This window comes from Macaca mulatta, chromosome 10 (genome assembly GCF_049350105.2).
Source record: "Macaca mulatta isolate MMU2019108-1 chromosome 10, T2T-MMU8v2.0, whole genome shotgun sequence".
NCBI lineage: Eukaryota > Metazoa > Chordata > Mammalia > Primates > Cercopithecidae > Macaca > Macaca mulatta.
In genome coordinates this window covers 78,370,160-78,514,338 of record NC_133415.1, presented here as the reverse complement: position 1 = coordinate 78,514,338, position 144,179 = coordinate 78,370,160, and the positions used below count along the sequence as shown (strand labels likewise).

At 43.1% G+C, this 144,179-nt stretch overlaps 1 protein-coding gene and 2 pseudogenes across 2 annotated transcripts; 2 read left to right on the top strand and 1 right to left on the bottom strand.

Moving 5' to 3' along the window:
- Nucleotides 1-52,370: 52,370 nt before the first annotated feature.
- Nucleotides 52,371-52,952, top strand: LOC144331504 (small ribosomal subunit protein uS13 pseudogene; annotated as a pseudogene).
- An 11,135-nt stretch (nucleotides 52,953-64,087) lies between these two features.
- On the bottom strand, nucleotides 64,088-130,057 carry GPCPD1 (glycerophosphocholine phosphodiesterase 1). 2 transcript variants are annotated; one of them, XM_015149460.3, is made up of 20 exons: nucleotides 129,790-129,973; nucleotides 123,670-123,746; nucleotides 119,872-119,968; nucleotides 113,859-113,943; nucleotides 106,996-107,071; nucleotides 105,090-105,131; nucleotides 100,943-101,066; nucleotides 99,359-99,590; nucleotides 96,423-96,585; nucleotides 96,003-96,135; nucleotides 94,511-94,565; nucleotides 90,631-90,723; nucleotides 86,431-86,508; nucleotides 85,688-85,727; nucleotides 84,004-84,065; nucleotides 80,437-80,502; nucleotides 78,913-79,049; nucleotides 77,666-77,801; nucleotides 76,950-77,110; nucleotides 64,088-67,465 (listed from the first exon to the last, which is right to left on the bottom strand). In XM_015149460.3, the coding sequence occupies exons 2-20, from the start codon at nucleotides 123,716-123,718 to the stop codon at nucleotides 67,276-67,278; spliced, it is 2,019 nt and encodes a 672-aa protein (XP_015004946.1). In that variant the 5' UTR covers nucleotides 123,719-123,746; nucleotides 129,790-129,973; the 3' UTR covers nucleotides 64,088-67,275. The 2 variants fall into 2 exon arrangements, with proteins under 2 accessions (XP_015004946.1, XP_077807385.1); XM_077951259.1 differs by lacking the exon at nucleotides 123,670-123,746 and having other exon boundaries at nucleotides 129,790-130,057.
- LOC107000448 (eukaryotic translation initiation factor 4E pseudogene) lies at nucleotides 68,181-69,130 on the top strand (annotated as a pseudogene).
- Nucleotides 130,058-144,179: the final 14,122 nt, after the last annotated feature.

Genomic DNA, 144,179 nt, shown 5'->3' with positions numbered 1-144,179 from the left:
ACTGTTTGTGGGAATGTGAAATGGCATCGCTGTGGAGGAAAGCAGTATGGTGGTTCCTTAAAACATTAAAAATAGAATTACCATATAATCTAGTAATTATACTTCTGGGTATCTACTCAAAAGAATTGAAAGCAGGGTTTCAAAGAGATATTTGTACACTTTTGTTCATAGCAGTAGCTTAAACATGGAAAAATCCAATTATCCATCAGTGGATGAATGGATAAGCAAAATGTGGTGTATCCATACAATGGGATATTACTCACCCTTAGAAATTCTGTAATATGCTATGCTAAAACTTGAAGATATTATGCTAAGTGAAATAAGCCAGTCACAAAAAGAAAAATATCATATGATTCCACTTATATGGAATCTACCTACTTAGTCAAAATAAAGACAAAAAATAGAATGCTGGTTGTTAGGGACTGAGGAAAGAAGGGAATGGAGAGTTAATGTGGTTGGCACAGAAGCCCGCCATCAGAAGCTCTGGGTTCTGGGACCTGCTCTGCTCAGAGTGTTTGAGACTTCAAGACCCTTCTGCAATCTGGACCTAGTTCCCTCAGGGGAATGCAGCCTCCCTCTTGGTTATTCCTCCTTGGCGACCCCACAGGGCTGTGTGTTTGACAGGCAGCTGGAAGACCCAGGTGGGCGGTTCAATTGGTCACGGGGACACGCGGCTCAGCCAATCAGAATCTCGCGGCAGTTGATTCCTAGAGATGGAATCCATTAAACTGACAAAGCCCCAGTCCCAGGGTCCCCTGTCTCGGGGAGTCGGGACTTTTAGGTTGCCCTGGGTACTCAGGACTCTAGACTGAGCTGTCTTGGTCACTCAGGGGCAGTTGGTAGAGTATTCATGGTCAGGGACGTGACCCGTGGTCCGCAGGATCAGGCCACCAAGGGATAAAGGGTGCTCCTGTGCTGGGCCCTGGAGGACAGACCGGTGGGGACTCGGGGTCAGCCGCGGAAGGGGAGTCACCACCTGTCGGGTAAGAGGGGACTCATCACAGGGACTGGGGCAGGACGAGTGCCTCCTCCCAGCTCAGGCCGGGTCCCAGGCTGGACCTCTCCCTGTCCTCCAGGGCCGGCCTATTTCAGAGCTGGCTAGGGGCAAGCCTGGGATGGAAAGGGGAAGGAGGAGGAGCTCCGGGCACAGGGATTGGGGGCCATCCTGGGGTCTGAGCTGTGGGGTGAGGAGGGGATTGCCTGTCCCCTGGGGAATGAGGATGTCACCCAGCCGTGGCCGATGCTGGGGGTCATGATCTGAACCTTGACAGGTTACCCCAGGGCTGCCTTCCTGTTCTCCTGGGCTGTCAGGGAGACTCCCTGCTCTGTTTTGTTTTTAAGTGACCAGAGACAGACATGTAACATAGAAAACGCTATCACTTTGATCATTTGTTTCAAATGGAAGAAAAACCAATACAATTGGGTTTCTGGTGGGAAGCGCTTCCCTCCAACTCCAGGAACTCCATTAAGGAGTTAAGAAAGCAGAGTCCTGTCAGCAGACAGAGACATGCTGGGCAGTGGTGACCTGGGAGCCACCCCAGGACATGGAGATCTCCAGCTCTACCCTCCGTACAGAGAGATTCCTTTCAGAAAAAAATCTCAGGGCAGAGTGGGAGAGTGTAGGGACCAGTCACAAACAGGCTTGCTGCTAGGACCCCTTAGCCATGGGCAGGATGGGCACAGTGACCAGCAAACTTACAGGCCTACGAAAGAGTGTCAATATCTTTCAAAGTCAAGAGAAAAAAAAGTTGAACTATATGATATTAATGTTTATCATTATACCAGTAATTCAATAAAATCAAACATTTTAATGGAACAAGGACACACAGGCATTAATCCCCAGTGTCCATCAAGGTGGCAATGCAGCCCTAATGGCCTGGCATCCTTGAAAGGGATGTGCGTTTGGTAATGAGATATGCTCAGCAGCGTGGTCAGCTGTGTGGTGCATTCTCAGCGGTGCCTCAGCAGCCCCGATGCAGACACCCAGAAGGAGCACAGCCGCTTTATCCAGAGGTGAAGTTTTGCGGCAAGACAGCATTCACAGAGACAGTTCTCAGCAAAGGTCAGTCCCCAAAAAGGGAACTGATTTTATTGTGGTCATTAGGATATTCACTTGTAGAGAACAGGACCTGACAGACAAGGCAAAGAGTAAATACTAAGATTAGACTAGATGTATTTGGCACATTTGGGATGAGAGAGAGGCACAATGGGAAAGTGTTGAGTTGAAATCAAACTTGGGTTACATGTGCTCAGTCTTGCCCAGGATCATTCTTGGCCACAGGACAAAGTGATCCTGAGAAATTGGACCCCCCAAGGCAAAAAGAGAAGGCCATCTCCTGCACTTCCTCCAGGGCCATACCTGATCAGAAGAATCACTTGGGCACTCAGTTAACTGGAGGCGTTTGCTGAGCAGGTACACAACACACAAGGATACAAGCAGCCGTTGCACACAGACACACCCACATCGGACACGACCTGCTCTCTTCCCCTCCCTGCACCAAGAGGCACGTGTGGCAGGGGTCCTGGTGGAGCACTTCCAGGAGGAGTGTTCTGGGACCCTCATGTGAAGGGAACTCCATGTCAAGGCACCCCCTTCCTCAGCCACAATGAGCTCTTGGGAGCTGGGCAATGGTGTGGGAGAGGTTGTGGGGATAGCAAAGCAGGGGAACCAGCCTGGAATTGTCTCAGAGAAAGACCAGGCCACTAAGAGTGCAGATGGAGCCATGAGACATCCGAGGAGGGAGGAGAGAAGACCCCCTGGTGAAACCGGGGCTCACGTAAACCTGCATCAAGCGCTGTGGCTCTGTTCAATCAGAAATGCTGCCCACACCCAAGTGAGGCACATGCATGCTCAACACCTGAAAAATATCTCTTCTGATTTGGGCCTCAGGAGAAGAGTTAATGTCTCCTTCATCTTTCCCTCTAGCTATCAGCCATGACTGCCTTTGTATTGTCCGTGCTCTCAGCCTACCGCCTCCTCCCCCTGCCATTGCAGTGGCTAACACTGGAGAAGAAGACCAAGACACCGCAGCCTTCCTCCAATCCCTCTCAAATCAGCACGGACAAGGACACAGGTCTCAATCCACAACTGCTGCAGATGGACCCTGGCCACATGGGATGGTCACACACGCCCGCCTAGCTCTCTGCAGGCAAAGGGGCTCAGAAGAGGTTTGGGGTCCTGAAGGACATCTTGCTCCCATGTCCCTATGGGCGGGCTATTTCATGAGTCAATTTTGCCACATAAAGGACTTAATTTCAGCCATTCCAGGGTGCTACAGGATGCACAGCTTCCCATCAGCCCACCTGAACTCCAGCCATGCCATTTTGATACCAGGAGTAAGGTCACTTGCTTTCCTGCCCCTTAGGGGGTCAGAGCCATGGAAGCAAAATGGCACTTCTATTTACCTGTTATGTTATTTTTTTGTAATCCTCGTATGTTTGAAGAATGCAATTATATGAAAAAAGTTTAGTAATTACAGACATAACAGCAGAAAGACCTCAGAACCAAGCTTATTCTCATGGCCGATCTGCTCCACCTGGGACTCTGGGTGCTGCAGGCATCCTGTGGTCAAAATCACAGAGGGACCATCAGGGAGGGCCTTCCCATGGGATGGACCTCACGTGACTGCTGCCTGAGCGAGTGGCACTGGCCACTCTGCCTGGAAAGAGGAGTAAATATAGGGCTGGCCAGGAGACCTGTACACTCTGCTACCAGCCTTGTCCATCTTTAGCTTCTAATTTGAAGATGAGGAACACACAGACCAAGAGAACCAAAGGATGGTTAGTAGGGACCACAGAAATGCCCTGGGCCTTTCATTCTCTCCGTTTGCAAATTCCCAGGTGTGGAATTGCTGTTTGGACAATGAGGGAGCCTGAAGGAGGTAGACACAGGAGCAGCCCCAACAGGGCTGACTCCATCCTCTGAAAATGGAGACCTGTGCCCAGCATGTGGCCTTACTGGTTCAGTCTTCTGTGCTAAGGGAGGCTGTGAGTGCCCAGATGCCCAGTGCCTCCTACCTGGCACAGGACGGGACCGGGCTGACCCCTGGAAGAATCCCAGGGGTTCTTGGCTATTCAGGGAGTTCCCGCCCAGCCGAGCTTGCCTCTGGCTGTCCTGGTCTTGCTGCTCATATCTGCCAGAAAAGGCCTGGACTTGGAAAGAAGCCTGGGATTTACACTCAGTGCTTCCCCACCTGGCTGGTTCCATTTCCTTGGCTCTCTGCTGGAAGTCTGTGCTCCTGAACATCAAGTAAGAGGGAGCATGTGAGCGCAGAGCAGGGAGCCTCCGATGGGAAGAAGTCAGAGGGACCAGAATGTGTCAGAGAATGTGGAGTGAGGTGCCCGAGCTCAAAGGCCAGTTGGGCCACAAGCTGGCTGTGTGATCTTGGGCAAGTTCAACCAGCTTCTTTGTACCTCTTTTCTTGCCACAAGATGACAAGAGAAGCCACTTCACTAATACACTGAGGGCTGCTAATAAGTTCTATGTACAAAGACCCAGGGCAGGCCCTAGGCCCCTCGGTGAGCACTACTCCTCCTTAAAATTTACTGCCAGGAACAACACTGGGCAAGAGAACTTCAGTGCAGCAGGGATTGGCTGAGCCTGAGCAAGGGTTGCGGGAAGTAAATAATGGGCTGTTGCCAGGGCCTGAGCCCAACAGAGAAAGGCTGTGTGCAGAGGGAGGGTCTCAGGTCCTGCTGCTCCTCCTGACCTCTTTCATCCCAACCGCTTCACACCCTCCTCTAACAACAACTCCCACCTCCTTCTTCAGCTCTCCTTGATCCTGCTTAGTGTGGCGCCTGCTGTCCCTGGTCCTTTGGTCCCCACCTGCCTCAGTGCACCCCAGTCGCATCTGCTGTTTCTGCCATGGGTCAGTAGACAGGGTAGGGGTGACTGGTGGTGCAGAAGAAACCTCCTGAGAGGGGGACCCCAACACAGGCAGGGCACAGACAGGGCCTCCACCCATCTCAGTGGATGAAGACTCTGTCCCTCTGTCCCTCCCATCCCTGCATTCTCTCTCTGGTCTCAGAGGCCGTCCTGGCTCTCCAGTTGTCCTCTCTCCCTCCTCCACACTTTCTTGTTACAGTCCTGCTCTTGGATTTCTTTAATAATTTTCCTACCTCCAAGCTCCCCTGATGATCAGTTTCTGCCTGGGGACACCAGGCAACTGGCCATGGTGGGGATGGTGACCTGAGACTCCTGGACCACAATGCAGGTGAGATATGCAACTTACAGAGTGAAAAGGAACAATGTCACTGCTGGGTCATTTTGAAGATGAGGCTTAGGCGATGGATTAAAGGCTTAAATGTTAGACCTAAAACCATAAAAACCCTAGAAGAAAACCTAGGCAATACCATTCAGGCCATAGGCATGGGCAAGGACTTCATGTCTAAAACACCAAAATCAATGGCAACAAAAGCCAAAATTGACAAATGAGATCTAATTAAACTAAAGAGCTTCTGCACAGCAAAAGAAACTACCATCAGAGTGAACAGGCAACCTACAGAATGGGAGAAAATTTTTACAATGTACCCACCAGACAAAGGGCTAATATCCGAATCTACAAAGAACTCAAACAAATGTACAAGAAAAAATCAACCATATCAAAAAGTGGGCAAAATATATGAACAGACAATTCTCAAAAGAAGACATTTATGCAGCCTACAGACACATGAAAAAAATGCTCATCATCACTGGCCATCAGAGAAATGCAAATCAAAACCACAATGAGATACCATCTCACGCTAGTAAGAATGGAGATCATTAAAAAGTCAGGAAACAACAGGTGCTGGAGAGGATGTGGAGAAATAGGAACACTTTTACACTGTTGGTGGACTGTGAACTAGTTCAACCATTGTAGAAGACAGTGTGGCGATTCCTCAAGGATTTAGAACTAGAAATACCATTTCACCCAGCGATCCCATTACTGGGTATACACCCAAAGGATTATAAATCATGCTGCTATAAAGACACATGCACACGTATGTTTATTGTGTCTCTATTCACAATAGCCAAGACTTGGAACCAACCCAAATGCCCATCAATGATAGACTGGATTAAGAAAATGTGGCACATATACACCATGAAATACTATGCAGCCATAAAAAAGGGTAAGTTCATGTTCTTTGTAGGGACATGGATGAAGCTGGAAACCATCATTCTCAGAAAACGATCGCAAGGGCAGAAAATCAAACACTGCATATTCTCACTCATAGGTGGGAATTGAACAATGAGAATACTTGGACACAGGAAGTCACACACCAGGGCCTGTCGTGGGGTGGGGGGAGGGGGAGGGATAGCATTAGGAGATATGCCTGATGTAAATGACGAGTTAACAGGTGCAGCACACCAACATGGCGCATGTATACATATGTAACAAACCTGCACGTTGTGCACATGTACCCTAGAACTTAAAGTATAATAATAATAATAAGAAGAAGATGAGGCTTAGGCAACACATATCCCTTAAATCCAGTCTATGAGGGAACCACAAAGTCCTTATCCTTTGCAAATTCTAGCAGAGAGGTTGTACTAGCTTTGGAGAGAGACCTCAAAACCAAGATCCTGTTTCTTGACACAGCTTATCCTGGTGAAGCTCCCTGGCCAAGCGCAAACTCCCAGGTTGAGCACAAACAGCCTTCACCAATGGTACCATCAGCCCTCAAAGAGGAGGTGACACTAACACTGTAAGTGGGCAGCTTCTCTATGGTCTGCTGCCTGGAGAACTTTGCCTCAATCACTGGTGACCACCTGGGGAATTCCCAGGAACTACTCTTCAAAGGTACACTCGGATGCCCCCTCTGCAAAGCCATTTTGTTCCCTTACTGTACCTCTGAAATAATTTGTTATCCAAGCATTTGCAAATCCACCTGTCTTCTGTGTGTGGCTTTCTATGTGGCATATCTATAGATATTGAGGGTGAAAAACAAGGGTAAGACTATTGCTTTTCCTAGGGAGCTCACAGTTCACTGGATGAGACAGAAGGAAGCCACTGACTCTGAAAGGGAACAGGATGTGGCAAAGGTGGGGCAGAGGGGTAAGCACAGAGGGGATCAAGAGAAGGGAGAGAAAGGCCATTGTCATGAGTGCAGCCTTTCTGGGGAGCAATGTGTGAGCTGAGCTTTGGAGAAGAAATGAGGGTTTAAAGAGTGTGGGAGAAGAACCTTCCAAGATGTATGGGGAGACAAACGCCCCTCCTCCCTGCCGCTCACCCTCCTGCAGCTGTTCCCTTCTTCCCTCTGTCCTAGCTCAGCAGTCACAACAACTCTCCAAATCAGGACACTCAAAATGCCACTTCTGAAAAGAACATCATGGCTGGGCGCAGTGGCTCAAACCTGTAATCCCAGTACTTTAGGAGGCCAAGGTGGGTGGATCATCTGAGGTCAGGAGTTCGAGACCAGCTTGACCAACATAGGGAAACCCTGTCTCTACTAGATTAAAAAAAAAATTAGCTGGGCATGGTGGTGCATACCTGTAATCCCAGCTACTTGGGAGGCTGAGGCAGGAGAATCACTTGAACCTGGGGAGAGGAGCTTGCAGTGAGCTGAGATCGCACCAACGCACTCCAGCCTGGGTGACAGAGCAAGGCTCCATAAAAAAAAAAAAAAAAAAAAAGTCCGAATTCTAGGTAGGTGCCTCTGCTTCTTCTGACTTGATCTACCTCCCCTGCCCTCTTTGTGTCTCTCTCATATAGTTCTTTCCACTCACTCAACCTCCACACTCCCTTGACAGCAGATGAAAAAAATTGCAGCTCTGAATCCCCATCTGCTTGTGTGTGATTTGTATCCTCTGTGAGTCAACAAGGTGAACATATTCCTCATTTGGTTATGGGATTTTTTTAAAAAACGTCTCAAACAGGCTTTGCTCCATGAGAAAGTAAATCCATTCAGCTACAAAGAGAAAGGAAAGGGACAGCCATCCACCATTTGACTCCTGAGTTTCCATCAGCACCCTTCAACACTTATTAGGACTTACATGAAACTATGTGACAACTTTCTATTTCTATCAAACTACAGCCTTCTTCCTTGTATCTGAAGAAGTTGGCACCCTCTACACAGAATAGGAGAGCACAGTTCTAATAGTTATTGTATACATCACTGACCGTTCTTACTACTCCTCAAAATTCCTCGCAGGTCCACCAAATGTTCTGTTTCTTGAAGATTAAATTATAAAATTAAATTTCAATGATATGCATATATAATTAATGAACCCAGAGAAAAGATCATAGTGGTGAGCATATAATATAAATGTGTACATATAACAAAAAATATGGAAAGCTACTGTCATACTTGTTTCTCTAATCTCTCATAAGGTTATTTTATTTATTTTTTTTAGACAAGGTTTCACTCTGTCATCCAGACTAGAGTGGAGTGGCCCCGTCATGGCTCACTCCAGCCTGGGCTTCCTGGGCTCAACTGATCCTCCCACCTTAGTCTCCAGAGAAGCTGGGACTCACAGCATACATAAAAATTAATTTCAAAATGGATCAAAGACCTAAATATAACAACTAAACTATAAAACATTTTGAAAAAAAGCACATAAGGGTAAATGTTTGTAACTTTGGATCAGAAAAATAATTTTTTAAATATGACACCAAAAGTAAAAGTGGCCAAGCATGGTGGCTCACACCTGTAATCCCAACACTTTGGGAGGCCAAAGCAGGAGGATCTCTTGATCCCAGGAATTTGAAATGAGTCTGGGCAACATAAAGAGACCCCATCTCTACAAAACAAAATTAAAAAAATTACTTGGGTATGGTGGCATGTGCTTGTAGTTCTACTCTAGCTACTCAGGAGGCCAAGGCAGGAAGGTCACTTAAGCCGAGGAGTTTGAGGCTGAAATAAGCCATGATTGTACCACCATGCTCCAGCCTGGGTGGCAGAGTGAGACCCTGTCTCAAAAAAAAAAAAAAGTACAAGTGACAAAAACAAAATTGGAGTTAATCAAATTAAAAACTTATGACTTCAAAGTCCACCACCAAGAAACTAAAAAGACAACCCATAAGATGGGAGAAAAACTTGGCAACTTGTTTATGTGTTAAGGGACTTGTACCAGAATACATAGGGAACTCTTAACAGCGCAATAAAAGGCAAGTAACCCAGGTGAAAAAATGAGTAAAGGATTTGCACATTTCTCCAAGATGATACACAAATTGCCAATAATCACATAATTAGATGCTCAACCCCATTAGTCACTAGGGAAAGGCAATCAAAAGCAGAATGAGATGCCACTTTATACCCCTTAGAATGGCTATGATAAAATCTACAGACAAGAAGAACAAGTGTTGGCGAGGATCGGGGAGAAATGAAACCCTCATACACTGCTATTGGGAATGGGAAATGGTACAGTCATTTTAGAAAACATGTTGGTGACCAGGTGTGATGGCCCACGCCTGTAATCCCAGCACTTTGGAAAGCCAAGGTGGACGGATTGCCTGAGCTCAGGAGTTTGAGACCAGTCTGGGCAATATGGTGACACCTCATCTCTACAAACAAATAAAAAATAAAAAATTACCTGGGTGCGGTGGCATGCGCCTGTAGTCCTAGCTACTTGAGGGGCTGAGACTGAAGGACTGCTTGAGCCCAGGAGGTCAAGGCTGCAGTGAGTCATGTTCGTGCCACTGCACTCCAGCCTGGGTGGCAGAGCAAGACCTTGTCTTAGAACAACAACAACAAAACAAAACAAACCATAAAATAGGTTGGAAATTCCCCTAAACAATTAAACATAGAGTTACACTTTGACCCAAAAATTAGAGGCCGGGTGTGGTGGCTCATGCCTGTAATCCCAGCACTTTGGGAGACTGAGGCAGGTGGATCACCTGAGGTCAGGAGTTCGAGACAAGCCTGGCCAACATGGTGAAACCGCATCTCTACTAAAAATACAAAAAATTAGCCAGGTGCAGTGGTGCGCACCTGTAATCCCAGCTACTTGGGAGGCTGAGCAGGAGAATCACTTGAACACAGGAGGCGGAGGTTGCAGTGAGCTGAGATCACGCCATTGCACTCCAACCTGGGCAACAAGAGTGAAACTCTGTCTCAAAAAAGAAAAAAGAAAAATTATACTCTTACATATGTACACAGAAATGAAAACATATGTCTATGTAAACCTTTACACAAGTGTTCATAGCAGCTTTATTCATAATAAACAAAAGTGGAAACAGTCCAAATGTCCACCAGCTGATGAATGGCTCAATGTAATAGATGCATACAAGGGAATAATTTTCAGCAAAAAAAGAATGAAGTTCCAGGCCAGGCAGGGCAGCTCACGCCCATAATACCAACATTTTAACAGTCTGAGGAAAGAGGATGATGTCACCCTGTTGCCGGAGAGGGTGTCCTAAATGTGAGTTGTCCAGCCAGGATGTGGCCTGTATGCTACACCCGCTATTCTTGGCATATTGGGCAAGGGATTGAACAAAATGCCAGAGTGGGCACAGATTTATTGAAGAAAATTCAGAGTGGGATTGGGCTTGAGCAAGCGGCTGCTCAAGAGCCCCCTCAATTACAGTTTTTATTAAAGAAAAAACCCGGCAACACCCCTCGGTGCCCTTCAGAGGCCTCCAGTTGACCACACCTCATAAAGGATTGGCCGGAGACCAATCAGAGGCTGAAGTGGCTTGTTGTCATGGGAGCAAGGTTGTGGCCTAGATGCTGCACCTGCTGTTCTTCTGCTCCTTTGAACTGGCTGCACCTGCTGTTCTTCCAACCCTGCGGCACTGGCTGTGCCAGCTGAAACCCTGGTTACCCTAATTCCCTATTCTCCTGCCTCATTTCCCCCTGAGAGATATGATCCCCATAAATCTTTATGGGAGGCAGAAGGGCTGAAGATCAGCTTTCTGTAGCTACTTTCTGCTGGCCATGGGCATTGCCCCTGCCTATTGAGGATCGTGGCTCTCTGTCCCTAGGTAGTTAGGTGGGTATCCATAGGTTGTGGCGAGCCTTGTACGTGGTTGTAAAAGGTGCAGCTGGCTTGATCCAGTCATGACAGGTGGGTATTTTGGCCTGATTTTGGATTTTGTTCCAACATTGGCTGAAACCCTTATACAAGCATCTGTAAGTGAGAGAGCAAAAATCAGTTAACATTTTACACCAGGGAAAATCGTTAGGTATTTACTCATCTTCTGTCTTTTAAATAGGTAGTTCAGGTCTTCTATGGGTTCACAGGTATAGTAGCTGGTGGGAGCCTCTGGTTGCAGGTTCAGGACTTCAGATATTGCAGGCTTAAACCTGGAAAGAGGTATCCAACTATCTAATGCTAGTACTTTGACCGTGGAAGGCATGGCCAACACCAGTGAAAATGGTCCTTCCATTAGGGTTGTAGTTGTTGAGTGGGTGACTCCTCATTCCATGTTTTAACAAGTACCTTATCTCCTGGCCTGATCTTGGTTTGCTGGTTAGTTCCTGGTGCGGGGAGCCTTTGAGTTCCAAACTCTCGCAAAACCTGCTGAAATCGTCCAAGGTTAACTAGGTATTTTATTAACCCAGCCGTTTCTGGATCAGTAATTAGATCATTAGTTAAAATGACCTCACATATAACATTTTATATGGGCTCATATTAATTTTTGTTCCTGGAGAATAACGGTTTTTAAGAGGGCTATGGGCAGTAAGTTGATCCAAGTTTCTGATGTTTCCTGACATAGCTTAGCTAATGCCCATTTTGAAGTTTGATTAGCCCTTTCTACTTTCCCTGAGGATTAAGGCCTCCATGCTGAGTGTAAATAGTATTTGATTCTGAGAGCCTTAGCAATGCTTTGAGTTGTTTGCGAGGTGGAAGACGAGCGATTATTACTTTGGAGGCTTTGGGGCAACCCAAACCAGGGGATTATTTCCTTCAAGAGAACCTTGATAACCTCATTAGCCTTCTCCGTTCTGGTAGGGTAGGCTTCAACCCAGCCAGTAAAGTTGCTTCATTCTCTCCTTGACTCCAGCTGTCTTTCTGGAATCAGGTGCAGGTTGCTAACCGGGTCTTAGAGTAATTGTCTTCCCAAATCTCACCCTCCTTTGTGATGTATTCCTCCCAGTCTTTTTATTATTATTATTATTATTATTATTATTATTATTATTGGAATCTACTTCTTTGGATGATGCCTGCTGGTGTTCTCAAAGGTTCCTGACTAGTTGTGTCCTTTATAAAATAATCCGATAATATTTTAGCTTCTTCCTGAATTTTGTAGCATATTTTTGAGCTTCTGCTAAACCCATTTTTGAGTCTCATGACATTTTACATGTATGGAATTGTGCCAATAGAAACAAAATGTGGTCATATAGCCTCTCCCAATGCTTCAACCAAATCGGTTTACATCAGACCCTGGCAGCTTCTGCTATCATTGGATCTCAGTGAGGCCTTTGCACCCATTCCCTCCCTTTGTGATTCATCCACAGACATCTCCCTCCATTGATTTGAGAACCATCTCAGCAATATTCCTGGCCTTATTCTAGTCCTCACTCCATCTCACTGCCTGCTGTTTCCTGTGAAATAAAGAAATGCCCCACACTTTAGAGGGTAAAAACAAAAATTAGAGCTTAGAGAGGGTGGACTTGTCAAGAAGACACAGAGCTGGGAGTGTGGTAAGCCCTTAAAACGGGGGCTCAATGATACCGCTGCCTCCCAGGGATCCCCAATATCTGAGAGTCCCAGTGAACTGGGATGAACTCAGGGCCCAAGAAGGGCTGTCTGACCCTCCCACCTTCAAAACTACACCCAGTGCACATGGCGTGAGGGGCTTCCATGGTGATGGTAATGAAACCTCACCTGCCATCTCTCCCATTACTGCTGTGCCCCATTACTGCTGAGTCCCCTCTCATCCCATTCTGTGCTGAGTGTCCAGATGTGATCAATAGATCAAGGGGAAATGTTCTGAGAGGAAAGGGGTTAGAGTCAGATGATGGGCTTTGAGCTGTGAACTCAGAGCCTTCAAACCTGGGGAACTCAACAGCAGTGCCAAGAAGAATGGGGGACATTGGGGTTTGAGTTTATGTTTGGAAGAATATAAGCATGACTTGGAGACTGCTATGTTCTTGTGTCCCCAGCAAGCAGAGCTAGGAGCCGCTGGAGGGAAGGTTGGTGCTAGAAGTTCATGTGAGAACAGGGCAGACACCTGCATAAATGTGTGTGGTGTAGGGGCGGGGGTCGGGGAGGGGGGGGCTCCCAGGCACTGCAGGTGTTTGAATCAAGGCCCAAACACTGTGGCAGGAGTACTCCCAGGGAACTCAATCATTTATTTTACTAGGGCTTTAACATAAAGTATCAGTTCTTAAGAAAATCGGCAACAAATGAGTGAAAATCTCATTTAATTGGCTATGAGATGTTATGCAGGTGGAAATCTGGGTTAAGTGTGAAATCATTATCACCAAATTATTGCAACAGATTACCAATGCAGCAATCATGCATAGCTGTGAGGGCTCAAGTAACGGAGCGGGTGGCCAGCACTCTGGCAGAGGGAGACAGCACAGGAAAAGGTCTTTGTGACTCAGGTCATAGAGAGGAAATGGTTTTGTGGGCAGGCAACGAGGAAAGGGGGACAGAGTAGCTGTATCCTGAAATAAAGCCTCTTAGGGATTATTTGACCATTTGTTTCTCCGTGTGAATGCATAACTTTGATTGTAAAAATAGAAAAGCGCCTCTTTCCTGACAACACCCAGTCCCTGAGCCCCACAGATGGCGTTCTGGTTTCTTGCAGGAGTTTCTCATCCCACCTGCCTGCTCCCTTTTAGGACAAACCTACCAGCAAGGAGGTCTTCTAGCTCTTCCTGTGTGTGCTCTCCTTCTGGTCCTGGCTTTGGCCCCAGGGACCTCTGGGTTCTCTCAGCTGCACTTCCATCCAACCTCAGTGCCTAGGACTCTGTGCCTGACCTCCTCCAGGCAGGGCTGCTGCCCCCAGGTGTCCACCTGGTACGGGGCTCCCATGGCAGCCCTCCTCTGATGACCAAGTGTGCTGGGGATGCTAAGGCTGACTTGTTGCTGGCACAGCCAAACCTTCTTTGCTGGCTGTTTCCAAGACTCCCTAAAGGCTCCACGGATTTTCCTTAGAACACAGTCCTGAGCAGTCCCACCCATCCTCTTCCCCTCTCTCCCCCACACTGGGGGTCACACTTGCTTCGTGGTCTAGTGGCTTACCCAGTTTTTTCTCGTTCTTTTCATGTATGTCTGTTCCCTCCTAAAACCCTTGCAATTTAATCTTGGTGTCTGTTTCTCAGAGGAGCTCGGTAACAGACCCCACACTCTCTTCTCCCAGTCCCTGCTGCCCCTGTTGCAAGGTGGGGACCACAGAGCCAGCTTCCCTGGTCCAAACCATAAGCTAGCCCTTAGCAAAGTGGAGCCCCCCACTAAGGGTTGCGTTTCTCCTTGTTCCTGCTAGTCACATCCAGCACATCTGGGCTACCACCCTTGATGGCAACATTAGATTGGGGGTCACTGTGGTCATAACAGGGGTGGACCAGGTGGCAGAGTCTTCAGTCACCATGGTAACCCCAGCATCCAGTGCTAGCAGATGTTTTAGAATAGAGGCTCAGATGCTCACGGATGCAGCCCCACTCCTCCGCCCCTCCCTGCAGCTGCTGGGCAGGCCTCCTGGGCTCATCACTGCCTTCTGGCAGGGCCTCAGTGGCAGCCAGCTCTGGAAGGCATCCTCACTCTGGGTTCAGGAGCTTGCTGAGCTTCTACTTGAAAGTTTGAAGTTAGAATGTCCCTTTTCTGAGTTATATTTTTCTGCTGCAGATTTTGGACATTTCCTGAGGGACACTGAATACATGGGGGTCGATGGAGGGGAGGAAGGAGGGGCTAGAAGGAAGGAAAGGGCTATCACTGGGTGGGCCCTCTGGGACAGGGCAGGGACAGCTCTAGGGGACTTCACAGGGAGGAATGAGGAGTGGGATGCAGTGACATCACAAGGGTCCCATTGTGACCCCTCCACTATCAGCTAAGGCGGGATTGGCTGAGCCTGAACAGAGGCAGACGGGAGTAAATAAGGGGCTGTTGCCAGAGCCTGAGCCCACCAGAGAAAGTCTGTGCAGAGGGCGGGCCTCGGTTCCTGCTGCTCCTTCATCCTGACCCCTTCACACCCTCCTCTAACAAGGACCTTGACCTCCCTTCTCCACTCTCCTGGATCCTGCTCAGTGTGGCGCCGGCCTTCTCTGGGGCCCTGGAGTTCCCACTGACCTTCAGCCCCGCCAGTTGCATCTGCTGTTCCCACTGCAGGTTAGTGGACAGAGTGAAGGTGACTAATGGTGTAGAGGATACTTCGTGAGAGGGGGACCCCAACGCAGGGACAGAGCACTGATGGAGCCTTTACCAAAATGCTGGGAAAGGTCTCCCCACGATCCCATACTCTCTCCCAGGCCTCAAAGGGCCCTCCCCAGTCTCCAGCTGTCAGCTTTCCCACCCCCACCTTCTCTCCTCCTTTCGGTTCTGCTCCTGAATTTCTTTAAAAATTCTCCTGCATCAAGATTCCCCTGCTAGTCAGTTCCTGCCTGGGGTCACCAGGCTGCTTCAAAGTCAGGAAGAACATGGTGGGGATGGTGACCTGAGTTTCCCAGACCACAGTGCAGGTGAGAAGTGTACCCTACAGAGTGAAAAGGCACAGTGTCATCACAGGGTCATTTTAAAGTTGGAACTTAGACAACAGATGTCCCTTAAATCCAGTCTATGAGGACACCACAAAGACCATATCCTTTGCAAATTCTAGCAGAGAGGTTGTACTAGATTGGGAGAAAGTCCTAAAGAACAAGATCCTGTGTCTTGACACAGTTTACCCTGGAGATGCTCACTGGCCTAGCACAAACTCCCAGGTCAAGCACAAATAGCCCTCAGAGAGGAGGTGGCACTAACACTCTAGGCGGTGGCTGCTCTATGGTCTGCTGCTGCCTGAAGAGCTTTGCCTCCATCACTGGTGACCACCTGGGGAATTCCTCAGTGTACTCAGGGGAATTCCTGAGTGTACACCTCAAAGGTACACTTGGATGCCCCCTCTGCAAAGCCATTTTGTTCCCTTGCTGTACCTCTGAAATCATCTGTTATCCAAGTATTTGCAAATCCACCTGTCTTCTGTGTGTGGCTTTCTATGTGGCATATCTATAGACATTGAGGATAAACAGCAAGAGTAAGACTCTGTTCCTTTTCCTAGGGAGCTCACAGTTCACTGGATGAGACAGAAGGAAGCCACTGACTCTGAAAGGGAGCAGGATGTGGCAAAGGTGGGGCAGAGGGGTGAGCACAGAGGAGATCAAGAGAAGGGGGAGAAAGACCATTGTCATGAGTGCAGCCTTTCTGGGGAGCAATGTGTGAGCTGAGCTTTGGAGAAGAAATGAGGTTCTAAAGAGTGTGGGAGAAGAGCCTTCCAAGATGTATGGGGAGACCAATGTCCCCTCTTCCCGCTGTTCCCTTCTTCCCTCTGTCCTTGCTCAGCACAGTCACAACAACTCTCCAAATCATGACACTCAAAATGCCACATCTAAAAAGAACATCCCAGTAGGTGCCTCTGCTTCTTCTGACTTGGCCTCCCTTCCCTGCCCTCTTTGGGTCTCATGCAGTTATTTTCCCTCATCCAACCTCCACAGTCCCTCGACAGCAGATGAAAAAATTTGCATTTCCAAATCCCTGTCTGCTTGTGTATGATTTGTATCCTCTGTGAGTCAACAAGGTGAACATATTCCTCAATTGGTTGTGATTTTTTTTTTTTTTTTTTTTTTTTTGAGATGGAGTCTTGCTCTGTCACCCAGGCTGGAGTACAACGGCATAGTCTAGGCTCACTGCAACCTCCGCCTCCTGGGTTCAAGCAATTCTCCTGCCTCAGCCTCCTGAGTAGCTGGGACTACTGGTGCATGTCACTACACTCAGCTAATTTTTGTATTTTTAGTAGATACAGGGTTTCACCATGTTGGCCACGCTGGTCTCAAACTCTTGACCACATGATCCACCCACCTCGGCCTCCCAAAGTGCTGGGATTACAGGCGTAAGCCACCGTGCCTAGCCAGTTGTGAAATTTTAAAAAATGTCTGCAACAGACTCTGCCCCTAAGAAAGCAAATTCATGCACCTACAAAGAGAAAGGAAAGGGAGAGTCACCCACCATTTGACTACTGAGTTTCCATCTGCACCCTTAAACATTTACTAGGACTTACATGAAACTCTGTGACAAAATACACCTTTCTTTTTATTTCTATCAAACAAAATACACCTTTCTTCCCTGTATCTGAAGAAGTTGGCACCCTCTGTACAGAATAGGAGATGCACAGTTCCAACAGTTATTGTATACATCACTGACCATATTAATGACTCCACAAAATCAATCATGGGTCCACCATATATTCTGTTACCTGAAGACTAACTTACAAAATTAAACTCCAACAACATGAATATACGACAAATGAACAGAGAGAAAAGATCAAATTGGTGAGCATATAATATAAACATGTACATATTACAAAGAAAAATATAGAAAGCTACTACCATATCTGTTTCTGTAATTAGTCGTAAGGCCATAATACCATTAAAATTTTTTAATTAATTAATTTTTCACCACACTTCTCTTGCTTTGTGGATTCAGGCCATCATGGATACAATGACTTCTTCCTTTCATTATCCACTCCATATTTCTCCTGCCCTCACCAAGAACCTCAATTCGTCTCAGGTCGTTGTGTTTTAGAGTGACCTAAACCTCCATTCCCAAAGGACTAAGTCCTCAATCATCCTGCCGTCTTTTAGTCGGAGTGCATCCCACTCCTCATTCCTCCCTGTGAAGTCCCCTAGAGCTGTCCCTGCCCAATGCCCTGTCCCAGAGGGCCCACCCAGTGATAGCCCTTTCCTTCCTTCTAGCCCCTCCTTCCTCCCCTCCATCGACCCCCATGTATTCAGTGTCCCTCAGGAAATGTCCAAAATCTGCAGCAGAAATGCAACTCAGAAAAGGTGACATTCTAACTTCAAACTTTCAAGTAGAAGCTCAGCAAGCTCCTGAACCCAGAGTGAGGATGCCTTCCAGAGCTGGCTGCCACTGAGGCCCTGCCAGAAGGCAGTGATGAGCCCAGGAGGCCTGCGTACCTTCATGATGAGTATGCTCCACTTGGTGCATAGCCTTCATTGTTAGTTACCTTTATCCGTTTCTCCTTAAGGGCAGCCCATTCCATCTTGTAATGGCTCCTGGCACCAGGGCAGTACAGGTCTCCTGATCAGCTTGTGGATTTCAGTGATGTCCATTATTGAAGGGTCTGTTTTCTTGGCATCCACATGAGTCACAAACCGGGGGTTGAAATCTTGTGCAATGTGCACCACAACGTTTGTCCTCATAGAAGCTACAACTTGATCGTCCAGTCATCTCATCACCAGCACCACACCACACTGCCAATTCCACTGTTGATTGCCCACAAGTCAGTGAACTGTAACAAGGTGCATTCTGGGGGCAGGGGGGTGTTTCTAGGGCAAGTGTTGGCCTGCAACTCCACCCACTGAGCAGAGTTCCCTTTTCCATGCAGTTTTGAGCAATTTCCTTTGGGACCCCACAGCAGCAGCAGCCCAATATCTCCCACTGGCCTTGAACTTAGCTGACCCATCTGTGAACCAAGCCCAGGTATCCTCAAGAACTTCAGTGCCCTGAAGTCCCCAAGAAGCCCAAGGTGCTGGCACAGATCCTGTGTCTGAGACAGCCACAACTACAGGGTGACTAGGTACTATTTCATGTAACTGTGAGATGCCATTAATGTCTAGTTTACTTCTTTCCTGGATGTAACACCTCCATTAGTAATGGATGCTTGCTGGGCAATACCCACTTTGTTAGTGTTCTCCTTTCTGACCCACCCCAGGATAGGGATGTCGGCATGTAACAACATGTGCTGTTACTCCCGCTTATGTACTTGTGCCTCTCCATTGTTCTACTTGGTATTTTCTTACAGAGAATGTCCTTTACAGTTAAACATAGTATTACATACACACTCTACATCTATTCCCACAATACGTTCGGCATTATTAATTATAGTCACTCCAGTGTGTATTGGCACAAAAGGTCCCACCCACAAAGATATATCAGCCAATTGTTCAGAGTTACTTCCAAATTCAGTTAATTTTTCAAAATGGGCATGGACATTTCTTGGCACCTCCATGACTTGTGCCCCTGTGTCCAGAAGAATTGACATGTTTGGCAACCTTGGTTGCCATCAAGTCCCTAACACACCGTGCAGGGCATAAGGCCTCGGGTTTTATTATGGACAGAAGTTCCTCAGCCTCTGCCCTGATGCAGTTTATTCTTGAAGATTTTGAAGTCAGGGTAGAAAGTGGAGTTAGATGCATTAGATACACCCCTGTCCTCACAGCATAGACCTCAGCATGGAGATTCAGGTCTTTCTGGTCATCCTCCAGTTTCTTCACAGTCAGCACCAAAGCTGCTCAGGCATCTTCTCCAGATACTGCTCAGAGCTTTAAGTGTGTTTGCCCTCTCATGGCCTGATAACAAAAGAGAATTTCCCTCATGGGAAGTTCACCAGTATCTCCTCTTTGGGAATCACCTGGCATTATAGCCATGTCCATATGGTCCCATAGTTTGGATCTTTGGTTAGATTTTTCTTCCTCCTTATCCTGAAGGCATTTCCCTTGGTGCCTGGAAAGGGCTCACTCAGTGGGCCTCGGTTGCTCAAACCCTGCATATTCCCCAGAAAAGCCTGTCTTCAGGATTGGACTTTGGTGATTTAGGTCACTCATGTTAGACAAAGACCTGAGACAAACTGAGGTTTTCAGTGAGGACAGGGAAAATGTGGAATGGGTAGTGAAACAAGAAAACCAATGTACCATCATGGCCTGATTCCACAAAATAAAAATAAGCATAGTGAAAAGAATAAAATTTTTTAAATCAATTTTTATATTTAAAAAGTTTTTAAATACATATTTTAAAAGGTGTCATGGCCTCATGATAAATTACAGAAACAAGTATGGTAGTAGCTTTGCATATTTTTCTAATATGTATACATTAATATTACATGCTCACCACTTTTTTCTCTCCATTCATTTGTTGTATATACATGTTGTTGGAGTTTAATCTTATAATGTAGTCTTCAGGTAACAGAATATTTGGTGGACCTGTGATAGATTTTGAGGAGTGACTAATATGGTCAGTGATGTATACAATAACTGTTGGAACTGTGCATCTCCTTATTTGGTGTAGAGGGTGCAAACTTCTTTACATACAAGGAAGAAAGTTCTACTTTGTTTGATAGGAGTAAGAGTTGTCACATTGTTTCATGTAAGTTCTGATAAGTGTCGAAGGGTGCAGGTGGAAACTCAGTAGTCAAATGCTGGATGGCTGTCCTTTCCTTTCTCTTTGAAGGTGCATGAATTTACATTCTCAGCAGCAGTGTCTGTTTTAGACTTTTTAAATATTCCATAACAAAATATGAGGAATATGTTCACCTTGTTGACTCAAAAAGTATTTGGATCATACACAAGCAGATATAGGATTCAGAGATGCAAGTTTTTCATCAGAATATGATGATGTAAAATTCAAGGGAGTGTGGAGGCTGGATGGGTGGAAAGAACTACATCCAAAACAGAAGGGAGGTCAAGTCAGAAGAGGGCAGAGAAGGGAGGTCAAGTCAGAAGAAGCAGAGGCACCAACTCTGATGTTCTTTATATAAGTGGCATTTTGAGTGTCATGATTTGGAGAGTCTCTGTGGCTGTTCCAAGCAAGGAGAGAGGGGAGAAGGAAACAGCTACAGGAGGAGGAGCAGCAGGGAAGAGGGGCATTGGCCATTCCATACTGCTGTGGAAGGCTCTTCTCTCGTATGTATGTATGTATGTATGTATGTATGTATGTATGTATGTATATATGTATGTATTTTTTGAGACAAGGTCTCACTCCAGTTGCCCAGTCTGGAGTGCACTGGTGTGATCTCAGCTCACTGCAGCCTTGACCTCCCAGGCTCAGGTGATTCTCCCACCTCAGCCTCCTGAGTAGCTGTAACCACACATACGTGCCACGACTCTTGGCTAATTTGTTGTATTTTCAGTACAGACAGGGTTTCACCTTGTTGCCCAGGCTAGTGTCAAACTCCTGTATTCAAGCTGTCCACCTGCCTTGGCCTCCCAAAGTGCTGAAATTACAGGAGTGAGCCACCACACTCAGCTTCCTCATTTCTTCTCCAAAGCTCAGCTCACACATTGCTCCGGAGAAAGGTTGCACTGATGACAATGGTTTGTCTCCCCTCTCTCTTGATCCTGTCTATGCTCACTCCTCTGCCCCATCTTTGGCCCACTCTGTTTCCTTTCAGAGTCAGTGGCTTCCTTCTGTCTCATCCAGTGAACTGTGAGCTCATTAAGGAACAGAGTCTTACCCTTGTGTTTCACCTTCAATGTCTATAGTTATGCCACATAGAAAGCCACACACAGGAGACAGATGGATTTGCAAGTGCTTGGATAACAAACTGTTACGAGGTAAAAAGTCTTGACTCTGAGTTGTCCAGGCTCATGGGGCATTGAACAAATAATGAATAAAACACTCAAAGCAACAAAAGAGCAAAGCAATGAAAGAAGCAACAAAAGCACAGATTTATTGTGCACAAACAAAGCGATGAAAGAATGAAGCAATGAAAGCACAGATTTACTGAAGCAAAAGTACACTCCACAGAGTGGAAGCAGGCTCAAGTAAAGGGCTCAAGGGTGCTGATTACAATGTTCTTTAGGGTTTGTATTAAGCTATTGATAAAATAATTTAGTAACACCTCTAGGTGCCCTTTAGAGGCCTCCAACTGGTTATACCCTATGAAGGACTTACTCCGGATGAAACAAGAGGCTGAAGTGGAAACTTCTGTCTTGTAACAGGAGGGAGGATGTGACTTCCATGCTGTCTAGTGCTGGCTGCACCTGCTGTTTTTTTGCTTATGCCTTAACTGTTGGTTACCCTAATTCCCTATTCTCCTGTCTCAATGATTTCAGAGGTACAGTAAGGAAAAAATGGCTTTGCAGAGTGGGCATCTAAGCATACCTTTGAAGAGTAGTTCCTGGGAATTCCCAAGGTGGGCTCCAGTGATGGAGGCAAAGCTCTCCAGGCAGCAGAAGACCATAAGGCAGCCACCCACTTAGGGCGTCAGTGCCACTTCCTCTCAATGCCATTGGTACCAATGATGGTGCTGCCATTGTTGAAGGTTGTTCTTACTCCACCTGGAAGTTTATGCTCGGCTAGGGAACTTCACCAGTGTAAAGTATGGCAGGAGACAGGGACTTAATTCTGAGGCCTCTCTCCCAACCTGGTAAAACCTCTCCACTAGAATTTGAAAAAAAAAAAAAAAAAAAAAAAAAGGCGGTATTTGTGGTGCTCTCATAAACAGGATCCCAAAGATTCTCCCCTCCTCATCCATCAGATGCCCTAGGCTGGAAGGTGGCCCCAGGAGAACACCTTCTAGCCCCTGCCTCCTTCCCCATCTACCCCTATCTATTCAGCGCCCCTCAGAAAACATCCCAAGTTTGTGGCAGAAAACAAAAGTGTAAATCAGAAGAGGTGACATTCAACTTCACACCTTCATGTAGAAGCCCAGCAAGCTCTTGAACCCAGAGCCAGGATGCCTTCCAGAGCCAGCTGCTGCCACGACCCTGAGAGAAGGCAGTAAAGGGAGGAGGCCTGCTCAGAAGCTCAAGCATCCGATCCTCCATTCTAGAACACCTGCTAGTGCTGCATAGCTGGGGTTTCTATGATGACTGAAGACAAGACTGACACCTGGTCCACTCCTGCCATGGCCACAGTGGTCCTCAATGTAATGTTGCCATCCGAGTGGTAGCCCAGATGTGCTGGATGTGACTAGCAGAAACGTGTGCAAAACATAGCCCTTAGCAGGGCCCAGCCTTACTAAGAGGTCATGTATGCTCTAGGCAAGGCCAGGCTGGCTCTATGGTCTGCAACTGTCAGCCTCACCACAGGGGCAGCAGGGACTGAGAGAAGAAGGGTTGGAGTCTCTGTTATTCAGCTCCTCTGAGCAGCAGATGCCAAGAGCACACTAAACTGCAAGGGTTTTAGGAAGGAACATAACATTGTGAAAATTATGAAGGACAGGGTGAGCCATCAGACCTTAAAGCAAGTATCAGCCCTAGTGGGAAATAGAAGGGAAGAGGATGGGTGGGACTGCTCAGAACTATATTCTAAGGAAAATCCATGGAGCCTTTAGGGAGTCTTTGAAACAGCCAGCAAAAAAGTTCCGGGCGTGCCAGCAGCAAGTTGGCCTTAGCACCCCCACCACACTTGGTCATCAGAGGAGAGCTGCCAGGGGAGGCCCATACCAGGTGGACACCTGGAAGGAGCAGCCCCACCTGGAGGAGGTCAGGCACACAGAGTCCTAGGTACTGAGGCTGGGCACCATGGATGGAAGTGCAGCTGAGAGAACCCAGAGGTTCCTGGGCTCCCTGGGGCCCAAGCCAGGACCAGCAGGCGAACACACATAAAGAACTAAAAGACCTACTTGCTGGTGGGGTTGTCCTAGAAGGGGGCAGGCGGGTGGGACCAAAACCTCCTGCAAGAAAGCAGAATACCATCTGTGGGGCTCAGAGATTGGTTGGTGTTAGGAAAGAGGCTCTTTTCTATTTATTTTAAAAATCAAAGTTATACATTCGCAGGTAACAAATGGTCAAATAACACCTAAGAGGCTTTACTTCAGAAAACAGCAACTGTCCCCTTCTTTGCCATTTGCTGTCTCATTTGCCGGTGTATCTCCTTCTCCCAGAGTGATGGCCACCTACTCTGTTACCTGACCTTTGTATGATTGCTTCATTGGCAATTTTTTGCAACAATTTGGTAATAATTTGACAGTTAACCTATTCTTCCAGGTGTATAGCATCTCAGACTAAATTAGATTCTCATATGTTGCCGATTTTCTTAAGAATATTCCTTATGTTAAAGCCCTGATAAAATACATGTTTGAGTTCCTTGGGAGTGTCCCTGCCACAGTGTTTGGGCTTTGATTCAAACAGGGAGATCCCACATTTATGCAGGGTCTGCCCTGTTCTCACATGAACTTCTAGCACCATTCTCTCTTCTGGTGACTCCTAGCTATGCTTGATGGGGACATATGAACATCAGGAGCCTCCAAATCATGCTTACGTTCTTCGAACATAAACTTAGACCCAAATCCCCCCCATTCCCCTTGGCATTGCTGCCAAGCGCTCAACATTTAAAGTCCCTGGACTCTTTGCTGAACAGCCCCTAGTCTGACTTCAATCCACTCTCTACTCCCAGAGTCTGGCCCCTCCCCTCAGGCCTCAATTTTCTCCTGATTCTATTGATCGCATCTGGACATTTAGCACAGAATAAGATGAAAGGAGACACGGCAGTAATGGGAGAGATGGCAGGTGAGGTTTCTTTACCATCACCATGGACGCCTCAGGCCATGCGCACTGGGTGGGGCTTCAGAGGTGACGAGGTCAGACAGTGCTTCTTAGGCCCTGGGTTCATCTCAGCTCACTGGAACCCTCAGACATTAGGAATCCCTGGGAGGTAGCGGTGTCACTGAGCCCCATTTCAAGGACTTACCACACTCCCCGCTGTGTGTGATATTGACAAGTCCACCCTCTCTGAGCTCCAATTTTTGTTTTCACTCTTTAAAGTGTGGGACATTTCTTTATTCCCGAGTGAACAGCAGGAAATGAGATGGAGTGAGAGCCGAAAGAAGGCAAGGAATATTCCTGAGATTGTTCTCAAAGAGATGGAGATGTCTGTGGATGAATCACAAAGGGAGGAAATGGGTGCAAAGGTCTCACTGAGGTCCAATGACAGCAGAACCTGTCAGAGTCTAAGATCTGGACCAGATTTGGCTGAAGTTTTCGGGGAGCCTATATGACAATATTTTGTTTCTATTGGCACCATGTCATACATGAACAATGTCATACATGAACAATGTCATACATGAACAATGTCATAGCACTCAAAAATGGGTTTAGCCGAAGCCTAAAAATATGCCACAAAATTCAAGAAGAAGCTAAAATATTATCGGATTATTTGTTAAAGACATAATCAGGAAACTTTAGAAAACACCAGCATGCATCATCCCAAGTGGTAGATTCCAGTTCAAAAAAAAAAAAAGACAGCGAGAGAGAAAGAGGAATACAGCAGAAGCTCAGAGGTGGGTGAGATTTGGGAAGACAGTTACTTTGTAGGACCCTGTGAGCAACCTGCCCCTGAGTCCAAAAAGACAGCTGGAGTTAAAGAGAGAATGAAGCAGAAGTTGCACCCCAGAAAAATAAATATTTGGTGAGAAACGCTTATAATATCATCTCCAGGAAGATCTGGTCATAAAATCCTTCCAGAGAGAGGTCCTCAAACCCAAATTCACTTCTTGAGGCCAACACTGAAATTGGCTGAACCCCTGTCTACTGTCTACCCACACCATGTTCCACCTGCAAGGCTTGTCTCTCCTTTAAATGAGATGAGCTAAGAACGGAACCTGTGTTTGAGGATGGGTCTTCATCTTCACTTGACCATAATTTGCCTACAACTTTAGGGTAAATGTAATAGTTTCAATACTTTTGTTCTCTATAATTAAAAACCAAAGCAAAACCCCACACCAATAGCTTCATCAAGAGATTCTCACTTGGGCATTGGACCCATTGGCCATATCAAACTCTGATCTGTACACTCTTGGGGGATTAGAATATGCCCAGTTGGTAGAGCACCTGACCAGCTGGGAAAGCACTTGCCCTTCACCTCATTCCACCCTCAAAACAGAGGGTCCAGGAGGACAAGGACTGCCAAGGCTCTGAGAAGTTCTCTCACCCAATGTTACTTCTGACAGCAAATTGTAAGGAGGAGTAGCACTCACCAAGAGGCCTAGGGCCTGCCTTGGATCTTTGCATATAGAACTTAATGGCAGCCCTCAGTGTATTAGTGAAGACACTGATCTTACTAAGGAGAGAAAAGAGGCACAAAGAAGCTGGTCGAACTTGCCCAAGATCACACAGCCAGTCTGTGGCCCAGCTTGCCTTTGAGCTCAGGCACTCGACTCCACATTCTCTGACACCTTTTGGTTCCTCTGACTTCTTCCCATCTGAGGCTCTCTGCTCTGCGCTCAGATGCTCCCTCTGCCTCGCTGCTCAGGAACATAGGCTTCCACAGATAGAGGTAAGGATATGAAACCAGCCAGGCCGGCAAGGACTGAATCCAAATCCCAGGTTTCTCTCCAAGTCCAGGCCTTTCCTGGCAGATATGAGCAGCAAGACCAGGGTAGCCACAGAGGTGAGCTTGGCTGGGCGGAAACTCCCTGAACAGCCAAGTGTGCATGGGATTCTTCCAGGGGTCAGCCCGGTCCTGTCCTGTTCCAGTTAGGAGGCACTGGGCATCTGGGCACTCAAAACCTCCCACTGTGAAGAAGACTGAACCAGTAAGGCCACACGCCGGGCACGGGTCCCCATTTTCAGAGGATGGAGTCAGCCTTGTCAGGGCCACTCATGTGTCCACCTCCTGCAGGCTCCCTCTATCCAAACGGCAATTCCATACCTGGGAATTTGCAAAAGGAGAGATTGAAAGGCCCAGGGCATTTCTGTGGTCCCGACTAACCCTCAAAGATACTCTTGGTCTGTGTGTTCCTCATTTTCAAATTAGAGGCTAAACATGGACAAGGCTGGTAGCAGAGTGTACAGGTCTACTGGCCAGCCCTGTATTTACTCCTCTCTCCAGGCAGAGGGGCCAGTGCCACTCGCTCAGGCAGCAGTCACGTGAGGTCCATCCTCTGGGAAGGCCCTCCCTGATGATCCCTCTGTGATTCTGACCACAGGATGCCTGCAGCGCCCAGAGTCCCAGGTGGAGCAGATTCGGCCATGAGAAGCTTGGTTCCGAGGTCTTTCTGCTGTTATGTCTGTAATTACTAAACTTTTTTTCATATAATTGCATTTTTCAAACATATGAAGGTTACAAAAAAATTATATAACAGGTAAACAGAAGTGCCATTTTGCTTCCATTTGCTCTGGTCCCCTAAGGGGCAGGAAAGCAAGTGACCTTACTCCTGGTATCAAATTGGCATGGCTGGAGTTCAGGTGGGCTGATGGGAAGCTGTGCATCCTGTAGCACCCTGGAATGGCTGAAATTAAGTCCTTTAGGTGGCAAAATTGGCTCATGGAGCAGAAATAGCCCGCCCATAGGCACGTGGGAGCAAGATGTCCTTCAGGCCCCCAAACCTCTTCTGAGCCTCTTTGCCTGCAGACAGCTGGGCGGGCGTGTCTGACCATCCCATGTGGCCAGGGTCCATCTGCAGCAGTTGTGGATTGAGAGCTGTGTCCTTGTCCGTGCTGATTTGAGAGGGATTGGAGGAAGGCTGCGGTGTCTTGGTCTTCTTCCCCAGTGTTAGCCACTGCAATGGCAGGGGGAGGAGGCGGTAGGCTGAGAGCACGGACAATGCAAAGGCAGTCATGGCTGATTGCTAGAGGGAAAGATGAAGGAGACATTAACTCTTCTCCTGAGGCCCAAGTCAGAACAGATATTTTTCAGGTGTTGAGCATGCATGTGCCTCACTTGGGTGTGGGCAGCATTTCTGATTGAACAGAGCCACAGCGCTTGATGCAGGTTTACGTGAGCCCCAGTTTCACCAGCGGGTCTTCTCTCCTCCCTCCTCGGATGTCTCATGGCTCCATCTGTACTCTTAGTGGCCTGGTCTTTCTCTGAGACAATTCCAGGCTGGTTCCCCTGCTCTGCTATCCCCCACAACCTCTCCCACACCATTGCCCAGCTCCCAAGAGCTCATTGTGGCTGAGGAAGGGGGTGCCTTGACATGGAGTTCCCTTCACATGAGGGTCCCAGAACACTCCTCCTGGAAGTGCTCCACCAGGACCCCTGCCACACGCGCCTCTTGGTGCAGGGAGGGGAAGAGAGCAGGTCGTGTCCGATGTGGGTGTGTCTGTGTGCAATGGCTGCTTGTATCCTTGTGTGTTGTGTACCTGCTCAGCAAACACCTCCAGTTAACTGAGTGCCCAAGTGATTCTTCTGATCAGGTACGGCCCTGGAGGAAGTGCAGGAGATGGCCTTCTCTTTTTGCCTTGGGGGGTCCAATTTCCCAGGATCACTTTGACCTGTGGCCAAGAATGATCCTGGGCAAAACAGCACATTTAACCCAAGTTTGATTTCAACTCAACACTTTTCCATTGTGCCTCCCTCTCGTCCCAAATGTGCCAAATACATCTAGTCTCATCTTAGTATTTACTCTTTGCCTTGTCTGTCAGGTCCTGTTCTCTATGAGTGAATATCCTAATGACCATAATATAATCAGTTCCCTTTTTGGGGACTGATGTTTGCTGAGAACTGTCTCTGTGAATGCTGTCTTGCCGCAAAACTTCACCTCTGGATAAAGCGGCTGTGCTCCTTCTGGGTGTCTGCATCGGAGCTGCTGAGGCATCGCCAAGAATGCACCACACAGCTGACTACGCTGCTGAGCATATCTCATTACCAAACGCACGTCCCTTTCAAGGATGCCAGGCCATTAGGGCTGCATTGCCACCTTGATGGACACTGGGGATTAATGCCTGTGTGTCCTAGTTTCATTAAAAAGTTTGAAGTTTTCTGGGTGCGGTGGCTCACGCCTGTAATCCCAGCACTTTGGGAGGCCAAGGTGGGCAGATTACGAGGTCAGGAGATCGAGACCATCTCGACCAACATGGTGAAACCCCATTTCTACTAAAATACAGAAAAGTAGCCAGGCGTGGTGGTGGCGGCTGTCATCCCAGCTACTGGGGAGGCTGAGGCAGAAGAATGGCTTGAACCCAGGAGGAGGAGGTTGCAGTGAGCTGAAATGGTGCCACTGCACTCCAGTCTGGTGACAGAGCAAGACTCCGTCCCCCGCCCCCAAAAAGTTTGAAGTTTGATTTTATGACTTACTGGAATAATGGTTAAGTATATTAATTTCATATAGTTAAATTTTTTTTTCTCCTGACTTTGAAAGAAATTGACACTCTTTCGTGGGCCTGTAAGTTTCCTGGCCCTGGTCACTGTACCCACCCTGCCCATGGCTTAGGGGTCCTAGCAGCAAGCCTGTTTGTGACTGGCCCCTACACTCTCCCACTCTGCCCTGAGATTTTTTCCAAAAGGAATCTCCCTGCACAGAGGGTAGATCTGGAGATCTCCATGTCCTGGGGTGGCTCCCAGGTCACCACTGCCCAGTATGTCTCTGTCTGCTGACAGGACTCTGCTTTCTTAACTCCTTAATGGAGTTCCTGGAGTTGGAGGGAAGCGCTTCCCATCAGAAACCCAATTGTGTCGGTTTTTCTTCCATTTGAAACAAATGATCAAAGTGATAGCGTTTTCTATGTTACATGTCTGTCTCTGGTCACTTAAAAACAAAACAGAGCAGGGAGTCTCTCTGACAGCCCAGGAGAACAGGAAGGCAGCCCTGGGGTAACCTGTCAAGGTTCAGATCATGACCCCCAGCATCGGCCACGGCTGGGTGACATCCTCATTCCCCAGGGGACAGGTGATCCTTTCCTCACCCCACAGCTCAGACCCCAGGATCGGCCCCAATCCCCGTGTTCTGAGTTCCTCCTACTTCCCCTTTCCATCCTGGTCTATCCCCAGCCAGCTCCGAAGGAGGCCAGCCCTGTGGGACAGGGAGGGGTCCAGCCTGAGACCCGGCCTGAGCCGGGAGGGAGCGCTTGTCCTGCTCTGGCCCCTGTGTCGAGTCCCCTCTTACCCGGCAGGTGGTGACTCCCCATCCGCGGAGGCTCCCCCGCCAACACCGAGTCCGCACCGGTCTGTCCTCCAGGGCCCGGTGCAGGAGCACCTTTTGCCCCTGGGTGGCCTGACCCTGCTGACCACGGGTCACCTCCCTGACCACCAATACTCTGCCAACTGCCCCCTGAGTGACTAAGACAGCCCAGTCTAAATTCCCGACTACACACGGTGACCCAATAGTCCCGACTCCCCAAGACAGGGACCCTGAGACAAAAGCTTCGTCAGTTCCTCCGGGAACCAACTGCCGGGAGATTCTGATTGGCTGAGCCACGTGTCCACGTGACCGACCAAAACCGGCCACCGGGGTCTCCCAACTGCCTGTCAAACGCACAGCCCTGTGGGGTCCCCAGAGAGGAAGAGCCGAGAAGGAGGCTGGGCCGGGGGCCAGGCGGCTTCCTCCATGGACCCTTTAATCTACCTCACTTTTTTATCTTTTTTTTTTTTCAGCAGCTTTACTAAGTTATAATTAACACACTATGTAATTCACCCATTTAAAATGTGCACTGGGCCCGGCGCGGTGGCTCACGCCTGTAATCCCAGCACTTTGGGAGGCCGAGGGGGTGGGGTGGGGGGTGTGGGTCACCTGAGGTCATGAGTTCAAGACCAGCCTGGCCAACATGGCGAAACTCTGTCTCTATTAAAGATACAAAAAATATCCAGGTAGTGGTGCGTGCTTGTGATCCCAGGTACTCGGTAGGCTGAGGCAGGAGAATCGCTTGAGCCTAGGAGATAGAAGTTGCCATGAACCAAAATTGCACCACTTCACTCCAGCCTGGGTGACAGTGAGACCCTGTCTCTAAAATAAAATGAAATAAAATAAAGAGAATATACACTGGTTCTTAGTATATTCACAGAATTGTGCAATCATCGGCACCATCTAATATGAGAACATTTTCTATATATATATGTAGAGAAAGGGGTCTTGCTATGTTGTCCAGTCTGGCCTTGAACTCTTGAGGTGAAACCATCCTCCTCCTTCAGCCTGTGCAATACCTAAGCACAGGTGCAAGCATCCATATTACAGGCATGAGATGCCTCACCTGGCCCAGAACTTAGTTTTTTTTACTGAAAAATATTCCCTTGTATGCATATACGATATTTATCCAGTCATCAGCTGATGGACTTTGGACTGTTTCCACTTTTGTTTATTATGAATAAAGCTGCTATGAGCATTTTTGTACAAGATTGTGTAGATTTATGTTTTCATTTCTGCTTATACATGTAGGAGTATAATTTCTCGGTCAAAGTATAACTCTGTTTAATTTTTGAGAGGAATTACCAACCTGTTTTCCCTCTTCTTTTTTCAGAGACGGGGTCTCACTCTGTCAACGAGGCTGGAGTGCAGTGGCACAACCACCACTCACTGCAGCATCGACCTCCTGGACTCAAGTGACCCTCCAGTCTCAGCTCCCTAAGTAGCTGAGACTACAGGAACACGCCACCATGCCTGCAGAACTTTTTGTTTATTTGTTTTGTTTTTATAGAGACAGGGTTTCATCATGTTGCCCAGCCTGCTCTCGAACTCCTGACCTCAGGCAATCTGCCCATCTTGGCCTCCCAATTGCTGGGATTCCAGGCATGAGACACCGCACCTGGCTGCCAGCCTGTTTTCTAAAGTGGCTGCACCATTCCACATTCCCACCACCAGTGATGAGGGTTTTTTCCTCCATCCTTGCCAACACCTGTTCTTGTCTGTAGATTTTATCACATAAGGGTATAAGGTGGCATCTCATTGTGCGTTTGATTTGCCTTTCCCTAATGACTAATGGTATTGAGCATCATGTCATGTGATTATTAGCAATTTGTATATTATCTTTGGAGAAATGTCCATGCAAATTTTTCACTCATTTTTCACTTGGGTTATTTTCCTTTTGTTGAGTTGTAAGAGTTCCCTGTGTATTCTGATACAAGTCCCTTATGAGATAAACAAGTTGCCAGGTTTTTCTCCCATCCTATGGCTTGTCTTTTTACTTTCTGGGTGGTGGTCTTTGAAGTCAAATTTTTTAAATTTTGGTGAAGTCCAATTTTGTTTTTGTCACTTGTACTTTTTTTCTTTTTTTCTTTTCTTTTTTTTTTTTTTTTGAGACAGGGTCTCATTCTGTCACACAGGCTGGAGTGCAGTGGTGCAATCATGGCTTACTGCAGCTTAGAACTCCTCAGCTTAAGTGATCCTCCCTCGTCAGCCTCCAGAGTAGCTGGAGTAGCAGGGACTGAAGGCACACGCCACCACACCTAAATTTTTTATTTTGTTTTGTAGACACAGGGTCCCCTTATGTTGCCCAGACTGGTCCAAACTCCTGGGATCCTCCCGCTTTGGCCTCCCAAATTGCTGGGATTACAGGTGTGACCCACCATGCTCAGCCACTTTTACTTTTGGTGTCATATTTAAGAAATCGTGGCCGGGTGCGGTGGCTCACGCCTGTAATCCTAGCACTTTGGGAGGCCAAGGTGGACACATCACCTGAGGTCGGGAATTGGAGACCAGCCTGACCAACGTGGAGAAACCTCGTCTCGACTAAAAATACAAAATTAGCCAGGCATGGTGGCACATGCCTATAATCCCAGTTACTTGGGAGGCCGAGGCAGGAGAATTGCTTGAACCCGTAAGGCAGAGCTTGTGGTGAGCCGAGATCGTGCCATTGCACTCCAGCCTGGGCAACAAGAGCAAAACTCCATCTAAAAAAAAAAAAAAAATTGCTTCCTAATCCAAAGTCACAAAGACTTATCTACGTTTATCTATGTTTTCTTCAAAAAGCTTTATAGTTAGTTCTTATATTTAAGTTTTTGATGCATTTTGAATTAATTTTTGTGTACAGTGTGAACACTAGTACCAGCTAGTCTGGAGACTAAGGTGGGAGGATCACTTGAGCCCAGGAAGTCCAGTCTAGATTGAGCCATGATTGAGCCACTGTACTCCAGCCTGGATGACACAGTGGGACCCTGTCTCAAGGAAAAAAAAAAAAAAAAAGCTGGGTCTGATGGCTCATTCTCCTGCGATCCCAGCACTTTGTTAGGCCAAGGCAGGTAGATCACTTAAGGCCAGGAGTCAAGACCAGCCTGGCCAACATGGGGTTTAGTAGAAACCCCGTCTCTACTAAAAATACAAAAATTAACCAGGAATGGTGGCAGGCACTTGTCCCAGCTATGCAGGAGGCTGAGGCAGGAGAATTGCTTGAACCCCAGAGGTGGAGACTGCAGTGAGCAGAGATCACACCACTGCACTCCAGCCTCAGCAAGCATGAGAAACAGAATAAATAAAAAGTTTTAAAATTTTCATATAGGTCCCATTTTGATCTTTTCCCTGGGTTTATTAACTGCATATGCACGTTGCTGGAGTTCAATTTTATAATTTAATCTTCAACAGAATATTTGGTGGACCCGTGATTGATTTTGTGGAGTCATTAACATGGTCAGTGATGTATACAATAACTGTTGGAACTGTGCGTCTCCTATTCTGCGTAGAGGATGCCAACTTCTTCAGATACAAGGAAGAAAGTTGTATTTTGTTTAATAGAAATAAAAAGTTGTCACATAGTTTCATATAAGTCCTAATAAGTGTTGAAGGGTGCAGATGGAAACTCAGGAGTCAAAAGGTGGATGGCTGTCCCTTTCCTTTCTCTTTGTAGGCACATGAATTTACTTTCTTAGGGGCAGAACCTGTTGGAGACGTTTTTTAAAAATCCCGCAACCAAATGAGGAATATGTTCACCTTGTTGACTCACAGAGGATACAAATCACACACAAGCAGACGGGGATTCAGAGACCAAATGTTTTCATCTGCTGTCGAGGGAGTGTGGAGATTGAGTGAATGGAAAGAACTATATGAGACCAAGAGGGCGGGGAAGGGAGGCCAAGTCAGAAGAAGCAGAGGCACCTACCCAGATGTTCTTTTTAGATGTGGCATTTTGAGCATCATGATTTGGAGAGTTGCTGTGACTGCTGAGCAGGGACAGAAGGAAGAAGGGAACAGCTGCAGGAGGGGGAGCGGCAGGGAAGAGGGGCATTGGTCTCTCCATACATCTCAGGAGGGCTCTCCTCCCACACGCATTAAAACCTCATTTCTTTACAAAGCTCAGCTCACACATTGCTCCCCAGAAAGGCTGCACCGATGACAGTGGTCTTTCTCCCCCTTCTCTTGATCCCCTCTGTGCTCACCCCTCTGCCCCATCTTTACCACACCCTGTTTCCTTTCAGAATCAGCTTCCTTCTCTCATCCAGTGAACTGTGAGCTCCCTAAGAAAAGGCGCAGTGGCTCACACCAGTAATTCCAGCACTTTGGGAGGCTGAAGCAGCTGGATCACCTGAGGTCAGGAGTTCGAGACCAGCCTGACCAATACGATGAAACCCCGTCTCTACTAAAAATACAAAAATTAGCCAGACATGGTGGCATGAGCCTGTAATCCCAGCTACTTGGGGGGCCGAAACAGGAGAACTGGTTGAACCCTGGAGGCGGAGGTTGCAGTGAGCCAAGATTGCACCATTGCACTCCAGCCTGGGCAACAAGAGCAAAACTCTGTCTCAAAAAAAAAAAAAAAAAAAAAAAAAAAAAAAAAAAAAAGAAAGAAAGAAAGAAAGAAAGAAAGCAAACGAGAAAGAAAAGGAATCGAGTCTTGCCCTTGTTTTTCACTCTGTCTATAGATATGCCACATACAGAAAACAGGTGGAATTACAAACGCTTTGTTAACAAATGATTTCAGAGGTACATTAAGGAAACAAAATGGCTTTGCAGAGTGGACATCTGAGTGTACCTTTGAAGAGTAGTTACTGAGTATTCCTCAGGTGGGCACCAGTGATGGAGGCAACCTCTCCAGGCAGCAGAAGACTACAGAGCAGCCGCCTGCTTAGAGCGTTAGTGCCACCTCCTCTCTGACGGCTGAAGGCTGTTTGTGTTCGACCTGGAAGTTTGTGTTTGGCCTGGGAGCTTCACCAGGGTAAACGGTGGCAGGAGACAAGGTCTTGATTCTGAGACCTCTCTCTCAACCCAGTACAACCTCTCTGCTAGAATTTGAAAAAAATGTGGTATTTGTGGTACCCTCATGGACTGGATTTAAGGGACGTGTGTTGCCTAAGTCCCATCTTCAAAATGACCCAGCAGTGACACTGTTCCTTTTCACTCTTAGGGTACATTTCTCACCTGCATTATGGCCCAGGAATCTCAAGTCACCATCCCTACCATGGTCACCCCAATTTGAAGCAACCTGGCGACCCCAGGCAGGAACTGATCATCAGGGGAGACTGGAGGCAGGTGGATTTTTACAGAAATCCAACAGCAGGACCAAAACAAGGAAAAAGGTGGAAGCAGGAGGGTGGTCAACTGGAGACCCAGGAGAGGATTCCAGGATGGTGGGAAGTCCTCATCCAGCAAGATTGGTAGAGGCCCCATCTGTGCCCTGCCCCTTTCAAGAGGTTTCCTCTGCACCCCCACCCACCCCAACCCTGGCCATTGACCTGCAGGAACAGCAGATATAACTGTGGGGCCCCGAGGCCTGCAGGAACCCAGGGACTCAGGAAAGGCAGGTGTTGCGTTGAGCAGGATCCAAGTTAGCCGGGGAGGGATGTGGGAGTCCTTGTTAGAGGAGGATGTGAAGGGATTGGGATGAAGGAGTCCAGGAGGAGCAGCAGGACCCGAGGCCCTCCCTCTGCACACAGCCTTTCTCTGCTGGGCTCAGGCCCTAGCAACAGTGCCTTATTTATTTCCCCCACCCTTGCTCAGGCTTAGCCAGTCCTAGCTCCAATGATGGGGGAGGGGTCATAATGGGACTCTTGTGACATCACTACATCCCACCCCTCATTCTCTCCTGTGAAATCCTCCTGGAGCTGTCTCTGTCCTATGCCCTGTCCCAGAGAGCCTGCCTGCTACAATCCTTCCTTCCTTCTAGCCCCTGCCTCCCTCACCCCACCCACCCCCAGCTATTCAGTGTCCCTCAGTAAACGTCCCAAGTTTGCAGCAGAAAACGAAACCATAGCTCAGAAAAGGTGGCATTTGCGTTGCATACCTTCATGCGGAAATCTAAGCAAAGCTCTTGACCCCACCATCAGGATGCCTTCCAGAGCCGGCTGTTTCAAGACGCTGCTAGAGGCGATGAAAAACGCAGGAGGCCTTCCCGGCAGCTGCAGGGAGGGGCAGAGGATTGGGGTCGCCCTCTCAAGCATCTGACCCTGCATTCTAAAACACCTGCTAGCGCTGGAGGCCGGGGTTTCCATGGTACTGAAGACAAGACTCTGCTGTCTGGTCCACCACTGTTATGACCACAGAGGCCCCCCAATCTAATGTTGCCATCAAGATTGGTAGTTCAGGCTGGGTGTGGTGGCTCACATCTGTAATCTCAGCACTTTGGGGGGCCAAGGTGGGAGGACCGCTTGAGCTCAGGAGTTCCAGAACAGCCTGGGCAACATGGCAAAACCCTGTCTCTACTTAAAAAAGAAAAAAAAAATGGGCCAGGCATGGTGGCTCACGCCTGTAATCCCAGCACTTTGGGAGGCCAAGGCGGGTGGATCACCTGAGGTCAGGAGTTTGAGACCAGCCTGACCAACATGGAGAAACACTGTCTCTACTAAAAATACAAAATTAGCCAGACATGGTGGCACATGACTGTAATTCCAACTACTCGAGAGACTGAGATAGGAGAATTGCTTGAACCTGGGAGGCAGAATTTGCAGTGAGCTGAGATCACGCTATTGCACTCCAGTCTGGGCAACAAGAGCGAATCTCCATCTCAAAAAAAAAAAAAAAAAAAAAAAGAAAGAAAGAAAAAAGTAACCTAGATGCACTGGATATGAACAGCAGAAACATGGAGAAACACAGTTCTTAGTGGGGTCAGGCCTTGTGAAGCAGCAGCCTGTGGTTTGGACAAGGTCAGGCTGGTTCTGTGGTCACCCACAGTCAACCCCACCACAGGGGCTGCAGGGACCGGGAGAAGAAGGTTTGGAGTCTGTTTTCCACCTACTCTGAGAAGCAGACACCAAGGCAGGATTAAATTGCAAGGGTTTTAGCAGGGGACATACCTTTGTGAAAAGAGTTACAAAAGACTGGGAGAACCACCAGACCATGAAGCAAGTCTCACTCCCAATGTGAGGGAGAGAGGGGAAGAGGAGAGGTGGGAGCGCTCCGGACCACAGTTCTGAGGAAAATCCACAGAGCCTTCGCTGAGTCTTTGAAACAGGCAAAAAAGAAGGTCCGGGCAACCGGCCTGGCCTTAGCATCCCCACCATACTCGGTCATTAGAGGAGAGCTGCCGCAGGAGACCTGGCCTGATGTACTACACAGTGGATACCTGTGAGGAGCCGCACTCCCTCCAGGAGGTCAGCCACAGCGTCCTGGGCACTGAGGTTGGGGACCATGGATGGAAGTATAGCTGAGAGAACCCAGAGGTTCCTGGGCCCCAGGGGCCCAAATCAGGACCAGCAACAGAACACTTACAGAAAGAACTAGAAGACCTCCTTGCTGGTGGGGTTGTCTTAGAAGGGAGCAGGCGGGTGGGACCAGAACATCCTGCAAGAAAGCAGAACATCGTCTGTGGGGCTCAGAGATTGGGTGGTGTCAGGAAAGAGGCTCTTTTCTATTTATTTTTAAAATCGAAGTTATACATTCACAGGGAACAATCAAGTAGTCAAAAAACACCTCAGAGGCTTTATCTCAGGAAACAGCAACTCTGTCCCCCTTTCCTCATTGCCTGCCCACAAAACCATTTTCCTGTCTTTGAGCTGAGTCACAGACCTTCTTCTGTGCTGTCTCCTTCTCCCAGGGTGACGATGACCGCCTCTGTTCCCTGAACCCTTATAGCTATGCAGGATTGCTGCATTGGTAATTTGTTGCAGCAATTTGGTGCAAACTAATTTGACACTTCACTTAGTTTTCCACATGTATAGCATCTTACAGAAGATTACATGAGATTTTAACTCATGGTGCCGATTTTCTCCATAACTGATATTTATGTTAAAACCCTGATAAAATACATGCTGGAGTTCTTTGGCGCTGTCCCCACCACAGTGTTAGGGCCTCCACTGAAACACCTGCGGTGCCTGGGAGACCCCCACATGTATCCAAGGGTCTGCCCTGTTCCCACATGAACTTCTAGCACCAATCCAGTGGCTCCCAGCTCTACTTTTGGGGGACGCATGAACATCAGGAGTCTCCAAATCATGCTTATATTCTTCCCAACATAAACTTGGACCTCATTCCCCCCGATTCCATTTCACACTGCTGTCGAGCTCTTAAGGTTTGAAGCGCCTGCACTCAGAGCTGCAGAGCCCCCAGTTTGACTCCAACCCTTCTCCTCCAAGAGTCTGGCCCTCCCCTCAGGGCTCCATTTCCCTTTGATTCTATTGATCACATCTGCACATTGAGCATGAATAAGATGAGAGGGGACTCGGCAGGATTGGGAGAGGCAGCAGGGGAGGTTTCTTTAACATCACCATGGAAGCCTCAGGCCATGTGCACTGGGTGTGATTTTGGAAGTGGTAGAGCCAGACAGCCATTCTTGGGTCCTGGGTTCAGCCCAGCTCTTTGGGACTCTCAGGCATTAGGAATCTCTGGAAGGGAGCCTTGTTGTTGAGACCCATTTTCAAGGGTTTACCACATGCCCAGCTCTGTGTGATCTTGACAAGTCCACCCTCTCTGAGCTCCAGTTTTTTTTAAATCTCTAAAGTGTGGGACATTTCTTTATTCCATAAGGAAGAACAACAGGCAGGTGGGATGGAGTGAGAGATCGGCTGGAGGTGGAAGAAGGCGAGGAATATTGCTGAGATAGTTTTCAAATCAATGGAGGGGATGTCCATGCATGAATCACAAGGGGAGGGAATGGGTGCAAAGGCCTCACTGAGATCCAGTGACAGCAGGAGTTGCCAGGGTCTGATCTGGACCAGATTTGACTGAAGTTTTAGGGGGGACCTATATGACAGCGTTTGTTTCTATTGGCACAACTCAATACATGGACAATGTCATGGGACTCAAAATGAGTTTGGCAGAAGTTCAAAATTATGCCACAAAACTCAAGAAGTAGCTAAAATATCAGATTTTTATTTTTATCTTTTTTTTTTTTTTTTTTTTTTTTGAGACAGAGTCTTGCTTTTTTGCTCAGGCTGAAGTGAAATGGTACAATCTTGGCTCACTGCAACCTCTGCCTCCCAGTTTCAAGCAATTTTCCTGCCTCAGCCTCCCGAGTAGCTGGAATTACAGGCACCCACCACCGCACCTGGCTAATTTTTGTATTTTTAGTAGAGATGCACTTTCATGATGTTGGCCAGGCTGGTCTTGAACTCCTGACCTCAGGTGATCCACCTGCCTCGGCCTCCCTAAGTGCTGGGATTATAGGCGTGAGCCATCATGCCCAGCCAATATCGATTTTTTTTGTTGTTGTTTTAAGACCAAGTTTCACTCTGTTGCCCAGGTTGGAGTGCAATGACGCAATCTCAGCTTACTGCAACCTCCGCCTCCCGGGTTCAAGTGATTCTTCTGCCTCAGCTTCCTGAGTAGCTGGGATTTTAGGTGCTCACCACCACATCCAGCTAATATTTTGTATTTTTTTTTCTAGTAGAGACAGGGTTTCACCGTGCTGGCCAGGCTGGTCTCGAACTCCCGACCTTAGGTGATCCACCCACTTCGGCCTCCCAAAGTGCTGGGATTACAGGCATGAACCACTGCGCCTGGCCTCAAATTTTTAAAAAGACAAAACCAATGAGAAACCTTTTGAAAATATAATTCTAGAAAATAAAGGATGGGAGGAGTAGCACAGAAGCTCTGAGGAGAGGTGAACCCTGAAGACTCTGTGAGCAACCAGCACCTGAGCCAAAAAAGACAGTATTGATTCTCCAGACCTGAGACAAGGCAGGAGGAAATCTGAGCATAGAGAGATAGTTCTCCAGGCCCTGTGCTACTTCTGATCCCTTTCTGCCCCAAATCCTACAAATAGGACTCTAGTATTGAGTATACTTGGGGCCACCAGGGGACTGTGAGGCCTAGGGAGCTAGGGTAGAAATGGCTGCTTCAAAAGATGAGAAACTGTGGGGATAAGGAAAGTGGAAGGATAATGCCTCAGTGTAAAGTCCAAAATCATGTACAAGCCCTTTTCTGCGATGTTAATGTCCACTGGCCGCTCCTTGGTCCTTTGATGATAATTACTTAGTGACTCAACATGACATCAAAAGAAAGGAATGTAAACATCAGTAACCAAAATGAGGCCCACTACCCTAGAGGCAAATATGAGAAAATCAGAAAACAAGCCTTCAAGTGGAAGTGCCTCAGTGAATTTACACTTGTTTGAGCCCAAAGCTTCACTTAGAAAACCTCTTATGTCTTAAAGTTATAAGACAGGATAGAATTGGATTGGTATACACTATACCACATGAGGGTCTAAGACCTGGACCAGGTTTCACTGAAGTTTTAGGGGAGCCTTTTATGGTAGCATTTTTTTCTTTTGGCACATTCCATAAATAGAAAATACCAAGTAGCTCAAAAATGGGTTTAACAGGCAGGCATTGTGGCTCACGCTTGTAATCCCAGCACTTTGGGAGGTAAAGGCAGGCAGACCACCTGAGGTCGGGAGTTCAAGATCAGCCTGACCAATATGGAGAAACCCTGTCTCTACTAAAAATACAAAAATTAACCAGGTGTGGTGCCACATGCCTCTAATCCCAGCTACTTGGGAGGCTGAAGCAGGAGAATTACTTGAACCCAGGAGGTGGAGGTTGCAGTGAGCCAAGATTATGCCATTGCACTCCAGACTGGGCAACAGGAGGGAAACTCCATCTCAAATAAATAAGTAAATAAATAAATAAAAGGTAGTTTTATAATCAGCTATAGGACTCTAACATGTGCTCTTAAATACGGGTTTCCAATAACTTTGGAGATTGTGACATTAGAATAGAAGAAAAAAACTTTCAGGACTCTCATGCAGAGCTGAAATGTTCATGAATATGAAGCAGAACAGGAGTTAACTACATGAACTGAACTAATGGAAGACTAAAACAATCCTTTTATGACTTTTTGCTTAAAGAATTGCTAACCCTTTGTTTTGTTTTTCAAAGCCAAAAACAAGTTTTTTGAGCTATTTACAGCTTTTAAAAATTGAGTATAGAATTCTCCTATAAACAAAATTTGGAGCATATTTCTCTCTACTGAATTTCTCCAAAATTTGGAAACCATTTGTAGAGTATTCTTAATTTATAGCAATATAGTTTTTTGCACAAGTGCAATATGAATCTGTTTTCTTTTCTAACAGGACACAATTGGAAACACTGGTTATTTTACCAAGGCTTTAACTGAAATGGTTTGCTTTGAGATACAGACTCCTTTAAGGAATCAAAGTTGACTTATAGAGACAATAAAATTCCCTTGAGAAAACTGGCCTCATACCTAGTCTATACAGTTCCTGTACGGGGTTCCTGACCTGTGGTAAGTAAAGAATATCAGTTCCTAGCAGGCCCAGGATCCCCAAGTTATATTAAGACCTCAAGAGGAGAGAAATTTACTCAACTCATTCAGATATGGTTGGCAGAAAACCATGGCTGGGCTCAAGGCTTTAAAGTCTTATCTGAGATTCCTCATGGAACAATGTTCCATCAAAGCCAATATAAAAAGGAGCCTATATGGCAAATAATTATTCTTGCTGTGCTTTATGCAAATAATCAGGCCAAGTATATAATAAGACTAAAGTTTATTTTGCAAACAAATCAGTCCTATCATGGTCTGTTTTTAATAAAAATGAGGACTGGAGAGATAAAAAGTATGTTTTAAGAACTATGAGGCTGGGTGCAGTGGCTCATGTCTGTAATCCCAGCACTTTGGGAGGCTAAGGCGGGCAGATCACCTGAGGTCGGGAGTTGGAGACTAGCCTGACCAACATGGAGAAACCCCGTCTCTACTAAAAATGCGAAAAATTAGCCAGGCATGGTGGCATGTGCCTGTAATCCCGGCTACTTGGAAGGCTGAGACAGGAGAATCACTTGAACCCGGGAGGCAGAGGTTCCAGTGAGCTGAGATCATGCCTTGTACTCCAGCCTGGGCAACAAGAGTGAAACTCCATCTCAAAACAAAACAAAAAAAAAAACTATGACTATGGTATACCTGTTATTAGATTCTAGTCTCATCCATTGTTTTTGAGGTTTTTTTCTGCAATTTAGACTGATCCTGCTTATTTCTGTAAACCAACCAGTGATCTCTGGCTACAGCTCAGATGAAATAAGAGGCATGGGTAATGTAAAAATCTGGATCAATGTTCTATTTCTGGGCACATATTGGAATCAGCTAGCAACCCCATGCGCCCGTCTTACCAGGTATGACAATAGCCATGAGCTACCTGGGCATGATGGCAGCCTCAGGAGTTTTTGAAGCTGTCCTCACCCACTTATTTCATTTGGACACCTCTACTTAAAACCCAAGGAGCCATCTATATTTGTGGCCAATCAGTTCACCAATGCTTCCCCACTAACTGGAATGAAACTTGTACCATAGGCTATGTATCCCCAGACATCTTCATAGTCCCTGGCAATATCTTTCTTCCAGCACCAATCTACAGGCATCCTATCTTGCCCAAGGTGAAGAGGGCTATCCAATTAATTCCACTTTTTGTGGAACATGGTATTATACCCTGTGTGGAAACCAGAATTGCTGGAATCACAAAAGTCTCCTTGATCTATAGCCAACTCTCAAAGGAAATAGCCAACAACATTGAGGCCATGACTAAAATTTTAACAATGGTGTGAGAACAAATTGACTCTTTAGGAGCTGTAGTCCTCCAAAATCTCCAAGGACTAGATATGTTAATGGAAGCACAGGGAGGTATTTGCTTAGCCTTAGATAACAAATGTTGCTTTGGGGTAAATGGATTGGCAAAAGTACAAGACAACATTAGACAACTCCTAAATTGAGCCTCTAATTGATGGGAACAAGCTTCTCAGGGTTAGATTAGGAAGCAACATGGAAATGGTTCTCTGGGTTTTTCCCTTTTTAGGTCCACTTTTACTCTCCTACTTTTGCTCCTTTTTGTCCATGTCTTCTAAATCTAATCACCTGATTTGTCTCCTCTCACTTTTGGGCTGACAAGCTCCAGGTGATCCTCAGTGAGGGATACCATCCTCTCAATGATCAAGAGTCACCCTTCTACAGGAGACCAGTAGACTGCCCAACAGTGGGACACAACAGAGGTGAATTCCCTGTCTCTGTTAGATCTGGCTGGATACCGTTTTCATTAACCTATGGAGCCACCCTGCCCTGACAGCTAGCAAGAGGCCAAAACCCACAGAATAGACACCACCACCCCTCTGTCAGCAGGAAGCAGCTACAGAAGACTGACCTTCATCCATTTTTTCCAGAATTGGGTCTAGAATCTTGAGGGGGGAAATGTTAGAGTAGGTAGTTAGACAGACATGAGCAGGGAAGGAGAGGCCCCCACCACCACCAGGACGGTCAATCATCTGGTGATGGTTAGGTGGTTGTTAAACTGTCTCTCTAAAATACTAATTGGTCACAGCTGGCACAAGGGAACGGCAGTCTCCCACTAGATACAAAACACCTGAAGCTGGTGATTAGCCGCTTTAGCAGCTTCCTGATGAGATTTTAGGACTTGGTGAATGAGCTCAAGCATGCCCACTAAGAGGCAAAATGGCAGTTTAACTAGCATATGACCTTCCTCTAGGAACATTCCGCTGCTAAGTGAAAAACACTTCAAGTGAGCATACATACAACTTCAGTTAACACGCTGTGCATGCAGACCCTCCCAAGTGCTGGTAGGCCACTCTGCGAGGGGACAGCCCACCCCAAGGGAAGAATAAGGGGAAGAGAGACACAACCCTCCCGAATCATGCCAATGTAAAAAAACCCAAGTCAAAGGGCAATCTCTCAAGTTTCCTGCTTGGCCCTTTTCCAAGTGTACTTTACTTCCTTTCATTCCCGCTCTAAAACTTTTTAATAAACTTTCACTCCTGCTCTAAAACTTGCCTTGGTTGCTCACTCCACCTTCTGCCACTCAGATGAATTCCTTCCACCAAGTAGGCAAGAATTGAGTTGCTGCAGACCCATATGGATTCACTGCTGGTAATAGTATCATGAAAGATAGTCATTTTGAAGGAGGAGGAATGAGAGATGTATTCCTATGAATAACCTTACAGTTACCTGTCACTGAGTAAAAAGTGAAGCGTTAATATTAATGCAAGCATCCAAAGTATTTGCAAGGAAGTAGAATAGGAGGAACCTGTTTTCACTGGGATGGGGGTGGGGGGGGGCAAATGTCTAAATCAGTATGACCACTTTGGAAAACAGTTTGGCCTTATCCAATAAAGTTGAACATGCAACTCTGGCCCTGCAATTCCCCTACTACACAGCACTTTGCACATGTGTCCTGGAAGACAGGTAAATATTGATCAAGGCAGCAAAACTGAAAACAATCCAAATGTACATTAACAGAAGAATGGAGAAATTATATGCGCTACAGTCATTACAGTGGAATACTGCACAGGTTTCGTGCCCCAACATGCAGGAAAGTCACAAACAAGGTGTGGAGATCCAGAAGAACAGTAGGGCATAAAAAGCTTGCAAAACTATTCCGTGTAATCTATGCAAATACAAAGAATTGAGGCAGACTACAACGAAGGGCAATTGATTGAAGAACATAAAATTCTGAATAGTGGTTGCCAAGGTGGGTACAGAGAGTTCTGCAAAAATAATCATAGAAGTTCGTTTCTGGAGCTGAGCAATGGCTACACTGGGATGAGTTCTGGAATTAGTTCTTTTTCTGCATAACATATATGTGTTTATATGTTCTTTCATGTTGACTACTGTATTTCTTTAAAGTTTTTCTCTCCATCACCCAGGCTGGAGTGCAGTGGTGCTATCACAATTCACTGCAGCCTTGACCTTCCAGACCAAGTGATCCTTCCACCTCAACCTCCCAAGTAGCTGGTACCACAGGCATGCATACGCTACTCATTTCAATTTTTTTTTTTTTTTTTTTTGAATCAGAGTCTCACTCTGTTGCCCAGGCTGGAGTGCAATGGTGTGATCTTGGCTCACTGAAACCTCCACCTCCCAGGTTCAAGCGATTCTCCTGCCTCAGCCTCCTGAGTAGCTGAGATTATAGGCACATGCCACCACATCCGGCTAATTTTTGTATTTTTTAGTAGAGACGGGGTTTCACCATATTGGTCATGCTGGTCTTGAACTCCTGACCTCGTGATCTGCCTGCCTCAGCCTCCCAAAGTGCTGGGAATACAGATGTGAGCCACCGCGCCTGGCCACAATTTTTTTTTTGAGACAGAGTCTTGCTATTTTTGCTATTTCACCCAGGCTGTAGTGCAGTGGCACAAACTCAGTTCACTGCAACCTCTGCCTCTCAGGTTCAAGCAATTCTCATGCAACATACTCGGTGAGCGTACTCGGTGGTGAATGTACTCCATAAACCTCGCTTTGCCTTTTCAATTCTTCTTTTCGTATGATTTTTGTACTTCTCTCCAGGTCATTCTTTCATTCTAGGCAACATACTTGGAGGCTGTGGGAGGAGAATCGCTTGAACCTGGGAGGCGGAGGTTGCAGTGAGCCAAGATCGCGCCATCGCACTCCAGCCTGGGCAACAAGAGTGAAACTCTGTCTCAAAAAAAAAAAAAAAAAAAAGGAAAAGAAAAGGAAAGAAAATGGCATCCTGCGGGGCAGGTACAGGGGACAGCCCAGGGAAGGAGGCTGCCATTTCCTGAAATAGAACCTCCTAGAAACTGACTGTTCAATTCATGCAAAATCTGAATAAGAAATCAAAATGATAGAAAGTAACCTCTTTCCTGACCATCACCCAGTGCCTGTCACACAGCGCCAGGGACTGAGAGACCCTCCTCCCCATTGTCCTGCTCCCTTCTAGGACACCCCACCAGCACAAAGTTTTCCATTGACAGGGCCCACGTGTGTCTTCCTGGGGTTGATCCTAGTGCTAGAATCAAGGATACAGGAATGTTCTCAGGTCCCTTAGCCATGCTGTCCTCCCAGTGTCCTATACTCCTCAGGTTCAGAGCCCCAGGCCTCAGCACCTCACCTTTCCTTGTTGAAGTCCCCAAGGCCTGACCATTCACCTGGGGACTCTGCTCTCTCTGTTCCTGCTCATCACATCTGGGCTGTCAACCTGTGGCCGTGTTACCCAATCTGAGCCTTAGGTTTTTTTCTTGTGCAAACTTAGGACAGGGAATAGAATAGGCTCATGATAGACAGGCGGAGGTGAGATGGTGTGAGAGAAATGCAGGAGCTAGAAGGAGGAAAAGACTCAGCGAAGGGGTTCCTCTGAGACTGAGAGGTAGGCAAAGGCAGGTTGAGAGTCAGTTTCCGGAATCAAGTACCTGAGGGAAGGGCAGCGATAGCACCACTGCACTCCAACCTGGGCAGAAAAAAAAAGAAAAGCTAAACATGCAACTACCATGTGACTTAGTACTTACTGTTCTTGGAATTAGCCAACAGAAATGAGAACTTAGTTCACACGAAAGCCTGTGCACAAGTGTTTATAGCCGATTTATGCAGAGTAGCCCCAAACTGGACACAACCCCAATGCCCTTCAGTGTGTGAATGTCCAGAGCAGCCTGGGGACTGCACCGCACGCTCTTACTTGGAATGTGTGTAGCTTTCCAGAGAATGAGTTAAGGTATATGTTGAGGGGCTGGGGGCGAGCAGTGCTGGCACACCAGCAGAACTGAGGAGTTCAGCCTAGAGTTGGGTACATCTTGAGCTGAATCTCTAAGGCCTTCAGTTTCCCAGATCTGCTTCCCTTGGAAGCACTTAGGAAACAGGGCCTCCCTCCACAGGACAGCCTCCTGGGCCTGCAAAGGGGCATGTGTTTCCTCCTTAGACATGGATGTGCCTTGTCATCCCTTCTCCTACACTTAGAGCAACCTGTAAATAATTTGATAGGTGAAATAACCCATTGTCTGGAACACCATTTTTGGTGTGGGTTTATGGGTGCCTACGTACCATGTGTATGTATGTAACATGTAACATGTAATCCTGCTCAAAAAGGTTAGAAGTCACCCAGTCAGCTAGCGACTCCAGAATAATCAGACACATGTTCCCCCAAAATACCACAAGATGGCAGCACACGCACACAGCATTTCAAGCTCCTGCCCACTGAGATGACAGCAATTAATCTGCTCTCTAGTAACGCCCCTGCCACCCAGGACAGCCCTACACTTAAAAGGTTATGATGCCTGTTTCTATGATAGTGTGTTGCAAACACACACAGCATTTCTGAGGTAGATGAAGAGATCCAAAGGGTAACAGGAAATTATGTAGTTCAGAATTCTTCACCTTTTTAAAAAAAACTTTTTGTTTGTTTGTATGTATGTATGTATGTATGTATGTATGTATGTATTTAGTTATAATAGAGACAGGGTCTTACTATGTTGCCCAGGCTATTCTTGAACTGCTGGGCTCCAGCGATCCTCCCACTTCAGCCTCCCAAAGGTCCAGGATTACAGGCATGAGCCACTGAGCGTGGCCAGAATTCTTCACCTTTTGGTAAAGAGTGTATATGTTGCACCTGAAGCCAGAAGTCAATGATACTTGATGAAAGGGTTTGTTCAGCGCAGATGACTGACTTGGGTTCATGGCTTGCATGTGTCATAATTGTTGCTGTTTATTTCCTGAAACTTTAGACGACATTGGGCACAATATCAATGCCTTACATGCATGGTCGCATTAAACTTTACTGTAGCCATCTGACATAGTGATTATTATCCTCATTTTACAGATGGGGAAAGAAAGGATTAGAACTTCAGGAATCTTGGCAATGGAATGCACAGTGAGTAGAGGCAGAGAGAACCCGCTTTCCTGGTGGCTCACACTCCTCCGGCACACAAGGCTCCCTCTAGCCCGCGCATGTGTCTCAGCTTTTACTGCTGAAGTCTCAGTTATATGATTATGTATATGCTCAATCCTACATCAATTGAGAATGGCCCTTAGCTTGGAATTAGTGAGAACAGTAATTAGAAATTTATTATCAGAAAAAAGGTCATAAGATTATCAGCCGCAGTCTCTTTGCTGTGCATCTTTCTCATCTAGACAGAACAGCCACAGGGAATCCAGGTCCTCCCCACCACTCCAGGCTCAGCAGTTCACGCTTACCCACCCAGCTCGGGCTCAGCAGTTCACGTTTACCCACCACCCCGGGCTCAGCAGTTCACGCTTACCCACCCAGCTCGGGCTCAGCAGTTCACGCTTACCCACCACCCCGGGCTCAGCAGTTCACGCTTACCCACCCAGCCCGGGCTCAGCAGTTCACGCTTACCCACCCAGCTCGGGCTCAGCAGTTCACGCTTACCCGCCCAGCTCAGGCACAGCAGTTCACGCTTACCCGCCCAGCTCGGGCTCAGCAGTTCACGCTTACCCGCCCAGCTCAGGCACAGCAGTTCACGCTTACCCGCCCAGCTCAGGCACAGCAGTTCACGCTTACCCACCCAGCTCAGGCTCAGCAGTTCACGCTTACCCACCCTGCCCGGGCTCAGCAGTTCACGCTTACCCACCCAGCTCGGGCTCAGCAGTTCACGCTTACCCACCACCCCGGGCTCAGCAGTTCACGCTTACCCACCCAGCTCGGGCTCAGCAGTTCACGCTTACCCACCACCCCGGGCTCAGCAGTTCACGCTTACCCACCCAGCCCGGGCTCAGCAGTTCACGCTTACCCACCCAGCTCAGGCACAGCAGTTCACGCTTACCCGCCCAGCTCAGGCACAGCAGTTCACGCTTACCCGCCCAGCTCAGGCACAGCAGTTCACGCTTACCCGCCCAGCTCAGGCTCAGCAGTTCACGCTTACCCGCCCAGCTCAGGCACAGCAGTTCACGCTTACCCGCCCAGCTCAGGCACAGCAGTTCACGCTTACCCGCCCTGCCCGGGCTCAGCAGTTCACGCTTACCCACCCAGCTCGGGCTCAGCAGTTCACGTTTACCCACCACCCCGGGCTCAGCAGTTCACGCTTACCCACCCAGCTCGGGCTCAGCAGTTCACGCTTACCCACCACCCCGGGCTCAGCAGTTCACGCTTACCCACCCAGCCCGGGCTCAGCAGTTCACGCTTACCCACCCAGCTCGGGCTCAGCAGTTCACGCTTACCCGCCAAGCATGGGCACAGCAGTTCACGCTTACCCACCACCCTGGGCTCAGCAGTTCACGCTTACCCGCCAAGCATGGGCACAGCAGTTCACGTTTACCCACCACCCCGGGCTCAGCAGTTCACACTTACCCACCACCCCGGGCTCAGCAGTTCATGCTTACCCCCCAGCTCAGTCTCAGCAGTTCACGCTTACCCACCCAGCTCAGGCACAGCAGTTCACGCTTACCCACCCAGCTCAGGCTCAGCAGTTCACGCTTACCCGCCCAGCTCAGGCTCAACAGTTCACGCTTATCCGCCCAGCCCGGGCTCAGCAGTTCACGCTTACCCACCCAGCCCAGGCACAGCTGTTCACGCTTACCCAGCACCCCAGGCTCAGCAGTTCATGCTTACCCACTCAGCTCAGGCTCAGCAGTTCATGCTTACCCGCTCAGCTCAGGCTCAGCAGTTCATGCTTACCCAGCACCCCAGGCTCAGCAGTTCAGGCTTACCCACCACCCGAGGCTCAGTAGTTCATGCTTACCCACCCAGCTCAGGCTCAGCAATTCACGTTTACCCAGCACCCCAGGCTCAGCAGTTCATGCTTACCCACCCAGCTCAGGCACAGCAGTTCACGCTTACCCAGCACCTCAGGCTCAACAGTTCATGCTTACCCACCACCCGAGGCTCAGTAGTTCATGCTTACCCACCCAGCTCAGGCTCAGCAATTCACGTTTACCCAGCACCCCAGGCTCAGCAGTTCATGCTTACCCACCCAGCTCAGGCACAGCAGTTCACGCTTACCCAGCACCTCAGGCTCAACAGTTCATGCTTACCCACCCCGCTCAGGCTCAGCAGTTCATGCTTACCCACCGAGCTCAGGCACAGCAGTTCACGCTTACCCACAACCCCAGCTCAGCAGTTCACGCTTACCCACCCAGCTCTGGCACAGATGCAACACTCAGCTTAGCAACATTCAGCTTAGGATCGGGTAAACAGGCAGAGCTTTCTCTCTTTTTTTTTTTTTTTTTTTTTTTTTGAGACAGAGTCTCTCTCTTGTTGCCGAGGCTGGAGTGCAATGGTGCAATCTCGGTTCACCACAACCTCCACGTCCCGTGTTCAAGCGATTCTCCTGTCTCAGCCTCCCAAGTAGCTGTGATTACAGGTATGCACCACCACGCCTGGCTAATTTTGTATTTTTAGTAGAGATGGGGTTTCTCCATGGTCAGGCTGGTCTCGAACTCCAGACCTCAGGGGATCCGCCCTCCTTGGCCTCCCCAAGTGCTGGGATTACAAGCGTGAGCAACTGTGCCTGACCTTTTATTTTTTTTTCTTTTTCTTTTTGGTGGAAAAACCCAACTCCTATCAGAGCATATTCGGCATGTGATTTTTTTTTTTTTTTTTTTTGAAACAGGGTCTCTGTCGCCCAGGCAGGAATGTAGTGGCGCAATCATGGATCACTGCAGTGTCAAACTTCTGGGCTCAAGCGATCCTTCCACCTCAGCGTCCCGGGTACCTAAGTCTATAGGCAAGCACCTATAGTTTTAAATTTTTTTTTTTGTAGAGACAGAATCTCGCTTTGTTGCCCAAACTGGTCTTGAACTTCTGGCCTCAGGTGACCCTCTGGGCCTCCCAAAGCACTGGGTTTACAAGCATGAGCCACCATGCCAGACCTAACATCTCTAATTTTTTAAATTGTTTTTAAATTAATGAGACCAGGTTTCACCATGTTGCCCAGACTATTCTCAAACTCCTGGGCTCAAATGATCCACCCACGTTGGCCTCCCAAAGTGCTAAGGTTACAGGTGTGAGCCGCCGTGCTCAGCCAGCATTTCTAATTTTTGACAAGCAGACTTTTGGTACGTGATTTACCTAAGTTATGTAAAGTTATATTCAACATTATCTCTCTCTTACAAATCAAGAAAACGGTATCGTTAACTTTCCTAAGTGATATATTTAGGAGAAAAATGAATTTAGCAAAGTGGAGGTCTTTTGTGTCCTTTTACGGATAGTAAAATAGCATCTAGGAGAATGCGAGGTTGAAGGGAACTGTCAAAGATTTGGGGCCAACTGAGACCAGTTAGTGGCCATGACCAGGAGGGGACCTTAGGTGCTGCTTGCTCTCCCCAGCCAGGTTCGGCTGTGTGGGTGCAGACTCAGACTTGGAGGTGAGATGAAAATAATAAGAGGGAAGTGATGGAGCCAAGACAGGGCAAGGGCCTTGAGCACACACAAGGAAGAGATTCCAGCAGCTGACAGTCTCATTACAGCTGGCAGGGTAGTCAGTGAGAGCATGAGATGTGGTGGACCATGGGCAGAGAAGCTGGGAAGGATGCACTGGTGGTCTCAGCGCAGGGAGGGTGCCAGAGGGAGTGAACAGTGGAGTGGAACATTCCATTTCTGTTACGGAAAGGGTGTCGCTATTTGACAGGACAGCTCTGGGATATGACCATGGGAACGAAAGACTGGGGAGATGACAGGATCACTGGCAGGAAACTGAGAGGTCAGTATTTTGGAAATATTATTTACAAAGATACTGATATCACCAAGGACAGGAAAGTGTTAGAGAAAGTGGCAATGATTCAGAAAGTGAAATCTCTAAGGAAGAATGTTTGTACCCAGGCTTTGGTAGATGAAGGTAACCACAGGGTGGTGGGAGAAACCGTTTTTCACGGGAAGGAGGGAGAATGTTCCAGGAAAGCATCAACGACCGGCAGAAAAGACACTCACCCCACCCACCCCTCCTCAAGCCCATGGACATTCAAAAAGCACAGGGAAGAAAACATTCCCATTTTGAGAGAGCCATAGGGGAAAGTGTGGTTTCACGCAGAGCTGCAAAGTCCAGTGTGGCAGCCACCAACCACATGTGGCTACCGAGCACTTGAAATGTGGCTCCTGGGATGAGGGACTGAATTTTTAATTGAATTTCATTCAAAGTAACTAAAAACTGAGGCAGCAGAAAATATTTTTCTGTTAATCACAGCTTTATTGGTTTGGTAGGACTTCATTTCACTTTAACCATTGAAAAGCCAAACTGGCCAGGTGCAGTGGCTCATGCCTATAATCGCAACACTTTGGGAAGCCAGGGCAGGAGGATCACTTGAGGCCAGGAGTTCAAGACCAGCCTGGGCAACACAGCAAGCCCCCAAACCAAAAAAAAAAAAAAATTAGGCTAGGCGCGGTGGCTCACACCCGTAATGCCAGCACTTGGGGAGGCCAAGTCGGGCGGATCAGAGTTTGAGACCAGCCTGGCCAACATGGTGAAACCCCATCTCTACTAAAAATACAAAAATTAGCCAGGCGCAGTGGCACATGCCTGTAATCCCAGCTACCCGGGAGGTGGAGGTTGTGGTGAGCCAGGATGGTGCCACTGCAGTCCAGCCTGGGCTACAGAGTGAGACTCCATCTCAAAAGTAAATAAATAAATAAAATAAAATAAATAAATAAATAAATAAAGAATTAGTTGGGCATGGTGGCATGCTTCTGTAGTCCCAGCTACTCAGGAGGCTGAGGCAGAAGGATCCCTCGAGCCCAGTAGATCGAGGCTACAGTGAGCTATGACCACGCTACTGCACTCTTGCCTTGGTGACAGAGCAGACGCTGTCTCTAACAAAAAAAAAAAGAAGGGGTCATTTCCATTCTCTCTTCCACCAGAGACCTACATGCCACCACTTGTGCTGCCACCATGTCTAGTGATCCCTGAGAAGTCCAAGCATATTTTGTGAGTACTCAACACCAATACTGATGGGCGTCGGAAAACAGCCTTTGCCATCATTGCCATCAAGGGCGTGTATTGAAGATATGCTCCTGTGGTGTGGAGGAAAGCTGACATTGACCTCACTGAGAGGCCAGGAGAGCTCACTGAGGATAAGGTGGATGTGTGATCACCACTATGCAGAAAACATGCCAGCCCAAGATCCCAGACTGGTTCTCAAACAGACAGAAACATGTAAAGGATGGAAAATATAGCCAGGACCTGGTCAATGGTCTGGATAACAGCCTCTGTGAGAACCTGGAGCAACTGAAGAAGATTTGAGCCCATAGAGGGCTGTGCCACTTCTGGGGCCTTCATGTCCCAGGACAGCACAGCAATACCACTGGCCGCTGTGGCCATAACATGGGTGTATCCAAGAAGAAGTAAGTCTGTAGGCCTTGTCTGTTAATAGTTTATATGCCTAAACAAAATAAAATAAAAATTTAAAAATCATAAAAAAGAAAAGTCAAACTAACATGTGCTCTATACATAAAATACACACCAGATTTTAAGGACAGTATGGAAGAAAAAAGATGTAAAATATCTTCTAACATTTCTATACTTTTTGCATGTTGCAGTGTTTTGGGTTATACAAAATATGTTTTTCATGTTGGATTTATTGGGCTACATAAAATATATAGTTGAAATTAATTTCACCTGGTTCTTTTTACTTATTTTAATAGGGCTACTAGAAAATTTAGCTGAGCAAGGTGGTTCACACCTGTAATCCCAGCACTTTGGGAGGCCAAGGTGAGTGGATTGCTTGAATGAATTGGAGTTTGGGAATGAAAGTAAAAGAATCAAGGGTGGGCTGGGCGCAGTGGCTCACACCTGTAATCCCAGCACTTTGGGAGGCCGAGGCAGGCAGATCACCTGAGGTCAGGAATTTGAGGCCAGCCTGGCCAACATGACGAAACTCCATCTTTACTAATAATACACAAATTAGCCAGGCATGGTGGCACTCGCCTGTAATCCCAGGTACTTGGGAGGCTGAGGCAGGAGAATCGCTTGAATCCGGGAGGCGTAGGTTGCCATGAGCCAAGATCATGCCACTGCACTCCAGACTGGGTGACAGAGCAAGACTCTGTCTCAAAAAAAAAAAAAAAAAGAATCAAAGGTAACTAAAATTTGACCTGAGCAACTGGAAGGACGGAGCTGCCTGTTATTCAGAAGACTGCAAGTAGAATGTTTGAGAGGAAGGGTTTGCACGTGAGTTCATACTGGGATATGTTAAGTTTGAGAGACTTGCTAGACCACCTGCCAGATTTTGAGTGGGCAGTTGTCTAATAGGGATCTGCAGCTCACGGGAGAGATGAGGCTGCAGGTATAAATCTGAGGGTCTCTACCACATAGATGGTATTTAAAGCTCTGCAACTTGACTTCCGAATTTAAAAGAATTATAGATCAATCCACAGTCATCTCCCTGTGGCTTGCTGCATAACAATGGTATAACTAACTCCCAATTCATTCTTAAGGGTCCGTTTTTTTGCAGATGTGTATTCCTATAGACATTTGGCTCAATCTAATATTACAGTCAATGTGTATGCCCTAGACAAATACTAGCTGACAGAGTATAAGAATTCAGACTGGGGTTTCTACATTTCATGATGTAGAAATCCTATAGATGCTCACCAAGAGCTTTCTACCCTCTGCTCACAAGATGCTCTTGCCTCATTGCAGACATTTCCCCACATACCTAGAATTTTGTTTACAATGAACAAAATGTTGGGTAAGAGTCTCCTGAGCTGAAACAGTTACACCCCCGCAGCTGAGGAAAGCTGTTCCCTCTGCATTAGGCCAATGGGTGAGCAAGCAATTCTCCCATCTAGACCCACAGCATAGAGAACCCTGTACAGAAATTACCGAACAACATACGCTGAAAAACTAAAAAGGGGGTGGGGAGAAATTGCGTCAGATGAATCCTTCTTCCCCTTTGTAGTTCCTTGGTTAGCTAAGAAAACGCAAATAAACTCTTCATTGTCACCGTTTAACCCTGGACTTGTTCTGCATTCCACTTCCCTCAGGAAGCCCACACCTCCTGATACAACCCACACCACGGTTGCCTTCCCCTCCCGGAGGTCACAGAGAAGGCATTTAAAAATGGCTCCCGGCCGGCATGGTGGCTCACGCTCAGCACATTGGGAAGCCTAGACGGGAAGATTGCTTGAGGGTAGCAGTTCAAGATAAGCCTGAGCAACACAGGGAGACCCTATCCCTATTTTTTTTTAATGTTAAAAAAATTAATTTAATTAAATAAAAATGGTTCCCACGTCAAAGAGAATAAAGAACTACAGAAGTCAAGTGTTAGATGGTCATCACTGCATTACTGATTTTACTGATAAGGACATTGAGACCCAGAGAATTGAACTAACTTGCTCAAGCTCAAAACTGGTTAGGAGCAGATTCAGAACCAGTGCCCTGGCGCTCCCCTACTTTTTTTTTTTTTTTTTTTTTGGCTTTCTCTTTTAACTTTTTGTTATGGAAAATTTCAAACACATACAAAGGTAGGCAGAATATATACTCATCACTCAGCAACAATGATAACAATTACCAACAAGTTGCCAGAATCGTTTTATCTATCCTCTCGTATTTGTACTGGATTGTTTTAAAGCAAATCCAAGATACTTGAACTTCTGTTAAATGGGATGGAAACAAATAAAAGACAAAACATTTTTTTTAAAATCCAAGATACTATCATTTCTCTCGTAAATACTTAAGCATACTTCTCTAACTGATAAGAAAATTTTAAAAAGAAAAACACATGCCACCAAACACTCAATAAAGCTAACAATAAAGCTAACAACAATCCCTTTGATATCACCTACTATCTGCATATATATATATATATATTTGAGACGGAGTCTCACTCTGTTGCTCAGGCTGGAGTGCCATGGTGCGATCTTGGCTAACTGCAACCTCTGCCTCCCAGGTTCAAGCGATTCTCCTGCCTCAGCCTCCCAAGCAGCTGGAACTACAGGCGCGTGCCACCATGCCTGGCTAATTTTTGTATTTTTAGTAGAGATGGGGTTTCACCATGTTAGCCAGGATGCATATTTATTTATCTGATTATCTCAAGGGTATCTTTTTACAACTGGCTTGTTTGAATCAGGATTAGAAAGGTTCATACATTGCATTTGGTTATTATTATCTCTTAAGTCTCTTTTATTCCATACCACTCTTACATCTCTTTTTGTTTTAATGCCATTGGTTTTTTGGAGAGGATGAATCAATTGGCTTCTAGAATGTTCCGTGTTCTGAGTTTGGGTTTTTGCTCCCTATGGTGTCATCTGCATCCTGTAGTACTCTGTCCCCTGTATTCCCCGTACATTGGAAATTCAGGTCTAAAGGCTTGTTTGGATTCAGCTTTTTAGGGAAGAAGACTTAATAAGAGATACTGTGTTTTTGCTATAGCTACCCATCTGGAGGGCTCCTTGCTGCGTTTGGTGATGCTAAGGCCAAATGCTCAGTAGGTTCAGGTGATGTGAGCCTGATCTCTTCATCATAAAGTTCCCTGTAAACCTTTCACGTCGTGGTTCTAGCATCTCCTGATGATCATTATCTACATTCACTGTTTCATTCATGCCTGCAAGATGATTTTTTAAAAATTCTATCATTCTTTTTGCTTCTCTTAATTAGAATTATTCTACAAAGGAAAACTTTTCCTTATCACCGACTTGGTGTTTTTGAAATACAGCTGATGCTGGGCACAGTGGCTCTTGCTTGTAATCCCAGTACTTTGGGATGTCAAGATGGGTGGATTGCTTTGAGCCCAGGAGTTCGAGATCAGCCTGGGCAACATGTCAAAACCTCATCTCTACAAAAAAATACAAAAGGTAGCCAGGCCTGGTGGCACATGCCTGTAGTCCCAGTCAGTCAGGAGGCTGCAGTGGGAGGATCAGCTGAGCCTGTGAAGTCGAGGCTACAGTGAGCTATGATTGCACCACTGCACTCCAGATTGGTCAACAGAGTGAACCCCTGAAGAAAGGAAAGAAAGGGAAGCAAGATGAAAGATGAAAGAGGGGAAGGGAAGGGAGAAGGAAGGAAGGAAGGAAAAAAAGGAAGGAAGGGAGGGAGAGAGAGAGAGGAAAGAATCAAGGGAACTAATATAGAGAGGTAGGATAAATGCTTGATTCTGTCCCTTTATTTCTCAATTGTAAAAGAACTGGCCTATTCCCTAGAAAATTCTAGTGGTGACAAATGCAGGGGGTCTTGTTTTTGTTTCATTTTGTAATTTGGTCATTATGATATGTTTCAGTCTATTGTAAACATCTGTTTTGGTGCTAAAACTTGTCCCATTTTAAGTGAGTCAGTTCTGGGTTCCTTTGACTTCATCTGTTAGTGTTTGATACCTTCCTTGCTTTCAACATGATAAGCAGTCCAGTGCTCACCTCATTCATGCCCTGCCCTAGACCTGTGAAAATCTGTTTTCCTGCTGGTCCGGAGTGACTCATGGGCCGTTCCACAGCCTCCCTATTCCTTGGGCTTATTTGGGTCACTTTCGCTGGCTAAGAGCTGTGGTCATTAGAATTTGGTTTTATTTGGCCAGGCACAGTGACTCACACCTGTAATCCCAGCACTTTGGGAGGCCAAGGCAGGTGGATCACGAGGTGAGGAGTTTGAGATCAGCCTGGCCAACATGATGAAACCCCGTCTCTACCAAAAAATACAAATATTAGCCGGGCATGGTGGCATGCATCTATAATCCCAGCTACTCGGGAGGCTGAGGCAGGAGAACTGCTTGAACCCTAGAGGCGGAGGTTGCAGTAAGCCGAGATCGCGCCATTGCACTCCAGCCTGGGCAACAAGAGCAAGAGCAAGAGCAAGACTCCATTAAAAAAAAAAAAAAAGTTGGTTTTATTGGCCGAGCACGGTGGCGCACACCTGTAATTCTAGCACTTTGGGAGGCTGAGGCAGGTGTATCGCTTGAGTCTAGGAATTTGAGACCAGCCTGGGCAATGTGGCAAAACCCCATCTCTACAAAAAAATATGAAAATTAGCCAGGCATGGTGGCATGTGCCTGTAGTCCCAGCTACTCGTGGGTTTGAGGTGGTAGGATTGCTTGAGTCCAGGAGGTCGAGGCTGCAGTGAGCCGTGATCATGCCACTGCACTCCAGTCTGGGTGACAAAGTGAGACCTGGTCTCTGAAAAAAAAAAAAAGAAAAAGACAAACCCCAACTCTCCTGCAGTCTCTTCAGTGCTCTGGGGCAGGAACATAACTGACTTGGCAAGGATAGGCTGTGGTTCAGGGAAGGCCACTCAGAAACTAGGTGGTCAGAATCCTGAGTGGGGTACAGGGGTGGAAGGGGAGAGAGCTTTTGTTTGTAAGAGTCTGATCAAACTATAACACTGATCATTCTTGGCACCAGCTACATTTTCATCTGCATAGAGGGAATCAGGCTGAGCGAATAGGTTAGTTTGGCTCAAGGAAGAAACTGGTCTGGGTAATGTAAGGATGAGAGTAATTCAAGGCTATTGTAATTCAAGGCTATTGTTCGTTTTTGTTTTGTTTTGTTTTGTTTTTTTTGGCGGGGGGGGGTGGTGGTGGGGGGGATGGAGTTTCACTCTTATTGCCCAGGCTGGAGTGCAGTGATGAGATCTTGGCTCACTGCAACCTCCGCCTCTCAGGTTCAAGCAATTCTGCCTCAGCCTTCCGAGTAGCTGGGGTAGCCTGCCACCACGCCTGGCTAATTTTCTTTATATATTTAGTAGAGATAGAGTTTTGCCATATTGGCCAGGCTGGTCTTGAACTCCTGACCTCAAGTGATCCACCCGCCTCAGCCTCCCAAAGTGCTAGGATTACAGGCGTGAGCCATCGTGCCTGGCCTAAGGCTATTGTTCTTAGAGGTAAAGAAGCAGACCTCCCCTTTCTCTTGGGGTGTGCTGGCCCCAGGTATGGACCTGGCACCAGCAGAAACAGTGATTGGGGTTTGAGCAGCAACACGGCCTCATGCTTACTCCTGGGGTTCTCTATGGCAGGGTATCACCAGGGGTTCAAGAGAGTTTCCTAAGTATCAGTATCATACACTTCCAACCACTAAGTGACACAATGATGACCTCTAAAGACCAACCACCCATCTAGCATCAGGCTAGGTGCTATATACCCATCTCTAACCCACACCATAACTCTGCCAATTTGAGACTATTACTGCATTTTCCAGAAAAAGAGACTTAGGCCAGGCATGGTGGTTCATGCCAGTAATCCCAGCACTTTGGGAGGCTAAGGCAGGAGGATCTCTTGAGCCCAGGAGTTCCAGACCAGACTGGGTAACATGGCAAAACTCCATCACTACAAAAATTTTTCTAAAATTAGCTGGGCATGGTAGCATGCACCTGCAGTTGCAGCTACTTGGGAGGCTGAGGCAGGAGGATGGCTTGAGCCCCGGGCGTCAAAGCTGCAATGAACTGTGATCATGCCACTGCAGTCCAGCCTGGGTGATAGAGTGAGATCCTGTCTCAGAGAGAGAGAGAGAGGGAGATTGAGAGACTGACGCTCAAACCGATAGAGTCACACAGGTGGAGGCAGGATTCCAATGTATTGCATGCTGCAGCCGTTGAGCATGGACCCACCTATCAATTTCCAGAAGAAACCAGCTGGGAATTTATGTGCCATGTGCATCTCTGGGATATTTCCTAAGAGAACAGAGGCTGAGGCAAGGTGCACAAATTCTGTATCTCTGGCAGAGCCCTCCACATGAAACTGCCTTTGCAAAATTAGACAGTCAGAGAAATCTGACATAGCTGACTTCATGTTTCCTCTAACCTCCAAGCTGTTCTTGGTCATCTCTGGGCATAAGCCAAACTAACTTTGGGAGACATTTAGTTTATAGTTTAACCTTAGCCTACCATAGCCCTTCCCAAAACTAAATCACCTTTGTAAAACTAATGGAAGTCCACAAGGTTAAGAGAATGAGAAGGGCCTGAATTCTGCTAAGATGTAGGCATAAAGGATAAACAGCCATTGTTCCGGAGGTCACAAGATTTGCAACTTCCCCAATTTATCTTGTATATAACATTGCTATTGTAGAACCTAAGATTGGTCTTTTGAGACTTCTGCATTTCTGACAATTGGCTAATCCACCCAGACTCATGACTAATGACTAACCAGTCCTCTGGCACCCTCACCCAGAGGCAAACCGTTTTCCATGCCCCTGTGATGGCATCCCCAACCAATCAGTAGCATTCCCTGGTCCCTTGTCCATTCCCTAGTTCCCTGCCCACCAAAATATCCTTGAAAACCCCTAAACTCAAAGCCTTCAGGGAGATCAGTTTGAGTAATAACTCCATCTCCTGTGTGGTGGTAGGTCTTGCATCAATTAAACTCTTCACTGCAATGCCGCGGTCTCATTGAATTGATTTTGTCTGTGCAGTGGGGAGGACGAACCCATCAGGCAATTACAAAAATATACTGGGAGTCTGGGCACCTCTGCCTCCGCTATCCACATGGCCACTTCCTTCTAATATCAAGCCTGGGACATCATCATGCTCATTCCTCAAATCTTGGCCCTTTCCTCAGAACAACCTTGCTGAAAGTCAATGGAGACAGACTCTCACGCCTGTCTCAACTAGAGACACTTGTTGACACAAGAAACTGTGCTTCTAAAGATCACTTATAAAGTTGGTTCCTAGAAATGTGGAGACCATTTACCCATTGGGTTTTTTTGTTTTGTTTTCTTTTTTTTTTCCTGAGATGGAGTCTCACTCTATTGCTCAGGACGGAGTGCAGTCGCATGATCTTGGCTCATTACAAACTCTGCCTCCCAGGTTCAAGAGACTCTCCTGCCTTAGCATCCCGAGTAACTGGGATTATAGGCGTGTGCCACCACACCCAGCTAATTTTGTATTTTAGTAGAGACGGGGTTTCACCATGTTGACCAGGCTAGTCTCAAACTCTTGACCTCAAGTGATCCACCCACCTCGGCCTCCCGAAGTGCTGGGATTACAGGTGTGAGCCACTGTACCCAGCCTACATCATGCTTTTAATTTGCATTTGCTTAATGGCTGGTGATGTTGAATATCTTATGTGTTTATTGATATTCTTATATCATCTTCAATGTGATGTATCCTCCTACCTTTTGCTCATTTTTAAACTGAATTTTCTTTTTTCGTTGTTGTTTTATGACAAGGTCTTGCTCTGCCACCCAGGCTGGAGTGCAGTGGCACAATCACAGCTCACTACAGCCTTAAATCCTGGGCTCAAGTGATCCTCCCACTTCAGCCTCAGCAGTAGTTGGAACCACGGGCATCACTGCACCTGGCTATTAATGTCAAATTTTCAGAGTTCTTTGTCAGACATTTGTTTTGCAAATATTGTATCCCACTTTGTAAACTTGTCTTATTTATTTAGAGACAGGGTGTTGCTCTGTTGCCCAGACTGGAGCGCATGGGCACAATCTCAGCTCATTGTAGCCTCAGCCTCCAGGGCTCAAATGATCCTCCCACCTCAGCCTCCAGAGTAGCTGGGACTACAGACGTGTGCCATCACACCTAGCTAATTTTTGTATTTTTTTGTAGAGATGAAATTTCACCCTGTTGCCCAGACTGGTCTTGAACTCCTGGACTCAAACAATCTGCCCACCTCAGCCTCCCAAAGTGCTGGGATTACAGGCATGAGCCACTATGTCTGGCCCTTTTTGTCCTTTTAACAGGTCTTTCATGGAGCAACAGTTTTACATTTTTACAAAGTCCAGTTTATTGATCTTTTAATTTTATGAATGGTACTTTTGCTGTCATGTCTGAGAATTCTTTACCAAGTCCTGGGTCCTGAAGATATTCTCCTGTGTTATCTTCTCGTTTTTGAGGATGGGGTCTTGCTCTGTTACCCAGGCTGGAGTGCAGTGGCACAATCATGGCTCACTGCAGCCTTGAGCACCTGGGTTCAAGCAATCCTCCTGCCTCAGCCTCCAGAGTAGCTGGGACCACAGGTGTACGCCACCACATTCGGCTAATTTTTAAAATTTTTGCAGTGACAGGATCTTGCTGTGTTGCTCGGGGTGGTCTTCATCTCGAAGTTCTGGGGATTAGAAGTGTGAGCCACCAAACCCGGCCTGTTATCTGCTAAGATTTGGGGTTTTATATTTTAATCTATGATTCGAGTTACGTCTTGTATAAGGTGGAAAATTTAGGCCAATGTATGCTCTTGTGGCATTGGATGTCCCATTGCTCCAGCATATTTTTTTTTTTTTTTTTTTTTTTGAGACTGGGTCTCGCTCTGTCATCCAGGCTGGAGTGCAGTGGCACAATCTTGGCTCACGACCTCCGCCTCCCAGGTTCAAGCGATTCTTGTGCCTCAGTCTCCTGAGTAGCTAGGACTACAGGCGCATGCCACCACACTCGGCTAACTTTTGTATTTAGTAGAGATGGGATTTCACTATGCTGGCCAGGCTGGTCTTGAACTCCTGACCTCAAGTGATCCACCCACCTTGGCCTCCCAAAGTACTAGGATTACAGGTGTGAGCCACCAGGCCTGGTCGCTCCAGTATAATTTCTTGAAAGAAAAGACCATCCTTCATTGAATTGCCTTTGCATGTTTGTCAGAAAGCAGTTGACTGTGCTTGTGTAGATTTTCCTATTCTGGGCCACTGATCTATATATCTGTCCTTCTGCCAGTACCAAAGTTTTGATTCCTATAGTTATATAAGTTTTAAAATCAGGTAGCGTGATTCCTCCCACTTGCTTCTTGTTCAAAACTGTTTTTAGCTATTCTAGTTCTTTTGCCTCTCCAAATAAATTTTAGTTTTTCCACCCAGGCTGGAGTGCAGTTGCATGATCTCAGCTCACTGCAACCTCCACCTCCCATATTCAAGTGATTCTCCTGCCTCAACCTCCAGAGTAGCTGGGATTACAGACACCCACCACCACGCCTGGCTAACTTTGTATTTTTAGTAGAGACAGGGTTTCACCATGTTGGCCAGGCTGGTCTCGAACTCCTGACCTCAGCTGATCTGCCAGCCTTGGCCTCCCAAAGTGCTGGGATTATGGGTGTGAGCCACGGCGCCCAGCCCCTGCTATATTCTTAATATAGCAAATTAGTCCAACACTGATCAGACTCTCAAGAGTACTCTTCTGGCATTTGATAAAGTATCAAGTTATTTAAGAACACTTGGACAAATTTTTAAAAATTGAAGAAAACAATTGAGCAACTACCCTATCACACGTAACATAAAGCTATACTAATCGCATGGATGACTCCCAGGTACCACACACTGAGACAGAACTTGGGAGGAGGTGGGATGGCAGCAGGTTTGGTAGAAGGAAGAAGGAAGTGCTTTGTTGAGATACATCAAGTGTGAGATGCTTATTAGACCTTAAACTGGAGATGGGGACACAGCGGGATGTATGAATCTAGAACTTATGGAAACGGTCTGGTCTCTTCCATTAGAGAGATACATTTAAAACCGTGGGATGCCACTGAACTTTTGCTGAGCTTTTATTGCTTTCTTCCTGTTAAATCAAATAGTTTGGCTTTGCAAGTAAGCTTCAGAAGTTCACCCATCCTATCCACATTTCTGTTTTCATGTTTAGGTAAATTTAGTAGAGGACTAAATAAACTCTAGTATTCCTCTTATTATTCCTATACTATTATTACTTTCCTCATTACTTTTGAACACTTGCCTTTCGTGTCATTTCCCTTCTTAAAAATCATTTAACTTTGATCTCCTATACGATGCTAAGCTTCTCTCTGGCATTCATAATACATTCTCCATTGTCCAAATGGCTCCTTCATTCCCCCTGAACACACCACACGTATGACCCCGGCCTCTGACTTTATGTAGACTGCGACCCAAACTGGTTTCACAACTCCCTTGACCTGTACCTCTATCTGTAAGAGCTTGAGAGCTCTATGAAGTCTCCAACTGTTCCAGCCCATCATCTCCCCTCCTCATCTCCACACACATTTATATGGTAGTCTTCATCATATGGTCTCTTGCATTTTAAAAACCTCAAACCTACTTCTCAAATTGTACAAGCCCACTAAGAGGTCATATTGGAATGAGTTTCCAATCATGAATGCCAAAATCATGCAGTATTTCTAATACAAATACTTTGCTTTCTACCCCAAAAATACATAATCCAAAACTAAAATGCAAAGGAATAAATCAATTGCATCCAAATCTAAATTAACAGGACTCCATTATCAACCTAGAGTACCAAGCCAGTAATAATGTGAAAGGCAGAATTTGGTCAGAGGTATAGAGTGAGCATAGGCAGAAATGGCAATGAGTGTCCACCAGGACTAATGAGGCGATCTGCCCCCAGGCCACACAATTCCTATCCAAGGCAGCGCCTTTTTCACTACCAGTCCACCAACTGCAGGATTTAGGTATGCTGTCCCAGGAAGAGGCAACCAGGCCTGGGGGAAAAACTGTACCTTATTCTTCCACTTAAATGGAATAACTATCCCTGTATTTCTCCTCAGTCTGCATGGAGCAAAAAATTGGTTTTAGCATAATCCATCAAATACATGACTCCAAGTAACCAGGACAGAGAACTCCATGTGTAAACATACAAACACATGCAAACACACACACGCACATGTGAGCGCACACATACTCCAGACATTATGGCCAAGCATGCCATACAAAACTGTATGTTTATCGTGAAACAATCTGAGTTAGGAAACTAGGATTGTTGCCACCACCATTTATTTATCTAGTTCATAACTAAGAACACTATAGCAGTGCTGGAGATGCAAAGACGTCCCTGCCCTTAAGGGGCTTACAATCTTACTGGAGAATATAACAGGCACATAAGAAGCTGGACTACAAGGAAGCATGAGCTAACAAATGCCAGACTTTGGAAGGCAGCGTAGTTTGAGAACATGGGATTCAGAGTCACAAAACCCACATCCTAGTCCCAACCCAGTACATCAGTGAACCTCTCTGGGTTTTTTCCCAGCTACAACATTAAATAGTTAAGACTGAGAGGCTGTCTGCATGTTTCCATGGTGATTCAGATCAAAAGCTGAGATGAGCTTTATGGAGTAGGTGGCACCTGAGCGGGACACTGAAGGAAGGCAAAGGAGGTGTTTCAGACAAGGAAAGCAGTACTGAGGTAGCTGTAAGCTTGGAGTTTGGAGGGGAGATGACAGACAAGTGTCACAAGGAGTAATGGCAGAGAGGTGGGTGGGTGGCAGGAAGTACCACCACACTTCCCACACAGGGGTGAGCGGCGTGCCTCACATTTACATCCGATCATTTACAGTACATAATTCCAGAGAGTAGAAAATACCAGAGGACAATGGCGGCATTTTATCAAACATTTCACTTGATTTCCATAAAGTATAAAATAATTTAACATTATACCTCTACATTTCAAAATTCACATCAATAAACCATCCTGTCAAAATGTAAACCAATTCAAAGTTTACATTCTTAGTAAACATAACTAAATCTCTTAATTCAAAAGGACATTTGATACAAATTATATTACTCCAATAATTCCAACATTCATTTTCCACCATGTTCCAAGCACTGTGAAAATAAAAATGACTATGACAAGGTCCCTGCCCTTGAAGAGCCCGCAACCTGGCAGATGAGCAAAGATCAACTCTGCCTGCCCAGAATGACTGTGATGCACAGCCTGATCAAGGTACGAGCCATGGAGCACAAAGATGGATTCATCCTTTCCGGAGTTTCCACGAGGGCTCAGGACAGACATCTTGGGCACAAGAAGAAATGAGTTTGGCAGAGAGAAAGTGACTACGGGAGGAGAGGGCTCCCAGGCAGCGGACACACGGGCACAGAGAGGAAGTCCAGGGCCAGTGACAGGGACAGTGTGGCTGAAGCAGGGTGCAAAAGGCAACAGCTAGTGATATGAAGGCCCAGACTTAGTCCTGTGAAAATAAGGAGCCATTGCTTGTCATGTTTTAATCATCAGCTAACACTGGTTCATAAGGTCAGGAACAGATAGGACAGAAAGTGAGCAGGAAGGTTCTGTCTGTATTGTAGACAGTGACTGTCCGCTCTCCCCAGCAACTAAACTGCTCAGAAGCCACACTCCCCATGACCTCCTTCCTTCATCCTTTCTTCTGTCTCCTTTTTCTCTTTATGACCTGCTTCCCCTCTGTCCTCGAGTCTTCAAAATGGAGCCAGCATTGGGAAGGCAAAGGAGAGGAGCAAAGGAGCAGGACTAGAAACAAACACATACGGCTAATCGAGTTACCATAAAGAAATGGTAACCGTATTGGACAAAGGTCTGCAGATGAAGGAAACTAATTCTTTTTCAGGAGTTTTCCAAAAGTGCCCAATCCACACCAAAATGTTGGAAAATCTCATACAATGTGGGAAAGGTATAGAGAACCCTTGCAGAAGACTCCATTTCCTAAACTATTTTCCATTAATATCAATGTTACAAATGCAATACCATAGGATTTCAGAGCCTATCTTCACACAAATAAGATCTGACCAAAATTGCATTGCTTAGCTTAAAAAATAATACACAATGTGTAATTTCAAGTCTTAGGTTCTCAGCTACTACCAAAATATGTCAATATATGAATAAACTGCCTCATGAAAAACATGCAGTAAAAGGTAGATGCAAATAAGCCATCCCTTTGGGGTAGACACTATATTAAAATTTCTTGTCATATTATAAAACCATTCTACAAAAGTAACACCTTCTTGAAATTTCATTTTGTAATGAAGAAAATAAATCTGTATCATTTTATTTAACATTCATTCTTTAAGTTACAGTTAACACAACCTGCTTCTAATCCAAGAAATCCTAGTATAATCTGAAACACATGCATATACATTTAGTAAGACCTTCTACATTTCTAAATAAATTACATGCATGATATACAATAAAGAATACTAATATGAGAATTCAGGACATTTATTTTTCTGCATTGAAATTTAACTACTGTACAACACACACATATACAAAACAAACCCACAAAGCAACAGTGTGTAATAGGTAGTGACAGACACACAAAATTACAGCCTTTTTTTTTTTTTAGGCAACAAAATACGTCCAGTCCTTGACATCTTCTCATACTCACCTAGCACCACAGATGCAAGGACCTAACAGTAAACATGTACAATCTCATGCTTAACACCTAAAGCATGCACTGAATTGAATTTGTATGTTGTGATCTATTCTACTAAGTATGCAATACATACTTTAACTTACTAATATTTTATACATTAAATTACCCTGCAGCATTTTGAAATTTTAACATTGATGTAAAACAACTTTTGAAAGATTTATGAAACAAGTTTCAAGGTTTAACTTCAGGCTGGTTTGGTTAAGTGGAAAAATGGCAACAGCCTCAAGGTTCATACTGAATGAAAATGGTGTTGTGTGCATGTCAACCCATGTAAAAAATACCTATATACAAGATGGCACAAAAATTTGTGCAGTTGGAATCACCAGTGCAAATGCATGCATTTGAGGTACTTATTTTTTCCATGGTCAGGTATAATTATGCATAGTCATTTTCCTTAAGTGCTAAAGATTTCAGACCTGATCAAATGAAAAGCTGTAAGTGTAAATATGAGCTATTTATATAATTTCAAAGTGCTACGCTTTTAATGAACATTTGCTTAACATTATAGATTTATATATTTAGTTTAAAATATTTATGTTACCAACCAATAAATTTTCTCACTATAAAGAGACTGACTGGCAATTATACCTGGCCAAGTAATTTAAAGAGCATACTTGCAAGAACTGTAGTGAAAGAGTTAAATACTTCATTATTGCTTCATTGAACTGAGAAGCCCAAAAGGCATAGATCAACAATGCTCAATGATGAAAAATGAATACCCAGAACAGCGGTGCATGCCCCCAAAATGACCTCTGTGCAATAAAAACTAAGCATTCTCCACGTTATCAATGCCGTTGGCATCCACGTGGATATCAGGATCCCCACACAAAGATGAGGGGACAAAGCGGCTAACAGTGGGACACAAACAGCTCTTAAGCTCTGGCAATTCTTGCTTCAGGCGTTCCAATTGCTCCACTTGGAATATATTTGGTTGTTCAGGCATCCAATCATATATCCTATGATGAAACAAATACAAAATACATAAAATACTGTAATTTTATGGTTTACCTAAGACCTGCCTGACTCAACCTTTTCATAAGATTTACAGAATGCCTGGAACATCCACATCAGAGTTTTTGTTTTGTCTTAAAGATGAAAGTATCCATTCTATTTTTTTAAATTTCTCTTCTTCCCAGTCTTTCCAATAATCCAGAATAGCAGCACTGCCCTTTTGTATCCCGGATGCAATGGAGCTCAACATAAAGCAACTGAATCAGAAAATGAAACGTCTAGTTTACTTGTGATCTAGCTTAAAGTATTTGCCCTCCAACTCGCTTTTTTTGTTTTTAAACAAATGGAAATCTAAAAAAAACTGACTGTTCTGACTTCAAAGTCACTAAAGATCAAGATAAGAAGACTGCTCACCAGCGTGGGAACTGCTCTAAAGCTGCTCCGTAACGCCAGATGCATCCAGAGTGGAGAACTCTGAAAGAGCCTCCAGTGATCTGACACTGGCACTGCCCATCCGCAGAGAAAGGATGGCCTCCTGTGCCTGAATGTGACAGCCAGGTCACTATGTAAGCCAGGCAACTATGTAGTATCAGAGAATCTTTATGACATCACAGTAGGAAAGAATTATTTAAACATGATAAAAAATATGACTCTATTAAATATCTGACTGTTTTAGAACAGAGTTTCTACTAATTAAAGACATATCTAAGAGAATGAAAAATGACCCTAGGGAGAATGAAAAATGACCTCTGCATCAAGGTATCGAGACAGAACAGAAGCATCTAACTTCGCTCTCTCCCTACATTCCACTGAAAATAAAACAAAGAGATTCTTTTTAATAAAATACTTAAGTATGAGAAAAATCCAAGAGACAAAGCTACAACATTTTGAAAGTTGGAAAACAGATGGATAAATAAGAACTAAAAGTTTGTCAGTGAGATAACTGAAAAGGCTGGCTCACAGGCCAGTGGTAGGAAACACGAAGAGCGGAGTTAAAAGCAGGAGCAGATCGATCTAAGACGGCGACTGTCAAACCAGAAACCACCCCTACTCCTAATCCCCCCGTGGAAGAGGAGAAAACAGAATCTAATCAGGAGGTTGCTAACCCAGAACACTGCATCAAACATCCTCTACAGAACAGACGGGCACTCTGGTTTTTTTAAAAATGATAAAAGCAAAACTTGGCAAGCACACCTGCCGCTGATCTCTAAGTTTGATCTTGTTGAAGACTTTCGGGCTCTATACAACCATATCTAGTTGTCTAGTAATTTAATGCCTGTCTGTGACTACTCACTTTTTAAGGATGGTATTGAGCCTATGTGGGAAGATAAGAAAAACAAACGGAGTGGATGATGGCTAATTTACATTGAACAAACAGCAGAGACAAAGGGACCTCGATCACTTTTGGCTAGAGACTCTACTGGGCCTTATTGGAGAATCTTTTAATGACTAGAGTGATGATGTATGTAAAGCTGTTGTTAATGTTAGAGCTAAAGGTGATAAGACAGCAGTATGGACTACTGAATGTGAAAACAGAGAAGCCCTTACACATTTGGGAGGGTATACAAGGAAAGGTTAGGACTTCCTCCAAACATAGTGACTGGTTATCAGTCCCACCCAGACATAGCTACTAAAACAGTTCTGCCACTAAAAATAGGTTTGTTGTTTAAGAAGACACCTTCTGAGTATTCTCATAAGAGACCAAGTCAAGCAATCGAGATTTTGGAGCTGAATCAAAGCCTCTTCAAAAACTACTAGAGTGGACTGGATTTAAACGTGATTTCCATCCAAATGTTGCTAAGATGTAAGAGAAGTCTCATTCACTGAGGTGGGAGGACTAGAACTCAGGAAGTCAAGGGAGCAGTGAGCTGAGATTGTGCCACTGCACTCCAACCTGGGCAGCAGAGCGAGAGACCCCGTCTCAAAAAAAAAAAAAAAAATCCTTAATGACTTCAGGGAAATAGCATGTTCATTAAATGAGAATAGGATGCTAAACATACGGAAAAAACTACATTCAGAGAAAAAAAGACAGTCATTGGAAATTAAACACACAATAGTAGACATGAAAAACTCAACAGAGGCCAGAGAGGGTGGCTCACTCCGGTAATCCCAGCACTTTGGGAGGACAAGGCAGGAAAATTGCCTGAGCTCAAGAGTTCAAGACTAGCCTGGGCAACATGGCGAAACCCTGTCTCTACTAAAATACGAAAAATTAGCCAGGCATGGCGGTGTGCGCCTGTAGGCCCAGCTACTCGGGAGGCTGAGGCATGAGAATTTGCTTGAACCCAGGAGACAGAGGTTGCAGTGAGCTCAGATCGCATCACTGCACCCCAGCCTGAATGATAGAGACTGTCTCAAAACAACAAAACAAAACAAAACAAACAAAAAACAGAAAAGCTCAACAGAATGAGTAGAAAGTAAGACTGAGAAAATCTTTCAAATGAAGCAAAAAAAAAAAAAAAAAAAAAGACAAAAATGAAAAATCTGGTCCAAGAGCTATTTGATTCAAACAAAAAGACTTCTATAAAGGAAAAAAAAAAAAAAAAAATCCAGAAAATTGAAGGGGACAAGAATCAAAAGAAATATTTTTGAAAAAATTTTCCCATGTTTAAGAACATGTATTGACAGACTAAAAGGGTTACCAAGTGTCCAGCAAAGTGGGCAAAACCAGACCCACAAGAAAACGCATCTCTATAGAATTTCAGAACACTGGTAATAAAAGGAAGACCCTCAAAGCTTCTAAACAGGAAACACAGATTACATGTGAGAACATAATCAAGATGGCTTCACACTCAACAGCAACACTGGAATGGTAAGATGATGGAGAATGTTTCTAAAATTCTAAAGTATTTCTAACACAGAGTTCTATACACAGCCACGACATTTCTGGACACATAAGACCTCAAAAACATTTACCTCCTGTGTCCACCTTTCTTAAGATGCTGAAAGACATGTTCCGTAAAACTCATTGAACCAAGAGAGAAAAAGATATGAGCTACAGGAAACGGGAGATCTAACACAGAGAATGGCAGCGCTCAGGATGACAGCTGTGCACAATCAACCTACTGGAGCAGCCCAGTGGACAGGCAGATGTGTTGAGGGCTATTACTCCGAGAGAGACACTGTCACTCTAGCAGCTATGTTAACCTAAGAACAGAGTGCCCTCATGAGCCTGAACTGGCATATTACCTAAATATGGTCTAACCGTGTGCTGATTAAGTTTCCACGTTACCTGTAGGATTAAAATGCTTTGGCCTACTCCTGAGAACTGGTAACAGGCTACAATGAGTGAAGAACCAGGAAATACAGGATAGCCCACTCCTGCTATACTTCCAATGCCTGACCCACAGGCAGATGTGCTGAGCTAGAGACCTAGCAGGTCACACAATCAGTTCAGAAAGTTAAGACTGGCATTTAAGTGCACACATATAAAGAGGTACATGCATGAACAGGAAGTATCTAAAGGATACTTGGAATTGTTTCAGGTACATACTCGTAAATATACCTTATCTGTGTACTGGGTTGCCACATAAAATAGGTTGGGTGCAAAAAGGTTTAAAAGTCACTGTACTATCAATAATGTTCACAGCAACACTATAAAATAGCAATTACTTGGCAGCAACCTAAATGTTCCTAAAAGACAGTATAAGTTGTGGTAAAGACAACAATGGAATATTAATACGACCATGAAAAGCAAGTAAGGTATAGCTACATGCAACAATATAGGTTAACTTTAAAAACATAATTACAAGTTTTATAAAGTATAATTAAAGCTTGAAACTATATAAAACTACAGCTGGGGCAGGAGAATCACTTGAACTCAGGTTGCAGTTAGCCAAGATAGTGCCACTGCACTCCAACCTGGGTGACAGAGCAAGACACTGTCTCAAAAAAATGAAAAGAACGGCCTCTTACTCATCATCATAAGTGCAAATTTCCCAAACAAAATACCAGAAAATGATATGTAGCAGTTTAGTGTTTGACAACTGAAAATACACACTCACATACTCTCACCACACCTCTCTCCAATCCAAAATGCCTCAAAGGCTCCAAGTCACTAATCATTCAAAACCTTCTATATGACGTCTAAATTTGATAATGGAAAAAATAGCATAAGCAGATTATTTAGAAATAGAGGTAAATGCCAGAAAAGCCAGATAATAAAGATACGAGGGGACAGGGTCTCGGCCAGAGACAATGGAAGAAATAGGTACAAGAAATTTTTTTTTTATTATAAGACTTATCAAACTATTTGAATTTTAAAACTATATACACATACTTTTTTGAATTAAAAAAAAAAAAACTTTTTGAGGGTAAAAACCAACTCAACACAACCCACCTTACCCCTCCTCAGACCCTATTAGGAATCCAGTGCCTGGCCACCTCCCTGAAACCCTCAACAGAGTCGTGCCTTGATTTACACTCTTGCCTCTGCCTAGAATACAAATGTTGTCAAAGTAAACATAACCACTCCCCAAATTCCAACTCAATTCTTCTTCTTTAAAGCTCCAAGCCAGGAAGAACTTTCTGGAGCACTTGTTATATCATATATCATCCTCTTCTCCATTACATGTCAACATTTGATTTCAACCAAGTAAAGCCCCTAAGATGAAGGATCTGCCTGAAATTTGTATACTCTACAAAACCATAAATGGTATAACCTCATAATACACTTCCTTGCCAGAAAATATTTGTAATCATTCCTTGTAACAAAAATACACATATAACCATATACATTCAAAAATTTGCTAAAGCCAGTACTTGTTCCAAATTATTAATTTAAAATTTTAATTAAATTAGCTGGAAACGTTGAAGAGCACTATGAGTCACACATGCTATTTCATGCAAAATTAACCAAATAGTTTAAAAGGCAGGTAGGTAGGATTTACTGGGACTACAATTTTAAAACCAAACTAATTGAGACAAAATACTGGAAGGAAAACAAGCTTTATTAAGAAAGGAATTCAACTTTATGGGAAGAAGAGTAATATGAACCAAATCCAAGGAAAGTATTGTTTAGAGTAGGCCTAGTAAGATTTTATCACTTACTCTTTGTGTAACACTTCTCAAGCACAGGCAATCTTCATTTTACTGCACTTCGTCTTTTTTCTTTTTAAATTTCTTATAATTTAATTTTATTTTATATGAGATGGGGTCTCCTCCCAAAGTGCTGGGATTACAGGCATGAACCACCGTGCCCCACATGCGCTTTTCAGATACTGTGTTTCTTACGGATTGAAGCTTTGTGACCACCCTGCACTCAGCAAATCTGTTGGTGCCATTTTCCCAACAGCATGTGCTCACTTCATGTCTGTGTCACATTTTGACAATTCCCACAATATTTCAAAGTTCCTCATTATGATTCTATCTGATATGGTGATCTGTGATTAGTAATCTTCAATGACACTATTGTGACTGTTTCGAGGTGCCACGAATCGTACCCATAAATCAGTGTGTTCTGACTGCTCCAATGACCAGCCTCTCCCCTATCTTTCTGCCTCTCCTCTGGCCTCCCTATGCCCAGAGACACATCCATATTGAAATCAGGCCAATTAACCTTACAATGGCATCTAAGAGTTCAGGTGAAAGGAAGAGTCTTAAATCTTTCCATTTAAATCAAAAACTAGAAATGATTAAGATTAGTGAGGAAGGCATGTTAAAAACTAAGATAGGCTGAAAGCTGGGCCTCTTGCACCAAACTGTTAACCAAGTTATGAATACAAAGGAAAAGTCCTTGAAGGAAATTGAAAGTGCTACTACAGTGAACACAACAATGAAAAGCAAGCAAAGCAGCCTTACTGCTGATGAGGAGAAAGTTTTAATGGCCTGGACAGAAGATCAAACCAGCCAAAACATTCCCTTAAGCCAAACCTAATTCAAAGGGCTTAACTCTCTTCAGTTCTATCAAGGCTGAGAGAGGTAAAGAAATTGCAGAAAAAAGTTGGAACCCAACAGTTAAATAACACTGAAAATTGTAGGGCCCTTCAGAATTACGCTAAATCTACTCTGTCTGTGCTCCAGAAATGCAACAAAGTCTGGATAACAACACATCTGTACACAGCATGGTTTACTGAATATTTTAAGCCCATGGTTGAGACCTACAGCTCAGGAAGAAAAAAGATACTTTTCAAAATATTACTGTTCATTGACAATGCACCTGGTCACCCAAGATCTCTAACAAAGATTGTTGTTTTCATACCTGTTAACACAAAATCCATTCTGCAGCCCATGGATCAAGGAGTCACTTTGACTTTCAAGTATCATTACCTTAGAAATACATTTTAAAGACTGTAGCTGCCACAGACAGTGATTCTTCTGAAGGATCTTGGCAAGGTAAACTGAAAACTTTTCATCATTCCAGATACCATTAAGAACATTTCTGATTCATGGGGCAAGATCAAAATATCAACATTAACAGGCATTTGGTAGAAGCTGATGCCAATCCTCATACATGACAAAGGGTTTCAAGACTTCAGTGGAGGAAGTCATGGCAGATGTGGTGGAAATAGAAAGAGACCTAGAAATAGAAATGGAACCTAAAGATCCGACTGAATTGCTACAATTTCATGATAAAACTTTAACAGACGAGGAGTTGCTTCTTATGGATGAGGAAAGAAAATCGTTTTCTGAGATAAATCCACTCCCAACAAAGATGCTCTGAACATTGTTTCAATGACAAGATATTTAGAATATTACATAAACTCAGTTAATAAAGCAGCAGCAGGGTTTGAGAAGATGGACTCCAATTTAAAGATGTACTACTGTGGGGCCGGGAGTGGTGGCCACCTGTAATCCCAGCACTTTAGGAGGTAAAGGCAGGCAGATCACCTGAGGTCAGCAATTCGAGAATAGCCTGGCCAATATGGTGAAACCTGTCTCTACCAAAAATACAAAAATTAGCTGCATGTGGTTGTGCATGCCTGGAGTCCCAGCTACTCGGGAGGCTGAGGAAGGAGAATCACTTGAACCTGGGAGGCGGAGCTTGCAGTGAGCCGAGACTGTGCCATTGCACTGCAGCCTGGGTGACAGAGCAAGACTCCATCTCGAAAAAATAATAATAATAATAAAATAAAAACAAATAAAAACGTTTTGGCAGGGCACGGTGGCTCACGCCTGTAATTTCAGCACTTTGGGAGTCCAAGGTGGGTGGATCACTGGGGATCAGGAGTTCAAGATCAGCCTGGCCAACATGGTGAAACCCCGTCTCTAGTAAAAATACAAAAATTAGCCGGGCATGGTGGCAGACGTGTGCCTGTAATCCCAACTACCAGGGAGGCTGAGGCAGAAGAATTGCTTCAACCCGGGAGGTGGGGGTTGCAGTGAGCTGAGATCATGCCACTGCACTCCAGCCGGGATGACAGAGTGAGACTCTGTCTCAAAAAAGCAAAAACAAACAAACAAAAAAGATGTTTTATTGTGGGTGAAAAATGCTCTTAAACACCATCACGTGCAACAGAGAAATACTGTGTAAAAGAAAGAGTCCATTGGTGCAGCAAACTTCATTTCTGTCTTATTTTAAGAAATTGCCACAGCCACCTCAACCTTCAGCAACCACCACCCTAATCAGTCAGCAGCCATCGACCTCAAGGCAAGACCCCCCCAGCAGCAACACGATTATGATTTGCTGAAGGCAGACTGTCAGCATTTCTTAGTAATAACATATTTTAAAATTAAGATACATACTGTGTTTTCTCAGACACAACGCTACTGTACACTTGGTAAACTACAATGTAGTATAAACATAACTTTTGTTTAGAAAGAGTCTCACTCTGTCACCCAGACTGGAGTGCAGTGGCACCATCTCGGCTCACTGCAACCTCTGCCTCCTGGGTTCAAGCGATTCTCCTTCCTCCTGCCTCAGCCCCCTGAGTAGCTGGGATTACAGGCGTACACCACCACCATACCTGGCTAATTTTTGTGTTTTTAGTAGAGACAGGGTTTCACCATGTTGGTCAGGCTGGTCTCAAAATCCTGACCTCGTGATCTGCCCACCTCAGCCTCCCAAAGTGCTGGGATTATAGGCGTGAGCCACGGCGCCTGGCCTAAACATAACATTTATATGCACTGGGAAACCAAAAGATTTGGGACTTGCTTTGCTGTGGTGGTCTGGATCCCAGCCTTCACTATCGCTGAGGTACACCTGTATGAGCAAGTCTGCTAATCCCTCAGCTGAGTAAATGACATCCCTTCTGACCCCACATGTCTTTATACTAAAGAAACCTTTTTGTCTCTCAGATGAGTGGCTGCCAAGGAAGCTGATGGAAAAAAAAAGGATTTGTTCAATAAATTATTTGAATCCCTACTGGGTGCCCCACATTGTTCTAACCTCAATAGCAATGAACAAATCAGGCAAACAGCCTTGTCCTCCTCATGGAGCCTATATTCTCATTTGCATGTGTGCATTAGTGCCAAGGAGGATGGAGGAAAGGGGCTAGGGAGAAAAAACAAGTAAAATATAACACAGCATATGTGGTGTGTCAGATGATGATAAATGATATGGAGACAAGTCAGGAAGTGCACTGTGAATAGAGGCTGTTATTTGAAATCGGTGATTCAAGAAAGTCCTCACTGAGGTGACATTTAAATTGTTACGGAAGTCTTTCTCCGAAGAATGGGAAAACAGCAGATGGGGGAATTTTGTGGAAGGTCAGAGAGGGAAAGAGGGTTCGAAGGTGGTGGGGTGGCAGATTGGCTCGTATAAGGCCCTCAGACTTCAGCTTTTCCTTTAGGTGACACAGAAAACCGTGGGAGACTTTTAAGTAGCAACATGATCAGATATAGGTCTTAAAAGCTTCCCTCTGGCTGCTGTACTAAGAACAAACAGCCTGACCCTTAAGGGAAGAGGCAGTCACCAGGGGGCAGACTACCTCAACAATCCACACCAAAGATGAGCTGCTTTAGTTGAGTGACAACAGTTAACTTGGTGAGTAGACGATTCAGGATATATTTTGATGACAGAACAAAAAGATTTTCTATCTGACTGGATTTGGGGTATGAAATAAAGAAGAGAGTCATGGAAGACTAAGAATGTGGTCTGAATTGTCACTTATACTGAAATCAGGAAGACTGTAAGAGGAACAGGTGTCAATACCTGGATATAAAAGTCTACAGAGGTCTAGGGAATGGTCTGAGTTGGAGGTACATAAGTTTGGGAACATATAAAGTTACGAAAAGCCACAGAATTGGATGACAGCACTGAAAAAGTTGGTATAGACAGAAAAGAGGTCTAAGGGCTGGAAGTCCACCCTCACCCCCAGGATGATTTAGCATATATATCTGAGTTAGGGCCCAGTCATCTGAATCCTTAACAAGCTTCCCAAGTGATTCAGCTATCCTTCAAACTTTGAAAACACCCACAAGCAAATGTCAAGATAACCTCAGGCTGAACTGCAGAATTTTAACTTAACTAAGTTCAATTTTATTTATAATTTCATAAGATGAAATCTATACTTCTAAATTCCATGAAAATTGTTCATGAAAAACAAATACCTATCATAAATTAGACCATTAACTCCAAGTTCCTTCAATTTCCTTCTGTTTTCAGGATCATTGGTGTCATCACCCCAGCAGAATATGACTAGTCCCTTAGCTTTTGCCTCTTGAATATAGGACGGGTTTCTGAGCAAGTCTTCAGTATGTGCATTTATCCCCTAGAAGAAGAAAAATTAGTTGTGCATGAAAAAGAAACATTAACTGCAAAGCTAAATGCTCACACTCCAAAGTACAGTAGGCAGGAAAAGAAAATGTTTTTTCTTTCAATTATTTTATCTTATTCTTTTTAACGGACACTTCATATATAAATATATTCACAATATATTAATATATACATAATTTATAAACATACATATTGAATGTGCAGTCAAAAAAATTTACTAATGGAATGCTCTATCAAAACAAGTTTACATTCATCTGTAAAATGGGAATAATATTTTTTAAAAGGCATACGGTCTAACCATTTTTAGATTATTCATAAAATCTATTCAGAAAGTTAAACGAAAAAATGTAATGTATGCCTGTAACAAATTTTGCACTTAATTTGTTTTTCATTCTGAGATCTAATATCCTCGCTTTTAAGTAGAGCCACTTGTTTGCTACAGTTCAGTCAAAACGTTAACCATTAGATGTGTAAAGTAATATGAAATCTTTACTACTCCTCTACAATAAAAATAGAAAATTAAAAAGATAAAAATTCAAATATAACTTACCAGTAGATTTTCGAACTGTGCAAAGCTCATTGCAATGGGGGTTGTCCGAGATCTGAGGTCCATGAGTTCGGGATAAATCTCAGATTTTCCTTGAGTTAAAAATAGTATGGGATATTTGTTCTGCTTTTGCCGAACCCTGAAAAGAAACAATTTAAAAAATACCTTTCAATGGGGAGTAACTGTAATATTCCTTTTTGAAATTTTAGAAAACACTAAAAGTAAAAAGAAAACAAACGAGGTTGGGCGCGGTGGCTCACACCTGTAATCCCAACACTTTGGGAGGCCAAGGTGGGCAGAGCACTTGCGGTCAGGAGTTCAAGACCAGCCTGAACGACATGGTGAAACCCTGTCTCTACTAAAAATACAAAAATTAGCCAAGTATCATGCACAGGCCTGTAATCCCAGCTACTGAGGAGGCTGGGGCACAAGATCGCTTGAACCCTGAAGGCAGAAGTTGCAGTGAGCCAAGATCATGCCACTGCACTCCAACCTGGGCAACAGAACAAGATTCTGTCTCAAATAAATAGATTTTTTTTTTAAGAAAGAAAACAAAGGAGCATAGTCCCATTACTCAGATAAAACCACCATTAACATGTGTTGCCTTTCAGGCCAGGAACAGTGCAATGGCTCATGCCTATAATCCAAACACTTTGGAAAGCCAAGGCAGGAAGGTCACTTGAGCCTAAGAGTTTGACACTAGCCTGGGAAACATGAAGAGACCTCATTTCTACAAAAAATACAAAATTAGCCAGTCTTAATGGCATGCACATGCAGTCCAGCTACTCAAGAGGCCGAGGCAGGAAGACTGCTTGCGCGCAAGAGGTCAGGGCTGCAGTGAGTCATCGTTGCACCACTGCAGCCTCGGTGACAGAGTGAGATCCTATCTCAAAAACAATTTTTTTAAAAATAAAAGATAAATACAAATTTAAATTTTTTCTATACAAGAGCTAAAATATTCTCAGAAATTGTCAGTGATAAATCCCTTGGGAGCTTACAATATGGTAAGAAGCATATGACCTGCCTGTAAAATAAAAGGGTGTAAGGTTCTAGGACCCAGGAGGTGTGGACTTCACAGGAGTAGTAGGCACCCTAGCAAGCAGTCAGAAAACAACATGAGGACACACAACCTGACATGATTTGAGAGGACAGATCGAGGGAAAGCTGGACAACTACCCCAGCTCCAGACTGGTACCTTAAGTCCTAGACACATTCTAAGAGTATAGGAAAAAACACTGGGTATTACTCACATTGTGCAAATATCTGCATCAAATGAAGAAAACACTATTCTCCTCTTCCCAGAATTTTCTAAAACAGTTTTTAAAATTATATCCAAAAACAGATTCATGTCAAAATATGTTGACAAGTTACCATCCCACATTCCATCCTATGTGAAACAGAAAGCAAAATAAAAGTCACTGCACACCCTAAAACCACAGTGCTAGAAACTCTGTTTTTATTCTGGCAAGCTATGATAGAAAGAAGCCCTGACAGCATCTAGTCCAACTATTATTTTACAGATGATGAAACCTGAAAAGATTAAGTGACTGGCCCAAGATCACAAAGCTATTTAGTGATGACACAGGTCATAATTCAGATACAGAGACTCTCATACAAAAAGCAAGTAACTATTAACTATATCATCAATACACTTTTGCATTATTAAAGTTAAAATAAAAGCTAAAACTCTAGAATATTGCAGTTCGCTATGATTTTATTTCCATAAATTATAAGACACGTCATCTGCTAACAAATAAATAAAATGTCCCTATTAATTATTACCAGTTTAAAAGTCTCATTCTTTGGGTCTTGGGCATATCAAGTAACCAAAAATTAATTAAAATAATTCAATAAACATAGCCAAGACACCAAGCCAGCTCTATTGACATTCAAATGTTAAATGTTTTAAGTGTTAGTCACTGAAATAATTCTGGAAGCTCAGAAAACTAAAAATCACATTATTAGGGTAACCTTAGTCGAGCATTCACTACATTAATAAGGACCAGCTTGTCATAAACAGCATGATTTGAGGGCAATTACAGATTATTCTGACTGAAACAAATTCAAGGGTATTGCTCAATGCCCAATCATGACATCTGAATTAACTACTTTCAACACCCCACACCCTACCCCAAGCCCCTTGACATGCATCCCATCAATTTGCACATATTCTCTCTGATATATTCAATAGTTAGCTAATTGTTTTCCACAACTGAAATATAAGTCCCAGGAAGCCAAGGCCTTATTCTCTTTTGTGCACTGCTTGTCCCAAGCACTTGGAAAATGCCTGACCCATAGCAGCTTTTTGAAAAACATTTGTTGAACAAAAAATTGACTAAATTTGGAAGTGATTTAAAACACAACTGCAAAAAAATTTTTTTTCTGAGTAATTATTACTAGCTACTGTTAACAACAGAAAACTGCTTAGAAAATTATTTAAAACATGTTATTAGATGGGAAATAAGAAAGTAAAAACTAAATCCAAGAGATGTGACTGTCCACTTTATAAGTATCTCCCCAAAACCATATTGTTCACACAAGACACATGTAAACTGAAATTTCTACAATAATCATCATTAATCTGAAGTACTCACATACTAGCATGAATGTAAGATATGTTTTATTTAAAGGATCCAAAAGCATTGTGCTTGATGGAGGAAGCCACAATGAGATTTCATTTTAGCTTATTCCATTAAAATACAAAGACAGGAATGAAAGAATTTTTTAGAAAGGGCATAGAGAGTACAGAATGTGCGGCACAGAGAATTACTTACCCTTTGTTGGCAGATCCATTTTATTTCAATGTTAAACCCTACATCTTCTGGCAAAGACTCTAAAACCTAGAGTTTTGTTTGTCGGTGGTAAATTTTGTTTTTGGTGAGATGGACAGCAGAATAAGAAAACAAAAAAAAAAATAGAATTATTACTAAAAATAAGAATTTATCATTAGTAGCAATAAAATGCACAAACATATTTTGTCATACTCAAAGCGACAGCCTGTTAGATGATTACATTAAATAAGGTCAAAAGAAATTAAGCAGCAAAAGCGGGGGTCTCAGGCACTGTCTGTGATAACTGACCAACACCAAGATGGTTCTTAACCTTAAATCCTTTCCGCCATTACTAGTGAACATACAAAGTGAACTCTAACACAATAGGCAACATCATGAATTCAAGACATTTGTCATGTATTCTACACTGCATTTGGGGATGTCAATCCACTTGCCTAAAATCTATGAAAAACCATGATTTTTAGATTGTTTTGAAGGTGATGATGCTAAACAAATACCATAACTCCCTGAAAAGATGTATCCCCAAATGAAAAGATTAGGCTGAAGCTCATAAATCAAAAAAGTTATAATTTATATAAATGACAAATGCTATCAGTGTATCTAAACTAAATTATCTAGACACCTTGCCATCAGATTATTTTGGCAGTTGTAACTAGAAAATGATGTTGAAAATATGAAACTTGGTTAGTAACCTCCAAAGAACAGACTTGTTCAGTCTTAAACAAACATGAAGGCCAGGCATATACATAAATATGCTCAGGGCAAAATGAATTTGACAGAGATTATGTTTTATTATTATTACTACTATTTTTGAAGCATAGTCTCACTCTGTCACCCAGGATGGAGCAGAGTGGCACAATCTCAGTTCACTGCAACCTCTACCTCTGGGGTTCAAGCAATTCTCCTGCCTCAGCCTCCCAAGTAGCTGGGATTACAGGTGCCTGCCACCACACCTGGCTAATTTTTTGTATTTTAGTAGATGGGTTTCACCATGTTAACTAGGCCAGTCTGAAACTCCTGACCTCAGGTGATCCACCTGCCTTGGCCTCCTGAAGCGCTGGGATTACAGGTGTGAGCCACTGTGCCCGGCAGATTATTTTAGATACTTCAAAATTTTAGATATCAAAGAACATGTGTAGCATATATGGTATTTAATTTTTTAACAGCAAATAAATGCCTACAAACAGAATAACATAGTGGTAAGAACATAGCCTGGGAGTCTGGTGACCTGGCATCTAGCTGTGGGTCTACTCTAACCAGCTGCATGTGAAGTACAGCATCTAAAACAGTTTATATTCAATTTTGTGTGGGACTTTTTTTATTTTCTCCTGTATCTAAAAGACTTATTTAACACATCTGTCATATTTTTGCTGGACTAATGCAAAATCAGAAAGATTAAGACAATACATTAGTGTTGAGATTGCTCAACAGCGAATTTGCCAGAAAAGTGTCTATATAATGAGATTATTTTTGGTGTTAAAATTTTTTTTTTTGAGACAGAGTCTCGCTCTGTTGTCTGGGCTGGAGTGCAGTGGCACAATCTCAGCTCACTGCAAGCTCCGCCACCCGGGTTCACACCATTCTCCTGCCTCAGCCTCCAGAGTAGCTAGGACTACAGATGCCCGCCACCATGCCCAGCTAATTTTTTGAATTTTTAGTAGAGACGGGGTTTCACATGTTAGCCAGGATGATCTCGATCTCCTGACCTCGTGATCCACCTGCCTCGGCCTCCTAAAGTGCTGGGATTACAGGCGTAAGCCACCATGCCTGGCCAAAATTTCTTTGTGATTGAATTATGATGGCAAAGTGAGTACATGAGTTTGCGTGTGTGTTTTAACTTATTTGACTAAAAGGTTGTCAAACCTGTATTACAATTTAAGATTTTTTTTTTTCAGGGAATCATGAAATTTCTAAAAAACAAATGATTTTAGCAAATCAAATTAGAAGAAATGATCTTACTTAGATGGGCTTCATAAACACTTTAAAAATCATAAAAATTATATTTTATTTATTTATTTTTGAGACAGGATCTCTCCCTGTTGCCCAGGCTGGAGTGCAGTGGCACGATCACAGCTCACTGCAGCCTCAACCTCCTGGGCTCAAACTGTCTGCCTGCCCTGGCCTCCCAAAGTGCTGAGATTACAGGAATGAGCCACCATGCCCGGCTAAAAATGATGTTTTAAATGCATCAGGATAATGTTCATTGTAGGGGCTCTCTTTTAGCGTCCTTTTTGCAGAGTGAATAATCAATACTTAATTTACCTTTAACCACTGAGATTTTAATGATTTAGATTGTTTTATGAACCCCTCAAGAAACACATACCTAAATATTTTAACAAAATATTCACTGTAGTCACGTCTTTCCTTTCTAAATCATTTCTAAATCTTTCCTTTCTAAATCAAGTTTTAGCAAGTAGCTAATATACTAGATAAAAACCATTAAGCTAATAAGCTCCACTCCCCAAATAAGAATTTCCACATAATAGTTAACTAAAATTACCTATTTTTGCCTAAGAAATCTACTATACCTGACATGAACAGAAAGACCAGAATTTAGAAACTGGAGTCGACAGAACAAAAGCAGAGCCAGCATCTCTTTGGCATCTGTGTGGGCTTTCCTGATGCTGTCAAGGATATTCCTGTATTAAATTGTATCTAGTTTTTAAATCTTCATGCTAGTTTTTGTGTGAAGATCTATTTTTTCAGAGTGAATTTCTGAAATTTCAATATCATCTTAAGTAAGAGGGGCACTTATTTTCTTTGGTTGAAGAAACTCACTTCTCTCCCAAAACTAAGGAATAATTTAAAATATTGTTAAAAACAAACAAACAAACAAAAACCTGCCTCTCCCACCATCATCTTTCTCTCACCCCATACCTGTGCCCTCTCCTTTCCATTTATAAACAGAAATAAATGGATTTGCTACTCTTACCAAATTAACATACTGAGATGGGAATTTTTATTTATTTGAGTAGAAGTTACTCTTGGGGAAAGAAACAAAAGTAGCACAAGTATACCACACAAGAATGTATCTTGTTGGCTAGGTGTGTTGGCTCATGCCTGTATTCTCAACCCTTTGGGAGGCTGAGGCTGGGGGACAGCATAAGTCCAGGGGTTTGAATCCCCTTGAGACCAGCCTGGTCAACAAGGTGAGACCGTCTCTACAAAAAAATTAAAAAATTAGCCAGGCATGGTGGTGCACACCTGCCGTCCCAGCTACCTGAGAGACTGAGTGAGGTGGGAGGATCACTTGAGCCAAGGAAGTGGAGGCTGCAGTGAGCCCTGATCACACCACTGCACTCAGCCTGGATGACAAAGTGAGATTCCCTCTGTCTCTGTCTCTCTCTCTCTCTCTTACACACACACACACACACACACACACACACACACACACAAAAGTATCTTCTCTAAAGGCACCAATGATGATAAGTTCATATTAACATTGTTTTTAACACAGTCTTTTAAGGATCCTTTTAAGAAACAAAAGTAAATTATTCATACATAACAAAGTTAATGATAGCCTTGCCTTGGTTTTCCTCAATAACTTACCATCTTAAGAGAAGGAAATGGCTGATTTTCTGAAAAGGAATTTTCCTCCTGGACCACAGATTCTGAAATTTTAAAACAAAAAATCTCAGTAAATAAAATACCACTATATCACTAAGAGCTTTCTTAAATCCTTAGCGCCAAAAAAAGAGGGAAAGAAAGAGTGTGAGAATTGCGAGAACATAAGTAACTCTGAGATCCCCCTTTTTTTAAATAGAGATAGGGTCTCATTCTGTCATCTAGGCTGGAACACAGTGGCATGATCATCGCTCAATGCAGCCTCAAACTCAGGCAGGCTCAAGTATTGATCCTCCAGCCTCAGACTCCCGAGTAGCTATGCCCACAGACGTGCACTACCACATCCAGCTCATTTTTAACTTTTTTTGTAGAAATGAGGTCTACGTTGCTCAGGCTAATCTTGAACTCCTGGCCTCAAGCAATTCTCCCAACTTGGCCTCCAAAAGTGCTGGGATTACAGGAGTGAGCCACCATGCCCGGCCCCTATATAAAGTATTTTTAAAGGCTCTTGTATTTATTAACCATCAAAAACCCATTTTCTAAATAAGTAACCTTCATGAAAACCAGTTTGCAATGATTAATAAGACAACAGTCTGTAGACCCAAGAGTGATTACGTTCTTATAAAATTTGTACTAAAGTACTGCTCTTTAAAAAGTAGTCAGAAGCTGTGATTTTGCTATTTTTCCAGAGAATTAAGAGTTGTGTGATTTTGCTAAGACTAAATTTGAAATACTAAAATCAGCTCAGAAATTACAAATTAAGAGAATATATAGCTACTATTGTGCTTTAGTTATCATTATCAATTAATACAGACTAAAAAAAATTATTTTCCAAAAGTGGAAAAAATTAAAATATCAAGTTTTTCTTAAAAATACACACACAAAACTGTATTACAAATTCAAAGATAAAATCATGTAAAATTTTACAGTGGAATAAAGGTAGAATTCATTTTATTACTAAAAGTCATAAAATACCTATGAGCCTATACAGTTACATTTATGCTCTGGGTGGGGATAATCTTTAGTCTTAAGCACTTCACGATCTTTATAAAGATATTAAAACTGTATGGTTATCACAATGACAGATAAACACCTATATCTATAGTGCACCTACTATATGTACAGCACCATCAGTCTCTGGGAATAGAAAAACATTTTCCTACTCCTGAGGAGCTAACATTCTAGTTGAAAAGATGGGACATATATGAAAATAAAGGATTTAAAATGGATACAATAAGCCTCATATGAATGGCACAGCCATTAATTTCTATGGGAGTAGAAAAGCAAAGTGAAATTATAAAGGGATGTGGTAGGCAGGACAAAGCTTACCCACGGTCATAACAGATAAATGACAGAGCTGGTTCAAATTGACCCTGAAGCTGGATTCTATAGCTGATTTACTTTCCACTTTGTAATGGTTAAGAATGTTTGGAAAGATTGATAGGTATTAATACTTTGATCATCAAGCTAAGAAAAGCAATGCAATGGTTACTATACACATGATACGTATTTAGTAGAAAACAAATGCAAATTTCCGAACTATAAAATTACATTTAGAAGGCCCAGTATTACATTCATAAAAATGACCAAGTATGTGCTAAAATGGATTTTAAAAATCCTATTAATGCTAACTACAAAAGGAAAACAGTTTTTCCATATTAGTACGTACCTTTCCGATCCTTAGATTTCAATGCAGTCACATGAGTGAGCTAGAAAGCACACAAACAAAATGAAATTGGAAAGGAAGCCTTAGCTTATGAAGAGATGGTTAACAGAACTATAACTTGAAAAACTAGCAAGATAAAAACGCCTATAAAATGTAGAACTATCAGTTTAATAAGAATAAGCACTAGCCACTGTATATTTTTATATGTGCATACATATATTTAAGATAATAATCAAATACTCAATTAGGGAAGAATATAAAAATTCTTCACTAGATAACTGTTAAGAGGGAATCATGCATTTATTTAGGTTCCTAATAGGGATAGGAAGAGGAACCATGTAAAATGATATGATACAAAATATTCAAATGTATTGGAAATTAACATTTATTTACCAACTATTGCATAAAAGGCCTACTGTAAAATAATGACCATTATATGAAGAAGGGCTACTGCAGAACAGAAGCAACCTAAAGATTATGAACGGGCTAGCCACTATGGCCTACAAAAACTTACGTCTAGTTTGTTCCTTCATATACAAAAACCAATGGGGTCCATGGAAATGGTTGGAGAAGATACCTGGATCAATACAGAACCCTTCTCCCAAACAGAACAGAATACCAAAGCACACACTCTACACATTAAACATAACAGTCATCCCCATGTGCAAAGAAAACATAACCATATACAACCAAGTACAATAGTCCTAAACTAAGGGATAATTTACATTTCATGTTGTTATTACTACCTTTAACAACTGGAGTTGGTCAAATGTTAATTCTTTTACTGGAATTTCAAATAATTCAACTGGATCAGCATCAAATTTCTAAAAAAAAAAAAAGAAAGAAAATTAAGAGAAAAGTGAGCCCTAAATTATCACTGAATGCTCACACTAGACAGGCCTAGCAACTCTATTTACTCAACCATGAGAATAACAGTGAGTAGCCACACTGAGCCCATGCGGGGGACCCCTTCTAATCTAACATCACCTCCCAGCCCTTATATTCTGGCTTTCGTTTTTACTGCAGTGTAGAATACCTGGAAGGAAAAAGGAGCTGGGAGAAAGCTGTAGCGCTGAAGACAACTGAGATAGAACCAGAAGTCAGTCATCTCCCCTACTTCTTGTTATGCTGTCTATACATTTTCTTTGATACTTATCCATGCTACATGACTAGAAATCAATATGAAAGTACTATATAGAATTTATTTCTGTAAGTTTCTAATCTTTTCAAATACTTTTAAATATTTGATTAAAAACAGCAGACACATCAAACGTCATGAAAAAATTGTCTGATTAGCTATAAACCGTAATACTTAACAAGCACTCTGAGCTATCATGTTTCCCCCAGAAGCAAATCTGTTGTATTAGGTTTTAATGTCTATCAAATGATCAATGTCACTCTGTTGAAGGCACTTCTACAGGAAATGAATTAAGGTATCACCAATAAATCATCTGTCCAACAAATATACTAAAATCCACCACATATATATTCATTCATGTACATTGGTATGAAACTGTACATACATAAGGTTTTTCTGGAACACATAAGAAACTATTAAGAGTAAGGCAGTGAGAACAAGGAAAAACAGGAAAGATTTATTTTTCATTTCATAATCTTCTGAAATACATTTTTTCTAATGAACATGAAATGTTTTTATAAGAAAAATACCAGCTTAAAAATAAAAATTCAATATAAAAGTTCATTGCTTTCATTTCTCAACTCAGTCAGGTTCAACTTCAGATCAAGATATAGCCTGGTGAAAATGGGGCATTAGTAATATTTGAACTCTCATTGATTTTCAGAAGTAAATTGTAGCTCGGCCAGGTGCAGTGGCTCACGTCTGTAAATCCCGGCACTTTGGGAGGCTGAGGTGGGCGGATCACCTGAGGTCAAGAATTTGAGACCAGTCTGGCCAACATGGTGAAGCCCTGTCTCTACTAAAAAATACAAAAATTAGCTGGGCGTGGTCCAGCTACTTAGCAGTCTGCAGTCCTAGCTACTTAGGAGGCTGAGGCAGGAGAATTGCTTGAACCCAGGAGGTGGAGGCTGAGCCAAGATCATGCCACTGCACTCCAGCCTAGGTGACAGAGCAAGACTCAGTCTCAAATAAATAAATAAATAAATTGCAGCTAGATCAATTAATCTCAATCTTGGCTAATAAGATCATTTATTACTTTACTCTTTCTCATTTATCTTTTCATTAATGTTCTTCCATGGCTAAAACCACCTGTTCCATGTGTTTGGTCACTCTACTCATGTAATCTAAATAGATGCATCTCCTTCCTTCCCCCTCCCTTTCTCCCTCCCCTCCCTCCCTCCCTCCTCCCTCCCTCCCTTCCTTCCTTCCTTCCTTCTAATACCATTTCGCAGAAACAAAAGGGTCCTTTCCTATACATCATAATAATCCAACCCCTAGGAACTCTTTTTTTTTTTTTCTTTCCTTGTTTTTTATTGAATTTTTATTTACATTTCCTACACATGTAATATATTTTTTGCTAGAATTTTTAAAAAGATAACCTTTTTATATTTTTTCAACAAAATATGTATATAAGTTGAAATTAAACATTTTAAGAATTTCAGTGACCATAAGTCTTAAAGTTTTGAAAAATATCTATTGGATTGAGTTTAATTGTAATAATTATTAATACACAATTGTTTAAAATAAGTGCAAATTTTCATTACAAGTAATTAAATATAAGACACAAAATTTTACTATTCACTTCTTTTTTTTTAAATTTATTTTTTATTATTATACTTTAAGTTCTAGGGTACATGTGCATAACGTGCAGGTTTGTTACATATGTATACTTGTGCCATGTTGCTGTGCTGCACCCATCAACTCGTCAACACCCATCGACTCGTCATTTACATCAGGTATAACTCCCAATGCAATCCCTCCCCCCTCCCCCCTCCCCATGATAGGCCCTGGTGTGTGATGTTCCCCTTCCCGAGTCCAAGTGATCTCATTGTTCAGTTCCCACCTATGAGTGAGAACATGCGGTGTTTGGTTTTCTGTTCTTGTGATAGTTTGCTAAGAATGATGGTTTCCAGCTGCATCCATGTCCCTACAAAGGACACAAACTCATCCTTTTTTATGGCTGCGTAGTATTCCATGGTGTATATGTGCCACATTTTCTTAATCCAGTCTGTCACTGATGGACATTTGGGTTGATTCCAAGTCTTTGCTATTGTGAATAGTGCTGCAATAAACATACATGTGCATGTGTCTTTATAGCAGCATGATTTATAATCCTTTGGGTATATACCCAGTAATGGGATGGCTGGGTCATATGGTACATCTAGTTCTAGATCCTTGAGGAATCGCCATACTGTTTTCCATAATGGTTGAACTAGTTTACAATCCCACCAACAGTGTAAAAGTGTTCCTATTTCTCCACATCCTCTCCAGCACCTGTTGTTTCCTGACTTTTTAATGATCGCCATTCTAACTGGTGTGAGATGGTATCTCATTGTGGTTTTGATTTGCATTTCTCTGATGGCCAGTGATGATGAGCATTTTTTCATGTGTCTGTTGGCTGTATGAATGTCTTCTTTTGAGAAATGTCTGTTCATATCCTTTGCCCACTTTTTGATGGGGTTGTTTGTTTTTTTCTTGTAAATTTGTTTGAGTTCTTTGTAGGTTCTGGATATTAGCCCTTTGTCAGATGAGTAGATTGCAAAAATTTTCTCCCATTCTGTAGGTTGCCTGTTCACTCTGATGGTAGTTTCTTTTGCTGTGCAGAAGCTCTTTAGTTTAATTAGATCCCATTTGTCAATTTTGGCTTTTGCTGCCGTTGCTTTTGGTGTTTTAGACATGAAGTCTTTGCCCATGCCTATGTCCTGAATGGTACTACCTAGGTTTTCCTCTAGGGTTTTTATGGTATTAGGTCTAACATTTAAGTCTCTAATCCATCTTGAATTAATTTTCGTATAAGGAGTAAGGAAAGGATCCAGTTTCAGCTTTCTACTTATGGCTAGCCAATTTTCCCAGCACCATTTATTAAATAGGGAATCAAATTCACCAGCAGGTGGTGCCAGGTTCCTTGTCACACTCTTTCATATAACAGGCAATATCTGATACAGTGATGTTAGCAAACTAGACTAACTTGAAATCAACTCAGTTGGAAATTAATACCCAACACAGTTTTAGCGTCCACGTCCCTGAGAAATCACTTGGTTACATAGTATACTGATGTTTAGGGACTATATCATTGTCACGATTATGTTTGTACAAAAACAATTACAGTTTTTTTAAAGCTACATAAATTTTTAAATCTCATTCTGGAATCCCCCCCCCGCCGCCCCCATTATGCCCTCTTCTCCATTCTTCTGGTCCCCTACTCCAATTCAGGCTTACCTTTCCTGTAGCCCACATTGCTGCTCGCCCTGCCTGCAGTCTCTGTCCTCTGACATTCCTATTTCATCAGCTACCAAAACATTAGTCGTGAACATTTCCCTTTTCAGCTAAAAAGTATTCCCTACCTCCCTAGCTCTTGAGTCTAAACCTCTTCACTGAGGCCCTCCGCCATCTAACTCCAAACCACTTTTTGAATGTTTCACTGTGGCTCACTAGCTTTATTAATTGAAGAAGCTTGAAGCAGAAACAGCTGGAATTCCAGAAAACAAACACTATGATATCTTCCTCTCTTGCCTCAATATAGTAGCACAGACAGTCACACCACCACAGAAATCACCTGGAATGTCCCTTTTCTATAACATAATAAAGTGTATTCAGCAACAGAGACCCTACTCTAGGAAGGCAGTATCCCATCTCATCACTGTCTCAATGTTGCAAGAGCATGAGAGGGAAGGACTGGCAGGAATACACCAAAAAAATGAATTAACCAATTCTATTTAATAAGTAATTTAAAATATTTTTAAAACTTCCTAGTTTTTAAACCTTTTACCTAACATTAAGAGTTTGAAATGAAGAAATTTCAACGTACCTTTTTCATAGTCAAACAACAGGTAAGATCATGATATACCACGGGCACAAAGTCCTTTGAAAGGTGTACATCAAATTCTACAAAGGCTGCACCCTGATAGAAGGAAGCAAGTATTTGAAAAACATTGCCTGGTACACAGTACATCTCAAACTGCAAGAACATAAGAAATTTTTGTTCACTATAAAATTATGGACCTGTACAAACTTTTTCTAAAAAGTAATGTATTCTCTTAAAACAATGGCTTTTCTCTTTTGCAAAAGCACAGCTACTTTTTCCTGGGCAAAAAAAAAAAAAAAAAAAAGGACACAGATTCACTTTAAAACATCCAGAGGCACCTCAGTGGCAGTGAGACAGCCTTCGGGCTGTCACTTCTACAACTGCTATCGGCAGAAACGGAACCCGACAAGTGCCTCGAGCTCAGGGATCCCTCACATTGCTGCCCACTGTCCCTGCAAACCTTAGCTGCACAGCTAACATGAAAGATTTGGTGAGGAAAGGAATAAGCTGCAAAGCGCCTTAGCTCTGCTCCTTAGTGCACCTGAGCAGTCCACTGTACAGCCTTTCTCAGCAAAATGTCAGTACTGAATGAAAGAGGAAGCCATAACTGCTGATGAACAGACAGAGAAAACAGAAACAGGAAAAAGATGATGCTCATGTCCAGTTTCCTAATGAGAGCCAAACAAATGAGGAAGACATGAATTATAGTTAAAGCCAAATTTCTAAAAACCAGATCCACACAGAAGGAGCAGGACTGAAATTAATTTAAAGAAAAAAAAAGAAAGAAAGAAAAAGGCAGATCCACTCACCCCCATGAATTAATTCAGTTAAAGTCTGTATGTCATAAACTGACATACAAATATGCACCTTTCCTGAAAGAAGGCCAGCTGCGATAGAAGGAAGGTTTGAAAATTCTGTAACACTACTTTGCTGTGACCCACAGAGGTGCTGTACTAGAAAAGGTGGGTGCATTTCTACCCCTTACACCGGCTCTAAGTTGTCAAGGGGTAGAACTCAACGTGTGAATACACATGGATCACAGACTAGAGTCAAAGGAGTTCAAGAGTATGGCGAGGGAGCCTACTTCCTTGCAGACTTCTGAAGCGGGAAACTTAGCACCTCTTATTTGAAACAAGACAAAACCAAAAACCCATTCTACCAAAGAGGACAAACCCTACCATTCCCAAGTAGTTCTATGAAACATTTTAAGTTGTAGCTTTCTAATTTGTTTGGTTTTAGACAACCATAATCCTTATAGAAAACAATTTTAGTAGGAGACAAAACTTAATCCCAAAATTCATTGTAAGGTTTAAGTAATAAGCCAATAACAGACCAAAACATCTTCACAGATACGTATTTAACATTAAAATAATTCAATAACAATTAAAATAACACTTCTGAAAATGTGATCCCTGTGAGTTACAAAGGATTTCATTAGAATATGGAAGAAAAAGGCTTAATGAAATCCTCTCTCAAAAAGCACATATCTAAAAATTCTTGGCGGGGTGCGGTGGCTCACGCCTATAATGCCAGCACTTTGAGAGGCTGAGGCAGTCAGATCACTTGAGGTCGGAAGTTCAAGACCAGTCTGGCCAACATGGGGAAACCCCATCTCTACCAAAATTACAAAAATTAGCTGGGCATGGTGGCACACGCCTACAATCTCAGCTACTCGGGAGGCTAAAACAGGAGAATCGCTTGAACCTAGGAGGTGAGGTTGCAGTGAGCCGAGATCACGCCACTGTACTCCAGCCTGAGAGACAGAACAAAACTCCATCTCAAAAAAAACAAAAAACAAAAAACAAAAAACAAAAAAAACCCGGCTCATCACACCGGGCAAGATGGCTCATGCCTGTAATCCCAGTACTTAGGGAGGCCAAGTGAGGGGATAGCTTGAGCCCACAAGTTCGAAACCCACCTGAGCAACATAGTGAGATCCTGTCTCTACAAAAAAAACAACAATTAGCCAGGTGTGATGACACATGCCTGTGGTCCCAGCTACTTGAGAAGCCAAAGCAGGAGGATCACTTGAGCCCAGGAGGTTGAGGCTGCAGTGAGCTATGATCCTGCCACTGCACTCCAGCCTGGGCGACCAGGCCATCATGTTTATAGCTAATGAAATGATGTTTAGACTAGCCATGACAGTAAAACTGGTTCCAAATTAATTATAAACTATAGCCCAATACTACTAATAAATATATTTTCAACAAAGATAAAACAATATACTATTATTTTAAATATTAAAATTATAATCAATTCAAGATGTCATGAATTTTAAAATGCATTATTTTACATACCACTAAGAGGGGGAAATATGCTGCCAATTAAATTATGACTCAAAGCTAAGTTGTAAACCCATTCCAGTTTCAGAGAGGTTAAAATATTTTAAAAGTACACCTCAGAATAGATGTAAGTAATGAGGTTAAACACTGACTAGCCAAGTTTACTTCCCGAACTATTTTTTACAAGGCAAAGTTGAGGGCATATGGAGTACATTGTGGAAAAAGTGGAAATTAAAAAATGAGATGTTCCTCCATTTTTCCCCTAGTTTCACTTTGGAATGTGAGGCGGTCCAGACAAGTACAGAGGAAGAGGGGAGAAAAATCTCAGGTTATTGATTAAAAATGTCCAAGTTGCAGTTGCTGAAAATCCTAAAAGCTAAAAAACAGACTATAATCCTTTATAACTGGATTAAAAAAAAAAAAAAAACAAGGAGTTAAGGAAGACAATCAAGTTGCTATGCAAGGGTAGAAACTGATACTTTTTTTTGTTATTTTTTAAAGAGATAGAGTCTCATTCTGTCATCCAGGCTGGAGTGCACTGGCCGGATCATAGCTCACCGCAGCCTCAAACTCCTGGGCTCCAGCAAAGCTCCTGCCTCAGACTCCCAAGTAGGTGAGACTACAGGCATGAGACACCACACCCAGCTGATACACTTTTTTCAAGTGTTACATAAAATCACCATCAAATCTTTCCTTCTTTTTTTTCTTTTTTGAGACTGAGTCTTACTCTGTCATCCAGGCTGGAAAACAGTGGCGTGATCTCAGCTCACAGCAACCTCCACCTCCCAGATTCAAGCAATTCTCCCACCTCAGTCTCGCAAGTAGCTGGGATTACAGGCGCAGGCTACCATGCCCGGTTAATTTTTTGTATTTTTAGTACAGACGGGGTTTCACCATGTTGGCCAGGCTGGTCTTGAACTCCCAACCTCAGGTGATCTGCCCATCTCGGCCTCCCAAAGTGCTGGGATTACAGGTGTGAGCCACTGTGCCTGTCCCATCAAATCTTTCTAAAGGCATTTTTTCCAAAGTGAGTATCTGAATAAGCACATTATTCAGGTAGTGAAAACCAATGCTTAGTGGGAACTTTTTTTTTGGTCTCAATTACTCAAAATTTATTATCTCAAAAAAGGATGCTGGCTGGACACAGTGGCTGATACCCATAATCCCAGTACTTAGGAAGGCTGAGGCGGGAGGATCGCTTGAGCCCAGGAGTTTGAAACCAGCCTGGGCAACATAGTGAGACCCTGTCTCCACAAAAGAAAAAAAAATTTAAAAATTAGCCAGACATGGCGGCACATGTCTCTATTCCCACTACTATGGAGGCTGAGGTGGGAGGACTGCCTGAGCCCAGGAGGTTGAGGCTGCAGTGAGCCATGTTTGCAGCACTGTATTCCATGCCTGGGTGACAGAACGAGACCTTGTCTCAAAAAAAAAGAAAAGATGCTTATGGTTCTATTGTCTTTATCCCAATCTTCACCATGGATCTGAATATAAATGCCAAGAGATATTTCCCCTTTCTAACTATTAATAAAAACTGGAGGAGACTCCCTGATCCATATTTCTCTACCTCAGCAGTCTAAAGTTATTTAAAGGTTACTTACATGACTAGCAGCATTTCTTAAAGAAGCAATAGTATTTTCTTGAACTTTAGCCAGCCTGAAAAGAAGAAATACAGTTATCATAAACTATAGGGAAGATAAAGAAACAAATGTAATAAAGAGGCAAAGTGTATTTTCAACAATGGGAAACGGTACTTATTCTGTATTTTGAGGCCAATTTTGACATCCCCCAAATATGACTATGGTTGTCACTAGGAATTTATTCCTTAAATGCAAGCTCTAACAATGATAGATATTTACAAGCTGTATACCAACATAGCCAACACAACATACACTTGCCCTGTACTATGGACTTTTTTCTTGGAGCCATGCAAAGTGATCAGTAAAAATAATCCTTTTCAATGGCAGAAGAAATAGAGACATAGAAACCTGCTCCTTGCAATACAGCCTCCAAAGGACTTACTACTGGCAGACTGTGGGGGAATGAGAAACAACCGACACACACGCAGGATAGAAGTGTGGAAAATCTATTAATAATAAGAACAGAAAGGGGGAAAATGTATTGTTTAAGATGGGGCCTGAGAGGTTAGGTGCGGTGGCTCACACCTGTAACCCCAGCACTTTGGGAGGCTGAGGCAGGCAGATCACTTGAGCTCAGGAGTTCGAGACTGGCCTGGGCAACAAGGTGAGACCTGGTATCTATAGAAAAATACCAAAAATATAGCTGGGCATGGTACCACGTGCCTGTGGTTCCAGCCACTGGGGAGACTGAGGTGGAAGAATGGCTTGAGCTCCGGAAATTGAGGCTGCAGTGAGACAAGAATGTGCCACTGCACTCCGGCCTGAGCGACAGAGACCCTGTCTCAAAAACAAACCAACCAAAAAGGTGGGGGCGGGTGAGGGTCCTTCTTCCTTAAATGGTTTTTTATAGACTTTAAAATTAAAAAATCCTAATCATCTCCACAGCATCACTTTAAAACAAAATGGAGAGGGATTAAAATTTACAGTAGAAAATCTGAGGCATGAGCTATAGCACTGGTAATTAAACAAACTTACAAAAGTAGAAGGGGAAGACAACTATTCCAGGCTACAATCTGTTGAGAAGAGAGAGCATCTTTTGGTTGAGGTTCAAGTTAACTAATATTCGTTGAGTTTAATCACACTTTTCTAAACTTGGGATAATGCTGTCCAAACCCTTCCATTTTATAGATGCAGAAACTCAGACTGAGAGAGGGCAACACGTCAAAAGTAAGGACCACAATACAGACACACACACTGATGCTACCAAAGCTTTCTGCATCAAGCTTTCCTTCCTGTGTTTCAATTTTTAATGTCTTCCTCCTTATCAATTCAGTAGATATATTATAAAATTGACCAGAATCTTAAGGTTGGTCTCTAACTTCAATTACCAAATTACATTAAATTCCCTTGGTAAAAAATAAAAATATCATTTCACCTTTGCTGAGAAAACCAGTAGAACTCTATCAAACATGAGCTACACCAAATGCTAATCTTACTCAAATATTCAACTTACTGGGCAGTTGTTGTAGAGTTTCCTGCACCTCGATGGCCAACATCCAATGGTATTCTTGGCTTCCAATACTTGGAAAATGAAGATTTCATGTCACAAGTGTATCCTGGTAATGGCTTGATAATTATATAGTCAACTTTCATAGGAAAAAAGAGGGAGGAACAAAAACAAAAATGATTAAAAGGGCCATTATGAGCTGAATTATATTTAAATACCACTCAAGCCAGCTTTATCAGTTTCTATCAAACAACAACAAAAAAAATCAAGATTCAAAACTTTTAGAAAATGTAACAGACATGCTCCTTAAATTGATACCAAAGCAAATTATTAATTTCATCTTTATCATTATCAAATACTTAATTTGAAACTAATTAAAATTCCAACTTAACCCCTTGGGTTATTTGGCAGTGTCTTCAAACTTACCTCTCACTTTGCCTATTGTTTTCCTGGAATTTCTGCTCATGATGGGAAGAGTAAGAATTCCAGCACTCTTTCCACTCTCAGCAATGGTGGATGATAAGAGACAAGCTGTACCCACATGTCCAGGAAGGGCATCACCCTGAACTACGTGCTCACTGAGATCTTCCTGAAAAAATGAGATTTAAAATAATCTTAATTTTTAAACTTCTGTATTACATACATACATAATTTACACATACATATATATATATCACCTATATATGAAATATGTATATGTATTTTTTTTTCATAAAAACTTCAATATTTTCGGCCAGGTGCAGTGGCTCACGTCGGTAATCCCAGCACTTTGGGATGCCAATGCAGGCGGATCACGAGGTCAGGAGTTCGAGACTAGCCTGGCTAACATAGTGAAACCTCATTTCTATTAAAAATACAAAAAATTAGCCGGGCATAGTGGCACATGCCAGCAGTACCAGCTACTCAGGAGGCTGATGCAGGAGAAATGCTTGAAACCTGGAGGTGGAGGCTGCAGTGAGCTGAGATCGTGCCACTGCACTCCAGCCTGGACAACAGAGCAAGACTCCATCTCAAAAAAAAAAAAAATTCAATATTTTCAATTTAAAGATCAAAAACCTCACTTAAAGTCAACTGAGAATCTCTGGGCAGAACTGATAAGAAAGAGATACAATCAAATTTATATTCAAGTGACTTGATGTCTTCTCTATAATTAAATACATTTTCTTGTACAGTTTAAACATGTGTGTATTTTCGAGACGGAGTCTCATTCAGTTTAAATTTAAAGCACTGCTCGAAAATTTCTAATCACTTTTATGTTGTTTTAGGACTAAGATATATTTGTAGTGAATTTTTAACATATTCTCTAAAAACGTGTCTACACGGCCAGGCATGGTGGCTCACGCCTGTAATCCCAGCACTTTGGGAGGCCGAGGTGGGCGGATCACAAGGTCAGGAGATCGAGACCATCTTGGCTAACATGGTGAAACCCCATCTCTACTAAAAATACAAAAAAATTAGCCGGGCACGGTGGCGGGCGCCTGTAGTCCCAGCTACTCGGGAGGTTGACGCAGCAGAATGGCATGAACCCAGGAGGAGGAGCTTATAGTGAGCTGAGATCACGCCACTACACTCCAGCCTTGGCCACAGAGTAAGACTCCGTCTCAAAAAAAAAAAAAATATGTGTCTACACAAGAGTCATATAGGGATAGCAACTCTCTAGGAAACCAAATACTATACTCACTTTGAGATTACACTGGATATTTTATCAGCCTAGTCTATGAATAAAACACTATTACAAAAAATGCTAACCAAATTAAAGGGAAGGTAAGACATTCAAGAGTTTATTAAAAGGCAGGTTTATTAAAAGGAAGCAACAAGAAAACGTTCAGGCCAGGAGCGGAGACTCACACCTGTAATCCCAGCACTCCGAGGGGCCAAGGCAGGAGGATCGCTTGAGCCCAGGAGTTCAAGACCAGCCTGGGCAACAAAGACCCCATCTCAACAACAACAAAAAGTTATTGTTGTTTTTTTTTATTTCTGAGACGAAGTCTTGCTCTGTCGCTCAGGCTGGAGCGCAGTGGCATGATCTTGGCTCACTGCAACCTCCGCCTCCTGGGTTTAAGCAATTCTCCTGCCTTAGCCTCTTGAGTAGCTGGGATTACAGGCAAGTGCCACCACACCTGGCTAATTTTTGTATTCTTACTCTTGACCTCATGATCTGCCTGCCTTGGCCTCCCAAAGTGCTGGGATTACAGGTGCGAGCCACCGCACCCAGCCAAAAAAGTTTTTTTTTAATTAGCTGGGTGTGGTGGTACACACCTGTAGTCCCAATTACTTGGGAGGCTGAGGTAGGAGGATCACTGGTGCCCAGGAGGTTGAGGCTGCAGTGAGCCATGATCATGTCACTGTACTCCAGCCTGGGCAACACAGCAAGACCCTCTCTCCAGGAAAAAAAAAAAAAAGAGAAAAAAGAAAAAGAAAGAAGTCATCAAAACTTCATATTTTTATAATAGAGTCCCACAGATCTTACTGCTTAAGATTAGATTTTTTAAAATCCATCCTGAATTCTGTCCTTAAGAAATGGGCTGGGGGCTACTGGTGGTCAAGACGTATTCCCTACCCTCCAAGATTTAAACTCTAATCTAGTATAAATGGGTGTGGAGGTGGAGCTAGAGGCTAAGAAAACCACTACATATCACTACTAAGCCAGGCCGACAGCAGTTAGGACCTTAGGGGATGTACCAAGTATTATGTGTTGGGGAAATATGAACAGCCAGTGATCTGCAAGCACTAGTGTAAGTAGCACATGTAGCTCCAGAAAGTTAGCAGCACAGATTGTCAATAACCTGGCACAAACTTTATAATTTCATTACATATTTACAATATCAAGTTGCAAGTCAGTCCCATCAACAAATCCTAATAAAGTACCTCAATAAACGACAGGCTTCATCATAATGAGAACTCGATCACACTTCTTACACTGGTATGCTCGCCAAGAGGTAAAAACCCTGCCCTGGTCTCTATTTACTGCTCATGGTTCCTTTGGATACAATTCATTCACATTTAGATTTAGCAGACAGGCATCAAAGACGTCTGGTCTTCATGTGAAACAGCAATACTGCTGTTCTCTTAATTATATTTTTAATAGTACTTGAAGATGACAACTCTAAGTTTTTTAAGCTTAACTGTACAGAGGAGCATACCTCTAAAAAGTTAGCTTTACACAAATTAGCTCAAAATAAAAATCAAAACATACATTAAAATAAGCTCGTCCCCTAAGTCTTTTAAGCTTAACTGTACAGAAGCGTACCTCTAAAAAATTAGCTTTACACGAATTAGATTAAAATAAAAATCAAAACATATGTTAATATAAGCGTGTCCCTGCATTCTTTCTCAATCCCCTCACTGCAGTAACTACTCACTTCAAAAAAGTCAAAGATTAGTTCCAGGTTATCTGGTTCCATTGTCTGTATGCTGTACTCTGTCCAACGATCAGGCTGTAAGCCATAACCACACTCCGGCTGTGAATGCCTGCACTTGAACTCATTGTCGCTTATTAAGGATATCTCCAAGCTATTGGACATTTTGTGGAGTACAGTGGGAGATACCCTATCATCGTCATCTTCCTCCAGGCCTTCTAGTGTCAGCTTCACTCTATGTAATAAAATAATAATAATAATAATGAGATGCAAGAAGTGGCAGAAACGAAAAACTCATACAAATGTTGCCTAAATTCTACATTTTAAAGTGCCCCCAAATATGCTAAATCTTCGAATAACAAAAATAACGCATTATGCAGAGACTACACATACTACAGGTTAAGGAATTAGGTGTGTTTTATAAAATATCGATGTTATCCACATATATTTTTGCAAAGTATTAAAATGGGATAAATGACCATTGTGCCTACTAAGGTTGTTGATTCTTTCATTAAAAAATAAATAAATCCAGGGCTGGGCCAATGGCTCACACCTGTAATCCCAGAACTTTGGGAGGCTGAGGCGGGAGGACTGCTTAAGCTCAGAAGTCTGAGACCAGCGTAGGCAACATGGTGAAACCCCACCTGCAAAAAATATAAAAATTATCCAGGCATGTGTCACATGACTGTAGTCCCAGCTACTCGGGAGGCTGAGGTGGGAGGATCAGTTGAGCTTGGGAGGTGGAGGTTGCAGTAAGCCAAGATTGCACCACTGTACTCCAACCTGGGTGATACAGCCAGATCTTCTCTCAAAAGAATATATATATATATAAAATTAAACACACATAATATTCAAAAATTTTCTGTTGTGTGGAAAATTTTTCATTTTCAAGACACAGTACAATTTAGAACACTGAAGAATATTTCCAAAAAATATTTTCTCTTTATGGCATTATGTAGCAGACAATCATTTCCATTATATCAATTTTTTCTTTTTTTCTGAGAGAGAGTCTCGCTCTGCCTGGAATGCAGGGCTGCGATCTTGGCTCACTGCAACTTCTGCCTCCTGGGTTCAAATGATTCTCCTGCCTCAGCCTCCCAAGCAGCTGGGATTACAGGCACCCGACACCATGCCCGGTTAATTTTTGTATTTTTAGTAGAGACGCGGTTTCACCATGTTGGCCAGTCTGGTCTCGAACTCCTGACCTCAGGTGATCTGCCCACCTCGGCCTCCCAAAGTGCTGGGATTACAGGCGTGAGCCACCACGCCCGGCACATTGTATCAATTTTAAAACAAACTGCTGCTACACTATGAAAATTTAAATAGAAACTATAAAAATACATAAGCTTAGAAAACCACTTATCTATATAAACAAATTTTTTCTGGTTCTAAATGTAGAGATTAAGACTAACTGCAACAGTAGCAACCTGAGCGGGGATAAGTAGTTCACTGTTACAAAGCCCTGTAGTTACTAGAATATGTAACATTATCCCAAACTGTGTAAACTTAAAGACTAAAACCAATTGAGTCTGAAATCTACAGCACTAGTTTAAAAAAATGGCCTAATAAACATATACATGGTCATACCTAAATCTAGATTTTTTTAGTTTTTTCTTGGTTATTGACACAGGAGGTTTTTCAGAATAATGCAAACGTAATCTTATTTCAGTCTGACACGTCAGCCATCCAGAATCCAGAGTTTCAACACCATCTGACAGAATAAATATGAAGAACAGTAATTATTATATATATTTTTAAACAACACAATAAGTACCTATATGCATTGATAATTCTAGTTCACACTCACTGTTTTTTTTTTTTTTTTTACCTCCAAAGGAAATACATTTTTTAATGAGATCTAATCCATGATTTGTTTCCTAGACCCCTGCCTAAACCGTTGTTCATATGCAACCCAAAGGTTCCAAAGGTAAAAATCTGACGGAAAAGATCCTTTCAGTAAATAAGTATTTTTAGAATAACAATAAAAAAAGAATTAAATTCTTTCCTTTCTAAATATGAAAACAGGCCAGGCGTGGTGGCTCACGCCTGTAATCCCAGCACTTTGGGAGGTCAAGGCAGGCAGATTACGAAGTCAGGAGATCGAGACCATCCCGGCTAACACGGTGAAACCCTGTCTCTACTAAAAACACAAAAAAATTAGCCAGGCGTGGTGGCGGGCGCCTGTAGTACCAGCTGCTTGGGAGGCTGAGGCAGGAGAATGGCATGAACCCAGGAGGCGGAGCTTGCAGTAAGCCAAGATCATGCCACTGCACTCCAGCCTGGGCAACAGAGCGAGACTCCATCTCACAAAAAAAAAAAAAAAAGAAAAGAAAAGAAAAGAATCCCAAAATAATGAATCATTGTGAACAGACAGATTTAGAATACATATTCCAAAGGCCTTCAGAAAAGATCCTGGTTCTATCAATGCCATCTTTGAAAAAAATCTAAAAGGAATAAATTCATTTTTTTTTGAAACAGAGTCCTGCTCTGTTGCTTAGGCTAGAGTACAGTGGTGTGATCTCAACTCACTGAGGACTCCATCTCCCAGGTTCAAGTGATTCTCACGCCTCAGGCTCCAAAGTAGCTGGGATTATAGGCATACACCATGCCCAGCTAACTTTTGTATTTTTAGTAGAGACAGGGTGTCACCATGCTGGCCAAGCTGGTCTCAAACTCCTGAACTTCTGACGTCAAGTGATCCGCCTTCCTCAGGCCTACCAAAGTGCTGGTATTACAGGCATGAGCCACCTCACCCTGCCCACATTCACACTGTAATAATACACTGAGGTTACCTAACACTGGTACTCTTCTCCCCAAAGCAAATACACAGGTAGTCTTAAATTCTTTATTCAAATATAACTTTTATATAAAATAGGGAGGGAAATTAAATGAATATTAATAATTAGCTATGCTGTCACAGCACAAATAAATTAAAATATTCATATTGAATCCATGACTGAAATAATACAAATCTATTTCAGAAAGAGCACATGGTCCAAGATAGCATCTAACCTAGCAACTGTTCTACTAGGGATCACTGTTACACTTCCAAAGCGTCATTTTAGATATTTAGCTGCAACTAGTTATGCCACTAGTCCTGGGGGTCTGAGATATCAGAAGGTAAGAACAGAACTGTGAGTCAATTCCATATTCTCAAATTTATATATTCTGCCATAAATAAACTGCATGATCGTGACAACACTGTTAGCATTAACTTGAAGCTACTCACCTACTTAATATAGGTAACAAAATTTTCATAAATACCAGAGAAACTGTCAGCTGTTTTGGACCTAAGCTTTTTCATAAACAGGGTTAAAATAAATAAATACCAAGAAACTTCTCTCCTTAGAAATTCTCTCCTAACTTAAGAATGCTTAATAACTGTGGGACTTTAACCTTGTCTTTTCCAGAAAAGACAAAGTGAGACCATGCATCACAGCTCAAGCAAAAACTACTACTCCATAAAGCACTCCAAAACATGTAGTGTAAACACTACTTATGAAAGTAATAAAGACTCTAAAACACTTAACACTAAAGCTATTCAAGTATTGTACACTATTTTCTGATGTAATATAAACAATCTCAAACAAAATCAAGGAAAAGATGTCAAATTCCTATTTAAATACTGCCAGAGCATGTTCATTTCTACCATACATAAACACATATACCTAATAAAAACCACAACCAAAACATTCAGGCCTGTTCTTTCCTGTGCTCAGCAGGAAAGCAAACTGGTTATCAGCAATTTATCTCTGATTCAGAGTCAGTACAAACACAATTCCGCCCACCCTCTTTCCACCTTTTGACTCCTACAGTACAGCATCCAAAATGAGGATGCAGGCCGGGCATGGTGGCTTACGCCTGTAATCCCAACACTTTGGGAGGCCAAGGCAGGCAGATCACTTGAGGTCAGGAGTTTGAGACCAGCCTAACCAACACAGCAAAGCCCCATCTCTACTAAAAATACAAAAATTAGCCAGGTGTGATGGCACTCAACTGTAGTCCCAGCCACTCAGCAGGCTGAGGCAGGAGAATTGCTTGAACCCAGCTGGTGGAGGCTGCAGTGAGTGGAGATTGCGCCACTGCATTCCAGCCTGGGTGACAGAGCAAGACTCCATCTCAAAAAAAAAAAAAAAAAAAAAGAATGCAGTTTAATATAACAGCCCTGATACACTGTAAGAATTCCAGCTGGGTGCGGTGGCTCATGCCTGTAATCCCAGCACTTTGGGAGGCTGAGGCAGGAGGATCACCTCAGGTTGGCAGTTCAAGACCAGCCTGACCAACATGGAGAAACCCCGTCTCTACTAAAAATACAAAATTAGCTGGGCATGGTGGCACATGCCTGTAATCTCAACTACTCAGGAGGCTGAGGCAGGAGAATCGCTTGAACCTGGGAGGCGGAGAGTGTGGTCAGCCAAGATTGTGCCATTGCACTCCAGCCTGGGCAACAAGGGCGAAAACTCCATCTCAAAAAAAAAAAAGAAAAAAAAGAAGAAGAAGAAGAATTCCAGTCACCCAGCTGGGCATGGTGGCTCACACCTGTAATCCTAGCACTTTGGGAGGCTGAGGCGGGTGGATCACTTGAGGTCAGGAGTTTCAGACCAGTGTGGCCAACATGGCAAAACCTTGTCTCTATTAAAAAAAAAATACAAAACTTAGCTGGGCATGGTGGCAGGAGCCTATAATCCCAGCTACTCAGGAGCCCGAGGCAAGAGAATCTCTTGAACCTCAGGGTCGGAGGCTGCAGTGAGCCAAGATTGCGCCACTGCACTCCAGCCTGGGTGGGCGGGGGTGAGAATTCCAGTCACTGAAGATAATTAGAATTCTTAGGATATGGTATTTGCTAAAACAGAAAATACACAAATAACACTTTCAACATATTCAGAAGTTAAAGCATTTTCTACTCTACCTCAAATTAACTTAAACATTCAGCCAGAATTACTAGAACACTCTGGTTAGTCTGAATTTTACAGTATATGCCGATATACAAACACACAAAATTCACAAACTTAGTCTTAAGTGTAACATTTCACACTTTAGATATTTAGAAACATTAATGTAATTTCAAATATAAAAGAGGTAAAAGGCTACATTAGCAGTTCAGTATACTACACACTTTAAATTATATAACATTATACACCTGAAATTGCTAGTCAAATGAAAACCAAAAGGATAACATTTTAAAGCGCAAGAATTATATTAGAAACTACTTACTATTTAACAGAAGGGATTTGTTTTTTGGATCTAGTCTCTATTTTCAAAATCATGCTACAGTCATGCATTGCTTAACAATGAAGGTAAGTTCTGAGAAATGCGTCATTAGACGATTTCATTGTTGTGGGAACATCAGGGAATGTACTTACACAAACCTAGATCGTGTGGCCTGTTGCTCCTAGATTCCAACACCGTACGGCATACTGAATGCTATAGGCAACTACATAACACAATGGTAAGCATTTGTGTATCTAAACACATCTACACATAGAAAACATAATGCGCTGTACTATAACGTGCGCTACGTTATGACAGCCATGTCACTGGGCGACAGGCATTTTTCAGCTCCATTATACTCGTATGAGACCGCTGCTGTATGTGTGGGTCTGTCTTTGACCAAAACATCGTTATGCAGCACATGACTGTATGTTCTATTTTCCTGTGCTATATACTTCCAATGAAACGTAAAGTAACATCTCAATCATTTCAGTAAACATTTAAATAAGTCAGTCTCACTTACTGTGGATTCCAAATTGTCCATCGTCAATAATAATTTCGCTTTCTAGAATTTAAGGAAAATAGAAAATTTAGTTAAAACTCTTGATGCATACTCAATGAACAAGAGAAATTACCCACCTTAAAGATCATTTATAATATTAAATCTACAGCTTAAAAGCAGCCCAAGGTGAATAAGCATATTTATTGTAGCCCTCAATAAAGAATTCCCTTTAAAGGAGGCTAGCAAACGGTAATAGTTCTTATACACTTTGTTGATTATCCATTATGTTAAAAGGAAGAAAAAGAAAACTCTTCAGAAAGGTGCTCTAGAGGCACTGGGATTAACTTCTACACTAACCAATGTACAAGACTCACAGGTTGCTGGACCATGATAACTCCTTGATTTTCAAACCAAAGGTCTTGGCACAATTAAAATGCTTATTCTTATGTAGTGCATATTCTGAACTTGTCTCAAATGTAATTCTCCTCATATCCCAACTATTCGCTACTGCCAGTTAAAAGCTTTACTTTACAAACAGTGTGAACTTACCTGTATGTACAGAGCTGTGAGGAACTACCAAAAGAATAAATGCTAGCACATCCCCTTCTCCTAACAGAAATTTCAACTCAATGAGAAAAGCTGTAAAGCCCCACCCCTCTGAGTAAAATACAATTTATCTTCCTTGCCTACTTCCCTTCCCAGTTTACTTTAAACATTAGTCTGAAATACTTGCAAAATGGATGTGACAGTTCCTAATAATGATTCTCTGGTAACGTTCACACAGCTTTTAAGTTCAAAAGTTATATGTCTCAAAGTATACATTCCTTTCTAAAAGACAAACAAAATCATCCCACTTCTCATAATAAAATATATTTAACTGCAAGATGCTTTAAAATACAATTTTTTTAAAACATTCAATACCTAGTAAGTTCCAACCTCAGTATGGGAATATTGTAATTTTAAGTATACTGTCATAAAAATCCTAAATACAGTATCGAAAATGTATTAAAACATACAAAAAGAAAATCCAATAAAGAGGATGGAATGAGATACTGTTTAAATGAGACGTGTCCTTACTCCGGGGTAAAGCAGAAACTCCCACTGCTTTCTAATTTAAACCAGAAAACTAGCATCCAGTTATCTTTCAATTTTAACTTTACCTAGAAACTAAAAGATATGTTTCTCAGCACTGAGTCAATTTATAGATGAATACATGTGGGTAATTTAATGTATGTGAAATGAACTTCAAATTCTATTTTCAATATGGACAAGGAAATTCAAAAATACTTGTATGAAGAGAAATGCCATATTAAAGAATAAGAAAAGTGGATAATGTGTTTAAAAGAAAACAACTTCCAAAAAAAAGAAAACAACTTTCTGAGTAGCAATTCTAGCATAGCCAGCAGGGAATTTAAGAAATTCAAATTCATTCATACAAGTTTATTCAAGTATTTACCAGTTTAAAAAAAAAAAAAAAAAAATTAAGAAGAAAAGAAAAATAGAATAACTTACTCTATTAATATTCAAAGTTAAAAATTTAAGAATCTTTGTTTTGGATTAATTTTTTCTTCAAATGTTCTCTAAGCCTGAGCAAGTAAACAAATAGAGCCATGGATGCTCAGTCAAGAAGAATGCTATCTTATAAACTTTCTAACCATTCCAAATGAAAGTAAATATTTCATAAACTAATCTAACCCAAGAAAACAAAAATATCTAGATAAACATTTCTAATAAAGTTTATTTTAAAAGGCAATTAAAAACTGTTCAGTTTTGAAAGATCCATGAAATGCTCAGTGAAATTTGTAGCACTGACAATGCATTGACCTTAAACTTTAGAATAAAAATTTATTAAATCCCACTAAGCCATTGTGCAGCATATTAGTAACTTTATGCATATGCCTCAAACAGATGCAGTTAATGCCCATACCTAAAGGGGTTATTGATCGTGGTTGTAGATGAGTCTCCCACTTGTGAACTATCACTTGACATGGACCACCGATAGTCTGCAATTTAAAAGTTAAACGTCTGCAATAATTTCTTATATCTTATTTTCTACCCATGACTCCATTAGATGTTTGTGGCCTAAATCTTATACTAAATATGAGACCAAAAGATTCATCTTATTATCAATATTATATGCCAAAAGTCAGGAATGTACCAGATCACAAAACACGATGAAATGCTGGAAGAAAATTAGAGGCAGTAAACAAAGAAAAATGAGATGAACTGGCACACAGAACTGTCTCAAACCCATTTCTACATCTGCCTACAATATTCAATTGTTTCAAAGAAATTTTCATTTTTAACTGACATTAATTCTTAAGATAAATATCAAATATACTTTCTTTGGTATGTCAGACATCAATGAGGTATTGCTAGGTAAGTATGTACCTCCTGCTCTATGCATTTAGAAAAAGCCTACGATAGTAAAAATAGTAGGAACAAGTACTGCAAGAGCAACTATCACAGGCTACTCAAGGAACTAACAAGCATAATAAAGTTCTTTATTACATTTATTTAAGAATACTAAGTGAAAAACAGGAAGATTTCTCATATCATAGGAACCAGTGTTTCTAAAGAACACAGGAAATTCTAGAAGGGACACGTGGCCAGGTAAACTTGAAGAGCAAGTGTGATAAAAGAGGAACTAACATCCAGTTCCATTCTTATGCCTTAGTCTAAAATCTCATACAGTGTGACAATTCCTCATACTGTTTTCCATTATCAAGTTCCCCTACTAAAGAAGAACATAAAGTTATGTGTTGATAACACATGCAATAGTGAATAACCATGCAAGGTTCCCTGAGTATACCTAAAAGACTAAAATTTAAGTGTTCTAATTTTCCTTTTATTTTTAAAAAGAAACTCACTAGTTGTAATTACATGCTGAAATAAAACTCTAAAATACAGATTTTGGAAGCACATTTTCAAACTATAATCTTACAAGGTATTTTATTCGTTATATGTTCTGTGAAGAAATTTAATTAAATACAGAGAAGGAAAAAGAAAATACAAAACTCACCCATATCATACCATTTAGGGATAATCACCATCAACATTTTCACATATAATCTTTGAGCCTTTTCCTAGGCATTATATTACACATACTTTTTTTTTTTTTTTTTTTTTTTTTGAGACAGAGTCTTGCTCTGTCGCCCAGGCTGGTGTGCAATGGCATGATCTTGGCTCACTGCAACCTTGCCTTCTGAGTTCAAGCGATTCTCCTGCCTCGGCCTCCTGAGTAGCTGGGATTAAAGGCACGTGCCACCACACCCAGCTAATTTTGGTATTTTTAGTAGAGACAGGGCTTCACCATGTTGGCCAGGCTGGCCTGGAACTCCTAACCTCATGATCCGCCCACCTCAGCCTCCCAATGTGCTGGGATTACAGGTGTGAGCCACTGTGCCCAGCCTATATATACTCTTAAAAAGCCTAGACATAAAAGCTTCTCTATTATCTTTAGAAGGCATTAATAATGGACTAAAATATTCTCCTATACTTTCCACAGGATTTTAATACTGATTAAATTTGATAATATGCCAAACAATAACAAATATGTAACAAATTAGGCAAATTATTAAGTATTAAATGCAAGAAATAGTCCTGTCACTTAAAATAACCAGGCTAAATTCTTTTCTGAAATCCTCAAACTTCTGAAGTTTAAAAACTAAAATAGTACTATGTATTTCTTCAAATCATTAATTCTGGGATACTAAATAAAATTATCTTTTTCTCTAGCTAAATACTTCCCTGCTATAACAGTTCACCTTAATTGGTAGACTGCGTAGATTTTTAAAAAATGTAATGTGAAATTGCTCTTTTAAAAATATGGTGACTTTCATATCCATTATACTAAAATCAATTTAATTCTAGATGATGTTTACTATAACATTTTTCCTGAAACATTTTTTAAATGTGTTTTTTAGACATCAAACTTTCTAAACCTCAAAAGTTGCAAATATAGGCCAGGCGTGGTGGCTCATGCCTGTAATCCCAGCACTTTGGGAGGCCGAGGCAGGCAGATCACTTGAGGTCAGGAGTTCGAGACCAGCCTGGCCAACATGGTGAAACCCCATCTCTACTAAAAATATAAAAATTAGCCGGGCATGGTGGCACATGCCTGTAATCCTAGGTACTTGGGCGGCCAAGGCAGGAAAATCCCACAAATCTGGGAGGCGGAGGCTGCAGTGAGCTGAGATCGCGCCACTGCACTCCAGCCTGGGCGATAGAGCGAGACTGTGTCTCAAAAAAGAAAAAGAGAAAGAAAAAGAAAAGGGTGCTATGAATATAATATTAAATGTCAAAAAGAGATACAGTTGGCATAGCAGAGAGTTTGCTTTAATTCAGATGTCAGGGGAACTTTATAGACTGTTGACAGCAGTATCTTTAATCAGGTAAGAACAGTCCTTTGGATTAAATTTGATAGGGAACATATTTTAGTAGCAATTTTAACAACTCCACTCTCATCTACCCACTACCCGACTGCATAAAACTACCTAGACTTGAATAGAATACCATATTTGAAGAACAGTCCAAAGGGCCAGGTAAACAGATGACAGAATTATGTCTATCATCATTCAGACTACAAACACACATTGGTTGGTAAACTGTCACAATATAGAAAAAAAAGAACCTAGTTTTAAAATACACTGAATTTCCAAAGTTGTTAAACCTACTTTATTAAACTTTAGAAGGCAATCTTAAATTTTCAGCTTTACTTCCTTAAAAAAAATTAACAGGCCGGGCGTGGTGGCTCATTCCTCTAATCCTAGCACTTTGGGAGGTCAAAGCGGGTGGCTCACCTGAGGTCTGGAGTTAAAGAACAGCCTGACCAATATGGAGAAACCCTGTCTCTACTAAAAATACAAAAATTAGCTGGGCAGTGATGCCTGTAATCCCAGCTACTCGGAGGGCTAAGGCAGGAGACTCACTTGAACCCAGGAGGTGGTTTGCAATGAGCCGAGATCGCACCACTGTACTCCGGCCTGGGCAACAAAAGTAAAACTCCACTTCAAAAAAATAAATAAATAAAAACTAACAACTGAGCATTGGGAAATTCAGAATCTCAGCGATAACTCCAAAACATGCAATCCTTTTATTTATTTATTTTTTAATCCTGGTCTCATTGTACATGCAATACTTTCTAATATATTATCTGTAATAACTTATTCTTCAAGATCTACGACAAGAAAACAGTTCTGAAAGAAAACATTCTGACAAAGTCTGCCAAAATTTTAAGCTTTTTGGAGTAACATGGGAGAGAGATCTTTGGAGAAAAAAGTAATGATGTCAATCTAAGACAATATTCCATTAACAGTACTGGCAGAGTTATTCCACAATTTAGTATACATAATGTCAGACGACTGCAGAAATGTTTCCAAACATGCATATTAACAAAAATATTTAAAAAAATTTCTTCCCACAAGAATAAGTCTTCATGATTGTTTTCTTAAACAGTTACTGACATCACTCAGTTATACCAAGCACTGAGAGAAATAAATAAGACTATCCAATATGTAGATTGGAAGTTTGTTTTTTAACAAATCACCAAGCAAAATTATTAGCTAGCCAGGTAATATCACTGCTTGCATATATCACAAATTTTTAAAACTTTTACTGATTGTTATCCTTCCACAATTTTGAAAACAAACTGAATGTAAAGGGGGGGGTCTGAGGAATCATGGCTGCGTGTGGTGGCTCCTGCCTTTAGTAATCCCAGCACTCCGGGAGGCTGAAGCAGGTGGATCACCTGAGGTCAGGAGTTCGAGACCAGCCTGGCTAACATGGCGAAACCCTGTCTCTACTAAAACAATACAAAAATTAGCCAGGCATGGTGGTTGCATGCCTGTAATCCCAGCTACAGATTGGGAGGCTGAGCCTCCCAAGATTGATTCTTCCAGAGGCTGAGCCAGAAGAATCACTTGAACCCAGAAGGCGGAGGTTGCAGTGAGCCAAGATCGTGCCATTGCACTTCGGCCTGGGTGACACAGCAAGAGTCCATCTCAAAAAAAAAAGAAAAAAAAAAATCTCTATTTTTAGTACAACCAGTAAAAGAAATAGTCATCTAGGCATGAGTAAAGCAAAGGAAGCTAGGCCAACAGACTCTCTGAGAATGTTCAAATCTCAAGTTAACAGCTGACAGTATTTACCATTCAGAAGAATTTTAGATACTAATAAACTATTGTACAAAATGACAAACTAGACTGTTCTGAAAATAAACAATTATCTATCGCAGGTGACTGATTATCTTGTTAAAGGACTTAAAACTCAAGGGAGATAGAGGTCAAAATAAGACAGTTTGTAATGAATCTAAGTGAATGTTAGCAACTATGAAAGTCAGAAACATAGATACGTGCTGAAAAAGAAAGATGTATTTCTACAAAAATGAAGGAAAAATTTCAAAGGATATAATGATAAACTGGCTAACATTTCACTATGAGGAAACATCCCTAATTCTACCCACAAGCAAAGAGGGGTTGACATGGAAAAAAAAAATGTTGAAATTACATGTTAATTCAAAAAGTATCTTTGGTGAAGATGTGACATCAGGACTATCTGCAGATTCATACCAATGTTTTCATTCCAGGAATACTCACTACTTTTGTGTGCTATGTTCAAATAAGATAGTATTTTGTTTTGTCATCTGCGAAATTATTTTAAAATGTAACATATTAACACCTTATCCTAATTCACAAAGAGAATATGTAGCTGTGAAAAAGTGAGAAAAAGGATTTCAGGACTCTTCTAAACTAAAAGGAATATGCCAGAAAAAGCAATGCATGGGAGAAAAATATGAATGATAAAATTTCATTTACTCAATAAAATTTTGCAATGAAAGGATCTAAAAATCTATAGTTCAAACCTTTTGTTTTATAGATGAGGAGGCTAAAGCCTAAAGGTCAACTGGCTTGTCCATAATCGCAAAACTTTTAGCTTTAGTTCCAAAACTGCCTGGGTAGATTACCTCCTAAAACTTTCGACCCAGTAACATTAACCTTTCTCCCATTTCAGCTTTTTAATGCTTTCGTTATTTATTTTCCTATCATTTTTTATATTCGTAACATTATGTATTCCAATAATTTACATCATTTCACAATTTAAACTGCCTTGCACATTACTTCTATTATTTGACAATGTACAACTAGACAAAGTTTCATAATACTTCTATTAAAAATGCTTTATTTAAAAAGCGCCACCGACTTTTTTAAAGTGTCACATTAAGCTGGCATGTGGAGAAAAAAACTGTAGCCATATGCATGGGATTTTATGTAGCTATTTACTCGATTCCATGAAAAACATACTTACCGTGGCAGCCCCTGCATCACACGGTACATGTGTACACGATACAGAGCACCTACTTAAAGAAACACACTCACCAACACATACTGTAAACTTTTGCAAGTATTACAAGGGGAAAAACTTGTTTTTACTGTTAAGCAGACTTCTTGCCAATTTTTTCAAAAGGTATTTTGGACTGATCTGCTGCTTTTGGTTACATTTTCAATGAAGAGGATAAATACTTAGGTTGGCTTAATTTGACCTGTGTTGACAATAGTCTTACTTTAGAAAACTATGCCCAAATAACTCATTATCATCTTTCTCGTCCATACTCCCCTTTCTAAGTAAAATTTAGTTGCTTTCACATATTACAAAGCTAAATTTCATACACCAGGATCCTCAGGTAAGCCTGCTGTGTCTATGACCTACGTATTTACACATAATTGCTTAAGTTATACTAAAGAACTTTACCATGATGCATAACCCCATGCCAAATCAATGAGATGCCCTTTTCTTAAGTTAAACTGAAACCATTGTCAAGAAAAGCCAACACAATGATCAACCACAATGTAATTTAAGTTCAATTACTGGGTATTCACAAAATATTCTTGGAATAAGAAACGTAATAGGTGCAAAAGACAGCTAAAGTGGGTTTGTCATTTTTTTCTCTTTTCTTTGTATAATGGTGGCTAAGAGAATGAGGAAACAGTGGCTGCTTGCATTTTTCACATGTAACAAAAACACTTAATGACTCCCAAAGGAAATACATTTTTTAACAAGATCTAATCCATGATTTGTTTCCTAGACCCCTGCCTAAACCCTTGTTCATATGCAGCCCAAGGGTGTCAAAGGTAAAAATCTGAAGGAAAAGAATCCTTTCAGCAAATAAGTATCTTTAGAATAAATGGAAAAGGATTAACTTTTTTTTCTTTTCTGAATATGAAAGCAATCCCAAAATAATGAATTGTGAACAGGCAGATTTAGAATAGATAATCCCAAAGGCCTCCAGAAAAGATAGGGGTCTATCAATAACATCTTTGAAAAAATCTAAAAAGAATCAATTAAATTTTGATCAGAGTTAATACAGCCACTAAGAGATGGCTGCTGTGAAATAATTTTTTTAATTACTCACTTAAAACAGGCTATATACTTCTCTAAATGTATTTACACCACACAAGGATTAAAAAACAAAACCAAAAGTAAAACCTCTGCAAGTGGTCCCTAACTAGTTTACAAAAGTTACTGAAAATGTACACTTATAGAGAACACATTAAAACCAATTTCATAAGAATATTGCAGAACATACTTACTACGTCTTTTTAAAATTCCATGGCAGACATCATCTGCCTCTGAAGTGGCTACTTCCTTGGTTTTGGTAAATTTTATTAATCAAGAGTTCTATTCCTTATTTGACCAAAGCAAATGCATTTTAATTTGAACGTTTTCAAACTTAAGTGAGTTGCTTTTGAAGGAAGTGCTAAAGAAATTGGAAACTAGATAAAGCAAACATACCTTTGGTTCTAAAAAGTACCCTTTGAAGTAGCGATACTGAACTGATACTCCTCTACTGAGTACAATGGTTGCTTTCCATAACATGCTGTGAAGAAAGAAAATTAAAAGCAGCAGCATCAATATCAAACTACAGTGCATAAAGACTTCTTAATTCACAAAAACCCTCAAATAAAACATGTGACCAATATCATTCATTTATTCCTACACAAAATTTTACAGGCCTACTCTGTAGCAGGCAATGGGAACACAGGAGTACATATTGCAGAAACAGCCTCATCTTCAAAGAGCTTCCTTTGCTGTGTGGGTAGATAGAAAAATAACCAAAAAAGATAGATACAAGGAAGTTTTGGAGGAGGCTTTTAAAAGGAAGGAAGGTTTTAATGAGGAAGCGCTGTCTGAGCTGCGATCTACATGATGAGAAGGAACCAGCCATATAAAGAGCCAGGATAAGTTTCCAAACAGAAAATTCAAGTCATACAAAAGTGGAAGCCACAGTCAGAATCTTCTCTGACTTCCCATTTAGTGAGGGATGTTACATGGCTGATAAGAGACTTTGGGTCACAGATTTTGTGTTACAAATGAGAGATAAACATGAATTACACTCCTGTTCTTGACTATCCCTTATTCTAAACTGTTCTACCCAGGCTCTGGCTATTCCTTAGACAAGCAGTCAGAACCTGTACCTTGTTTCAGGCCAATGTCTTTCTCTGAACTATGTTATTCTAACAGAAACTAAAGATTTGACTCAACAGCTGCCTTAAGGTCAAGAATTCACTACAATTCATTACTGTAACTCATTTTTAGCTTCAAATAATAAACCAGTGGTATCCAAAGCATGGTCCCAGATCATCATTAGCAGCTGGGAGCGTCTTAGAAATGCAAATTCTCAGGCCCCACTCAGACCTACTAAATTAGGAACTCTGGGGGTGGGGGCCCAGTAATCTGTATTTTAACAAGCCTCCAGGTAACTTTATTTTTTTATTTTTTTTTTTTGAGATGGAGTCTCGCTCTGTCTCCGAGACTGGAGTGCAGTGGCGCGATCTCGGTTCACTGCAAGCTCCGCCTCCCGGGTTCATGCTGTTCTCCTGCCTCAGCCTCCCCAGTAGCTGGGACTACGGGCACCCGCCACTATGCCTGGCTAATTTTGTTTTTGTATTTTTAGTAGAGATGGGGTTTCACTGCATTAGCCAGGATGGTTTCAATCTCCTGACCTCATGATCCGCCCGCCTCAGCCTCCGAAAGTGCTGGGATTACAGGCGTGAGCCACCATGCCCGGCCACCTCCAGGTAACTTTTATGAACACTTTGAGAATCCCTGTCATAGACCATTAACCAAACCTTAATTCAGTATGAGTAGTTTAACCCTACCTGGTTCTGCTAAGACAGGTTTTAGGGCATTGTCCTCACTCTGATACAATCTTAGCTCCTAAATTAAATACAGATATAGCTCACTGTATTTGCACTTTATTATACTTCACAGATACTGTGTTTTTTACAAATTGAAGGTTTGTGGCAAACCTGAGTCCAGCAAGTCTATCAGTGCCATTTTCCCAACAACATGTGCTTACTTCGTGTCTATGTTACAGTTTGGCAAATCTCATGTTTCAAACTTTTTTGTTATTATTATATCTGTTACGGTGATTACATGCTACAGAAAAATCTTTCAATGAAAGGAACAGTTAATCAATGTGGTAAACCTCATTTTTTTTTTTTTTTTTTTTTTTTGAGATGGAGTCTCGTTCTGTCACCCAGGCTGGGGTGCAGTGCCATAATCTCGGCTCACTGCAAGCTCCAGCTCCCGGGTTCACGCCATTCTCCTGCCTCAGCCTCCTGAGTAGTTGGGACTACAGGCGCCCGCCACCATGCCCGGCTAATTTTTTGTATTTTTAGTAGAGACAGGGTTTCACCATGTTAGCCAAGATGGTCTCAATCTCCTGACCTCATGATGCGCCCGCCTGGGCCTCCCAAAGTGCTGGGATTACAGGCGTGAGCCACCGCGCCCAGCCCATTGTCTTATTTTAAGAAATTGACACTGTCCTTCAACCTTCAGCAACCACGACTCTGATCAGTTAGCAGCCACCAACATCGAGACAAAACTCTCCACCAGCAAAAAGATTGCAATTCACTAAAGGCTCAAATGATTGTATCATTTTTTAGCAATAAAGTATTTTTTAATTAAGGTATGTACATTTTTAAAAATCACTGCTTTAAAGAAACCAACATGGCACATGTATACATATGTAACAAACCTGCACATTGTGCACATGTACCCTAGAACTTAAAGTATAATAAAAAATAAATAAATAAATAAATAAATAAATAAATAAATATCACTGCTTTAAAGCAAGAATAGCAAATGCTGCCAGGCATGGTGGCTCACAACTGTAACCCAGCACTTTAGGAGGCTGAGGTGGGCGGATCACAAGGTCGGGAGTTCAAGACCAGCCTGACCAACATGATGAAACCACATCTCTACTAAAAATACAAAAATTAGCCAGGTGTGGTGGCATGTGCCTATAATCCCAGCTACTCAGGAGGCTGAGGCAGGAGAATCGCTTGAACCCGTGAGGCCGAGGCTGCAGTGAGCCCAGATCACACCACTGCACTCCAGCCTGGGCGACAGAGTGAGACTCCATCTCAAAACAAAAACAAAAAAAGAATAGCAAATGCTTGGCACATGTTCCCTAATTTTCCCCAACAAGCCTCAGAATTCTTTTCAACAGAGGTTTCCAGGCAGACTCTTTCAATTCAGAATAGAAAGTTGCCATTTCTGCTACCCCAAAAGGAAAAAAAAAGGGGGGGGGGGCAAATTCCCAGTACTACCTCATCTATAAAACAGTTGGAGCATGTGAAACTAGCCCCAGATGTGCAGAGTAGAATTAGTAATAAGCTTTGAAAACTGTGCTGCAGCCACTCTCTCAGCCATTATTTCTCAATCTCCAGGATCTAGGTATGTGTATTTTTTTTCAAGTCCTCCCAAGTGATTCTAATGTGATCCCTGGTAAAGAACCACTAAATGAAAATAAGAGATAAAGAAGGCAAAGCAGCGAGTCTTTTTACTCCACTTGTCTAAGCAAACGTGGCAAATTTAAGAATGAACCAGAACCCAGGCTTACACCCAGAACGTTGGGAGGCCAAGGCAGGAGGGAAGCTTGAGCCCAGGAGTTCAGGAACAGCCTGGGTCTCAACATAGTGAAACCTCATCTCTATAAAAAAAATTTTAATTAGCTGGGCATGATGGTGTGCATCTAGCTACTCGAGAGGCTGAGGCAGGAAGATCACTGGAGCCCAGGAGTTTGAGGTTAGAGTGAACTGAAATCACGCCACTGCACTCCAGCCTGTGTGACAGAGTGAGACCCTGTCTAAAAAAATTTTTAAAAGGCTGAGCACAGTGGCTCAAGCCTGTAATCCCAGCACTTTGGGAGGCTGAGGTGGGTAGATAACGAGGTCAGGAGATCGAGACCATCCTGGCTAACACGGTGAAACCCCGTCTCTATTAAAAAAATACAAAAAAAATTAGCCGGGCATGGTGGCGGGCGCCTGTAGTCCCAGCCACTCGGGAGGCTGAGGCAGGAGAATGGCGTGAACCCGGGAGCGGAGCTTGCAGTGAGCCAAGATCGCGCCACTGCACTCCAGCCTGGGCGACAGAGCAAGACTCTGTCTCAAAAAAAACAACAACAACAACAACAAAAAAAAAAATTCAAAGAAAGAATCAGCACTGTTTGGTGAAGACAAAATTATCTGATGAAATTAAATCAAAACCAGGAAAGACGGATAGTCATGTAGTAGTTTAGTGCAACTGCCTAATTCTGAATTGCCCTTATATCCTTTCCCAAAATACCATAAAATCTACAAGGAGGGCAAATGAAACCACAAGTGACCCACATCTTCAGCAGTATTAGGAAATGATACCATGACCTTCAAGTTATCTCTAAGTAGAAAAAAATTCCAGGAAAGCTCTAGCTGCTATGAGCCTGTGGGTAGGGAGAGCTGGTAAGAGAAAGCTTAAGACGCTCCCTGAAAGAGAGGGGCACAGCAGACTTAGATGTAGAGTATATTAAAATTCCAAAGAAACACAATTCTAAAACTCATGAATATTGTCTAAAGGCACATGGATTCCTGTGTCATCTACTCCCTTCTCCCTGTAAAACACTGTTTATCTGCCACCTGTGAATCAGCTCTATTTCACTGTACATGCACAACATATGAACAACTGGTCCTCTTAAAGTTGTTAAGTGTCTTATCCTGTTCATAACTTTTTGACCAAGTTGGCTGAAACTGACTTAGGACAGGCAAGGGTGTGTTTTAGAGACAAGTTCAGAAAGATAAGAGGTTTCACTTCAGACCAGAGTGGCTGATCAGAAAATCAAAGAAAAAACAGCCACTTGAAGGAAATACTAGTCTTTGAAAGACTAGTAAAGAATATATACTACTGAAATAATACAATTTACCAATAGAACTCTTATAAGAAGAGCTGAGAATTGGCTGAGAAAATGTGTGATACTAGTGACAAACTAGAAAAAAGGGAGTTCTGTGTTTTTTAATTTTCTTTCCCTTAGCTTCCATTACTGTTGTTTTACCTTCCTTTGTTATTTTCCTCTGCTTTACCACCAGTGCTCCTCAAACTATTTGCTGTCAATGACCAGCAGTTTTTGTTTCCTTTACTCAACCTGTTTGGTGACCAATATTCTCATCTACATACCCAGTTCAATGAGATGTGCCCACAGTGACATGCATGGAGTCAAACTGCTATACCCATTTCTAAATGCTTGCTCTCAATTTTTGTATTTCTCACATCATGGATTGACTTTTTTTAAAGTCTTTTGGACTGCTACTGGTGCACAGGCCACATTTTAAGTCATGCTGCTCTACAGGAAAATAGAGCCTTAGCAATCACCTAATCTGGCACTGGATATACTTGTACGCTATTTAGGAAAACCTATAACACTTCCAACTATCCACAGTGGGGTAAGTGCCACCTCTGCTGACATCCACTCATTTATGCTAACGCCTTTACTGTGTAGATGAGGTAACTGAGGCCTACAGACATCAGTTGCCTGAGCTCACACTTAACTGCAGAAGAGTGGCTGACACCTAGATTTACCTTTCTCCATCCGCTGGGCCCATACTAAGTTTACTGATGGATTCAATGCCACTAGTGAATACATTTCTTTATTTTAGCTAAGATATCTAAGTATGTGTTCCACTCTCAGCTCCTTTTAACACTAATACTTCAAGGAAATACTTTTATAAGCAAATACAAAAATTAGATCTCTTATCAAGAATATGTACTGACAATTAAAAAAATAAATCAGAAAAAATGAAAAGAAAGAAAAGAATATATATTGACAAGACAAATGATAATGCCTCAAAATGTTTCTTTAAATAAGAAAGCAAGGTGGGAGGATCTCAGGTCCAGGAATTTCAGATCAGCCTGGGCAACATAGCCAGACACCACCTTTGCGCCAAAAAAAAAAAAAAAAAAACCCAAAAAACAAACAAAAAATGCCATCTCCACACCAAAAATAAAACACACAAAAAAACCCACAATTAACTAGGCATGGTGATGGGTGCCTATAGTCACAGCTACTCAGGAGGCTGAGGTGCAAGGATGGCTTCAGCCCAAGAGTTCAAGGCTGCACTGAACTAGGATCACACCACCCTACTCCAGCCTGGGTGACAGAGCGAGACCCTGTCTAACTAATTATGGTGGTAAGTACCTAAAGAACCAGTCAAGAAGTAAAAGTGTATTCAATTATCCTGAGTTGTAAAAATAAAAAATAAATTACAAAAAAAAGAAATGAAAGTGGTTGAGAGGCGGGGATTACCGGTAAGAAAGGAACCTGTTTTTACCACACACATTTTGTAAAATTATTTCACTCATAAAACTATGCAACGTGATAACGATGATAAAAATTAAAACTAAAAGAAAAAATACCAAGATATCTTAAAAGCCCCTAAAATCCTAAGGTTAATGTCACAGTTATTCTGTAACCTCACATTTCCATACTCACCTTTCACCTGTGTCATTCTCTGGAAGAAGAGCCACAGCATTTTGAGGATTCCAGTTTCCCAAAGCATCACAGCTTCCACATATTGCAAAAACTTCTCCTAAAGAAACAGAACAATCAGTCACAGAGAAACAGAACAATCAGTCATAGTGGGACAAGTAGGGAAGTTTGCATTAGTTCAACCAGATGTGCTGCCTCCTTTAGCAGAGATGAAGGAGCCTCACTAGATATAGGTTTGGGCCCAGGTACCTACCACTCACTAACACCTGCCTATTAACTCGACTCACCCTTCTAGAACCAAAGCCAGAGAAAAGGCGGAAGGCATACGGATGTTTTCTTCATCTGTTCAACTACTCATTGAGCCAGTAACAAGCATCCAAGAATACACATGGGATAAAACCACAGTCTCTGCTTTCAAGACAGCTTCCAATTTTAACAGGCAAACACTATATGTCTATCAGTACTCTAAAGGGTCATTAATATTTTCTAGAAAGTCAAACAGTAGCTATTAATAAGTTTCACATCAAGAACATTATCAAGGCCAGGCGTGGTGGCTCACACCTGTAATCCCAGCACTCTGGGAGGCTGAGGTGGGCGTGTGGGGGCAGGTGTCTGTAATCCCAGCTACTCGGGGGGCTGAGGCAGGAGAATTCACTTGAACCCAGGAGGCAGAGGTTGCAGTGAGCCGAGATCGCACCACTACACTCCACCCTGGGCAACAGAGCAAGACTCCATCTCAAAAACAACAAAAACAAAACTTCAATGAGAGAGCAGAAATGTAATTAAAAACCCATCAAAACAAAGACTTACATAGTTGGAAAATCTAGTACTTCTTTTTTGGTTTTTGGAGATGGAGTTTTGCTCTGTTGCCTGGGCTGGAGTGCAGTGGCATGATCTGGGCTCACTGCAACCTCCACTTCCCGGGTCCAAGCAATTCTCCTGCCTCAGCCTCCCTAGTAGCTGGGATTACAGGTACACACCATCACGACTGTGTAATTTTTGTATTTTTAATAAAGATGGGATCACCATGTTAGCTAGGTTGGTCTTGAACTCCTGACCTCAGGTGATCTGCCTGCCTTGGCCTTCCAAAGTGCTGGGATTACAGGCATGAGCCACCCCACCTGGCCAAAATCTAGTACTTCTTAACTAAAGTAATGACTATCATTTCTTTTGAACACTTATCAATAGACTTTAAAAGCCAACATATAGCTACCACCTCTTCTTGCTAAATTTTATATATTTAGCAGAACACACTTGGATAAAAGTACGTAGAAGTCTCTGACTTAAATATCAACACATTCTGAATACAATTAAAATTCATAAAGAAAAAGATAATGAACTGAGTCCAACTGCCAATTTGGCTCAAGACAGACTCCTCCACATTCTGAGAACAGCTGGGATTCCAAGCTTGAGGCACCGCTCTAGTAAGACTAGAACTGTACTCAGCTTTAGCCACCTGCATGAGCATTTTGTTAGCTTGGACTGCCTAAAACTTAACTAAAATTCCAAGTGTGACAGTCATTCAGATTTCAGGGCTCTAAATACATGTGGGCCAGGCACAGTGGCCCATGCCTGTAATCCCAGCACTTTGGGAGGCCAAGGCTTGGAGATCACTTAAAGCCAGAAGTTCGAGAACAGCCTGGCCAACATAGCAAAACCCTGTCTCTACTAAAAATACAAAAACGCCAGGTGTGATTTGCTGATGCCTATAATGCCAGCACTTTGGGAGGCTAAGGTGGGCACGTCACTTTAGGTCAGGAGTTCAAGATCAGCCTGGCCAACATGGTGAAACCTTGTCTCTACTGAAAATAAAAAATTAGCCGGGTACAGGCCGGGTGCGGTGGCTCACGCCTATAATCCCAGCACTTCGGGAGGCCAAAGCTGGCGGATCACTTTAGGTCAGGAGTTCAAGACCAGCCTGGCCAACATGGTAAAACCTTGTCTCTACTGAAAATAAAAAATTAGCAGGCACAGGCCGGGTGTGGTGGCTCATGCCTATAATCCCAGCACTTTGGGAGGCCAAAGTTGGCGGATCACTAGGTCAGAAGTTCAAGACCAGCCTGGCCAACATGGTGAAGCCCTATCTCTACTAAAAATACAAAAATTAGCTGGGTGTGGTGGCAGGCACCTGTAATCCCAGCTACTTGGGAGGCTAAGGCAGAAGAATCGCTTGAACCCGGGAGGCCGAGGCTGCAGTGAGCTGAGATCGTGCCACTGCACTCCAGCCTGGGCAACAGAGCAAGACTCTGTCTAAAAAAAAAAAATTAGCTGGGTGTAGTGGTGGGTGCCTGTAATCGCAGCTACTCAGGAGTCTGAAGCAGGAGAATTGCTTGAACCCGGCAGGCCGAGGTTGCAGTGAGCCGAGATCACGTCACTGCACTCCAGCCTGGGCAACAAAGTGAGACTCCATCTCAAAAAAAAAAAGGCTGGGCACAGTGGCTCCCACCTGTAATCCAGCACTTTGGGAGGCCCAGGCGGGTGGATCACGAGGTCAGGAGTTCCAGACCAGCCTGGACAAGACAGTGAAACCCTGTCTCTACTAAAAATACAAAAATTAGCCGGGCGCCATGATAGGCACCTGTAATCCCAGCTACTCAGGAGGCTGAGGCAGGAGAATTGCTTAAACACAGGAGGCGGAGATAGCAGTGAGCTGAGATCGTGCCACTGCACTCTAGGCTGGGCGCAGAGCAAGACTCCGTCTCAAAAAAAAAAAGTCACGTTTTCAACAGAGTTTACAATCTGTCACTCAAATAATTCTAGAAAATATCCAAGAGATGCTATAAAATAGGGCCAGAACCTAGTGGAATCAGGAGGCTGGCCCTAACCTAGTGGAATCTGGAGGCTAGCAGTGGGGACAGGGGAGAGAAGGAACAGGGGGAGTATGAGAGTGGGCAAAGATCTAGGCAGAGGAAACAGCATTTGAGAAAGTCCTAAAAGAGGATAGAAAGGAGGAAGGAATGCAGCACATTTAAGGAACTGAAAGGCCTGTATAGCCAGAGTACATAAAACTGAGAGGTACCTCAGTTTTATGAGAGCCCAGGTGTGATACGGCTTTGACATGCTATCTTACACTAAAATTATCTCACAGCACTTTAAGGGACTGCAAAAAATACAATGAGGCTAAAAACATATTCACACATAGGAACAAGGTTATCCCAGCCAATTGTTTCACCAACTTATTCTTTCTTTCTTTTTTTTTTTTTTGAGACAGAGTCTGGCTGTCACCCAGGCTGGAGTGCAATGGCATGATCTCAGGTCACTGCAACCTCTGCCTACTGGGTTCAAGCAATTCTCCTGCCTCAGCCTCCCAAGTAGCTGGGATTACAGGCACGTGCCACCACGTCCAGATGATTTTTGTATTTTTAGTAGAGACGGGGTTTCACCATGTTGGCCAGGCTGGTCTTGAATTCCTGACCTCAAGTGATCTGCCCACCTTGGCCTCCCAAAGTGCTGGGATTACAGGCATGAGCCATTGCGCCTGGCCTACCAACTTCTTGCACTAGCAAAGTTTCCTTCATTTTAATGCTGCCTAGAAACCACAGCCCAACCATCTCTGTCCTGTGCAAAGTTAAGTATAAATTCACAGCTTTTTTGGGAAAACATGAGAACAAGACAGTGTTTGAGGAGGTTTTTGGTGTGCTTACTATGCTCCAAGTACATTTCTGATATCAGGCAGGACCTACAGATATTTTCATCTAAAAAATCAGGTGCACTCTAATAGCAACTCCATATTTAAGGTAATCCAGATAAGAAACATGCTAATTTAATTTTAATTGTTTTAAAGTAAAACTTTTAAAATACCTGGTAAAAGAGTTCCTCTTATTTCAAAGGCAACCTGAGAAGGTGTCATTCTGATGGATTTCTTTTATGATGTTGTGCTAGAAAAAAAAAAAAAGTAACTTACAGTATAAAAATATTAGCATTAGATAGCCACCATCAAGAAACAATTTCAACCATTTATATTTTTAAAAGCAATATTTAATGTCTTTGCAGTTTTATGGTAGGGTTTTGTTTGTTTGTTTTAAAGTAACTTTAGTGCAGGGTGGGGGTAGGGGGAAGAAACAAGTGAAAAAGCAAAAAATAAACCAGGCACAGTGCCTCATGCCTGTAATACAAACACTTAAGGAGGCTGAGGCAGGAGGATGACTTGAGCTCAGGAGTTTGAGACCAATCTGGGAAACATAGTGAGGTCCTATAACTACAAAAAAAAAAAATATATATATACACACACACACACACACACACACACACACACACACACACACACACACATATACATATACACACACACGCACATTAGCCGGGCATGGGGAACACGCCTGTACTTCCAGCTACAGATTGACACTGAGGTGGCAGGATCACTTTAGCACAGGAGGTTGAGGCTGTAGTGAGCTGTGATTGTGCCACTGTACTCTAGTCTGAGTGACAGAGCAAGACCCTGTTTCAAAAAAACAAAACGCAGTCTGAATAAAGCTTTCTTTTATTAAAGCAAAAAATGAAAATGAATCTCAATTATGAGCAAAAAAAAAAAAAAAAAGATTAATTTCAGAGTCCTTATATATACAGTGACTCAATTACTTGGGAAGTATCTAGCAAGTTTGAAGCCTAGTGCTACAAAGCTATTCTTTAAGAATGTATGCCCAAAAAGAAAACAAGACAGAATGCACGCCTGAAATACACATTGTAAAACAAAGTATCCAAACTTGTTATTTTTTAAGTTGTCAAGATTCTCTTGCTACATACTGTCTCTTCTGATAAGCAGCTGTTCTGAATTCAACCCTATCTTTCCTGACCCGGGTAATACTGTGGTAGAGAAGAAAAACAACTATCGCTAATTTTTTCATTTCTTCCTTGTCAAAGGAATCTGTTTCCCATCCACTAACTTAAATACCTAAAGGAATATAAAAAATAGATTAATACACACATACATATAATATACTTTGAGATACTTACATAATTTAAGTGGACAGAAAACATACTCCATCCAAAGACACACCATATTCTACATAACTTCTCCAACACCCCCCAAAAAAACCTTTGCCCCCAACCCACCAATGTTCCTACAAGAATTCCAATCACATCTTTATTCTGCATCATGAACATTACCAGCTTAAATTTCATTTGCATTTATATATTACCTTACAAAACAATTCTAAAGTACCTTGCCTAGCTACCTTTCATAGTCACTTTTCCAGTTCTGCTTTGCTCCCTCCCCTCCCCCCGAGTCATTTAATGAACACTGCTACGCAAAATTAACCACACTTCCCAGTCAAGGTAGATAGATTTATACCAGCAGTTCTCACCAAAGGCAATTCTGCCCTCCAGGGGATTATCTGGTAATGTCAGGAGGCATTTCTGGTTGTCACAACTGGGAGTGGCACTCCTAGCATCTAGCGGGTAAAGGCCAAAGAGTGCTGCTGAACACCATACAATACACAGAACAGCCCTCCACAAATAATTAATTGTCCAGCTCCAAACATCAATGGGCTCAGGTTGAGATGTGGGCCAAGAGTCCAGGCTCCATGTTAGCTATAAACCATGTATCATCACATTTACATCAATTATAAAATGTAACACTGATATATATATATATATATTTATAAATGTACATTGTCAAATATTCATCTCACAGAGCGCAAGACCACTAGTGTGGAGTCATGTCATATTTGGATACGAAATTCCCTATTTGGCAACTCTACCATTTTGGTTAGAACACACAATACTACACTAGTGAAAACCTTCCCTTTGGTCAGGCACAGTGGCTCATGCCTGTAATCCCAGCACTTTGGGAAGCCAAGGCGGGTGGGTCACCTAAGGTCGACCAGCCTGGCCAACATGGTGAAACCCTGTCTCTACTAAAAATACAAAAATTAGCTGGGCATGGTCGTGGGCACCCATAATCCCAGCTACGCAGGAGGTTGAGGTGGAAGAATCGCTTGAACCTGGGAGGCAGAGGTTGCGGTGAGCAAAATTCGTGCTACTGCACTCCAACTTGGGCAACACAGCGAGACTCTGTCTCAAAAAAAAAAAAAAAAAGAAAGAAACAAAAAAGGCCGGGCGTGGTGGCTTCATTCCTTATAATCTCAGCACTTTGGGAGGCCCGGGCGGGCGGATCATGAGGTCAGGAATTCAAGACCAGCCTGGCCAACACAGTGAAACCCCATCTCTACTAAAAATACAAAAATTAGCTGGGCATGGTAGCACGTGCCTACAGTCCCAGCTACTCGGTAAGCTGAGGCAGAAGAATCACTTGAACCCGGGAGGCAGAGATTGTGGTGAACCGAGATCACGCCACTGCGCCACTGCACTCTGCAACAGAGGGAGACGCCATCTCAAAAAAAAAAAAGAAAGAAAAGAAAAGAAAAGAAAAGAAAAGAAAAGAAAAGACTTCCCTTCATCAAAATAATTTCTTTTTTTTTTTTTTTTTTTTTTTGAGACGGAGTCTCGCGCTGTGTCACCCAGGCTGGAGTGCAGTGGCGCGATCTCGGCTCACTGCAAGCTCCGCCTCCCAGGTTCACGCCATTCTCCTGCCTCAGCCTCCGAGTAGCTGGACTACAGGCGCCCGCCACCACGCCCGGCTAGTTTTTTGTATTTTTAGTAGAGACGGGGTTTCACCATGTTAGCCAGGATGGTCTCCATCTCCTGACCTCGTGATCCACCCGCCTCGGCCTCCCAAAGTGCTGGGATTACAGGCTTGAGCCACCGCGCCCGGCCTCTAATAATTTCTTATACTATCTTCTGCATCTAAGAGTAAACATGGTGGCCAGGCACGGTGACTCACGCCTATAATCCCAGCACTTTGGGAGGCTGAGGCATGAGAATCACTTGAACCCAGAAGGCAGAGGTTGCAGTGAGCTGAGATTGTGGCACTGTACTCCTGCCTGGGTGATGGAGTGAGACTCTGTCTCGATTTAAAAAAAAAAAAAAAAAAAAAAAAAAAGGCCTGACATTTAAGTTACTGAATTACATTTAAGAGAGCAAATAGTCCATCACCCATCAAAACGGCTGAATGACCAACTTCAATCTTAACCTATAAGGTGCGCTTTCATTTGGTGTTTACTGTTGCGGTTCTCAACTAAGGACAACCTCATATACATGATTAAATAGTTGGTATTTTGCTATTTGTTGACTAATTTTAACTAACTATTTTAATCAACCGAATGGAAATCAGATATTATTCCTATGCACCAAAATCAACAGCTAGTACAAAATTATCTCTAGATTTCTACTGCATTAAGGCAAATGGAAAACTTAAGTAAATTTAATAAAAGGGAAATGAACTGATTATAAAAACTGAGTCTTATTCTCAAAGTTGTTTAGAAGAGTGACTACAGTAACTTAGCAGTAAACAGCTGCAGTAAGTGTACTATACAAAGCTATATACACAAGCACAAAAACACCTCCCAGAAAACCTCTCCAAAAGTCAACAAAGCATCATCTTCCACTTGATTTACCAAAGTCAAGCAATCTGGTTTGATTTCCACCCTGAACGCCCTCCCTCTCCAAATTTGATACCATACCAAATAAAAGCCTTGGGAGCTGTTCCAAATGCAATTTACTTGATTATGGACAGAGGCGAAAAGTCTGGTGCTGTGTTGAAGTATACAATTTTGGCATCCAGTTACCACCAAAACAGCAGTGACCAAGTAAAAGAAACGACTGTGTTGTGGAACAAAAAATGTATGCACCCACCCATACATCTTCTTCTAAACAAGGAAAAAAAAATCCCAACTTGGAAAGGGAAGGTCAGTTCTGGATATACATAAAAACAAGAGTAAGATGAAAAATGTTAGTCATTGTATGCACATGAGCTGACCAGAGAATGTAACCAACTCACCTATTACCTCACATATAGACTACACTTTCTGAGATAGGCCTCTGCTTTTTGGTTTTTGAAACCATAACATCTATTTTGTAATCTTTGAAGAGAAAGACTAAACAGCATTCTCATCTGAGATTCTGAGTAGTATTTAAATAACCCTTTTTAAAAGACTCAAGCAATTAGCAAAATATGACATGGTAATCTACATTTTTAAAAATTTCAGAGTTCACACTACCTGACAAAATAAATTTTACTCTGTTCTTTTCCTCAAACTTTCCCCACACGTGACACTACTGATTTACCAGCCTGGGAAACAAAAGGGGTATGAAGTAAACCAAGGTACAGGGACATTTACTTTAGAGCTAAATTAAAGTCAGATATTTTTAGCTAAAGTGTTTTGCTGGCTAAAAGGAACATCTCTGTTTTCCTTTGAATTTTTTCAAGGAAAAAAGCTGTTTCCAATTATCCTTGCCCTTTCCTAGGCCTTGGCAGCTTTGATCCTCCTAACTAGCTAAATAAAGTAATATATAAAATGCCTACCTTTCCCTGAGTTAATTTTCGCTCATCTTGGTGAAGGATCACTACAACCCTTGCTACATTTCTGATAAGTTGTGACTGTCATTCTGATTCCCGTATACTTGAAGCCAATATCTTAATCAAACATGTTAAGACATTAATGGGTCTTTATTAAGAAAGTGTTTCTGGAATAGGTTTAATTAAGCCAAGTTAATTCCTTGATCAACTTTCTAAACAATGCAGTAACATTTTCCCAAATGTTTTCCATTCATTTTATCGTGATATTATTCTCATGTGTATGTTTCATACATTTTTTTCCTGTTTCAACTCATACATAAAGATTCGATTCATCGACGTACTTTATGTACGTATCAAATTTTACTCACTTTGCTACGATGAGTTTTCTTTTGTGGTCATTATTTCTCAGAGTCCAGCTTTCCCATGTCGTTATTATGCAGATTTAAATGTTGTCTAGAATACTGGTTTTCTCTAGCTCTCGGTTCTCCCTAGTTCTTAAATCAGGAATGGATTGCACCATGTGCAGTTTTCTTGTTTGCTTGGTGTTATTTGTATCCATGACATTAGGAATTTTGAGGAAAAAAAAAAAAAAAGGACTAATACCTTGTGTTTATTTCTTAGTTAAGTCACAACTCGTCAGAAACGTAGCAAGGGGAAGCATGACGGGGTAGAGTAGTGGGTGAGAGCTGTGCAGAAATGGGAGGAGGCGACAGAAGAGTGTGAAGAAAAAACATCGGGTCCAAACATCCTGCTCGGTTCCATCAGTTCCTCTATGCAGGTCTACATCAGACTAAGACTAACAGCTGCCTTAAGGTGGAAGATCCTCTACAATTCATGCCCGATTTCTTTTCCAGCGGGCCAGTGGAGTCTGGGTAGAGGGCTGATAAGACACTTAAGTGATTGAGGCTCTCTCTCCTACCTCAGCAAGGCAGTCTGAAGAGCTTTGGGAAAAGTAGAGCTTTGGAGAGAAGGGGCAGCCGACCTAAAAAATTGTATCGAGGGCACTCATGATTATTCCTGGAATCTTTTCCTAGGAAAGGCACTTTGGTTTCTTGGAATAACTGAATTATACAAGCATGTCCTAGACTACGTGTCCAGGCAATTTCAGAAAATAAGCAGTTGTCAAAACACGATGAGTAACTTAGGGACAGAGAGCGGCGGTGAGCCAGGGGGCCGCTGTGGGGCAGGGGATGTCCCCAGAGGACCTCACCTGCATTTCTGGTGTCTTTGTTCCCGGACTCAGTACTCTGCATATTTGCGGTGGTCCTATGCTCCACTTACCCTGCTACGCCTCAAATGCTCCACGTATTTTTTAGAAGGGAACTAAGCCCCAGGCAGCCTAGCGGAAGCGCGGCAGTGAACAATAAAAGTCGAGTGCGTCCCAGCCACCGGTTTAGCGCAGCGAACGCCCGATCGCCGTTCCCCCGCTGGCAGTGCCCGGCCCGAGGACCCCGCCTGCGCCTTGGCCCCGACGCCCCCAGCCCCGCCGCGTCCCGGGACGCCCTGACAGCTCGGCCCGCCACGTGAGCGGCCGCCCGGCCCCCGCACCCGGCTCGCCGCCTCACCTGCCGGGTTCGCTAGTCCGCAGGTCCGCGTCGCCGCCGCCCCGCCCGAGAGCGAGGACCACAGGCAGAGGTACCGTGCGCCCGCCGTACGCGCCTCGCCAGCGCTCCCCCAGGCGGCCTGCCGCGGCGCCGAGCGGCAGGAAGCGGCTACGCTCAAACCGGTTTCAGCTGCTCCAGACCAAACTGCCAGGCCACCCCAAGGGGCGGGGCCGGAGGGCGGTGGGGCGGGCCCTGACGTCACGCCCGGCGCCATCCCAGCCAATCGGCAGCCGCGCGCGGGGGGTGCGGGCCCGCGCGTTCCTGGAAAGGGCTGACGTCTGCGGCCGAGGGCGACCGGGCATCCCCCGTGTCCCCGCAGCCCTTCTCAGCCGACCCCAGCGCCAGCACCTTGACACCTGCCCTGGGGTCATAGGTGTGTACTGTGGTCCATCAAAGCCGCCTCAGAAATAACCCACGTGGGCCGGGCACGATGGCGCACGCCTGTAATCCCAGGACTTCGGGAGGCCGAGGCGGGCGGATCACGTAAGATCAGAGTTGGAGACCAGCCTGGCCAACATGGTGAAACCCTGTCTCTACTAAAAATACAAAATTAGCCGGGCGTGGTGGCGCGCGCCTGTAATCCCAGCTATTCGGGAGGCTGAGGCAGGAGAATCGCTTGAACCCGGGAGGCGGAGGTTGCAGTGAGCCGAGATTGCACTCCAACCTGGGCAACAAGAGCAAAACTCCATCGGAAAGAAAGAAAGAAAGAAGGGAGGGAGGGAGGGAAGGAAAGAACTGACTGTGGAGCCTGGAGCTACAATTCAGAGTTGAGTTGTATTTTTTTCCCGTGTTTGAAAACGGGGGAAATTACCAGTACTGATGTTTTCTGGAAACTGTCTTTCGTTGCAAAACAACAGTCACACTTAGATCAAATCATTAATTGAAAACGATTAAGTCACCTAAGCTGGATGAGAGTTTATACCCTTGCTACGCAAAGTGTGATCGACAAGCCAGTAGCGCCTGCCAGAACTCAGAATTGCAGACTCCCAGGACCATCCCAGACCTGCCTTATCAAATCTGCCTCTAGCAACATCCCCAGGTTAACAAGTATGCAAATTAAAGTTTGAAGGAACTTTTTTGAAAGCAGACTCTCCCTGCCAGAGTCGTAGTTTATTTTCTAAAAAAATGAGCCCTAACAAAAAAAATTTTATTTTTTTCCTCTCCTTTGGTGGTCTCCAGAAAGTTAATCAGCATTTGCCACTTGAAGTTCTCTTACGAAACTTTACAACTTGCCGGGCGCGGTAGCTCACGCCTGTAATCCCAGCACTTTGAAAGGCTGAGGAGAGGGGATCAGGAGGTCAAGAGATTGAGACCATCCTGGCAAACACGGCGAAACCCCATCTCTACTAAAAATATAAAAATTAGTCGGTTGTGGTGGCACACGCCTGTAGTCCCAGCTACTTGGGAGGCTGAGGCAGAATTGCTTGAACTCAGGAGGTGGAGGTTGCAGTGAGCCTAGACGGCGCCACTGCACTCCAGCCTGGCAACAGAGCGAGACTCCGTCTCAAAAAAAAAAAAAAAAAACTTTGCAACTCACCTAACTTACAGTGTTACCTTACCAGTATCAAAGTTACTCTCTGGTTACTGTCCAATATAAACTTATATTAGCAGCTTTTACTTAAATAAAGTGAGATATTGAAAAGTAAAAAGAGGCCTGGTGTGGTGGCTCACGCCAGTAATCCCAGCACTTTGGGAGCCCAAGGCGGGCAAATCGCCTGAAGTCAGGAGTTTGAGACCAGCTTGGGCATCATGGAGAAACCCCATTTCTACTAAAAATACAAAAATTAGGTGGGTGTGGTCGCACGACTGTAATTCCAGCTACTTGGGAGGCGGGAGGCGGAGGAACTAGAATAACTTAAGCCTGGGAGGTGGAGGTTGCTGTGAGCCCAGATTGCACCACTGCTCTCCCACTTGAGTGACAGCTAGACTGGCAAAAACAACAACAAAACAAAACAGAAAACCAACTAAAAAGAACCACCTTTTGGGAGATGTTGAAGTTCTCTTACAACAAGACATAGAGAAATAGCTCGAGTTGCACGCTGGTTCAAAATGGGCCTACTAAAAATGTGTTTGGATTGGATGAGCTCTAGCTTTAGGTAGAATTTCTGGTTTTATAAATCGGAATGTTCTCTACCACATTTGATATTTAGCTTGGATTCAATCCCAGAAAATTTCTGACAATGTCATCCATTCAGTTAAATAATTAAGTGCCTGCTTTATGCTAGGCTCAGGATGCAATAGTTTTTTGATAGTACTCATTTTAATCCCAGATTTCTTAAAGAATTAAAATTCCTTCTGGTTATGTGCCATTACCCATTAAACTCTGCTGTCCTACATTTCCTACGTAGCTTGGAGTGAATTTCCTCTGTCATACTTCAGTGATGAATTTTTTCAGAAGAGTTTGTTTCCTTAAAATGTTTACAGATCTGTATTTTTCTTTTCTTTTCTTTTTTTTTTTGAAATGGTTTTTTTTTTTTTTTTTTTTTTTTGAGAAGGAGTTTAGCTCTTGTTCCCAGGGTGGAGTGCAGTGGCGTGATCTCGGCTCACTGCAACCTCTACCTCCCAGGTTCAAGCAACTCTCCTGCCTCAGTCTCCCGAGTAGCTGGGATTACAGGCGCCTGCCACCATGCCCAGCTAATTTTTTTCTTTTTAGTAGAGATGGGGTTTCAGCATGTTGGCCAGGCCGGTCTCGAACTCCTGACCTCAGGTGATCCACCCACCTCAGCTTCCCAAAGTGCTGGGATTACAGGCGTGAGCCACCACACCCAGCCAGATCTTTATTTTTTTCTATAACCACCATTGAGTCAAGCTATTTGTCTAATGTTTATAGTTCCAGTTAATAGACCTAATCCAAGGTCTAATGTTTATAGTTCCGTTTAATAGACCTGCTCCTTCCCTAAATCCTTTTGAAATGACAGAAGAATTATACATGTTCAAAAGATGCCATCAATGGCCAGAAACAGGAATGTCTAGAACAGGGGTTCTTTTGGCTCCCCTGGGTCACGTTGGAAGAAGAAGAATTGTCTTGTACCACACATAAAATACACTAACACTTTAGATAGCTGATGACCTTTTTAAAAATCGCAAAAAAATTTATAAAGTTTTAAGAAAGTTTACGAATTTGTGTTGGGCTGCATTCAAAGCCATCCTGGGCCACATGTAACCCCTGGGCCATGGGTTGGACAAGCTCATTCTAAAAGATATGGAATAAACCAGTAGCATTAGAAGATGGGCAGAGAGGCTGGGAGTGGTGCCTTACGCCTGTATTCCCAACACTTTGGGAGGTCGAGGAGGGCGGATCACGAGGTCAGGAGATTGAGACCATCCTGGCTAGCATAGTGAAACCCCATCTCTACTAAAAATACAAAACATTAGCTGGGCGTGGTGGCACACACCTGTAGTCCTAGCTACTTCGGAGGCTGAAGCAAGAGAATTGCTTGAACCTGGAAGACAGAGGTTGCAGTGAGCCGAGATCGCGCCACTGCACTCCAGCCTGGGCGATAGAGCCAGACTCCATCTCAAAATAAATAAATAAATAAATAAAAAGACTGACAGAGAAGCATATACCATCCAAGAGAAGAAGGAATTCCTGCAGATGCCATTTTACACAGCCTTGCTTAGAAACTCTTTGATAATGCAACGTATTTTAGATTACTCCAAAATCACGCTGCTCTGATTGGGATATTTAAGTAGAATATAGATAATTAGAATATAGGTAATGCATTCCCATATTCCTTTCTCCCAACACTCTGTGAAATGTTAACTTTTCTTTCCTTTATTTTCTTTTTTTTTTTTTTTTTTTTTTTGAGGTGGGGTCTTGCTCTGTTGCCGAGGCTGGAGTGCATGATCACAGCTCACTGCACCCCTGACCTCCTGAGCTCAAACGATCCTCCCACCTCCACCTCCCTAGTAGCTGGGATCACAGGTGTGTGCCACCATGCCATTACACCTGGCTAATTGTTTTTTACTTTTTGTATAGGTGGGGTCTCATCATGTTGCCCAGGCTGAACTTGAACTCTTAGTCTGAAGAGACTCTCCCACCTCAGCCTCCCAAAGTGTTGGAGTTACAGGCATGAGCCATGGCTCCCAGCCATAACTTTTCAAGCACATGGTTAATGAGATCAATTTAGGTCTTACCTGATTACTTCCAGAAGAGCTCCATATGTTTTGAATTATATAAAATATTTAACATTCATTCTTGTACTTGATTAAATAATGAAATACGTTACCTCATTTGTCTGAAATCAGGACCACAGGATCTCACCTTATGCCATCATTTTTTGAAAAACTGTAGTAAGGAGTCTGAGCCTACTCTGGCTCAGGAGGCTGCCTGATTTAAAAAAAGAAAGAAAACAGTACCATTTCAGCCTGGGCAACAAAAAAGTGATTGTAGCTAAAAAAAAAAAATATATATATATATATATATATATTTATATATTTTTATATATAAATTTTATATATATTTTTATATTATATATATATATATATCTCCACGTCAGATATATGGCAAAATATGGTGGCACCAGGCAGTAGTACTAGCTACTCTAGAGGCTTAGAGGGGAGAATCTCTTGAGTCTGGGAGGTCCAGGCTGCAATGAACCATGATTGTACCTCTGCACTCCAGCCTGGGTGACAAAGGGAGGCTATGTCTCTTAAAAAAAAAAAAAAAAAAAAAAAAAACAGCAGTATTGATGCAAAAAACTCTAGACATAGAAGCCAGACATGGGCTTGAATCCTACCATTCACAAGTGGACTTTTTTTTTTTTGGACACAGAGACTCACTCTGTGACCCAGTCTGGAGTGCAGTCTTATAATCTTGGCCCACTGCAGCCTCCACCTCCCAGGTTCAAGTGATTCTCCTGCCTCAGCCACCCAAGTAGCTGGGATTTCAGGTGTGTGCTACTAGGGCGCCCAGCTAATTTTTGTATTTTTAGTAGAGACAGAGTTTCACCATGTTGGCCAGGCTGGTCTTGAACTCCTGACTTTAAGTTATCCTCCAACCTTGGCCTCCCAAAGTATTGAGATCACAGGCATGAGCCACCGCACCCAGCCTGTGACATTGTAGACATTAATCTTTGGTAAAAGTTTTGCTGCTACTGGTTTATTTATTGATGTATGTTTTGACACAGAGTCTTGCTCTGTCCTCCAGGCTGAAGTGCGATGGTGCTATCTTGGGTCACTGCAGGCTTCATCTCCTGGGTTCAAGTGATTCTCCTTCCTCAACGTCCCAAGTAGCTGGGATTACAGGTGTGCACTATTACGCCCAGCTAATTTTTGTATTTTCAGTAGAAACGGGGTTTTGAATTGTTGGCCCAGCTGGTCTCAAGCTCCTGACCTCAGGTGATCTGCTGCTTCGGCCTCCCGAAGTGTTGGGATTACAGGAGTGAGCCACTGGTTCTGGCCAAGACAGGATCTTGTTCTGTTCTGAGACTATGGGTGCACATCACCATGCCTGGCTAATTTGGGGTGTGTGTGTGTGTGTGTGTGTGTGTGTGTGTGTGTGTGTAGAGATGCAGTCTCACTATGTTGCTCAGGATGATCCAGTGATTTTTTTTTTTTTTTTTTTTTTTTTGAGATGAGATCTCACTCTGTCACCCAGGCTGCAGTGCAAGTGGTGCAATCTCAGCTCACAGAAGCATCCGCCTCCCAGGCTCAAGCAATTCTCCCACCTCAGCCTCCCAAGTAGCTGAGACCACAGGTGCGTCCCACCATTTTTGGTAGAGGGGAGCTTTTCCATGTTGCCCAGGCTGGTCTCAAACTCCTGAGCTCAAGTGATCCTCCCACATCCACTTCCCAAAGTGCTGGGATTACAGGCGTGGGTCACTGTGCCCGGCCAATACACGGATTTTTTAAACCAACCACCAACTATAGCTTCTACCATTGTGAATTTCCTTTTGTGGTCATTATTTCATGAGTCCAATTTTGCAAGTCTATATTTTGTTGCAAAGTATTGATTCTTCCAACAATGTTTACGTAATAGCACAGCTTACCTTGGCAGTTTTAGCTATTATCAGCTTCATTTTGCACTGATTCTTCTCCCAGAAATATTAATTATGATTTGGATAAAAGAATAATCACATATTTATCTCTTGGTCAATTCATGAAAATATTTTTATTATTCTCAGATATTCCACAATTGCTCTACTGTGAGAATCTTTTTTTTTTTTTTTTTGAGACGGAGTCTCGCCCTGTTACCCAGGCTGGAGTGCAATGGCATAATCTCAGCTCACTGCAACCTCCGCCTTCTGGGTTCAAACAATTCTCCTGTCTCAGCCTCCCAAGTATCTAGAATTACAGGTGCCCGCCACAATGCCCAGCTAAGTTTTGTATTTTTAGGAGAGACAGGGTTTCACCATGTTGGGAGGCTGGTCTTGAACTCCTGACCTTGTGATCCACCTGCCTCAGCCTCCCAAAGTGCTGGGATTACAGGTGTGAACCACCGCATCTGGCCAATACGGTGAGTTTTTAAACCAACCACCAACTATAGCTTCTACCATTGTGCTTTTCCTTTTGTAGCCACATTATTTCATGAGTCCAATTTTGCAAGTCTATATTTTGTTACAAAGTATTGATTCTTCCAGCAATGTTTGGGTAATAGCACAGCTTACCTTGGCAGTTTTAGCTATTATCAGCTTCGTTTTGCACTGATTCTTCTCCCAGAAATATTCATTATGAGTTGGGTAAAAGAGTAATCACTTATACTTATCTCTTGGCCAATTCATGAAAATATTTTGACTATTCTCCTCAGATATTCACAATTGCTCTAATGTGAGAATCTTTTACCAGACTCAAACACTATCAATTTTATGTGTTTTATGCACCTCATTGGTGGCCCTGCTACTTGAATGAACTGTCCACGCCTTTTATTCCCTTGGCTTGAGTCCATGGGCAATTTCCCAAATTATAGTATGCACTACTTAGATTTCATGTAGGTGACAAAATTGTTAGTGTTTGCTATTGATTGTTCTTTTAGATAAAGATCAATCCTAAAGGCCGGGTGCAGTGGCTCACATCTGTAATCCCAGCACTTTGGGAGGTCGAGGCGGGCGGATCACCTGAGGTCGGGAGTTCGAGACCAGCCTGGCCAACATGGAGAAACTCTGCCTCTACTAAAAATACAAAATTAGCTGGGCGTTGTGGCACATGCCTGTAATTCCAGCTACTCGGGAGGCCACGGCAAGAGAATCACTTGAATCCGGGAGGCGGAGGTTGCAGAGAGCTGAGATTGTGCCATTGCACCCCAGCCTGGGCAACAAGAGTGAAACTCCATCTCAAAAAAAAAAAAAAGAAAGAAAGAAACGAAACAAAACAAAGATAAAGATTAATCCTATATTAAGAAGACCAAGGAAGTGCCTCAAATGTGAGCCTTTAAACCAATTTTAAATTGGCTGCAGTGTTTTGGGTGTATTACTTTCCAACTTCTTGAATCCATCATAAGATCCAAATGTCTGGAGCAAGAAAGGTTCACATGATAAGATCAAAAGGTCTTCTTTGACCCATTTCTTCCTTTATGAAATGGGAATGTAACACTACAGGATGGCCTGGTGCGGTGGCTCATGCCTGTAATTCTAATGCTTTAGGAGGCTAAGGTGGGAGGATTGCTGGAGACCAGGAATGTGAGACCAGTTGGGCAACATAGCAAGACCCCATCTCTAAAAAATAAAAATAAAAAATTAACCAGCCGCGGTGGCTCACGCCTGTAATCCCAGTTACTTGCAAGACTGAAGTAGGAAAATTTCATGAACCTGGGAGGCAGAGCTTGCAGTGAGCCAAGATTTCACCACTGCACTCCAGCCTGGGTGATAGAGCAAGACTCCATCTCAAAAATAAATAAATAAATAATAAATAAATAAATAAATAAGGGCCAGGCATGGTGGCTCACACCTGTAATCCTAACACTTTGGGAGGCCTTAGCAGGTGGTTTGCTTGTGCCCAGGAGTTGAGGCCAGCCTGGGCAATGTGGCAAAACTCTATCTCTACAAAGATATAAAAGTCAGCCAGATGTGATGGCATGTCCTAGTGGTTTAAGCTACCTGGGAGGCTGAGGTGGCAGGATTTCTTGAGCCTGAGAGGTTGTGGGCTACAGTGAGCTCTGATCACACCATTGCACTACAGCCCAGAGGGGAGACCTTGTCTCCAAAAGAAAGAAAAACAAATTCAAAAGCCATCTCAAAAGTCTAATCTTAGGTTCTGTAACAGTGATGTTAATTGCAGGAGTAACTGGAGAAGTTACAAATCTTGTGATTTCCAGAATAAAGATTTGTAATACATCTGCATCTTAGTCAAATTTAAACCCCTCCCATCCTCCTAACCTGTAGCCTTTCGTTAGTTTTACAAAGGCAGTTTAGTTTTGAGAAAGGCTGTTTTTAATTTTTTTAATCTTTTTCCTTTTCAGGGCGGGTGCGGGAGCCAGATCCTGTCTCAAAAAAAAAAAAAGAAAGAAAAAAAAAGAAAAAGTTTTTTTTTTTTTTTTTTTGGAGACAGAGTCTCACTTTGTCCCCCAGGCTGGAGTGCAGTGGCGCGATTTCAGTTCACTGTAACCTCCACCTCCTGGGTTTAAGCGATTCTTCTGCCACAGCCTCCCAAGTAACTTGGATTACAGGTGCCTGCCACCATGCCTGGCTAATTTTTGTATTTTTAGTAGAGATGGGGTTTCACCATGTTGGCCAGACTGGTCTTGAACTCTTGACCTCAGGTGATCTGCCCGCCTCTTCCTCCCAAAATGCTGGAATTACAGGCGTGAGCCACCGTGCCTGGCTTTTCTTTTTTTCTTTTTTTCTTTTTTTTTCGAGAAGGAGCCTCACTCTGTCACCCAGGCTGGAGTGCAATGGTGCATTCTTGGCTCATTGCAATCTTCGCTTCCCAGGTTCAAGCTATTCTCGTGCCTCAGTCTCCCAAGTAGCTGGAATTACAGGCATGTGCTACCATGCCTGGCAAATTTTGTGTTTTTAGTACAGGTGGGGTTTCACCATGTTGGTCAGGCTGGTCTTGAACTCCTGACCTTAGGTGATCTGCCTGCCTCTGCCTCTGCCTCCCAAAGTGCTGGGATTACAGGCGTGAGCCACCACTCCTGGCTGGCTTTTCTTTTTCATTAAGAAACGTATGAATGATTTTTTTCCCCCTGCTTTTTGAAATGGAGAGTCACTCTGTCACCCAGGCTGGAGTGAAGTGGTGTGATCTTGGTTCACTGCAACCTCTGCCTCCTAGGTCAAAGCGATTCTCCTGCCTTAGCCCCCAAAGTAGCTGGGATTACAGGCATGAGCCACCATGCCCAGCTAATTTTGTATTTTTAGTAGAGACGGGGTTTCCCATGTTGGCCATGCTGGTTTCGAACCTGTGACCTCAGGTGATCCACCTGCCTTGGCCCCCTAAAGTGCTGGGATTACAGGCGGGAGCCACCGCCCACCCGGCCCAATGAAGCTTTAAAGAAAAATTACCACCTTTAACACAATGTAACATAATTGCAGCTCTTTAAGGCATGTGTAATATAAACTCTTTAGAAATCAAGACCTTATAAAACGAAGAAGCCAAAGTTATTTCAGAAAACACTGAACTGAGCCATTTTGTTTCCTCCCTGGTCCATTTATTATGATGATGAATAATAATGTTATTATGATTATTTTTTGTATCTTTCCAAATGCCTCTTGGTCCTGTGCATTCTGCATTAAAATGGATTCCCTAAGGGAATTCTTTCTACTGCTTAAATGTTTCAACAATTCACTGGCTATCTTTTTATCATTTTAGTGAAAATATTGATGACTGTCTACAGAATGAGCTGCTGTTTACAGGGTATATCCTTAATGTGAACAAAAGAGCTCTAACAGCGCGGTTACCACGCACCAGGCTCAAAATCCCAGCTGCCAACTCCAGGCTGGAAGCCAGCCAAAGTGAGCTAGGACTGGAGTCAGGAAGACAGGGGTTCTTGGCAATGGCACCCAATTAATTATGTGCATGATTTAGATGGGGGAAGATTAGAGGCCATGCTTTTGCTCTCTGTTCTACTCCTGACTTGCTGGCTCATATCGTACCTTTGTTATTTACTTACAACATGAAAACAAAGAGTGACGACTCACACTTCCTTGCCTTTATCTGTTATATCTCTATTTTGCTTTCCTATAAGCAGGCTTTCAAGGCAAGGAGGTTATTTTATTTTATTTTATTTTATTTATTTTTTGAGATAGAGTTTCGCTCTTGTTGCCCATGCTGGAGTGCAGTGGCACAATCTCAGCTCACTACAACCTCCGCCTCCCGGGTCCAAGCAATTCTGCTGCCTCAGCCTCCCGAGTAGCTGGGATTACAGGCATGCACCACCACACCTGGCTAATTTTGTATTTTTAGTAGAGACGAGGTTTCTCCATGTTGGCCAGGCTGGTCTCGAACTCCGCACCTCAAGTGATCTGCCCGCCTCGGCCTCCCACAGTGCTCGGATTACAGGTGTGAGTTACCGTGCCTGGCCCTGGCAAGGACTATGTCTTATTGATCATACCAGTTGTTATGTGCACAGTTGCTGGAACATAACAGTACAAATATACTCACAGAGACTGCTGAAAATTTCAGGAAAAAGTATTAGGTTTGTCAACCCTAGATGTCAACATTTTATTTATTAATCATATAACAATGCAGGGCTTAGCTACTGAAGAGGTTTTTTTAAAATGTATTGACTTTGGAATGCATACCCCAACCCAGCACAGGCCCCCACCATGCCCTGTTGCTCACTCTCCTAATCATGCATTTCATATTTCTGGCCTGGCCCAGGATTCCAGGCTTTGGATTTCAGGGTAAAGAACAAACTCCTGATTATCTCAATCCTGTTCAGTAAAGGGAACTTTATCCTCTTTCATGAAAATAGTTGGGCATCCTGGCTATGTCCCTTGCTGTATTTTCCTGCTAAAAGAGCAAATTAAATCCAAACCCAAGGTGCATAGAGAGAGGGTGGAAATCATCCAAACCATTTGGAATTCACCAATGCTATCATACAATCAATTAATGTGACTACATATAAACAGGCTAAGAGATCAAAAATGAAATAATAAAAATATTTTCCTAAAGAAAAAGGAAGACAGACTAGGTGGGGTGGCTCACGCCTGTAATCCTAGCACTTTGGAAGGCTGAGGCAGGCCGATCACTTGAGCCCAGGAGCTTGAGACCAGCCTGGGCAACATGGCGAAACCCCATCTCTACTAAAAATACAAAAATTAGCAGGGTGTGGTGGCGTGCACCTGTAGTCCCAGCTACGCAGGAGGCTGAGGTGGGAGGATCACTTGAGCCCAGGAGGGTAAGGTCACATTGAGCCAAAATAGCACCACTGCACTCCAGCCTGTGTGGCAGGAGCGAGACTCTGTCTCAAAAAAAAAAAAAAAAAAAAAAAAAAAAAAAGAGTAAATAAAATAAAAATAAAGAAAAAGGAAAAGAAAATAAATACCAAGGGAATATGAAAGTAATGATTAGCATTCTAAGGTTTTTTTTTTTTTTGAGACAGCGTATTGCTCTGTCACCCAGTAGCAGGGACTCCCGGAACCTGCCGCCACGTCTAGCTAATGTTTGTATTTTTTTGTAGAGATGGGGTTTTGCTATATTACCCAGGATGATCTTGAACTCCCAAGCTCAAGCAATGCACCTACCTTGGTCTCGCAAAGTGCTGGGATTACAGGTGTGGGCTACCACCCTAGCTGGTATTTTTAAAAATCAGAGTAAGTGGTCTTTACCTATTTAATACAAACATTATACCTATAACTCATGATTGGAAAACTGAATTAGGGCCGGGTGCAGTGGTTCATGTCTGTAATCCCAGGACTTTGGGAGGCCAAGGTGGGCAGATCACTTGAGGTCGGGAGTTCAAGATCAGCCTGGACAACATGATGAAACCCAGTTCCCACTAAAAATACAAAAATTAGCCAGGCATGGTGGCACGCACCTGTAATCCCAGCCACTCAGGAGGCTGAGGCAGAAGAATCACTTGAACCAAGGAAGCAGAGGTTGAAGCCAGCAGAGACCGCACCGCTGCACTCCAGCCTGGGCGACAGAGCGAGTCTCTATCTCAAAAAAAGAAAAAGACTAAATTATAGTGTGTGCAGTCAACCAATGCCCATCAGAAATGAAAACTATCTCCTAAGTTATTTTATTACTCAGCCAAGTATGGAAAATAGCATTTGCGTGGGCATGGTTGCTCATACCTGTAATACCAGCCGTTTTCGAGGCTGAGGTGGGAGGATCCCTTGAGGCCAAGGTTTCAGATCGGCCTGGGCAACATAGTGAGATACCATCTCTGAAAAAAAATTTTTTAATAGGGATTAATAAATTCTAATATTGGTTTAATCTGAGCGCTGGTAGCTTACACCTGTAATCCCAGCACTTTGGGAGGCCGAGACAGGCGGATCACTTGGGGTCAGGAGTTTGAGACCAGCCTGGCCAATATGATTGAGTTGTATGTTTTACCTCATGGCATGAGTAAAACATACTAATCTTTTAGTAGAGATGGTGAAACCCCATCTCTACTAAAAATACAAAAACTAGCCGGGCATGGTGGTGAGTGCCTGTAATCCCAGCTACTCAAGACACTGAGACAGGAGAATCGCTTGAACCTGGGAGGTTGAAGTTGCAGTGAGCAAGATCGCGCCATTGCACTATAGCCTGGGTGACAGAGTGAGACTCCGTCTCAATCAATCAATCAATCAATCAATAGTATTAATTGATTTTAGAGAATTTGTAACCACCCAGTGGGTTCACCTTGCCTGCTACCTAGACAGAGCTGATTTCTCAAGACAGGGGAATTGCAATAGAGAGAGTAATTAACACAGAGCTGGTACAGGAGACTGTTTTATTATTACTCAAATCAGTCTTCCTGAGCATTTGGGGATCAGAGGTTTTTCTTTTGCTTTTTTTTTTTTTTTTTTTTTTTTTTTTGTGAGAGTGTCTCGCTCAGTTGCTCAGACTGGAATGCAGTGGCTCAATGCTCAATCTCAGTTCACTGCAAACTCCGCCTCCTGGGTGCAAGCAATTCTCCTGCCTCAGCCTCCCAACTAGCGGAGATTACAGGCGCCCGCCACCACGCCTGGCTAATTTTTGTATTTTTAGTAGAGATGGGGTTTCACCATGTTGGCCAGGCTGGTCTTGAACTCCTGACCTCAGGTGATTCGCCCACCTCGGCTTCCCAAAGTGCTGGGATTACAGGCATGAGCCACTGTGCCCGGCCAGGGGATCAGAGTTTTTAAGGACAACTTAGTGGGTGGGAGGAAGCTGGTGAGCCGGGAATGTGAGCCAGGAATGTGGATTGGCCATGTCAGAGACGAAATTATAGGGAGTTGAAGCTGTCTTCTCGCACTGAGTCAGTTCCTGAGTGGGGCCACAGGATCAGATGAACCAGTTTATCTTTCTGGGTGGTACCAGCTGATCCATCAAGGGCAGAGTTTGCAAAATATCTCAAGCACTAATCTTAGGAGCAGTTTAGGGAGGGTCAGCATCTTGTAGCCTCTAGCTGCATGACTCCTAAACCATAATTTCTAATCTTGTGCCTAATTTGTTAATCCTACAAAGGCAGTCTAGTCCGCAGGCAAGAAGGAGGTTTTTTTTTGGGAAAAGGACTGTTATTGTCTTTGTTTTAAACTATAAACTAAGTTTCTCCCAAAGTTAGTTCAGCCTATGCCCAGGAATGAACAAGGACAGCTTGGAGGTTAGAAGCAAGGTGGAGCTGGTTAGGTCAGCTCAGTTATAATTTTGCAATGGTGTCTTCAACATTTTTCTGGGTTTTGGGAGAGAATCTCCAGGCAGGGAATTCACAACAGAAGAGTTCTATAGAAAAATGGCCTCAGGTGGCGGGGTACGGTGGCTCATGCCTGTAATCCCAGCACTTTAGGAGGCCAAGGTGGGTGGGTCACCTGAGGTCAGGAGTTCGAGATCAGCCTGGCCAACCCGGTGAAAGCCCATCTCTATTAAAAATACAAAAATTAGTCAGGCGTGGTGCAGGCACCTGTAATCGCAGCTACTGGGGAGGCTGAGGCAGGAGAATCACTTGAACTCGGGAGGCCAAGGTTGCAGTGAGCCGAGATCATGCCATTGCACTCCAGCCTGGGGGACAAGAGTGAGACTTCATCTCAAAAAAAAAAAAAAAAGAAAGAAAGAAAGAAAAGAAAAATAGCCTCAGGTTGGGTGTGGTGTCTCATGCCTGTAATCCTAGCACTTTGGGAGGCTAAGGTGGGATGATCAGTTAAATCCAGGAGTTCAAGACCAGCCTGGGCAACATGGTGACACCCTGTCTCTACAAAAACTAAAAAATTTAGCCAGATGTGGTGGCTTGTGCCTGTGGTCTCAGCTTCTTGGGAGGCTGAGGTGGGAGCATTGCTTGGGCCTGAAAA

Excerpts from the sequence above, each read along its gene's own strand:
- GPCPD1 (XM_077951259.1), bottom strand. The coding sequence starts at position 130,042 with ATGGCGCCGGGCGTGACGTCAGGGCCCGCCCCACCGCCCTCCGGCCCC. Across the intron at positions 84,066-85,687 it reads GAAATCTAAGGATCGGAAAG|AATCTGTGGTCCAGGAGGAA; the intron begins GTACGTACTAAT and ends TTAAAATTTCAG. Across the intron at positions 80,503-84,003 it reads CATTTCCTTCTCTTAAGATG|GTTTTAGAGTCTTTGCCAGA; the intron begins GTAAGTTATTGA and ends ACAAAACTCTAG.